Raw genomic sequence first — 125,475 nt, forward strand, 5'->3', positions numbered from 1 at the left:
GAAGGCATCGGGCAGCATAAGGAGCTGTGATGTGGCGCTATCTCAATAAACACACGGTGGGGGTGTGAACTTGGTCAGGTGGAGCATGTACCCTCCTCACTGTGTGGCTGGCACATGTGTCATAGTGTGCAACAGACTGTGCATGCACTGGTGAGTGTTGCTGCCACTCTAAATGCTGCCTGCCAGACACCGTAGTGAAATGCTAGCGTGGCAGCAGGATATGACACAGACTTCAGGGTGTTGGGGGAACACTGGCTGTGACTCTGTCTGGTGGTGGCAGCAAGGGGGCACGTTTGACATCAGGCACATGTGCTCAGTGTCAGACTCCACATGTTGAAAAGCAGGAGGACCAAAAGGGAGTTTGGTGGTTGTGTCTGGGTCCCAGGTGCTGGTCAGTGGTTCAACACCACTGGCAGGGGTGGGGTTAGCAGTGAAATCTTCAGTGCCATTACTGATGGCCCCAGCAGCAGTGTCAGCAATGGCATCAGTGGCGTTGGTGGTAGGCAGGGAGACCTCAACCGTCAGCAGCATACAGGTATTGATGAGGTAGAGTATGTAAGCAGTCTCTAACCTGTTGATGAACACAACTGAAGGGGTGCCATGGAAACACGCAGTAAATGTTTTGTCTTTTCGTTGTAAAATGAGATGAACACCCGAGTATTGTGGGTGGAGAGAGGACTGGCAGGTGTCGATGGGCAGCATTAAGTGAGCACACAACATGAGGTTATAGTGCACAAAAGTCTTGCACTCATCATGGCGTTGTGGTGGCGTCAGTCGGAGCTGGGCCATACAGTCTTGAAGCTGCTGAATGTAAGCTAGGAGACAGGTAGAAGTGAGGGGGACTGTGGCTCAGTAGAGTCGCCTGGTAGGGTTAGGTGCTGCCCATACACCAGGTTGGCAGTGGACGCTTCCAAGTCGGCTTTGTGGGCCACCTGCAAACACAAAAGACTATTTGTGTCTTACCATATAAGGGCATATTTTAAAGTGGAAGCCATGTTGTTTGCTGCAGGTTGGTAGGTGGTGGTACAATGAAAGAGGGTTCTACAAGTCTCAGACAGCATTCTGAATAAACAGAAAGTGGACTGGTGCCTGCAGTCTGATGTTTGGGGCTGGGGCAGACAATATGCGAAATCCAGGAGTTGAATGTTGCGGCAACCGTTTTGACTAAATATCATGGTGGGGGACGGCTCCTGCCCAGTGTTTGAATCAGTTTATCATCGTGAGAAGCTAGCAGCAGTCATCTAAGGATGGTAGGAGGCCAACGATGTCTGTATGGCTGTGGCAGAACTAGTTCTAGACAGTGGAAAACGCGGCAATAGGCATGTGAGTATGATGGTCCAGCTCAGTGCTCTGGCCCAGGATGCAGGCGCAGGTCCAACTGCAACAGCTTCATTGCATGCTAGGCTAGAAGACACGTTCCTGGAGTAGGGCAGTGGATACTGGGGGTGCTGGGTTGTGCAGGCAATTGAAAGCTAATTTGTGGAAGGATGGGGGGTAGGTAGTGCAGACAGAGGCCTTGGAGCCATCAGTGTGTGCAGGATGAGAAAGGATATTTTATCAAATGTGCTGGTGTTTGGAAGGGACCTGGCGGTGCTGGAGGATGAAGTCAGAATTCGGGTTCTGACGTAACTGAGCTACTGTGTGGTTGATGGACTGAGTTCTGCAAAGGCCTTGTAATCTAATAGAGAGTTGATGGCGCAAAATGGCTCAGGCAGTCAGAGATGATGTTACCATTACTGGCTTTGTGCCACAAATTGGTAGAGCCATCTACTGAAATTTGGGCAGCATCTTTGGGATAAAACTGTTGTAAGAAGGCAGTGGTCAGTGAAGATGGTGAAATGGTGTCCCTTAACCGAAACATCGAAATACTTTACTGCCTCATAGACGATGACCAGTTTCTGATTGGATGAAGCCCACTTACGCTGGCGTTCGGATGGCCTATCTGAAATGAAGGGCAGTGGTTGCCTATTGTTCCCAATGCACTGTTGAAGGACTACGCCGATCGCAGACTGACTCACGTCATTGACGATAGGAAGGAGGGTGGATGGGTGGGGATGTGCCTGAGGGTTGCATTGACAAGGCAACTAAACAAATTTGCTATGCTTAGGATTCTACGAAGCTCTTTTTACGTTCTTGCATGTGGAAATTCGATGACCATGCAGAATTTCTCGGGCAGGGGTCGTGAGCCAAAAGTGGAAGTGATTTTCCCTAAGAATTCAGTCTCAGCTACTTCAAAAACACATTTTTGTAGGTTGAGAATGATCCCTGCTGTATAAAAACGGGCAAAAACCTTGTTGAGGTGCTCACATTGTTTGGCCATGTCCTGGGAGTAGATAAGAGTAGGCTAAAAAGGCCAGTGCACCACAGGAAACGTTGTCAGGTTTGTGCAGCGCTATGGAGGCTGAAGGTCATGAAGGTGCTTTCAAAGCGGGCTGTCTTACTGATGTCCTACAGTGCAAACATGATCTGTGTGAAAGCTTCTGTGCAGCCTATGTTACTAAAGATGGTGGAGCTTAAAATGTCTTCACTATAGCTGCATAAGAGCAGGACAAGACAATGGTCAGGAATGGTTCTTGTATTGAGCTGCTGACAATCACTGCAAGGGTGCCAAATACCATCCTTCTTAGGAGCTAAATGAAATGTGGAGGACCAAGGGCTTTTGGATGGGTGCAGGATTCTAGCAGCAAAGGAAGTGTAGAATTCTGCCCATGTGACCCTGCACTTGTCCACTGGGAGAGCACGGGCAGGCAGTGAATTGGTGAGCCCAGAGTGGTCGCAATATAGTACACCATGTCGAGGTGCCCTTCACAGGGTGTGCCAGGGGGGTGGGTGAGGAGTGACAATTGGGACAGGAGATCAGCAGAAGGACCTGTGTAAGAAAGTTGTTTAATGGTAATGGCGAGATGGGAAGTGCAAGAGGACATGCGACCCAAACCATCAACCAGTTGATGCAGTGTGAGGTGAGGGAGAAGACTGAAATGGGAGATAAAATCTGTGTCAAGGATTGGTTCAGTAACATTAGCCATGGTGAAAGTCCAAAGAAACTCTTCACCAAGACCAAGATTAACACAGCAGGAGTGGGGGCTGTAGGAAGTGAGGACAGAGCTGTTTACAGCTGTGAGGAGGAGCTGGACCAAGGCAGGAGTTTGCATGGGAAGATGGACAGCTCCAAGCTATTGCCAATGAGGTAGCTGATTGGCAAGATGGGTTCATGGCACTCAGGTGCGAACGAGCCCTAGAAAGTTGCTGAGCAACCAGGCACATCTACTAGCATTTGCTCACTGTGTTTGGGTGCCATCTGCATGGCACTCTGCAGTTGGTGGTGCACTGTCAAATCGCTCACGATCCCAACACATGAACTTGGTGCTATACGAGTCTTCCAGCTCATTGGACTGGTAGGGGGTAATGCTCCTGCATGAGCATGCACACTAGCAGCCGTTGTGAAGGGTTGAGGCATATTCACGTGAGCCATGTGCGTAGTGACATCTATAGGTCTGAGGTGGGGCACGGGCATGGAAGTGGAAGGGTGCAAGGCAGCGAGGGTGTTGATTAGGTTTTGCCGTATCACTGCTCAAACTTGCCATGATTCGCACTAGATCTGACTGTGCTTCATGAACTATTGAATGTCCAGAAACCACTGCTGTTTGCACTTCAGGGAAGCTGGTGGGAGGGCCTGGAGCAAGGGTGCGGCGGCTGCAGTCAACGAGGGGTAGAGGGATTTGAACACCATGTCTGCAATGACAGGGGTGGCGTCGATATTTGTATGGTCTTAGGAAACAAGAGCCACATGGATTGCAGCAGGCAAGTGAGAATTCCAGATGTGGTATAAAAGCCTTTCCAGCATGGGGTTTGTCTAAGGCATGTAAGTGCTACAGGAGCTGGGTGACCTTCATGTCAGAACACTCCTCCAAAGAAAATAGTGCCTGAGAGCGCTTCATTTCGAAAGAGCCAGTCGCATGATTAGGCACTCTTTTCATTTATGGTAGCTGTCTGCGTAGGGCTGGTGCTGCAAGTTTCTGCCATGACAGCGGTTTTGAGACTAGCAATAGTAAGAGCGAACTTTGTTGTGTCACTCGTAATTTCAGATCCGGCAAATATCACCTCAGTGCAGGAAAACAATAGGCGTGTGACATGGGTGTCAAATATGAGGAGTTGAGCAGGTCTCTGTTTGACTGATGAGGCAGCAATTGGACCTGTGCCTGAAGTGTATGACAAACTTAATACTGAACACAGCAAGCATACGGATTGAGATGCACCAAAATGCAATTGTAAGAATTAAGCCTCTTGCAGTATTAAATTTGGTTCTCAACAACGATTAATAAAATTTAAAATTTAATACTGAACACCAAAATATAAATATTAAAGCTTAATTTTCAACCTCTGATAACTGTGGCCGAGCTCACCCAGTTTGTTGGATTTACGTTTGAAACCAGCACAGCCTTAGCCAAAGACTATAATTTAAGGAACAGTTTAATATACCAAAATTTTCAACAGACACTTCTTATTAGCAACCTAATCACCTCAAACATTCGTTATTTTCCGAGCTGTTAAGCAGCCCACCTTAGACAAACTATTGAAATAAGGGGGTTACAAGAACACTAGCTTAGCTACTTAGTAACAATGTAAGAGAGTGTGTGTGATCGGCAACATGTAAGATTAAGCAGAATTCTAAAGCACACCAAACCATTAAAGTCAATACAGAAGCCGAGTGCCGTCTTTCTTACAGTACTAGTAGACACATGTTTGTCTGTCTAGTCCACAATTAGGAATGGCACTCGCCACAACACACACCACTTCGCCAGGAAGCAATTTAGTCCTTGTCTACAACATACCAAGAATATATGATTAGGTGACTTGCCAAAAAAATTCTTAACGTGTACATTTTGCCGTTAAATACACTACAAAACTTCTCATCGCAAGGATCAATAACAAATATAGGCCTAGAAATAATTGATCCACAAAGTGCCTTATTCTCTCCAAAGTGACATATTGAATAGTGACAATTTTAGATAAACAAGGTTACCTCAAGATTTAAACATTAATACAGTGAAGAATAAATAGCCAGAACATCTCAACATATTTTTCTGTTTAAAGGTGCTTGGAAGTAAAGCAAAGCTGTGAATCCTCTTGTGGTGTCACCGCCAGACACCATACTTGCTAGGTGGTAGCCTTTAAATCGGCCGCGGTCCGTTAGTATACGTCGGACCCGCGTGTCGCCACTATCAGTGATTGCAGACCGAGCGCCGCCACACGGCAGGTCTAGAGAGACTTCCTAGCACTCGCCCCAGTTGTACAGCCGACTTTGCTAGCGATGGTTCACTGACAAAATACGCTCTCATTTGCCGAGACGATAGTTAGCATAGCCGTCAGCTACGTCATGTGCTACGACCTAGCAAGGCGCCATTACCAGTTACTATTGATGTTGTAAAACATGTACCGTCAAGAGCGATGTTCACCAATTATGGATTAAAGTTAAGTATTCCAGCAACTACGTACGTTTTTTGTTAGTCTCATTTCCTTGACCTGTTCCAGACCTCACGCCAGCCTGCGTGAGGTAAAACGCGTGCCTTTCGGCTTCCTCTCATAGTGGGTTGGCTGTCTTGCCAGTCCACAACATTTGGCGACGAGGCCACTCCGCGTTCGTATCGATATTGCCCTGATTTACTTGTGTAATGGCTTCGCCACAATCTCCAGATGTACTGTCCGAATTTTATCGCTTACAGAACCAGCAGACGCAGGCCTTACTGGATGCCCTTGGACAGCTCGTCCAAGGTCAACGTGCAAAGCAAAACGATGCGGCAGCTGCCGCTCCACCGCTCACGCAGCCACAACACGCACCAACTTTTCGTCCTTTTGATGCTGCACTGGAAAGCTGGACGGAGTGGTCACGCCAATTTGGATTCCGTCTCGCCGCCTACAGAATTCAAGGTAACGAGCGGCAGCCTTTCTTATTATCTTCCGTCGGAGTGACCACGTACCGTGTGATAGTCAAATTATTTCCCCGACGCGACGTAGCAACTCTGTCCTACGAAGAAATTTTGTCTGCATTAGATGCATATTTCAAAGAATCAGTCAATTTAGTTGCGAAAAGGTATACCTTCTTTCGTACAAAACGTACGGCAGGTCAGACTAATCGGGAGTGGGTTGCAACCTTGCAAGGCCTTACTAGGGATTGTGCTTTTGAGTGTCAATGTGGACTCCCTTATTCAGATACTATGGTATGTGATGCAATTGCACAGAACGTTTCCAATGTTCGTATAAGGGAACAGATTTTGAAACTAGTCAATCCCTCCCTTCAACAAGTGATGGACGTATTGGATCGACAGTACACACTTGACTTTGATCAGGAATCATTTGAAACTTCATCAGCTGTGTGTCACATTAACCGGCCCGCCGGTCGCGCTGCACGGATCAGTAAACAGCCCTCGCGCCCGTCCGCGCAGCTGCCACCAGGCTCTCAGCCACGTGTGCCACGCAGGCTGGTGGTTAACACGCATCTTGGTTTGTATCGCTTCAAACGACTGCCATTCAGGTGTGCATCCGCCCCTGCATTGTTTCAGCAATATCTACAAACTGTTTGTGCGTCGGTCCCTACTGCAGCAAACTATCTGGACGATATTGTGATCTCCGGAAAGACGGAAGAAGAACATTTAGCCAATCTCAGAACATTATTTCAGGTCTTGCGACAAAATAGTCTTCGCTTGCGGAAGGACAAATGTGTGTTTTTTTGCTCGTGACTTTCCCTATCTGGGACATGTACTCAATGCCCAAGGCATACATCCCAGTCCAGAGCACCTCCATGCCATACAAGACTTGCTTTCGCCGCAGAATTTGAAGCAGTTACAGAGTGTGCTGGGAAAAATAAATTACTATAACAGATATGTGCCACATACCTCTTCCATTTCAGCTCCGCTTCATCGCTTACGCCGTAAGCGTGTTCCATTCGTCTGGACGACGGAATGCGAACGCGCCTTTCGCCAGTTGAAATCGGCGTTGCTTTCCAACACTTGCCTTACACCATTCGATCCCCGGAAGCCCCTTTTGTTGATGGTGGATGCATCGGATTTCGGGATCGGTGCTGTGCTGGCGCACAAAGATGGTTCGCACGATCGCCCTATTGCCTTTGCGTCCAAATTGCTCTCGTCTGCACAAAGAAATTATTCACAGATCGAGAAAGAAGCATTGGCTCTCGTATTTGGTGTTACAAAGTTTCATGATTTCTTGTATGGTCGTCACTTTACCATCATCACAGACCACAAACCTTTGACATCGCTTCTTCATCCGACCAAGCCTGTACCTCCACGTACAGCGCAGAAATTCATTCGCTGGTCTATTTTCCTCTCGCAGTACCGCTACGATATCTTGTATCGGTCCACTGCTAAGCACGGAAACGCCGATGCATTGTTCCGTTTGCCTGTTGCTGAGGATAGAGCATTCGATTCCTCCGAACTTGCTTGCATGTTCATTGATTCGGAAACCGATGACGTGGTCGAATCGTTTCCGATTGATTTTCGTCGTGTAGCTACAGCCACAGCGGCCGACCCTGTCCTTGCTACCGTTCTGCGTTTTGTTGCTACGCAATGGCCCTTGTCAAAGTCATGGATCGGGGATCCGTTGGTTCGCCGATTTTTTGCTCACAAGGAGAGACTTTTTGTACGACGTGGTGTTTTGCTGTTGCGTTCTGATAATGATCAGTCCATGGTCGTGGTCCCACGTTCGTTACAGTCCTCTGTCTTACGGCTTCTCCACCAAGGACATTGGGGTATAGTGAGAACGAAACAACTTGCTTGTCAGCACTGTACTTGGTTCGGAATCGATGCTGCGATTACGCATATGCGCTCTTCTTGCATGGTGTGTGCCGAACAACAATCCGCACCACCGCGGAAATTCTTTGCATGGCCAAAAGCCACTTCCCCTTGGCAACGCTTACACATCGATTTTGCTGGTCCATTCTGGAATGCTCGATGGTTGGTTGTGGTAGATTCATTCAGTAATTTCCCTTTTGTTGTCCGGATGTCTTCCACGACGTCTTCTGCCACCATCCAAGCGTTATCCGCTATCTTTTGCATTGAAGGTCTTCCACAGACTATTGTTTCCGACAATGGCCCACAATTCATGTCCGCAGAATTTCAGTCATTCTGCAAGGCCAATGGTATTCAACATCTGACGTCCGCGCCGTTTTCGCCACAGTCAAACGGTGCCACTGAACGTTTGGTGAGGACTTTCAAGTCACAGATGTTGAAGTTGAAAGAGTCGCATTCTCGGGAGGATGCGTTATTGCTCTTTTTGTCCTCGTATCGCTCTCAGCCCCGCGATGGTCGCTCACCGGCTGAGTTGCTTCACGGTCGCCCTCATCGGACCTTGATGTCTTTGCTACATCCGCCACATCAGGTACCTGTGCAGCGGCAGACACCTGCTTTTGCCCCAGGCGACGTTGTCTACTACCGCAACTATCGAGGTTCACGGCGTTGGCTCGAAGGGGGCATTCTTCACTGCCTCGGCCGCGCTATGTATCTGGTTTTGGGGGCCTCTGGTGAGGTGCGTCGGCAACTCAATCAGCTGCGCCTCTGTCGTCGCACGGGATCTGCCGCTCCCCGTCTGCTGTCAGCGACGGTGCCGACCAGTCAGCGCCCTGGGGACCCATCTACTGGCTCGCCTCAGCCCCAGGTGTTACCGATGCTGCCTTCCATTTTGCCCCATGGCGACGCGCCGCCGCCGCCGCCGCCGCCGCCGCCGCCGCCTGTTCTCCCGCCGGCGACGCTCGCAATGGACGCGTCGCTGCAACCGCCGGGCGCCTCCCTGGGTCACGCGCCGCCGATCGCTTCCCGTGACCAGTTGTCCTCCGACATGGAACTCTTGCCCGCTCTGGACCATATGTCGTCTTCGCCCGTCGGGTGTCCCGGCCCGATGGAGGTCGACCCTTCGGCCCCTTCTGTCTCTCTACGGGCGCATACACCGCATGTTGCCATGTGCCCTGGAGCAGGTTTTCAGGCGTTTCCTAGCTCCCCTCGGTCCGAATGGCAGGGTGCGGGTGGCACAGCCTCGCCTGTTGTTAGGCTCCCCACCTCGTCGCATACGTCAACATGGGGTCCTTTCCCCCGGCGGGCGGAAGCCTTATGCCACAACCGTCCGCCGATTTGCGGGGGAGGAATGTGGTGTCACCGCCAGACACCACACTTGCTAGGTGGTAGCCTTTAAATCGGCTGCGGTCCGTTAGTATACGTCGGACCCGCGTGTCGCCACTATCAGTGATTGCAGACCGAGCGCCGCCACACCGCAGGTCTAGAGAGACGTCCTAGCACTCGCCCCAGTTGTACAGCCGACTTTGCTAGCGATGGTTCACTGACAAAATACGCTCTCATTTGCCGAGACGATAGTTAGCATAGCCTTCAGCTACGTCATTTGCTACGACCTAGCAAGGCGCCATTACCAGTTACTATTGATGCTGTAAAACATGTACCGTCAAGAGCAATGTTCACCAATTATGGATTAAAGTTAAGTATTCCAGCAACTACGTACGTTTTTTGTTAGTCTCATTTCCTTGACCTGTTCCAGACCTCACGCCAGCCTGCGTGAGCTAAAACGCATGCCTTTCGGCTTCCTCTCATAGTGGGTTGGCTGTCTTGCCAATCCACAACACCTCTCTCAAGTTCCCCAGCAAGCCGACAAACCCTGGCACAAAAACAAACAGCAGGCAACGCATCTCACTTCTGCTTTACTGCCTGTCCTCGTCACTAATGACTGTCTCTACACCATCGGCACTGAGCTCATTCATGCGGTCACCGACTTAGTCCAAGCCACCACGTTCCATCTGCCGCCATTGCTCCCCTTACATACATATCAAAATCATGTGACTGCCGCGGTGAGCACGCTCCCTGGCTCGAGGCAAGAGAAATCGATGAGCACAAAATCCACCTGAAGCTCTATGGGCATACATCAGAAAGCAGCTCTCCAAAGCGTCTTGGGAAAAGTAAAGGGAAAACGGCGCGAAAGCCTTAAGTCGATGTATAGATCATGTTAGGGAAGCTATGGCACTCACAAGCTATGTGCCCATAGTAATGCACAAGGTCGATTCACCCAATTTTTCCATGAGTAGTCGTTGTGTGGCAGACCACGGGTCCTCGTAGAAAGCACTGGTCCAAGAGAAAGCACTGTTTCACAAACGGAAGCACTGGTTCATAAACAATAGCACTGGTTTGCAACAAAAGGAGGAGCATTTGTGTGGATGTGTCATTGACCATTCATCATCTGACCATGCCAAAGGACGCTTGCTTTGCACGGAGATAGGAGCTCTGGGCAGAAGAATCGGTATACAGATTACGATTGTGGTAGTGAGGGGAGGGGGAGGAACTTTCCAGTCATTGGGTGTCCACATGGCGCTGGTGCTATGGGGCGTTTCTAGATGCGACTGTGAGGGGACAATCATCTACTAGTGCAGAATGTGAGACAAGCCAAATTTTAGAATTTAGTGAGGTGTACAGTGGCATTCACATTGGCCACCACATCATGTCATGTTGCATGCCTGCATCATGATGGTTTATTGGGAACAACGCTTTGATGCCTGATGTCATCGTCCACTGTTGATTACATGACCCCATGCTCATTCCCGCCCAATAAACAGCTATGGTCTCGTCCTCCACACTTCATTCCATTGAACTTTCACTATATTATGGTTTTCGTGGTTGATATCTGCTGTTATTCTGTCTCTGTTATTCGTTTTTTATTATTTGATGTAGATTAAAAACTGTTTAGAACAGATATGTGAGCTGAGATCATGTGACTTGAATTGACTTGACCTGATGTGATGAGACATGATGGACATTGTGAATACACCCTGATGTGACTGTTCCATGATGTGACGGTGCTGTGATGCCAATGCGAATTGGCCTTTGATATTTTAGGTTTTTATGTTAGTTGTATAAAGCAGAGACTTAACTGACATTGGTTCTGGTACTATGGTTGATGAGAGGTATTAAAAATCTCTTCCATACTTCCTGATATTTTGAGCACTGTAATAAGATGTGTTTTGTATCTTCCTGTGTGATATCATCACAGTTACAGCAGGGGTTTGGTTTATATGCAGTCAGTATATGTGCGCTGGGAATGTCCCATGGTTTAGTCTTGTTCTGCTTAATGCAGACATCACTAGTTGAGATCCATCAACGATCTCAAACCAAGGTCTTTTCAGAATTCGTGGTTGTGTTTGGACATAGCATGTCCTTTGTGTCATAAACTCTGTGTCTACATATCATGTTTGGAGTTGAATGCTCTTTTGTGAATGAGTTACCTATATTCTGTGCACAGAAGCTTTATGACTAGTGATGTCCTGTTGCTTGCAGCCAGCTTTGCCGACTCATATGCTTTTTTATTGCCTGGAATTCCCCAGTGGGCTTCCACTCACATAAATGTGATTTGTTTCTGCATTCATAGCCACTCATAATACAAAAACCGAACTTGGAGTAGATATTCATTGATCATTTTTGAGACTTTTATAAAGTATTGCAAAAGATGAGTACTTCCGATACATATGATATGTATCACCTTTATTTCTGCAGTGGTCTCAGCAATATAGATTTCCTTGTAACTTACATTTTTGCGTTAACTGCAATTGTGCACTGAATATAGCGCATCTTATGCTGTTTTCTTCTGCTGTCTTTGAACCATGTATGTTATGCATTTTCCTGTTTCAGCCATTTGTTTTTGCAGTACTGTCGTTGTCTATACGAAATCAGACTCCCTCTGTTATATGGAATAAAATGTGATCTCTGAGGATGAAATGGTCATATTGGTAGACAGCCCATGTTACGTTTGAAGCTATAGCTCGCACATACCTGCCAAACCATTATATGTCACAATGAAATCATATGGCTTTTTGCCCTGATTTCCTGGGATGCATGGAACAATCGTATAATTTGGTGTATTGGATGTTCGGAACGTGATAGCTTCTCTACTACAAATTGTACCATGAGCATCTTCCTTATTATATGAAAGGGCACTTCTAGTGCTTCCACTGGTAGCGCATACGTTAGTGTCGATTTCATCATACCTAAGCAGGTACTGAAATCTATCTAAGTACTCTAAAAGATTGCTGTTTGTGTATTCATAAAACATACAACCGTAATCCAGTCTCGTTCGAATAAGAGAGAGGTACATTAATAATAGCACTGAAGGATTTGCCCTCTACCATACTGCAGTATGGGATCTAATAATATTAAGCATTCAATTGCTATTTTCAATTGAGGTATTAATGTGCACCACCTAGGTAAGCTTACTATCCAGTGTCATTTCTAAAAACTGAAACTACACCTTCATCAACAAATTTAAATTTCATAGAGTGCCTAGCACACGACTTAAAGTGCTATTTGTGGTGACCAACATTAACTTGGCCACTATATTAAAGGTGGCCCAAACATTGAGAGAAACCAGTGTATTGTTTGTCTGTGTGGAAAGTGAACTGCTTTGTTTCATAAATCGTTTAATTTTGCGTTGCAATTTCTTCAGCGAAATCTAACATAGAAGTGGACAGCATTTCTGATGCAGAATGCGTCATCAGTGACATCATGGGTTTTCCTCATCCCTCCTCCTCTGAGAAAGGCCAATGTCCCTATGTACCCAGTTGTGGGAATTCAAATTTAGCTGGGATATTCAAAATTTTTGTGGGAAATTAAAAAAATAGTCTAGTTGCAGTAGTATGTTTCCTATGGGATTAGGGCTAAAAATTCAAAATGGTGCATTGTCATGCTGGCTGACTTGGATTATGAACACCAGCCTAACTATGATCTCTCGCTCCAAGATGGTCGTCCTGGAATGCAAGATGGTGACTGAGGCATTCTGATGCTGCTCTATGATGTCACAATCCAACTCGACCTGTCGGCCTATTTATAACACTGTGGACTTCTGGCATACTGGCCCAGACTTGAGTTACTGGGATAGGTTCTATGATGACAGAATTCACAGCACTATGATGTCTTAGACAAAGGGTGTTTGTGCAGGTCCAGTCCAGTGACATGTTTTCCCCAGCTACTATTCACTCAGAGGTGAATTGTCACTGCTTCTCCTAATTCTATGTTTGGTTCTTTCCAGTTTATATCTTTTTAACACCACACTGGGAGCGAAAGGCTCTCACTCAGAGGTGTATGGTTACTTACAGAATTCCTGCATACTGCTTCTCCTAATTACAATTCCTCTAACTCATACTGGAGTCGCACCTATGACAGTTCTGTGCTCAGAGATGTAATATGCGTATTGTTGATTTAAGTACCTCACGCAAAGTGGAGGATAGTGATGCACCTCATCACTTCTCCTAAGTTTAACTCAACGTGTGCACCTTTAAAACAACTGCAGGGAACAGAATAGTAATGAATAATCTTTGTTTAAGCAAATACACACCAGATCAAGAGAAGAGACCATTCTGTGATTGTGAAGTTTATGATCGAGAAGTCTGCCTGTGGTCACTAACAGCTTGGCACCGTGCATCACTGCTGACATTGGAAGGCAGGGCTGCAGGATTAATTGCACTGTGTAAAGCATAAGCATCCTGAGTTAAAATCATGGGGAAGATGAAAATACTTATACTTTCACTAAAGTGATAGGTGAGGGTGTAACAGTAATGGGTACAACAAGAATGCTGGGATTGCGAAGCACCAGAATGTTGTTCCAGCCAAGTCTACTCAATAGCGAATGTGCTGCGATGGTTAGCATTTAGAAGTACTAGAGAGTTGCCATCGCCAAGTCTACTTCGTAAGGAATTAGAGAGGAATGCTGGGACTGAGGAGCACCAGGAAGTTGCTCTAGTCAAGTCTACTCAACAGTGACTAAGAGGCAAATGATGGGACAGCTAGCGTGAAGTATCAATAATCTGTAACACATTCATACAAACTGGATGTAAATTAAAAATGAGCAGACGCACATTGGTCTCTTGGTGGTGCAAACTTTTGCGCAAGTTTGTAAAAAAAAAGAAGTGAAGAGAAAAGAAAAGGAAAGAACCACAATACTCGTATATCACATTTCATGATGAAAACATGAACTGCCACCAACAACAACGTCCAGCCCCGTCTGGTGGTAGATGACTGTAGAATCGCTTAGCGACACGCCACAGGTTGTTAGTTTCATTTGAAGGAGGGAGTGTGACTACAACAGCTCGGAAGTGCTGTCGGATACCTAATAGGGACTACGCAGTGAAAGTGGCAGCACTCTGTAGATATGTTATGACTCACGCGCTTTGTCACTCTGGCGAGCAAGACCCACAAAGAGCAACATTGAGTGGTAGCGTCACTCCGACACACAAGTCTACCACATACTGGTAGCTGGTCACAGCCAACCGAATTGTACATATCCGTAAACATTACAGGGTCGGTTCTGCGCTACATAAGAAGAGAATGTTCCTGATGGCACACAGACATTTCGAATTAATCATGCCAAACGTAGAATCCATCCTCGAATGCGTATTATTTTACACTAAGAGCTGCACTTCACGAAAACAAAGAACTTTGCAACTGCAGCTGCAAAAGGTTTTGATGATCACAATCGTGTGACAGGAAGTGGGGCTAGATGTTTCCGTTGATTTCTAGGTCAGACGTCGAAATATCGCAAGTAAAGCGGTATCGTTTCTACAGAAGTCAGAAAACATGATAATTACTGTAATTTCTCGAGAAATGGGAATATCGGTATACATTACAGCGTCGATTCTGTGTTACACAATGATGAAATCAACGACTCTATATAGATCGAAAGGAATTGAATATATGTTATTGTTATTCTTTCCAGAAAAGGCACAGGACGTTTTAAAAAACTGACCAGCCAAGTAGCGATATACACCTTTGGTTGTGTGCACTGACTTGGTGATACCTCACACAATACATTTTTCATTTCTACTATAATTTCGAATCTGCAGAATAGGTATATTTCCGACATACGGCAGACCACCCAGTGAATTATCACATTGAGGGGTTCACATTTCTACCATAGACCCAGCATTTATAAAGGTTCCCGTGAATATAGTCGTTTGATGAAAGGTGAAATTTCTGTTTGATGACAGGGTAAATTTTTGAAAGGCTTATATGGCAGATGCATTTGTAAAAAATTTCGGTGTCGTTCGATGAGCTGACAAGATCCTAAAATCATCTCTCTGTTCAGAATGACTCTGGGAGAATGCAATGTTTCGATTCTACTGATTACAAAGGAATTCAAAGGCGTGTGTACGTTTAATTCGCGGAACAGCGAAACATTAACGCTAAATTTTCCAGAACCTACAGTTGAGACACCTGAGCGATCAACATCTAATATAAACACCTCGCTAAAGTATCGTTAGTCTGTGTTGGGGGTGGCGATGTGATTACAGAGATCCAAACACAATGGTCGCAATCTGTAAGACAACGAAGGTACTACATTGTACATCAACTACAACTTCGATTCAGTCTGACATAAACCATTTATAAGTTTCCATAGGTGTATAAGGTCAACTATTTAAGAAATTCACATCCGATTACGTTCGGAAATTATGATATGTTCACAACATCCCCTATATAAAACATCGTTGGTGATGTTACATGTGTGTGACGAAACAGCACCATCTTACGAGAGTATGACATTTCTACACGGAAAACAGTCACTCCTGTCAGACACCAAACCACAGAGTTCCCTGTATTTAGCCCTGCCCAGAAGTCAGTCACTTTATGTTCCAACACATACGTGACAGCATAATCGAAGAGCGGTTAAGATATATCCACCATAGATAGAGCCTTTCCATAGCGATCCATATTGCAGAGTACAGCTCACACAGGTTCACCACAACTGCATGCGTCAAGTTGTTTGACACAGACACATATTCGCTCCCCCATTTTTCCATATGCAGGTGGAATAGCAGAAGGGGTCAAACCTCTTCTCTGTCTCCCTCATTGTAAATGCCAAGTATATCAAGAGATGCACATTCATCCTCCTGATTGCGAGCCAGTCCCTTCTCATAAACAAGATTCAACGCGAAAAACAGTCAGCAGTGCCAGACACAAACCACAACGCTTCCTGTATTTAACACCAACCTGAGGTCATGAACGCTATCTTTGTGTTTTAACAAATGCTTGACAACTCAGTTGAAGAGCAGTAAAGATATGTCTGCCACCGGTAGTGATCCATAACAGACTGCAAGTTGCACAGATTCACCACACTTGAGTACCCGAACGCAGTTGTGGGTGTGTGCGGTCTAAGGTGGGGTGACATCTCCCTGTCACAAACGTCTTGTGTGTTGTTCACTTCTTCAATACATATAGTTCCAGCTATACATGCTTGTGAATTGTCTTATCACATGGTACAGGGCATACATCAGATGGGTATACATAGGATCAGTCGTCTACCAAATGAGATTCTGTCATCTTGGATTTTGAAGTATATGTAAGAAGCCTTAAACCGTGAATACACATTTTGCTTTGTCTAATAAGAAGAAGCAAAAAGTGCAGATTGAAGAAGAAAGCGAACATGAGACAGTTTATATATTAATTTCTTGGGATTTTTCATATTGTGCTGCACATATTGTTCCATTGGAACAGATAGCTCATGATCGTACTCATATCCATATACGTATCAAAGACTTGTAAAAAATTTTGTCATCTTTACTGGATGAATGTTATATTTCATGAGAGAGATGTTTCATAGATATTATATGTCAGAACAAACATGTATTTATTACAGTAAGGGATAAAGTTAATATTAAACTTTAGGAATCTGTAATGGCTGCTGTCCCTAAAGCATCATGTGTATTGTCATCTGAACAGGGGTATATGATTCTGAAGGCTATAGATGTGCTAAAACTCTCTGATATAGCAGCAGCTGAACTATAAGGTCTCTCTGACATTGCAAATGTATTAAATACTAAAGCTCTCTTCCCAACATCTGAACTGTTGAGTTTCAAGACATATGTGAATGATGGAATAAAACATATTATAACTTGTAAATCAACAATATTATTTATTATTCTACTTATTTATGATGCAGCTTCCATATATTGTTAATTTATTAGATTTGTGTGTAAGTTCATAGCGTTTTTGTTATGCATGTTGGTATTCTGGTTTCTGTGGTTATGTTTATCGATGTCATTTTTTATTTGTAGTTCATTGTTGCCACTGGAGTTTATATACTGTCATTTTGTCATTTGGAGATAGTGAGGGGAGCTTTGAACGCTAGAATATGGAATGCGAAGTGGAGAAATGGGAGCATTACCGAAATGTTCTCATGTTTGACTTCAGTAGAGGGGTGACAGCAGTGGAGGCGTCCAGAAACATTAATGCCTTGTATGGGGATAATGTCAATGGACAGAGCATGGCGATAAAATGTTTTTCTCGCATTAAGGAGGATCGTTTTGACTTTAGCGACTCTGCACGTTCAGGAAGATATTCCAGGTTTGGTGAAGTGCGTTTAAACGCATAATCCACAGTGATCCATGTCAATGAACTCGAGAATTGGCAAATGTGATGAACTGCGATCATTCCACAATAGAGCAACATTTGTAAGAAATGGGGAAGGTTCAAAAGTGGGGTATACCATAAGCCAAATCTGGCAATTCACCAGTAAACAGTGTTTAAATACAGGTGTTAAAACTATTAAAAATAAAACTGAATGAAATCTCCAATAGTCTGCTGTAGCTGTATGTATTTAAGTCGATTATTGACCCACACAATCGGTTTTGCAGCTTTTAAGTCGCATCTTCTTGGGCTTATAAATGGTAAGTCACATGGTACAGGAAGTAGTTACAGAATGACCAGAGTAACATTTAGCGTGGCTAAAAAGTGGCTGAACAAAGTTCTCAGTCCTCCTCAACTGACAAAAAATCCAACATCAACTAATTAAAAGAAGCATCATCAAAAGCAAACATGCTCATGCGTATTTGTCACCAGCACTGCAGCGAACAACATAATTACGAGCGTCCCATGTGTTGTCGAAGCGTATGCTGTGGCTGCTGTCCGTTTACTGAGACAGTGATGGAAACTGAACTAAGGCGAGGAACACAGAAGGTAAGAAAAGTGCAACGCTAGTGCTCTGCTGCGGAACTGCGGTCACCACGCCAATTATTAGACTTGCCTCTCTGTTGCAAAAATTAAACCTGGATAGTAGTAATATAATAAGGTTACTAAGATGAACTACTAATTTCTGAACGAGTAAAACAGTGTATACTTTAATCGAATTGGTTTGCCTCCAAGTGGACTGGCAGTTGGAGTAAACATGAATATTAACACTAAAAAAGCTGTAATAAGGTAATCAACTAGTTAGATGTTGAGACTCCAAACCGAAAAAAATTCAAATAGTCAAAATTGGCCAATAAAGCTTGAACCCTTAAATCCATAAGAGGGAATGTGGTGGTAGTTCTTGTTATCCTGCCTAACAAGTGATAAAGTGACAGAAAATGTGGAGTGATTATCGGAAGAACTTGTCTTGTTCAATACTTTCTTCCTAATATTGTGAACAAAATTCATATCATAACCATTAGCAAGTGCAATACTTTGTTTAACCTGGTACTCCTGGTCAAAAGTCTGGGGGTTTAGGGGAACCTGATGGAGGTGGCAGAGAAGCGAACGAAAGGCAGTCTTTTGATATTTCATGGGTTTACTGGAAGAACGATGGAGCATAGTGTCAGTGGCTGGTTGTTTCTGGTAAATACAAAAAACAAAAGTACTCTTACTTGATGTGATTAAGAGGTCAAGGTGGTCCATCATAAAACCGTAAAACTCATTGGGGCCTTTATATACTAAGAGAAACATCATCAATGTAACGAAACCAACCAAGGATCTGCTCGCTTGATTCGTGAACTACACCAATCATTCATATCCTGTACCGCTACTGGTGACGAGAAATGGTGTCTTTGTGCTAATATAACGAAAATAAAGGAATCCAAGCAAAGCACCAATTCCTTGTACAATGATGTGTGTGCATCCACAAAAGATAATGTTAAGCAAGTGATGGAACAGCGGTAATGTAATGTACTATAAATTGCTCCACCAAGGTGTAACCATCTCTGCTGACATTTATTGTCAACAACTGAGACATCTCACAGACAAAATCCAAGAACAACGACCAAGAAGGCTGCGTGAAGTGATGCTACTCCACGATAAGGCCTGCCGGCATTCTGCTAGACTGACAAACTATACTAAACACATAAAAAAATGTTTTACATCATCCCGGTTCCCAGAACACCTGAGCATAGATGTTGACTGTGGATATTGTATCACAGACACAGTCCCTTTGACTGTTCAGAGGTGTCACTAAACCCGCCCAAATATGTAAACAATCGCGCGTGAGCAGCGCCTATTAGGAGGAGGGGGTCCGACAGCCGATCAGTTACAGTAATTCCACTAGGGAAGAGGTACACAGCTCGTGTTGCCTGTAGTTCAACCATGCCTAGACGGTCAATACCACGGTTCGATAGCGTCCGCATTGTTGGCTTGTGCCAGGAAGGGCTCTCAAGAAGGGAAGTGTCCAGGTGTCTCGGAGTGAACCAAAGCAATGTTGTTCGGATATGAATGAGATACAGAGAGACAAGAACTGTCGATGATATGCCTCACTCAGGCCGCCTAAGGGCTACTACTGCACTGGATGACCGCTACCTACGGATTATGACTCAGAGGAACCCTGACAGCAACGCCACCAGGTTGAATAATGCTTTTTGTGCAGCCACAGGGCGTCGTGTTACAACTCAAACTGTGCACAATAGGCTGCATAATGTGCAACTTCACTCCCGACATCCATGGCGAGGTCCATCTTTGCAACCACGACACCAGCGCGGTACAGATGGGCCCAGCAATGTGTCGAATGGACCGCTCAGGATTGGCATCACGTTCCCTTCACTAATGAATGTCGCATATGCCTTCAACCAGACAAACGTCGGAGACATGTTTGGAGGCAACCTGGTCAGTCTGAACGCCTTAGACGCACTGTCCAGCGAGTGAAGCAAGGTGGAGGTTTCCTGCTGTTTTGGGGTGGCATTATGTGGGGCCGACGTTCCCCACTGGTGGTCATGGAAGGCGCTGTATCTGCTGTATGATACGCGAATGCCATCCTCTGACCGATAGTGCAACCATATCAGTGAGGCATTCGTCTTTATGGACGACAATTCGCCCCACCATCGTGCACATCTTGTGAATGATGTGATGATTTGTCAACAATTCTAAACTTAGAACTATGCAATTTGGTACCTGCAGGGTGACATCACTGAAATACTGTTACCCTGCTCAGTTGTTTACTGTGTAGGAATATTGCATGAGAATAACGTGTTAGCAGTTCATAGCGGAGACTTCACTCTTGGTAGGTAGTGATCTAGGATGCTACAGGTGATAAGTGGATAGAAATCTGCTGGAAATCTTAGATGACCTATGAACAATATAAAACACTGGTAATTTACGTAAGGAATCATCTGAAATGCGGTAGTAGCCTTGACAGTAGATCATATTCTATTTATAGGGAGTATTGTAGGATATTAACATTTCGTCTGTATCAGTATCAAAGTCCCATCATACCAACACATGTCTACAGCGAAAATCGGTTTTAGATTTAAAAAATTATATTGTCGCCCTTCAAATTAGTGTGTGGGTCGCTATGCTACAGATGAATGAGAATCGTGCAGTTAGTTGGGTTCTACTGTAATCTGAATTCGTCTCGGAGCCTTGTGTTTGAATTGCATCTACTACTACAAATGATAGTATGGTACTATTCCAGCTGAGCCACAGCGACCCACAGATCTGTACGAGCTATTGTAGCACATTTTCCTGGACAAACACCCTTAGAGTTCATCAGAAATGGGAGATGTATGTTTTTGAGGTGTTACAGACATGATGCTGCTTCTGCTAAACATTAAACGTTAGAAAGGCGACTATGCATACTGTGGAAGCCTGCATACAATACACTGTGGATAATTTCTTATATCAGTGCTAGCTGACCCCTTTGCTATTCCATCTGTATGTGGGGAAATGCGGGAATGAACATGTCCTCTGTCATGTAACTTTAAGTGTGTGGTGAACCTGTGTGATGTGCACTCTACAATATGAACCGCTATGAAGGGACTGCCTACAGCAGCCATATCTTTACTGCTCTTCAATTGTGCTGTCAAGGACTTGTTGGAACGCAAAGTTAGCATTGCTTACTTCAGATTGGTGTTAAATACATAAATACGGGGAGTGCTGTGGTCTAGCATCTGGCACTGCTGACTATTTTTGTGTTGAATTTTATTTATAAGAAGGGCATGGCCCACCACCAGGAGGATGAATGTGCACCTCCTGATATTCTCGACATTTACATTGAGAGAGAGAGAGAGAGAAGAGGTTTGGCTCCTTCTGCTATTCCATATGCATATGAAGCAATAGGGGAGCGAATATGTGTCTCTGTCAAGCAACTTGAAGCATCCAATTGTGGTGAACCTGTGTACTCTACAATATGGATCGCTGTGGAGAGCAGCATAGTGAATGCATTATTGTAGCCAAGACAGACACGAAACTCACGTCTACCACAGTAGTACAAGTTCATATGCCAACTACCTCTGCAGATGATGAAGAGATTGAAGAAATGTGTGGGGAAATAAAAGAAATTATTCAGATAGTGAAGGGAGACGAAAATTTAATAGTCATGGGTGACTGGAATTCGGTAGTAGGAAAAGGGAGAGAAGGAAACATAGTAGGTGAATATGGATTGAGACTAAGAAATGAAAGAGGAAGCCGCCTGGTAGAATTTTGTGCAGAGGCTAACATAATCGTAACTAACGCTTTGTTTAAGAATCATGAAAGAGGCCTGGAGACACTGGAAAATTTCAGGTGGATTATTTAATGGCAAGACAGAGATTTAGGAACCAGGTTTTTAATTGTAAGACATTTTCTGGGGCAAATGTGGACTCTGACCACAATTTATTGGTTATGAATTGTAGACTAAACCTGAAGACACTGCAAAAAGGTGTGAATTTAAGGAGATGGGACCTGGATAAACTGAAAGAGCCAGAGGCTGTAGAGAGTTTCAGAGAGAGCATTAGGGAACGGTTAACAAGAACAGGGGAAAGAGATGCAGTAGAAGAAGAATGGGTAGCTTTGAGAGATGAAATAGTGAAGGCAGCAAATGATCAAGTAGGCAGAAAGATGAAAGCTAATGGGAATCCATAGGTAACATAAGAGATATTGAATATATTTGATGAAAGAAGAAAATATAAAAATGCAGTAAATGAAACAGGTGAAAAGGAATACAACTTCTCAAGAATGAGATTGACAGGAAGTGCAAAATGCCTAAGCAGGGATGGCTAGAGGACAAATGTAAGGATGTAGAGGCTTATCTCACAGATACTGCCTACAGGAAAATTAAAGAGACCTTTGGAGAAAAGAGAACCACTTGTATGAATATCAAGAGCTCAGATAGAAACCCAGTTCTAAGCAAAGAAGGGAAAGCAGTAAGGTGGAAGGAGTATATAGAGGGTCTGTACAAGGGTGATTTACTTGAGTACAATATTATGGATATGGAAAAGGATGTAGATGAAGATGAAATGGGAGATATGATACTGCGTGAAGGATTCGATAGAGCGCTGAAAGACCTAAGTCAAAAAAAGGCCCTGGGAGTAGATAACATTCCAATAGAACTACTGATATCCTTCGGAGAGCCAACCATGACAAAACTCTATTATCTGTTGAGCAAGATGTATGGGACAAGTGAACTACCCTCAGATTTCAGAAGAATATAATAATTCCAATCCCAAAGAATGCAGGTATCGACAAGTGTGAAAGTTGCCAAACTATCAGTTTAATAAGTCATGGTTGCAAAATAGTAACACGAATATTTTACAGACGAATTGAAAAACTGGTAGAAGCTAACCTCAGGGAAGTTGCCAAACTATCAGTTTAATAAGTCATGGTTGCAAAATAGTAACACGAATATTTTACAGACGAATTGAAAAACTGGTAGAAGCTAACCTCAGGGAAGATCAGTTTGGATTCCACAGAAAGGTTGGAACACGTGAGGCAATACTGACACTACGACTTATCTGAGAAGATATGTTAAGAAAAGGCAAACCTACATTTCTAGCATTTGTAGACTTGGAGAAAGCTTTTGACAACGTTGACTGTATTACTCTCTTTCAAATTCTGAAAGTGGCAGGGGTAAAATACAGGGAGTGAAAGGCTATTTACAATTTGTGCAGACACCAGATGGCAGTTATAGGAGTCAGGGGCATGAAAGGGAAGCAGTGATTGAAAAGTGAGAAAGACAGGGTTGTAGCGTATCCCCAATGATATTCAATCTGTTTATGGAGCAAGCAGTAAAGGAAACAAGAGAAAAAGTTGGAGTAGGAATTAAAATCCATGGAGAAGAAATAAAAACTTTTAAGGCTTACTGGTGACATTGTAGTTCTGTCAGAGACAGCAAAGGACCTGGAAAAGAAATTAGATGAAATGGAAATGTGTTGAAAGGAGGATATAAGAAGAACATCAACAAAACCAAAACGAGGATAATGGAATGCAGTCGAATTAAATCAGGTGATACTGAGGGAATTAGATTAGGAAATGGGACACTTAAGGTAGTGGATGGGTTTTGTTATCTGGGGAGAAAAATAAACGATGATGGCCGAAGTAGAGAGCATATAAAATGTAGACTAGCTCTGACAAGGAAAGCGTTTCTGAAGAAGAGAAATTTGTTGACATCAAGAATAGATTTAAATGTCAGGAACTCTTTTCTGAAAATATTTGTATGGAGTGTGGCCATGTAAGGAAGTGAAACATGGACAATAAATAGTTTGGATTCGAAGAGAATAGAAGCTTTCGAAATGTTGTGCTACAGAAGAATGCTGAAGATTAGATGGGTAGATCACATAACTAATGAGGAAGTATTGGATTGGGGAGAAGAAAAGTTTGTGGCCCAACTTGACTAGAAGAAGGGATCGGTTGGTTGGAGATGTGTTGAGGCATCAAGGCATCACCAATTTAGTATCGGAGGGCAGTGTGGAGGGTAAAAATCGTAGAGGGAGACCAAGAGATGAATACACTTAGCAGATTCAGAAGGATTTAGGTTGTGGTAGGTACTGGGAGATGAAGAAGCTTGTACAGGATAGAGTAGCATGAAGAGCTTGCGACCGAACCGCCGAATCTTTCCATCAGTAAATGGGGTATGTTCTCAACTGACTCGGTTGTTTTAACCCCTCCACTGACAGAATGACCCGCTTCCTACTTCCGTATGTATAAAGCCAATACGTACTTGTAGCTGTCACGCCTTTGCGCTTACTGCTACGTATTTTAACTGTAAATAGCTCAGCCCTAATGGTAAGAGGTAGTAGTGAATTCACGTTATTAATCTTTGAAGACAGCACAGCTGCCACAAGCTCAGCTCACGTTTACTCCACTCCTACCCTCGCCATTACACCACATTAACTAGGTGCTACATGGACCTTGCTAAATTCACTTGCGTATACATTTTTGACCGTTACTCGCCAGTATTTACCTAATGATTAGTACACTCCTAACCGGACTATTTCCCAAAGAGCTGTGATGACTGAACGGGTTCGATCCACGGCCTACAGTGCCCTACAGTTCACACGGTAACACTGGCTACCTGACCCACTTAACTTGGTAGTGAGCTTATGTATCCAATCACCACTGCTAGCAGCAGTGGATAATCCTATCAGCACGACGAGAGCAGCAGACTTACCGTCGAATCCTCCTGAAAATACTTACAACTACGGTCGCCAGCTCTGAAGGAGCAAAAGAATAAATCAATTTTTTGGCTCGTTTCAAAGTGAAATGGCTTGAGTTGAATTTAAACTTAATTCTGAATATTACTATTTCTGATCATTCTAGGTGATTCTACAAAGCAAATACTCTCTCAATTTCTGTGAGTTGGTTTGGTAATTACCACCAAGACAACTTATGCAACTTAGGTTAACAAAATTCTATCCTTCAACTTATTTAATGATTTTGGATATTACTCTTTGGACAATTGATATAGAATTAGTTAAGTGACTTTACTTGACAGGTTACTCAGAAAAATTTAAGTAACTATAAATAGGCGACTCATTCTGGTGTGACCATTGCTCTTTTCAACATTCTTATACGCTAAAGTATTCTACAACCAAAAGAATTGTAAATGAAAGAGGCGATGGTGGCCTCAGTCTGATTTCACTACACTATGTTTCAGGTTACTACACTTTACAATGAACAACATGTGTCGTAATTTTACTCATTACTATATTCTGTCCTCTGCACTTGCATAAAAGAAAACTGGTATTCTCCTTTTACATGTATACAAAGTTCGACTTAACAATTGCAAGCAGTCTTGCCTTGGGTAGACGTGTCGGTGCTGGTGGTGAGATGCATGTGGCTAACGCAGCTCTTCACGCTTCATGCCCTTAATGACGGCTGGAACTACGAGCTGTAGCACTCGTATAAGCTACTGCACGTCCGCCATAAAATCTGGGCGCAGGAACTCTTACAATCAGCACCAGTGGCATAGAGACGGCTTCGACAACCATTCGTCGCGTTCCACTCCACAAACGGCGACGATATTCGCCTCTTCGCTGTTGCACAATCACTTTTGCGTGAGCACAGTTACGCACGTCCGATCACGTCAACACTCCCCAGGCCATTCCATTGTTCAGTCCCTGTGTCTCCAGCTACCTCTAGCTACGCTCGTATCACCAAGAGTGGGAGCGTTCCCCTTCCACCATTTCACCGAAATCATTCACTATTTAAGAATATTTATATTTATTACCCTGGAGTTCATACCAGTCATAATAATTTACTACTAGCGCCTTATAACATTAAATCATACAGTAATAACTTATAATTACCAAGAAAAAGAATACATTTGACTCCGAGAGCTTAGTGCATTGTCTGACAGGCAGCGCTAATTCCCAGTTTCGCCAATAGATGGCATCAGGGTGCACTCCCTGGCAGTCTCGCACCAGCGCGCCCGTTTCCGACGCGCGGGCTCCAAATTACTGTCAGCCCACCATCATTTCAGTTCCGTTACACATGCCCCACTTCTTATTGAAGTATCTAACAGTGATAATTCAATAAGAAGTCTCTCCTATAATGAATCTGACATTTTCGTTAACCTTTTTACCAAGGGTTTTCCCTTTCTTACTGATACACCTCGATACTTATATTACATATTTAAAATTAAACACCAATTCTTTCTCTCTTTCCTGCTAAACATTACATAAATGATTTACATATATTCTTTCCAATTTTCTTACTTCTAAACACAGTACACTTTAAACATCTTTTTTTTTACAAAAATTTTAAATACACTTCTTTTATCTCAGGCAAGTAAAACACACGTTATGCGCCTATTACTTTATAGCCCGTCCTTTTCACTTTACCTCCTCACTTTTCTACCTATTCCACAACACTTATTTACACATCTATTAAGGCTTTCTTAGAAGCTCAGTCTTTCCCGGTCTGTTTAGTCTCTACTTAAACTAGAAGTTTAATTAGAATACTGCAACATATTTTAGTGAACATTTACCTTTCACATAGAACAAAAGAAACAAAACTATTTACATATTGGTTTACTTTAATATTTATTTATATATTTATTTTCAATCTGGTAGAATTCGTGGTTCATACCTTTTGAGATCCACTATGTTTCTTACTCCCAGGCGTTTGCCTGTTAATGGGTACTCTAAATAATAAGCATTCACATTGGGTATGGACACTATTTTAAATGGTCCATTATATATATTTTTAAATTTGCTGATCTCGTTATTAATTTCACTTGACTTTTCATGTGTTTTTACAAGAACGAGATCACCTATTTTGATTTTAGGATTCCTTACCTTTTCGTCATGCCGACGAATTTTCGCATCTGCTTGTTTTCTCATATTGTCTTTTACTAAGTTCTTTTTACTATCATAATCTAATTCAACTCTATCTGGAAATTCTAGTAGGTCTTCTACTAGACTTTTACTTCTCGTCTTTTTCAGGATTTCTTCTGAAGTAAATCCAGTGCCCTCGTTTATTAATGAATTCATGATTTCTTCGAATTCACTCACATACATGCCCCACTTCTTGTGGTTACTATGGCAGTACGTCCTAAATAACCGACCTATCTCACGCATATATCTTTCTGCCGGATTGCTTGATGGGTGATAAGCTGAGATATGTACCACTTCTACCTGTTTCTCAGTTATCCCATCCTTCCACATTTTTGAGCAAAACTGAACACCATTATCTGTTAGTATTCTCTTTGGCTTCCCTACTTTCACAAAATAATCACACACCATTTTATCATACACAGCTCTGGCAGTAGCTTTTCTCAAGGGATATAGCTTTATATACTTTGAGAAAAGTTCAACTGCTACAAATATGTACACAAAACCCCCCATGGTTTTCGGTAATGGTCCAAAGATATCTACTGCTACTATTTCTAATACTTCATCAGGTTTTATTGATTGCATGGGCCCTTGATTAGTTGCATTTGTTACTTTCGCCTTTTGGCATAGATCACAAGATCTTATCCTCTGTGCTACCCTTCGTGCCATGTTGTTAAAGGTAATGCATTCATCTAACTTATCGGTACACGTCCGTGCACCACAATGGCCATATGCCAAGTGAACATAATCTGTCAGCACTTCAGTGTGTTGTTCCGGCCAACATACTCTCCACTTCCCTGGATTATTTAATCTTTGAAGATACAGTACACCTTTATGTATTTTATATGAAGCCCTTATGTTAGTTGCGTCCGGATTGTCAAACTTGACCTTTACCGACTTGAGTGCATCATCATCACTTGATGTTTAACAGGTTTACTACATTTCCCTGTCGCCCCTATCACTTTAACACCTGTTACTGGCATCATGACTACTCCTCGTTGCCCTTTGATCATCTCAAAAAATGCGTGCGAAATAGCACTTATTTGAGCACCCGTATCCAACAATACATATAAATCGTACCCACATACATTAATGGGCAGGACTGTTTGCATCCTATTGTCCTCTTTCATACTTTCTTTATCTTCCCATAATAAATCCTTTTCCACCGCCAAGTCTTGCCATATTATTTTTCCGGTTTTTATACTGACCATTCCATCTGGAGGTTTCTTTCTCCTTTTCATCCTAAATTCTTTCACCACTTTTTCCAATAGTCCTTCGTCTAGGCTCTTTAATGCCATCTCGTTCTCATTCGAATCTGTTACGCCTGAACTCTCGGTTGCGGAATCAGAAACTTCCTCTACTTCTTTTTCTCCCTGGATGCTTTCTGATGATTCTGACGATAATTCCTCCTCCTTAGAAATATGACCTTCTTCGGATTCAAATAATTCTTGCAAATTATAATCCATTTCTCTACTTTCCCTTTGTTGGATAGTGCATTCGCCACTCTTACTTTCATTATTTTCCCCTACTAATGGAATTCCAGTCTCACTCAACTCATTTGCTTCAGTACTACAGGGATCACAACACTCTTTCTCTTGGTTAGATACACTTTCTCTAATTTCTTTAAAAGAATCTTCATCACAGTCATGTACTCTTGCTGTCACTAGGTACACATCATAATTGGTATGGCTCCCTAACACTGTCATATTCGGGTCCAAACTAATCACTTGAGTGGAAGATCTTTCTAATTGTGCTGGCTGGCTTTTGAGCTGATGTACATATTCTGCATACGAGGTAATTTCTGAATCGGCATGCGTCTCTGCACTATGCCCCTTTTTCTTATCCACCCTTCCCTCTTTAATTACTTCTCGATGCGATTCGTCGACAATTCGTACGAACCTTTTACCATAAGTCACATCACTCCTACCTTGCCCCTGGCTCTCTGCACAGTTGCCATCCCTACCGACGAACAACGCCTTCGCTGACTCTTCCTTCATCAATTCGTCACTCTGACCTCGAATTGTACTTATTTCATTCACGTGAGCCTTCACATCCGACCGATATTCTTTTCCTACTTCATTTCCCTTAATAATTACTCCCTGCTCTCTCTCCTCTGTTTGTATCCCTGCATTATACTTCGCAAAGTTTCGTTTATGTAACTGCTCTTCAGGCGAACGACGCGCTATCCTACTATAGTACTGACTACTCCGATCTTCCCTATATTTGTGCCATTTCTTTCTTTCCGCGCGCGTTAGGCCCTTGACCTGCGCGGTATTTAGTTTTCCTGATTTTGATAATGCATCCCGTTTCCCTGATAGTGTCCTCTCCCTCGCTGTGAGTTACCTCCTCGACCTCTTCCTCTCATCATGTTAATTTGCGGTTCATTCCTACCACCTTTTACTATTCCATTCTGATTTCTGAAAACTCGAAACTCTCTAGCTTCATGCCACCTATCTTCATTCTCGATTTTTTCTAAAAATTCATCGAATGTTCGATGAGTGCCTCCTACATAACGCTTTGAATCGTCAGGTAGCTTTTTCCACAACTCCCACACTATCTCCGATTCTGATCTACGATCTTTAAGATACTCCAAACGTTTGAACCATCCTTCACAGTATTCTTTCATGAGCCCACGCCCATGTTCTGGCATTCTGGAGACAACGAATTCTCTCCACAACCTATCTCTCTGTTATGTGCTCCAGAATTCCTCAAGGAACTTTTCTTTGAAGTCTGTAAACTTCAAATTGTCGATATCCAAATTCAATCCCCAACGTTTAGCATGACCTGCTAAAGCGTCTATTACTAAATTAATTTTTTCTTTATCCGACATGTCTGTTGGTAAGACACGTTCACAATTTTTTATAAAATCCATTGGATGCCATCCACCTTGTCTCTTTTGAGGATCGTATTTTTCCTCCCTACTCAGTATTTCCGATTTTTGCATTAGCAATGGGATACCACTACAGTTAAGAAACGTCTGATTCTGAACTTGCTGACTTAACAATTTTATCTCATTACGCAGTGTATTTTCCTGCTCCTTCACACATGCATCAAAACTCAACATGGTATTGCGCAGTGTTTCAATATCAGTTGCCGTTTCTTTAACAATCTCTTTCTTTACAACTGGTACTATCACCTGTAATTTACTTTCAATTATCGGTTCTAATTTTTCACTAACCAAAGGTTCCACTGATTTCTCTGTTCTCTGAATTTCGGTATCAAATCTTTTCTCTATTTCTGTGACTTTTCTCTGAACATTTGTTATTTCACCCCTAATACTATTTACTGATTTGTTTACCTCTGTGATACGTTGGCTTTGCGTATTCAAAATATCTAAATTGGCTTTTATTTTACCAGATAGGTTTTCATCCAATTGGGATATATGACTAGCCATTTCTGCTTTCAAACTAGCATTCCCTTCTCGAATTTGCGCCATCATCCTATTTAACAAACTTGTTAATTCCATATCCTCTCCCTTGTGACTTGCATCCACAGATACAGTGGGTTCACTTTTCACTGCCTTTGGTTTCACTTCCCGTTCATCCTGTCTTATGGGTGTGGATTCATCTATAAGATTTTCCAACCCTACAACAGTATCTATGGTCCCTAATTCTGGGTCTGACCTTGTAATGTTTTCGTCTTGCTTGTTACTATTCGACTCCATCTTATGCTGCTGTATTTCGTGCCTAATAGAAATGTTTATTAAACCAAGTATTACTTGTTTAACTCCTATTATTGGATTTTCTTTTGCTGCTTTGCAGGTTGTCGTCTTGAACTTACCAATTGTGGTATATTTGTCTACAACAGAATTTTAAATTTTAAATGTTCTTGAAACAACAAGTTTATATAAAACACTTTTATTGCAGCCATTATTCTACAAACTTGGTAAGTCCTGTCACGGTCGCCACATGCGACCGAACCGCCGAATCTTTCCATCAGTAAATGGGGTATGTTCTCAACTGACTCGGTTGTTTTAACCCCTCCACTGACAGAATGACCCGCTTCCTACTTCCGTATGTATAAAGCCAATACGGACTTGTAGCTGTCACGCCTTTGCGCTTACTGCTACGTATTTTAACCGTAAATAGCTCAGCCCTAATGGTAAGAGGTAGTAGTGAATTCACGTTATTAATCTTTGAAGACAGCACAGCTGCCACAAGCTCAGCTCACGTTTACTCCACTCCTACCCTCGCCATTACACCACATTAACTAGGTGCTACATGGACCTTGCTAAATTCACTTGCGTATACATTTTTGACCGTTACTCGCCAGTATTTACCTAATGATTAGTACACTCCTAACCGGACTATTTCCCAAAGAGCTGTGATGACTGAACGGGTTCGATCCACGGCCTACAGTGCCCTACAGTTCACACAGTAACACTGCCTACCTGACCCACTTAACTTGGTAGTGAGCTTATGTATCCAATCACCACTGCTAGCAGCAGTGGATAATCCTATCAGCACGACGAGAGCAGCAGACTTACCGTCGAATCCTCCTGAAAATACTTACAACTACGGTCGCCAGCTCTGAAGGAGCAAAAGAATAAATCAATTTTTTGGCTCGTTTCAAAGTGAAACGGCTTGAGTTGAATTTAAACTTAATTCTGAATATTACTATTTCTGATCATTCTAGGTGATTCTACAAAGCAAATACTCTCTCAATTTCTGTGAGTTGGTTTGGTAATTACCACCAAGACAACTTATGCAACTTAGGTTAACAAAATTCTATCCTTCAACTTATTTAATGATTTTGGATATTACTCTTTGGACAATTGATATAGAATTAGTTAAGTGACTTTACTTGACAGGTTACTCAGAAAAATTTAAGTAACTATAAATAGGCGACTCATTCTGGTGTGACCATTGCTCTTTTCAACATTCTTATACGCTAAAGTATTCTACAACCAAAAGAATTGTAAATGAAAGAGGCGATGGTGGCCTCAGTCTGATTTCACTACACTATGTTTCAGGTTACTACACTTTACAATGAACAACATGCGTCGTAATTTTACTCATTACTATATTCTGTCCTCTGCACTTGCATAAAAGAAAACTGGTATTCTCCTTTTACATGTATACAAAGTTCGACTTAACAATTGCAAGCAGTCTTGCCTTGGGTAGACGTGTCGGTGCTGGTGGTGAGATGCATGTGGTTAACGCAGCTCTTCACGCCTCATGCCCTTAATGACGGCTGGAACTACGAGCTGTAGCACTCGTATAAGCTACTGCACGTCCGCCATAAAATCTGGGCGCAGGAACTCTTACAATCAGCACCAGTGGCATAGAGACGGCTTCGACAACCATTCGTCGCGTTCCACTCCACAAACGGCGACGATATTCGCCTCTTCGCTGTTGCACAATCACTTTTGCGTGAGCACAGTTACGCACGTCCGATCACGTCAACACTCCCCAGGCCATTCCATTGTTCAGTCCCTGTGTCTCCAGCAACCTCTAGCTACGCTCGTATCACCAAGAGTGGGAGCGTTCCCCTTCCACCATTTCACCGAAATCATTCACTATTTAAGAATATTTATATTTGCTACCCTGGAGTTCATACCAGTCATAATAATTTACTACTAGCGCCTTATAACATTAAATCATACAGTAATAACTTATAAGTACCAAGAAAAAGAATACATTTGACTCCGAGAGCTTAGTGCATTGTCTGACAGGCAGCGCTAATTTCCAGTTTCGCCAATAGATGGCATCAGGGTGCACTCCCTGGCAGTCTCACACCAGCGCGCCCGTTTCCGACGCGCGGGCTCCAAATTACTGTCAGCCCACCATCATTTCAGTTTCGTTACAAGCTGTATCAAACCAGTCTCTGGACTAAATACTACAACGACAACATGGAGAGGCTCAATCTATGGCGGGTATATATTTACTGCTATTCGATTATGCTGTCAACTATGTGTTGGAACGTAAAGTTCCTGGCTTTTGGTCAGGGTTAAATACAGGGATCACTGTGATGTGGTGTCTGACATGAGTGGCTGTTTTTCGTGTCGAAATGTCATGGATAAAGAAGGAACAGACTATTACTCTCGTAAGATTAGGCTGTTTCGTCACATACGTTTAACATCACTGACGATCATTTTATAGGTGATGATGTGAACTTACCATAGCTTCCGAACGTAATCGGATGTGAATTTCTTAAATAGTTGACCTCATACACCTATGGAAACTTATAAATGGTTTCTGTCAGACTGAAACGATGCTGTATTTGATGTACAATGTAGTAGCTTCGTTGTCTTACAGTTTGCGACCACTGTCTTTGGAGCTCTGTAATCACATCGTCACCCTCAGCACAGAGTAACGGTACTTAAGCGAGGTGTTTACATTAGATGTTGATTGCTCAGGTGTCTCAACCGTAGGTTCTGGAAAGTTTAGCAATAATGTTTCGTTGCTCCGCGAAATAAACGTACACATACCTGTGAATTCCTTTGTAATCAGTGGAATCGAAATATTACATTCTCCCAGAGTCATTCCGAACAAAGAAATTAGGATCTTGTCTGGTTTTCGAACGACCCTGAAATTTTTTACATATGCGTCTGCCATATAAGCCTTTCAAAAATATAGCCTGTCGTCAAACAGAAGTTCCACCTTCCGTCAAACGACTACATTCACGGAAACATTTAAAGTCCTGGGTCTATGGTAGAAATGTGAATACCTGAACGTGATAAATCACTGGTTGGAACTGCCATATGTCAGAAATACACCCATTCTGCAGGTTTGGAGTTATAGTGTAAATGAAAAATGTATTGTCTGAAGTATCATCGAGTTGGTGTACACAACCAAAGCTCTATACTGCTAGTCGGCTGCCCAGTATTGGAATACGTCCTGTGCCTTTTCTGCAGACAGTATAACATCAACATGTATTCCATCCCTTTCGACCTATCAAAAATTGTTGATTTGACCATTGTGTAACACAGAATCGACGCTGTACTGTATACCTATATGCTATTCTAAAGCCATTCCCATTTTTCAAGAAATCACAGTAAATCTCATAAGTTTTCTAACTTCTGTAGAAACGCTTTGCTTGCGATATTTCGACGTCTGACTTAGAAATCAACGGAAACATCTAGTCCCACTTCCTGTCATACGATTGTCATCGTGGAAATCTTTTGCAGTTGCAGTTGAAAACTTCTTTGATTTCATGAATTACAGTTCTTATTGTAAAATAACACGCATTCGAGGACGGATTCTACATTTGGCGGGACAAATTCGAAATGTGAGTGTGTGCCATCAGGAACATTCTAATCTTATGTAGCGCAGAACCGACGTTGTATTGTGTACCGATATGCACAATTCGTTTAGCTGTTGTCAGTTACCAGTATGTGATAGACATCGGTATCGGAGTGTCGCCAACCACTCACCATTGTTGTTTGTGGGTCTTGCTCGCCAGCACGCCAAAGTGCATTAGTCATAATACATTTACAGAATGCTGCCACTTTCACTGCGCATTCCCTGTTAGGTTTCTGACAGCGCTTCCCAGTTGTTGTAGTCATATTCCCTCCTTCAGATGAAACTAACAACTTGTGGTGTGTCGCTAGGGTGTTCTACAGTCATTTACCATTAGTTGCTGCAGCTCTCTGATGGTGGCGGCATTTCATTTTTTCGTCTTGAAATGTGATGTACAAGTATGGTGCAGACCATTACTCTCATAGAAAATATCATACTTTTCTGTCATACGTATTTGTCATCTTTTGATGGGTATGATTCACATTGTCAAAAAGAATAAGTGTGTTTCATTCTCAAATGTTGCTATTTCATGCCTTCTAAATTTCCATCCATTATGTATGTATGTGTGTGTGGGTTACAGATTATTGGTGTTACTCATTCGCTGTCCAGACATTCATCTCTCATTCTCTACTGAACAGACATGGCTGGAGGATCTCTCTGGTGCTTCTGAGTCCCAGCATTACTCTCTCATTCCCTATTGAGTAGGCTTGGCTGGAACAACTCCCTTGTGGTTCTCAATCCCAGCATTTCTCTCCTGTTCCCTGTTGTGTAGACTTTCCTGGAGCAACTGTCTCCATGTTCTCAGTAGTGACCAACCTGGCACATTCCCAATTGAGTAGACTTGGTTGGGGCAAGTATCTCTTGTGTTTCTTAACACCAAAATTCCCCTTATTTACACTGCTGTCACCTGAGTTAAAGTGCAAGTATTTTCATCTTTCCCATCATTTTATCTTGAGACCCTCATGTGTTACTCAGTGCAGCGATTCCTGCAGCCCTATCTTCTGACGTCCACAGTGGTACACTGTGATATGGCTTTTAGTCGCCGTGGGCAGACCTTTTGATCATAAGCTTTGTGATTGCAGAAAGGGGACTTCTTCCCAAGTGGATATTCATTTGCTTAAACGAAGATGAATTGTTTCTATCCTACCCCCTAGAGTCGTTTTCAGCATACCATATGCAGAATCAAAAATTTCTAGACAAAGGGTGTGGGTGCAGCGCTATCCTCCTTTTTCAGGTGAGGTAGCTGAATCAACGGTATGACGTGAGGCTTGTGTGCACACAACTGTCACCAGTGCAAGGTAGAGAAATTGCACTTAGGAGAAGCAGTAAGCAGGAACACTATAAGTAGCCATATACCTCTGAGTGAGAGGCTTTCGCTCCCTCTGTTGTGTAAAGATATGAAGTAGAAAGAACCAAACATAGATTTCAAAGAAGCAGTGACCATTCACCCCTGAGTGAAAAGCAGCTTCGGAAAATGTTTCATAGGGCTGGATATGCACAAACATCCTTTGTCTCAGATGTGGTAGTGCCACTGTTTTGGAAGGTGAATTCTGACATCACAGATCCTATCCCATTATCTAAGGTCTGGGCCAGCATGCCAGGTTACCACATTGTTATAAGTAGCCTGAGATGTTTGAGTTGGATTGTAACATCTTAAAGCTGCACCAGAATGTTCCAGTTGTCATCTTGTGTTTCAGGTCGGCCATCTTGGGTTCTGATGTCATAATTATGCTGGTGCTCATAGCCCAAGTCAGCGAGCATGATAGTTCACCACTTTGAAGTTCCTGCCGAATCTTACTTAGGATAACAGTCTACTCCCATAAGAAATACACTAGTGAAATTGGGCCATTTCTTTTAATTTCCCACCACAATTTGAGTTTTCAACATTTTATACATAGGACAATTGGTCTTTTCCAGAGGGAAGAGGATGGGGAAAATCCATGTCACCAAAGACGTTATCGATTACACAAACTGCACCAGAAATGGCTCTGTTATACTACCGCCAGCAAATATCAAATGAGACAAATTGTTTCGAATTACAATGAGCTCAGATCACTCCAAAGAGAAATGTACATATGATATAAATGATAGAAGGTGCCTTTGGCCAAGGCTATCCTAACTGTCTTTAATTTTCCGCAACATTTACAAAAAAAAAGAAAAATATGAAATGGTACAACCAGGAACAGAAAAACGAACTTTGACAATTCGGTCATTAATACTCTTAATGACAAATGAGTAGCACAGGAAGTCTGTAATTTAATAATCATACTGCTTTCACAGATTTTCATACAAACAAAAATACCATTTCTGCTAGCTAAGTACGATGCATTTTTGAGTTTGCTCCATAATCCTTAGAGGTACTTGCTCTTTTTCATTGATTTACGGTCAGTTTGTGGGCAACAAGAAGCTGTTGAGGCTGGACGAAAATATTTTGAGTTGTCTTGCAGTTTTATCTAAATAAAAAAGTTTACTATATTTTGACTAAAACTTTTCTTGTTGCCAGGTAACACAGAATCCACCGCTGTTTACAATCTTTGGGGAAAAAATAAAGCTAGCATGAGCTATTTGCAGTTTGTCAAAGTCAATGTCAAGAGATGTGGGGGTCGACATAGCAGACGACGCCCTTAATCACAGATAAAGTTGCTGACAGTTATTCAATTTGCTTCAAATATGGGGGACGCACAGTCACTGTATGGAACTTAATTTCATGTGCCTTCACCTGTATTGTGTACATTCACATGTGTTAAACAATGTCTTGGTATGTCTCCCTTCCTACTGAACATGACTACTAGAGATTTCTGCAGCACCATCTTCAGAACATTTCCACGGAACCATTGGCTCCAGTCCTTTATTTATGAGACAAGATTTTTCTATCGCCTCCTAAAGTGTTGTACAGGAAGTAAACACACATATGTCATTTGCAAACCAAATAATACTAAGTGATTGGGTTAACACTCTCTCTATGTCATAAGTATACATTGCACATAGTAGTGACTGAGTGCCGATCCTTGTGGTATGCCATTGCTCACTGTATGTGGGACCTTCAGCCCATTATTCTTTCTGATATATACAGTTCGTTCACTGATTAATGTCGACATTCCTGCTGCAAACTGAGATTGTGCTCGAAATTATAATAACTTATGTAATAGGATGTTTATATGAACTATATTGAAGGCTTTTACATAATTCTAAAACAGGGCTGCTGTGTAGTTGCTCTCACCAAAGCCAGATAACACTGGAGAGACTAATATAGAAATGTTGTCCTTAGAAGCTCTTCCTCTATGAAGTCCAAATTGAGAGCCAGCTACTAACGATGAAGATTCTGACTACCATTCCAATCGCATTTTATTAGTTTTTCTATTGTTTAACAATACATGAGGATAGTGCAATTGGTCTGTAAGAAGTGGCTAACCTTGGATCTTGCCATTTTTTTGTATGGTCCGATCTGTGTCTTCCATTCTTTGATTAATTCTTGATCCATTCAGATTCTATTTATATATTTGGAGTAGTTCTAGGACATCACCAGACATATTTAGTATCATGGGATATGTGATGTGATCCAGTCCAAGGGATGTGTTGTGGCTCTCCGTGATGACTGGTGTTAGCTTGTCAATACTGAACGATCCAGTAAGTACAAGTTGATCTGTTAGTGTGTCCCTTTACCTCCATGGTTGCTTGTTGCGAGCACTTGGTGGAGTAATAAGGTCACAGAATTTTTCTATCAATGACTGTATGTAGAGGCAATGTTTTTAATGCTGTTAACCTTGTGCTATATCTCTGATGGGTTAGTATTCTTGGTTAGACTGTTGCTATATTTTAATCCAGCTTCTCATCTTGACTGCTCTTCTTGGTTCAATCTGTTGCTTGTTTGTAGTTCAAAAAGACGTTCTTGTTAAATATCTGAACATATTCACCTAATTCTTTCTTTCTGTCTCTCATTGTTTTGGAGCAGTCTTCATTATTGCTTTGGTGCAGTCTTCATTCCACCATTGACTGTCCAATTTTCTTGCTTTTGCTGTTAAAGGTCTTTTTGGGATTGATTCATTTGCTGCATGGTATGTGCTGTTCCACAGCTGTGTATAAGCTCTGCATGTGAGTCGTTTTTTCCATTGATTTTATCGCTAATTCAAAGATTTGGCGATATTTATACCAATCCACTTTCTCCATGTTCAAGATCGATTTGCAAGAAATATGGGCTTGTTTATTTTTCCTGCAATGTACATTACTAGTTATAAGGAGATGATTTGATCCCACGGTGTCTCGCAGAGCAGACCATGCTGTAATTTGGTTTTACAGAAAGAAGCTAATGTTATGTCTGTTGCAGCTGACTTCATCCATGGTCCTCTGTTTAATGTTTCACATCTGCCATTGTATATGATCATACTGCAGTCATCAATATAAGAAATGATGTAGTCCCCTGCCTTATCGTTCATATGGTACTCCCATGCTGTGTGGTGGACAGTGAAGTCATAAAAAAGTAGCAGCAATTTTGGTATATTCTGAAATATTGTGCATAGGTGTTGTTCAAAATCCTGACAATTCACGGGCGAAGTCATAAGTAATTTCCTTCATTGATTTAAAGAAAGCATATGATCAATAACAGGAGAACTAGTTTTGGATAAGCAAACAACCTAAATAATAAAAGATACTATTATGAACAGTTTCCAAAAGTTAAATTCATGATTGAGGTATTGTAACCATTTGAAATAAAAACAGTAGTAAGTGGATGGGCTTTCCCCAAAACTGTTTAATTGTGCACTTGAGAAAGTAACCAGAGAATGGGACAAAAATAAAAAGAGTGGAATAAGACTTGGTTGCAAGAAGAAAAATCTCAAAATCTACTGCTTTGGCTTTGCACATGATTTGCCCCTCCTTGATGAAACAGTGGAGGAAGAAAAGCAAGAACCCTTTAACTAGAGAAACAAAAGCTAAAATAAGTGTTAGCATTTCTTTTGAAAAAACTAAAATCATGATAATCAACAAACACATTAATAAATACATAAAAAGTCCCAGAACAGAAAATTGAAACAGTAAAATAACAGAATGTGAAGCAATGGGTTCCAGAAGAAACAAATTGGAACTGGCCTTCCAATCGACAAAAGAGGCACAGAACAATAAATCTCTCTTTCATGGGGGTCCAAAACTAAACTTTACAAAACTGTGATCAACCCAGAAGCATTGTATGTGGCAGAAAACTTACCCATAAATTGCATATCTATAGAGAATTACCGACCAGTTTCATTACTGTATTATTTTTCAACAATAATAGAAACTATTATAAAAAACGGACTTGTGGATTATTTAAATAAGTACTAACTTCTGTGTAAGAACAGTTCTGTTTCTGGTCTGGAAAGGGAATAGGAGCTGCTATTACTAGATTTACAAAAATAATTTTATGAGTCCTACATAAAGGAGACCAAGTAACAGGCATTTTCCAAGACCTCAGTAAAGCATTCGACACAGCAGATCATGAAATATTTCTAGGAAAACTTGAAGCACTAGGAATAAGGAGGGTTGTAATTAAATGTCTTACCTAGTAGACAGAGTGCAGTGAGTAGAGGCTTCCCAAATTTCATGTGGCTTAAATTATATGGTGAAACAAATTTGAACACTGTAGTACCTCAACGGAGTGTGTTAGGCCCAATACTATTTCTCACTTACATTAATGACTTCCCACTGTGGGTCACTCAAGAAGAAATAATGTTATTTACAGATGACAGTAATATAATAATTACAGATAAGATGCTAAAAATATTAGAAGCAAAAGCTGAAAAGGCACTTATGGCAGTTCACAAATGGTCAAATAACAAGAAAGTAACTCTTAATGTAAACAAGACTAATAAATAGAGTGCTACACAAATAAAGAAACGTAATATAACGAAACTTAAAATTTATAAGGTGACCAGAGCTAGCACCAAATTTTCAAGTATGTATGTTGATCAACAATTAAAATAGGATGAACATATCAGGCTACTTGGAAATGGAATTAGCACAGCATACCTTATGATTATTAAGCATGATGTGTAATAGCTCAAGTCTAAGAACAACATACTCTGCACACATATGTTCTATCATCACATGTGGCATAATATTCTGGGGTCCAAATGCTTAGATTGTGGGGGGGCTGGTGTTCAAACTGAAAAAATGAGCCATTGGAATAATGAAAAAGAGTTACAAAAGGGCCCACTACATTGAAGTATTCGAAAAATTTAGTATTCTGACAGTTCCGAGCGTATATATATTTCAAACTGGAGACTTTACACAGAAAAACATTGAGCAATATGCAGCAGATGGCTCCATACTTGATCATCAAACCAGATACAGCAATTACTTATACAAAGATAGAATTAATAAATCGAAGACCCAAGTCAGTATGTTTTACCAATGAGTCAAGATATATAATTAACTGTCAAAAAGAGATAAAAACATATAGGAACTCTATAAATTTAAAACATGTCTTAAAGAGTAACTACTAAAAATGGGTTTTACTCAGTTTAAACGTTCATGTAGCATAAAATTATTACAAATAAATAACCAGGTTGACCAGTAACGAAGCATACAAAAAGAATGGACTATGCTTGTAATTGACACAATAAATTGTAGTTCGTAATTTACTCCTCACAATTTAAAACTAAGGTGTATTATGGGAGGAGTCTTACAATTCATTTGTCTTGGTTGAAGCAGGTTCTTTCTGCCTTATGTAGTCGAAAGATATATATAATTTCTTATGTATATCCTGTTTTTTCCATTGTCTTGTGTACCTCTATTATAAATAATGCATACTGGTATGTCTACATATAATGACAATGTCCATAAAAAAGAAATTTGTCAATGCATGAATTGTTAAATAAATATAAAAAAATAATCATAGTCCAGATAGAACAATTAGAACCAAAAGAAAGAAAAAATAAGAAAAATCATAGGAACAACATTTCAGGGTAATGAAACAGTACACATCAAGAATGATACCTTCTTCAAAAAACTAAAAGGCTCTAGATACCCATGCAAAAAGAAAAAAAATTATGAGCGTCTCAGAATGAGCTCCAATAAACTAATTAAAAGATTTTTTCCTTCCTTCTGTAACAGCATAACGAAAACTAACTGGTTCATGGAAACTGAAAAAGATCTACACGAAGTAAAAATTACAGAAAAATCATTACTCTATAGAACTTCTCAGATTAAAACTGAAGACGGAGAAATTATGTTCAAGACAATATTAAAATAAAAACGAAAGCTCTCATCTCGGTAGAGCAGATAAGAAGAAGGTCAGATGAAATGAAGAAATATTGGACACAAAGAAGGAATAACATGCAAAGAAACGATTGGTTCATTATTCCAAAAAGGGTGAAACAAAATAAACAGAAGAAAATAAAGATTAAAGGGCCCCTCACACAGTCAATAGTATTGCCAAACTACCAACATACTCATCGTCTGAGAGCGCATATTGACGTATTGTCAATACTAGAAATACTGACGATCAGTATTGATAGAACTCAAGATATTCTCAGTATTGTGTGAATGTGTGACGTCGAGTATAGATGCTGACAGAGTTTCAGGAACCAGCCAAGTGACTTTTGTGTGCACTGTTAATTTTTGAATATGTCGTTGTGTATGTCATCTCTCAGATTCAGTAAGGAATTTTAATAGACGTATGCAAGGATAATCATTGTATATAATGCTTTAGGATGGTTAGCGTAGGGTTCTCTATAACACTGCCTACCTGATTAATTTGAAAATATAGTACAGATTGGAGTATTACACAGCAGTTCGGAAAAACGCTCCCATTTTGAAAACTATGTCATATATCTGCAGTGACTAGCATGAGATCTGCGAAATGCATGCCAGTTTCACCAAATTATCACAAAGCATAAAAAATTGTTTTACGTTAATTGGCTGAACAAGTATTTGCCAGGCAGATATAACTACTTCACAGGTTCCCACAGACTTTTGCTAATGTGCTAGCTGATATTACTGAACTGCCTGTCACCAGAAATCTCTTGTCACCTGTGACTGCCTCTATTTTATCTCATATAAAAAATAATAACTTGACGTATGATGCAGGACTCATCGTAAAATAATTTATGAAATCTTTCGGGTCCTTTGTTCTGACTTCAGTCAGTAAATTAACACGCGACCTGCCGATCTTTTTTTCTAACCGTTCTCAGACCTGTTTTGTCATTTTCTGTTCCTTGCAAGTTATAGCTAATGTAACTGCTGCACACGCTTTATTTTGAGTGTTTGACATCTTAACCTTGTAAAATGGCGTTATCAGTTGACTGTTTTCGTAAATGTCATTGATAGTTTAAGGTCCCTTAAATACACTGCAGGTCTGACAAACTAGAATTGTCAATACTGAACGTGTTCAGGCTCCTTAAGGATACAGGGTGCTTTTCTTGCTCAATATTATGTAAAAATCAACACCTATTTCTTTCAGGCACTGTTCATAATCTATATGATTTAAAGATTTTTTGTTGATATCAGGTAATGCAGCACACTTTCTAAACTAATTAGAAGTTTTGTGAATATTTTTGAACCTGCTTAGGGTTATTAAAAATTACAAAGAAATTGATGCATTTTTCCAAAATGCTTCCTCAGACTGAGGTACCATTTAATCCAATGTTATACATTTGAAGGAGACCATATTTTTACCAGATACGCATGACATGATGACTGAGGTACTCGACCTATTTAATTCCACCAATAATGTGTATTACAAGAATAAAAAATATCACATCTTACATTTTTATTTTTATAATTTTTTTACTAATAAAATGTTATTTTTTCTATAATTTAGTTGATTCTGCAATAAAGCTTAGGCCTACTGCATAAGTATGGACTACTGCAAGTTACAGAAAAAAATTAGAGCAATGCTTTATAAATAGGAAATATTTGTACCTGAATGCTGAAAATTGTGTGAAAATGCAAATGAAGATATGAGGCCAATTAAACTGTGCCTCAGAATGGTCCTGAAGCATAGTCTTCATCCTGCACCATTTCTTGATCTTCAAGCTTCCACTAGGCATTCCTTTTAGCGCTTCTTGCTTCTTTGGGCAATTGAAGAGCGAATCTTCCAGCTTCATGCACCTATTGTCTATCACAGGCAAGCAATTGATCTTCCATATTAGAGCCACATTTTATGCCAAAATTTCTCAGAACTTCCAGCCTTCCTATCACTCAATCATTGAAACATATCACAGAATATAGTACACGAACTTTTAATGTATTTAGTCTTTCAAAAACATTCTTGGGTAATCTTTCCGATATGTAATGATTGAAATTTTCATTCATATTCTGAATGTCTACATGAAGACATCTACTAAGCAAAACAGGGTCACTCAGGTCTCCAAAAATTGCTTATCATGGTATATTTGACCACTTTCTTTTCCTTTTTGGTAACCACACCAAGAATCTACTCCTTTAGGGCAAAGTCCGTGAAGAGGTCTGGTATTCTGTGGACAACTTATGGAAGTAGGTGCCCCATACAGCTTTTTGCATTGCTGTAACATCATTCAGAGGTGTAGTTCGTCTAATGGCCAGTCCATTATAACTCTGCAGTAGGCCTATTTCGGTTTCTGTCAATTTGCCTCGGCCACACAGACATTTTCCATGAGATAGCAACTTTCCTTTCATTTCTCTAGCTTCCTCAATTTAGCACCCATTGTCTTTTGCACATGTCCACAACACCCCAGTTTTGTTACTGAGGTCTTACCATAAACATTGAACTCATTAATTTTACTGAAAGCTTTAGAGTTCCCATCAATTAGGTACTTCGTATATCTAGCTTTATAAACGGGCACTGGCCTCTGAAATATTTTTAGAGCTTAATCACACTCAAAACCTGCATTGTGACCATCTTAATTCTTCGACCACTGATGTTCGACATGTCCTTCACTGTTACCATGACAGGTGTAGCAGTACTTAGATAAGCACTCAACATCAACAACTTTTCCATTCTCCAGGGAAGCAGACGTAAAACACCATTCAAGGAATGATGTCATCGACATTGCCATGTCCCATAAAGTGCAACAGCAATGTCCCTGGTTCCACTAATATTTACAGTTTCTTCTACTGCACGTTTCATAGATACTTTAGACACAACCGTCAAGGCACCTAAAAGTATTTTTATCTACTTGCTCAACCTTTTGGGAGGAGGAGAAATATCCATCAAACCACAAAACGTTTGAGCAGCCTTTTCCTATTGCAAGCACTGCATACACTAACATCAAATTCACATCATATGAATTATGCACAATGTTCGGAGTCATTTTTGAGGTAGGTATGTTGCAGGATCTACACAGAACAACTAATTTTGACGCTAAACCCTTCCTGCTATTTTCTTGTTCAGTTATTTCCAGACAGTCTACACTATCACATTGTTTACATTTCGCTACTTCCTTTATCAAAGAAGATAACGTTCCCACATCAACAACAACAAATCCACTACAAACAGCGTCACTGTTAACACAAAAATTTGAATCACAACGAGGCCTGCCATGTGGGAGTTTCTTCCCTGAAGAACTAATACATAGGTTACTTTCAACAGTGTGGCTTGCTTTGTTTGTGAATTGGTCATAACAGAATTTCCTTTTATTGAATTTCTTGATTTGTGGAATAGTTCGTATTTATTGCACACTAAAGGATATGTACGTCCACAAATATATGTAGCACTTGGGCAACAAACATCCAGTAACACGTAAACAAACTGCTTCAGCGAAACAAAAGTAAATATTAGCAAAGTTAATCATTGACATACAATAGAAACCTGCACTGTCACCAACATATACAATACAATAGCTGGAAACAGAAAGTTCACAGTGCTTTTCGGAATAATATTGATTTCTGTAACAGAAATAAAGGTGGCGTGATGGAATACATGACCATATCTTTAAAATTCGTCATTTTTCATTTGAAACCCTATAATGTGTATATCAATGTAATCAAAAAAGATTATAGAATTTAATGAAGTCATACAAAATTATTTTTCACCATTTATAAGTACCCTGTATCCTTAAGAACACGCATCAACACATTATCCACTATTATAACTGAGCGCGCGGCGAAAATAGGTTAACTTCCGATGTTTGCAGACGACGACGTCGTCATAACTTGCTTCCCGAGAAACTCTGACTTGGCTTACGCTCCGTTGATGGCCCTTGTGAAAGCCGCTGTTTGAAATTCAGTGTAGAATATTTTGACGGGACGTGACGGCCAGAGCGCATGACTCGTTGCCAACCAAAGATGATCTCACTATTTTTGCTCCTCTCCTTCGTTATAGTAGATCTTTGCCTTATTTATTACGTGTGTTTTTGTGTGCTGTCAATTCGTGTGTTTATATTTTTGTGATGCAAAGTCTGAAATTCCGTATAGAGTCATTTTAGATAGCCTGACCGTTGATTGAGGTGGTTTTCATGATTGGGTGGTGGAGCGGTGGTTACAGTACGATGCTATCGCTTTGGACGTGATTGAATAGCAGTGCTTCTAAGTTTTACGCAAACACATGGTTCATTAATTGGCCACCAATAAGAATAACAGAAGACCGTCGGCATGCCTGTTACTTGTTCTTCTGGATGCGGCAAAAGAGCAATTTTAAAGGTAAGTTAGATGACACGATGCTTAGAATGAATGCTTGAGTCTTTCGGTTTTGTAGATCTACCGTAGCGTTAATGCCTCGTAGAACAGAAGACTTTAATAGAACTAACTGTTCGTAAATGAAAAAAACGTTGTACTTTAGTGACCAGCCGAATGAGCTAGTGCAATTGTTAGGTCGTTTGCCTCATATTCAGGAGGAAATAGTTTGCTGTGTCGGATCATCCTGATTAAGGTTTAACGAAATCGTTTCAGGCAAATTCGGCGATGGTTCCCCCAAGGCCACTGCGGACCACACGTCCTATCCATATATATTTATGTATTATTGTGCGTTTATACTTGGAAGTTATTTATTTTCATTGTATTGTGATGAAAAATCTTTGTGAGATGATTTCTGAGTAGATTAGATTAGATTAGATTAGTACTTGTTCCGTAGATCATGAATACGACACTTCGTAATGATGTGGAACGTGTCAGGTTAATAAAAGATGTCTGTACAAGATATTACATTACACATAATATTGCATGACACTAATGTTTAAGTTGTTGATGTTTTTTTTTCTCCCCTTAATTTATATCTAAAAATTCAACCAATGAGTAGAAGGAGTTGTCATCCAGAAATTGTTTTAATTTGTTTTTAAATGTTAGTTGGCTATCTGTCAGGCTTTTGATGCTGTTTGGTAGGTGACCAAAGCATAATTTACCCCTTTCTGTCCCAAAGTTAGATTTAACCCTGCATAGTGAAGACCATCCTTTCTCCTGGTGTTATATCTATGCACACTGCTATTACTTTTGAACTGGGTTGGATTATTAACAACAAATTTCATAAGTGAATATATATACTGTGAAGATCAAATGGTTCAAATGGCTCTGAGCGCTATGGGACTTAACATCTATGGTCATCAGTCCCCTAGAACTTAGAACTACTTAAACCTAAGTAACCTAAGGACAGCACACAACACCCAGCCATCATGAGGCAGAGAAAATCCCTGACCCCGCTGGGAATCGATCCCGGGCGTGGGAAGTGAGAACGCTACCGCACGACCACGAGCTGCGGACTATTGTGAGGATCCCTAGATCCTTAAATAGATGTCTGCAGGATGACCGTGGGTGGGCTCCAGCAATTATTCTGATTACATGTTTTTGAGCAATGAATAGTTTTCTACTCAACGATGAATTACCCCAGAATATGATGCCATACGAAAGCAGTGAATGAAAGTCGGCATAGTAAGCTAATTTACTGAGATTCTTATCACCAAAATTTGCAATAACCCTAATAGCATATGTAGCTGAACTCGGACATTTCAGCATACCATCAATGTGTTGCTTCCAGTTTGGCCTCTCATCAATGGACACACCTAAAAAATTTTGAAAATTCTACCTTAGCTACAGACTTCTGTTCAAAGTCTATATTTATTACTGGAGTTGTGCCATTTACTGTACGGAACTGTATATATTGTCTTTTATCAAAATTTAAAGAGAGTCTGTTGGTGAGAACCACTTAATAGTTTTGTGAAAAACATCATTTACAATTACATCACTTAGTTCTTGGTTTTTGGATGTTATTACTATACTTGTATCATCAGCAAAAAGAACTAACTTTGCATCTTCATCAATGTGGAATCGTAAGTCATTAATGTATATCAAGAACAGTAAAGGACCTAAGACCGAACCCTGTGGGATTGATTAGCCCCCCCAGTTTGAGGAATCAACTGTTGTTTTAACATTACATGAACCACTCATTTCAACTTTCTGCATTCTTCCAGTTAAGTATGAATTAAATCATTTGTGCACTGCCCCCCTCAAACCATAATGATTTAGCTTATCTAAAAGAATTCCATGATTTACACACTCTAAGGCCTTTGAAAGATCACAAAAAATACCAATGGATGATGTCCGGTTATTCAGAGCATTTAATATTTGATCAGTGAAAGCGTATATAGCATTTTCTGTTGAAAAGCCTTTCTGAAAACCAAACTGACATTTTGTTAGTACTTTATTTTTACAAATATGGGAGGCTACTCTTGAATACATTACTTTCTCAAAAATTTTTGATAGAGCTGTCAGAAGAAAGATTGGGCGGTAGTTGTTGACATCCGACGTATCCCCCTTTTTATGCAATGGTTTTACAATGGCATATTTCAGTCTATTGGGGAAAACACCCTGCTCCAAAGAGCTATTACATACGTGGCTGAGAATCCTACTTATATGTGGGGAACAAGCTTTAAGTACCTTGCTGGAAATGTCATCAATTCCTTAAGAGCTTTTACTTTTCAGTGATTTTATTATTTTACTGATTTCAGAGGGAGAGGTTGGTGGAATTACAGTTGTTTCAAACTGCAAAGGTATGGCCTCTTCTATTAGTAGCCTTGCCTCTTCTAGTGAAGATCTAGATCCTATTTTCTCCACAACATTTAAAAATGATTATTGAAAATATTTTCAATTTCTGATTGTTTGTTAGTACACTTGTCATTCAGTTTTATGGCACTAAAGTCTTCCTGTGCTCTTGGTTGCCCTGTTTCCCTTTCAATAATATTCCAAATTGCTTTAATTTTATTATCAGAGTTACTGATCTCAGACATGATACACATGCTTCTGGACTTTTAATAACTTTTCTTAGTACCGCACAATAGTTTTTATAATATTGAACAGTTTCGGGGGCAGTACTCCCTCTTGCTGTTAGATACAGTTCTCTTTTACGGTTGCAAGATATTCTTATTCCTTTAGTTAGCCACGGTTTTTTTATAAGTTTTCTTGGAATTATATATAAATGAGTGACCTGGAATCTTCGCAATTGTGGAAGATTAGCTAGAGAGCAGAGTAATTTTTGGATGTTAATTAGCGAAGCCAGGGTTTTGCATTTATTGTTTTTGCGACTGATGCCTGTTTATGGAATGTAATGAGGAACTACCATAAATTTGGTTTCTTTTTCTCCATCTTTGTCATTCAACAATCACATGGAAAACCATGCACTCTGATACGTATCAGGTTACAGTTGAAATGAGAAGCGAAAAAAAAAAATTGTTTTAGACGATTTTTTAACACAAGATGGACAGTGTGACTGCTCTTAACTGCAAACTAGTACACACTGACATGTATGTTACTATACCTTAGTAGGCAGAGCATCCATTACCCGGCCCAGAAAAGAATCTGGTGTTTCAAAATGAAAGCTATGATAAATGAAACACAGTCCTCTCGAAATGATTGAAATGGTAAACTGCCCAACTAATTCTCAAAGATCACATACAGAGTCCTTTCCTCTCTCCATGCATACATTTTGCAAAACAGAAAGGGAGTTACTCTCCTCCTTTTACTGCTCAAGAAGATGCAAGAGATACTACACTTAGTGAAAGGCTATGGTTTCAGAGTATGTGGAACCTACAATATTCTTGGGTATTGCTGTCATAGGCCTTCCTTCTGTACTGGCCACACATGATGTGGCAGCACATTGTGGAAATCAGTGAGTACTGAGAACAGCATAACAAACAAATATGAAGTTATGTTTGCTACACCTAAATTTTATCCTAGACATCTAATTCTACTATTCTGTCATCAAGGAGGTCAAATCAACATATCCCCCAGGGGCTCACAACTCTTTTGTGAGTATATGCTTACCTACCATGGAGCTCCAGCTTTTGCAATACTACTTCCCTTTGTGGGCTCCAAGCCTATACTTAGACTATCCCATTTCCTATCTGCCTTTCCATCGGAGGTCTTTGTGGTACAGTCCCCTACTGGACCTCGTACATGATACAGAACATTAATTTTCCATTTCACTTCTGACACACTCTACACCTTTCCATTAATAAATACGTGGTCCCCATTGTTGGGTTTGACCTACCACCACTGTTCCAAAATTTTCAGAATTGCACATCATCCAGGGAGGGTCGCCCAGTGTGATGTCTGTTTCACCTTTGTGCCTTTCCACCTTAGCACCCTTCGTTTCCAATAAGGCAATATGCCCATAACCCAGTGTGATAGCCGTCTTGTTATAGGGGGTCATCAAGTACCTGCATGGCGGTAGCCTCGTGACCACATGGGGATCGCACTGTGCCCATCATGTCTGGGGCATGGAGGCTCCAAGCAACAGCTTACTGGCCAGTTAGCTGTTTCTGAGGCTGGGTGGTGCCCATGGGGAGAGCTTCCGTTTAGAGTAGGTGGCACTATGGGTGGATGACCTACATATGAAGTGGATGAAGGTGATCACACAGCTCCAGCAGTCTCTTCAGAAGGAAAGAATTTGTACAGTGCAGAGATGTAAGACTCCAAAATGTTTCCTTCTTTGGATATGCCTTGGGAGGAACTTAGGACTAAGCAACAAGCAGAGAAATACACCCCCCAATACCAGGTTTGTACAAGGACAGATGGTGATTCTTTTTTGACCACAAAGTCTTTATTCTTGTCAAGACTATAGAGGATAGGTTTGGGGAAGCTGCAGTAATATCCAAAATTAAGAGTGGATCAGTTTTGGTTAAAACAGCATCACCTGCCCAGTTATGGGTATTGCTTGCTTGTGACAAATGGATAACATTCTGGTGACTGTCACTTCCCATAGTAGTCTAAACATGATTTAAGGCATCATTTTCCATTGTGACCTCCTCTTGCAGTCTGACAATGAGCTATGCGCCAATGTGGAGTGACAAGGTGTACTCTTCGTCCCTCATGTCCACAAGGGGCCAAAGGACAATATGGTTGTTACCGAGACCTTTATCTTGGGCTTTGAGGGCAGTTCATTGGCTAAAAATGTCAGGGTGGTGGCATACTTGTGTGACGTGAAACTGCATTCCCCTCCCCCCCCCCCTCTCCCCTCCCCCCCCCCCCGAATGTAGTGTTTCAAATGTATGGAGTTTGGCCACATGTCTTCATGTTGCAATGCCAACCAAATTCTGTGGAGACTGTGGATGGTCATTGCACACAAAGATTCCTTGTGCTCCTCCCACCTATGTCAACTGTAAACAGCACCATTCTCCATGCTCAATAGAAAGAGAGAGAGAGAGAACATAGCAACATAAGACTCTGGACAGTCTGACATACCAAGAGGTCAAGAAAAAGTATGTGTGTCTATATACTGCATGCATGACCTGCTGCTGGTACTCTCCCCCAGTATGCACCCCTGCACCCTACAGTGGACACTCAGGGCTGCTGACCATGTCTGTCCCCCCCGAATATAGTGTTTCAAATGTATGGAGTTTGGCCACATGTCTTCATGTTGCAATGCCAACCAAATTCTGTGGAGACTGTGGATGGTCATTGCACACAAACATTCCTTGTGCTCCTCCCACCTATGTCAACTGTAAACAGCACCATTCTCCATGCTCAATACACACATCACCATCATCTGCCTTCTCACACCCAGAAGGATTGCCTCGAGACACTCCCCTCTGTGGTTTCTGTAGCTGTGTAACTGGATACCAGCCAGTGATTGAAGGAACCACAGGCTGCTGGTCATAGTGCTTCTTCAGTCCTTGGATTAGATTCAGGGAAGTCATTCAAACTCACTAAGGATAATTAAGGCAACAATAAGTATTCCAAGATGAAGGAAATTCCTGTGGCCCCAACACTGCCAGATCCCACATGTTCTGATTCTGTGACCATAGCAACAATCCCGGTGGCCCCTAAGGCTCCAGATCACATCACACATTTCTCAGATCCTATGTGTGTTGATCACATCACCTCTCAACTGGTGGCAGCAGGGAACCCTGGGACATAACCTGCCTCCTTGGCCTTCATGCCCTCACAGTATACTGACAGCAAGATTCCCCAGTGGAACTGTAGCAATTTTTTCCACCATCTGTCTGAGGTGCGACATCTCTTAAGCTCCTCCCCTGCTATGTGCATTGCCCTTCAGGAAACTTGGTTTCCAGCTGCATGAACCCCTGCCCTTCGTAGCTATCAGGGATGTTTTAAGAATCATGCTGATTACGACATGCTGTTGGATTCTATACACAGCAAACTTGTGCCTCTTAGACAGTTTTGGACGTTGTGGCTATTAGGGTAAGGCAAATTAAGGATTTTACCATCTGTAATGTTTATCTCCCTCCCAATGGTCGATTGCCTTAGAACATATTGTCTGCATTGGTTTCTCAGCTCCCCCTACCTTTCCTATCTTGGGTGACTTCACATCATCCACTTTTGATTAAATTGTTGACTGAATACTACACTGTTCCAATTTGCACCTAAAAGAGTACTAGTGTAACTGCATTCCAAGTGCTGATGGCAATACCTTACTCTTCCAAATTGTCACTACATTAGATAGCTCCATAACAGACCTGCAACTAAAAAACGTGTTTTGATATTCAATTACTTAATGCTGTCAAAAAACTGTAAAGTGTAAAATGTCACTTATTGTGGACCTCGTGTGTGTACTGTTGCGTGACACCGGATATGTGCTCAGGTGTGTATCTTTAAGTAGTTGTAGTCAAATAACATTATTAATTTGATTTTGTTGGCTGTGGCTTCCAAATTTTACTAAACCTTTATGGCACTGCACTTCGTTTGTACCACAACACAATGAAAAAACAAGTTAGCAATTCAGAGATACACAGACAACATATTTCGGTGAAGGTAGAGTTAAGTTTAATGTTCATAGACTTTGAAGTACAAGGCAAGGTGTACATCCCCCTGTGGCAGTTATTAGGGTTTCTTTCCATTCAGTTCACATGTGGGGCATGGAAAGAATGTTTGTTTAAATGCCCTTATGCGTGCTGTAATTAATCTAATCTTGTCCTCACGATCCCTATGTGAGCAGTACATAGGTATTGTAGTACATTCCTAGTGTCATCATTTAAACCTAGTTCTTGAAACTTAGGCTTTCTTGGAATTCTTTGTGGCTATCTTCAGGAGTCTGCCAATCCATTTTCTTCAGTATCCCTGTTGCACTCTCCCACAGGTCAAACAAACTTGTGATCATTCATGCTGCCCTTCTCTGTATATCTTCAGTATCCCCTATTAGTCCTATTTGGTATGGGTCCCACATAGTTGTGCAACATTCTAGGATGGGTCACACAAGGGATTTGCAAGCAATCTCCTTTGTAGACAGATTGCATTTCCCCATATTCTACTAATAAACCTCTCTACCACCTGCTTTGCCTGAGCCTATGTGATGATTCCATTTCACATCCCTATAAAATGTTACATCCAGGTATTTGTATGAATTGGGTGATTCCAGCTGTGACTCATTGGTGTTATACTCGTAGGATTCTGTGTTTCTTTGATTTGTGAAGTTGACAATTTTACATATGTGAGCATTTAAAGTAAGTTGCCAGTCTTTGCACCATTTTGAAATCTTATCAAGATCAGACTGAATATTTATGTGGCTTCTTTCAGTCAGCACTTCATTATACAATGAAGAGCCAAAGAATTTGGTACACCTGCCTGATATCGTGTAGGGCCCCCATGAGCACACAGAAGTGCCACAACATGTGGCACGGACTCGACTAATGTCTGAAGTTGTGCTGAAGGGAACTGACACCATGAATCCTCCAGGGCTGTCCATAAATCCGTAGGAGTATGAAAGGGTGGAGATCTCCTCTAAACAGCACGTTGCAGGGCAACCCAGATATGCTTTATAATGTTAATTTCTGGGGAGTTTGCTTAATGGCAGAAGTGTTTAAACTCAGAAGATTGTTCCTGGAGACACTCTGTAGCAATTCTGGAAGTGTGGGGCGTCACATTGTCCTGCTGGAATTGCCCAAGTCTGTCGGAATGCAAAATGGACGTGAATGGATCCAGGTGATCAGACAGGATGCTTATGTACATGTCACATGTCAGAGTCATATCTAGATGTATCAGGTGTCCCATATCACTCCAATCTGCACATGCCCTACACCATTATAGAGCCTCCACTGGCTTGAACAGTCCCCTGCTGACATGCATGGTCCATCAATTCATGAGCTTGTCTCTATACCTGTACATGTCCATTTGCTCAATACAATTTGAAATGAGACTTAGAGAAAGCTTTTGACAATATTGATTGGAATACTCTCTTTCAAATTCTGAAGGTGGCAGGGGTAAAATACAGGGAGCGAAAGGCTATTTACAATTTATACAGAAACCAGATGGCAGTTATAAGAGCCGAGGGGTATGAAAGGGAAGCAGTGGTTGGGAAGGGAGTGAGACAGGGTTGTAGCCTATCCCCAATGTTATTCAATCTGTATATTGAGCAAGCAATAAAGGAAACAAAAGAAAAGTTCGGAGTAGGTATTAAAATCCATGGAGAAGAAATAAAAACTTTGAGGTTCACCGATGACATTGTAATTCTGTCAGAGACAGCAAAGGACTTGGAAGAGCAGTTGAACGGAATGGACAGTGTCTTGAAAGGAGGGTATAAGATGAACATCAACAAAAGCAAAACGAGGATAATGGAATGTTGTCGAATTAGATCGGGTGATGCTGAGGGAATTAGATTAGGAAATGAGACACTTAAAGTAGTAAAGGAGTTTTGCTATTTGGGGAGCAAAATAACTGATGATGGTTGCAGTAGAGAGGATATAAAATGTAGACTGGCAATGGCAAGGAAAGCGTTTCTGAAGAAGAAAAATTTGCTAACATCGAGTATAGATTTAAATGTCAGGAAGTTGTTTCTGAAAGTATTTGTATGGAGTGTAGCCATGTATGGAAGTGAAATGAGGACCATAAATAGTTTAGACAAAAAGAGAATAGAAGCTTTCGAAATGTGGTGCTACAGAAGAATGCTGAAGATTAGATGGGTAGATCACATAACTAATGAGGAGGTATTGAATAGAATTGGGGAGAAGAGGAGCTTGTGGCACAACTTGACTAGAAGAAGGGATCGGTTGGTAGAACATGTTCTGTGACATCGAGGGATCACCAATTTAATATTGGACGGCAGCGTGGAGGGTAAAAATCGTAGAGGGAGACCAAGAGATGAATACACTATGCAGATTCAGAAGGATGTAGGCTGCAGTAGGTACTGGGAGATGAAGAAGCTTGCACAGGATAGAGTAGCATGGAGAGCTGCATCAAACCAGTCTCAGGACTGAAGACCACAACAACAACAACAACAATTTGAAATGAGACTCGTCTGCCCAGCCAACATGTTGCCAGTCATCAACAGTCCAAAGCTTGTGAGCCAACTCTAATGGTCTTGTTGTTGATGAGATGTTAAACCCTAATCTTCCTTTCTTCAAGTAAATTCTTTTTCACGTTACACACACCAGTCTTAAATTTAGAAAGCCTGCATGGAATCTCAACCATTTCCACCAGCCCTGCTCTTCGGCAGTCAGAAGAGTGCTGGAGATCTAATTGGACACAGTTTTCTGGACAAAGTGCAGCAAGTCAGATTGGCCCAACAATACCACCTACAGGCATGTAGCTGCCAAGAAAAATCTGGAATTGCTTTAACCACAGCAGAACCAGGTGTGCAGAATGAAAATCCGTTTCTTTATAAGTGGGAGATTGTACACAACCCTGAATGTGATAGTGGCATAGGGAGTGGCATAGGGGAGCAAACATAGGTCACATTATTTGTGAATGCCCTGTAAGAAGATTTTGAGGAGACTGGAACAATTTCATAAAGACTCCTCCAAAGATTATTGTGTCGTTAAGCACCGTGGACATAGGGCTATGATGCCACCATGAAATTAATGTTATTTCTAAAAGTTCACTTGCTATAATTTTATGAGTTTGTTAATAGTTTTTATGCTTGTTTTATATCTTATTTTTCTGTTTTACACATCACCATTTTCTGTCGTTTTGCCATACACTAAATAAATAAATAACAACTGTGTGTTCACTTGTAATGAAGCACAACCTCATTTGTAAAGAATGGGATAGGAAATTAGCCATATTCTTCTCAAATTTTCACCTCATTTAATGACAGTTCACTGGCTGAGCTTAGTGTAGCACTGAATTTTCGGGCCACTGAAGACAGAGTCCAACTGGGTCTAATGAATTATACAGTAAGATTTCAATGAGTTAATATAAGCATAAGTTAATACCTTAACTTACTGATTGTGTCCACAGTGAATGTTTAGCAAGTTTACTTCATGGTATATACATTAGTTTCACATTTATTTTGGGAAAATGCTGCCAACAGCAATATCAGTGTTGATGGTTTAGATGATGGCGATGATGAGTGGACCATATAACTGATTAGTAACTTGTTGATATCTGTTTATAATGAATTTGTCATATTATTTATGCATAAGTTTCCTTTTTTATGGTCAGAAGGCTCTTCCTCACTTCTCAGCCTTTATCACCAGAAATATCAATAATTTGTTTTCTTTTTGTAGAGGCCAAAAACAGGTGATGCCCTCTGCAAAGATTGTTTCTTTTGGGCGTTTGAGACAGAAGTTCACAACACTATTATCAATGGCCACCTCTTCAAACCTGGGCAGTTAGTAGCGGTGGCAGCCTCAGGTGGCAAAGACTCTACAGTACTTGCATATATTCTCAAGATCCTTAATGAACGACATAACTATGGGCTGAATTTGGTCTTGCTATCAGTAGATGAAGGAATCACAGGTAAGTGATGATTTGTTTGGATACTTGCTAACTTGCTATTGTTAACAGTTCAGTAAAAACTCTATGCTCCAGCACAGAAACCGTTGTGTTCATTGTGAGTTAATATGATCAACAACATGAGGATCCGGGAAGCAATGGAACCACTGCATTAAAGACACTTAATGTGTATCCATAAGACATATGGCCTGTTATTCAAAAGATACTGTGAGATATCTCCATTGGCAAAAGATTCCAGATTAGTGTCCCTTCAGTTCTCCAGGAGGGGACTGCCAAGGAAGAGATAACCAAGAGGAAAAGATTGACTAACAAGAATGAATAAAGAAAACCTAGCTGAAAACAGCAATGTTATAGAGTGTAAGCAAAGCAGTTCAGAAACCAAAGGCAAGAGTCATGCATTTTGAATGTAGCAAGAGTTGAAAATATTGGTGCTATATGACAATCATCACTCATATTCCATAATACCTACCACAGTAAAAATAATTCTATCCATCTTACGAGTTGGTATTACACAGAAAGGACTTGGGTATTCAGCCATAAACATTTAATAGCCTACGCAGTGATGTGAAGAATCTAATACATAATAAAATATTTCTTTTATCTTTTTTTTATGAAGTGAGTACCCACATTTTAATGTTCAGGTTTTTAATCTGTAATTTTCTGATGGTACTTCCACCTCATTCTGATTTATTACATTTCAGGAAAGTGTGTACATTTGTGCTCTTAGTGTAATTCATTCATTTTACTTCTTTGGCTCACTTTGGAATATACAAAGTGTTGTTGAGCTCCAGTGTCTACCAGTAAATCTCCAAAATCTGACCACTCGGATGTTTAAGTAGTCACATTTTGTCTTCTGGTGCCAGACTTTCAGCTTAAAACTGCTTATTTTATTTACTTAACAGGTGAGACACTAGAATTTCAACTGTTATCAATCTTCTCCCACTTTCATAATCATGTTAAAGAAATCACTGAATTTACTCCTGTAGAACAGAAACCATGCAAAGGAAGCTTTGGTAAATAGATAAATATAGTGTGGCTCAAAACCTAATACATGTCCTTCCTCTTCAGATTTTTGTGCCTATTTTCACATCTGAGTGTTTTCACATTCTCATTTTTTAAAAGTCAGTGTTTGGGCTAGGAACAAAATCCCAAATCTCTCTCATCAGTTAGTTACATTACTCAATCTGCAATACAGGCAGACCTATGCATGTTTTTGATTTTGTTATGCATTTATGAGAGTGATGTGTTCATATCCGTTTGCGCACTTAAAAATAATCAAAACTGGCGAGTAATACTTGATAAAGTATTCATTTAAATTAAGAACTGGGTGGAAATGATGATGTACTACAAAAAATATGTGATAAGTTTGGGCTGTGTTGCATTTAACAAATTTTTAATTAACAATTAATTTGTTGCCTTAGGTTATCGTGATGATAGTTTGGAAACAGTGAAGAAGAACAGAGATGAATATGAGATGCCTCTGAAAATTTTGTCATATGAAGAATTGTATGGTTGGAGCATGGATGCCATAGTGAAACAGGTTGGTTTAGGTTTAGATTTTTGGTATTCATTACTTGATAAATTGATTCATTTACTTTTGGTGACTGTGGTGGTCTACCATGTAGAGCACCAGGCTCCAGCCCTTATTCCAGCCCCTCCAGGTCAGCCCCAGGTTCATTCAGCCTGCTATCAAATGAGTAACAGGGATCTAGTAAATTACAGATTTCTCTTAAAAAAATTGTTTTATGGTGAATCAGTATACTATCAAAATCAACATTGTACCAAGAAGCTGCTGAATAGGAAATTTTAATGAAATATCTCCTAAATAAAAATTTGAGTATTTGGGGTAAATATGTTGTTACTACCAGTATATCATGAGAAAAAAATAGTTGTCTATGTAGTTAAATTGTAGCAATTGGATTTATTTCACTTTGCTACATTTCATATCCCACCACCGACAGCAGTGTACTATCCAGTCTAAAAATGTCCATTCCGCATTGGTCATCCTGTATTGTACAGAAGGTAAATTTGTCACAAACCAATATAATTTATGTAGCAAGTGACCAGACAGTTCATGCATGCCTGATGATGATACAACGATTTGAGATGAGACGTGTATGTAACGGATTAAAGCAATGTGATGGATCCAAATGCTTCTTTCACTTGTAAAATGTTACCAATTGAGCCATCACTACATATCTAGCAGCCTGACTCAGAGCTGTAATTTGCCAGCACCTTTCTCATGCTGTTCTAAGCTCTGTGAAAGACTTCAGTAAGATACAGGAAACTAAACTTCTAGGAGAAAGGATTGTAAAGCAACGGAAGTGCTAGATGAAGTTGCCCTACACTAAATATTTTATGTACATGCACATTGGTGCCCACAGCTCTGAAACTGCAATAGTTTTCCACTGTTCAGTTTATAAGCTTGAGAGACAAATGGGAACATCACACTTTTCTCAAGAATACTATTGTGCTTTCATCCTAGATGGTGTCCACAAGAGAATTCGGAAGCTGGATGTGATACGCTCAAATACTGAGATGGGCTGTCAGTTGTGCAAGGATTTACCTACAAAAAGCAAAGATAGGGATTCAAGTGTGTGTGTGATGCACACTTTCAGGAAACTGAAAGAACCACTGAAGCACATCCTCCACAGCATAGAGAAAGTTTCATTTTTCGTAGTTTGTTCATATCTGTTTTTAATGTGTCAGAAGTATTATCAAATGTTCATGAAAATGTGAAACAAATAAATCTAACCCATCATTGATAAATAGTATCTAAATGATTCATATCTGCAAGTGATTAAGGCTGATTACATGGATAACAAACCAGTGGAAAACCATAATTGTAAAATGTGTTTAAATAGTGTAACGGCTCAATAACCTGTATTTCTTTGTTTTTTTGCTGACGTTTTACAGATAGGAAAGAAAAATAATTGCACGTTCTGTGGTGTCTTCAGGCGCCAGGCACTAGACAGAGGAGCAGCAATGCTTGGCGTCGACTGTGTTGCTACGGGGCATAATGCGGATGACATTGCAGAAACAGTACTTATGAATATTCTACGAGGAGACATTGCACGGCTCCAGAGATGCACTGCAATCATTACGGTAAGCTTCTTTTAACTGTATAGTTCTTCTCAGCAGTTGTTCAAACATAGTGTCCTGTAATTAAATAACATGTATGATATATACGTTTCACATGTTACAGGCAAACGAAGACGCAATTCCTCGCTGCAAACCTCTGAAATACGCATATGAAAAAGAAATTGTGATGTATGCTTATTTCAAACGATTACATTATTTCTCCACTGAATGTGTGTATTCACCAAATGCATATCGTGGCTATGCCAGAACTTTCTTGAAAGATCTGGAGAAGGTTAGACCATCTGTAATAATGGATATAATACACTCAGGTGAGAAAGTTTCCATTAAAACAATGATACATTCATTTTTTGGAATGAGAGCTCTATGTGCTTTTTCCAGGTATTAACAGACCAGTCAGTTGAATCAACATTTTCAAACACTGCTACTCTCTTGACTCCTAACAGTCTTATGAGATACTGTGGGACTTGCATGAGTAACACTATTGCTGTCTTTCACAAAAATCTTGAACATTTCTTCCACACACCCACCTCACAGCTATGTGAGAGATGCTGTTCATCATCATCATCATCATCATCACCAGTACTAACAAACACCAGTAAGGATTGATAGTTGTTACGCAGGCACATGAACAGCCAACTGCTGTCTGAGCAGTTAAAAGTGTGCACTGATATACAGAAAGCTGGTAGGTGCTAAGGTGGAGAAATGAATGCCACAGCAAAAATATTAATAGTATAAGTCCCGTTACCGACCCACTGGTAATGTTTTCTCAGTTTCAGGCATCCACAGTTAGCTCTGACAGTTGGTTGTGAAATATGTACCATTGATCACAGTTGTAAATAAACGAAAGTCACTCCAACACACTTCTTTTGGCTATAATTTCGTATTTTGCAATGCTCCTAAGGCCGGTATTACACTATCAAATTTCTTTGTCAAAAAGTTTCAAGTTTCTTTGTCACAGTTGATACGTCAAATATTTATGTCAAAGAAGTTTGATGGTGTAATAGGGCACTTTGTCAAATCTTGTCTGTTGTCAAATAAATTTGATCAGATCTAGGGCCTCGCTGTAGATTTGATCGTGGAAGTTGCTTGTCTTCTGTTCACTGCAATGTGACATGTTACCACGTGGAGCGCAAGCATCGCTGCAGCGTTATGTCATCTGTAGTGTGTTTATGAACATGGCCACTAAATACAATTGGTGTGTACCGACAAGTACAAAATTAATAGAGATGTATGAAGCTGATGAGGCGCTTTACAATGTGAGGCACCCTGAATAAAAAAATAGATTAAGAAAATTGGAGACCTAACCTAACCTAATCTAACCCAACCTAACTCTCTCCTGTAGCAAGGAATCAGAGTGTTACAGTGAGCCTGTCTTCTGCACATATAGCAGTTCTTAAGTGAGTATTGTACTTTGTGGTAGGATACACTTCACTGAGCAAATACTGAAATGTATGCTCATCCATTCTTAAGTAATTTATGTACGACTGGACATCCTCCACTACAAGCTCATGTAACAAGGTTTGTTGAATGCTTTTATTGTCTCATCATAAAACACACAGCTTCACCCAGGTATGTTTCCTTTTTTTCCCCTGCTCTCTCCCACATGTGCACACTGTGCAATTGTGCTACATGCAACTGCTGTGGTTAATAACAAGTTGTTGTTGTCAACCATCTTGAACTTTGATGAAAAATATGATGGCAGTTTAATACCCCTTTTTAGCGCCACATCAAAGATCTTTGTCAAATAAATTTGACAAATATTTGATCATATCTTTGATCAAATCTTTGACAAAGAAATATGATAGTGGAATACCAGCCTAACACACTAGATTGAGTGACATCATCAACAATTCAGAGAAACATTGAAAGGTTAGTAAAAAAAATTTCTTGAACATTGCAGCACCATGAAGAGAGTGTGTGAATATTATGTGACACTTATTCAGAGCTTTATATAACTTACAAATTATTTGAATTATAGAGCTATGTGTTGGGTGCCTGTATTAGGGAGTGTCCTCTGAATGGCCATTTTAATTTTATGCATAAACAACTGTACACAAATGATAAATGTTGTGCACTATCTGATCAAAAGTATCCAGCCACCTATTAGTGGACATTAGTATGGGTGTGTCCATCTTTTGCAGCTTGAACCCTGCTGGCGACACTTTCAGCGAGGTGTCGGAATGTCTGTGGCAGAGTGGCAACCTATTCTTCCTGAAGAGCCAATGCCAGAGAAGATAGTGATGTTGGAATCCATGATCTGGAGCAAATTCTGTCTTCCAACTCATCCCAGTGGTGTTTCATTGGATTCAAATCGGGACTCTGGCTTAGCCTGTCTGTTTCCACAAAGTATTGCCACACAGATTCCCCTTTGTGACGGGTGCATTGTTATGTTCTCTGAACTGTCACTCTACTGTACACAGTACACAACAGTGTAAAATGTTCCTATCCTTCTGCATTTAGCATTTTCTTAATCGCAATTGGGGGACCACATTCGAGCAATGGAAAATACCCCCATACTGTACACCACCTCCCCCATTTCTTCTGTTAGCACTACACATGATGGCAGGTAGTGCTAAGTGCTCTCCAGGCATTTGCTGAACCTGAACTTTCTCACGAAATTGCCAGGGAATAGTGTGATTCATCACTCTAAATCACTCATTTCCAGTCATCCACCGTCCAGTGGCATACCTCTTTATACCACCTCAAGCGTTGCTTAGCCGTGAGTAAAACAATGTCTGGCTTATGAGGAACTGCTCAACCAATGTATCTCATTCTTTTTAAACTCCCTATGCACATTCATCGTGCTAGCTGGATTGCTTGTAGCACTTTGGAACTCACAGGTGATTCCTAGTACCAATTTTATGTAATTTTGTTGCAACCATCCTGTGCAATGTGTGATGGTCTCTGTTCATCAGTACATGAGGTCTGCTTGCTTTTGGTTTAGCTTTGGTTGTTCCTTTGTGTTTCCACTTCACAATAAAACCATCAACAGTCAAATTGGTTACCTTTAGAAGAGTTGATGTGTCCCTGATGGATTTATTACTCAGGTGACATCCACTGATTAGTTCACAATCGAAAACACTGACTTCTCCTGACTGACCCATTCTGCTGTTACTGCTTTTCTACTGGCAAAACAATACTCCCAGCTTCTGTTTGCACTGGCGGGTTCACCTCTTGTGACATCTAGTTATAAGTTCTGCATTATATAGGGGTTTCCATATACTTTTGATCTGATAGTGTACATTAGTAGATGTGTGAGGGATCAGCATGCTTCATTAGTGCCAAAGTGTTCCATAATCACTACAAGGTGATTGAATAGAGCAGTTGTTTATATTTGACCATCCTCAGTCACTATAGGTGTTAAAAAGAAATATTAACAAAGATAGCAAAATATTGCTTAGGAAATATAACAGGAAACAGGTTATCTGAGCAGTCAGCGTCAAACATGGATTTCTAGAGATGGAGGTATGGAACATCAGTGGATAAAATTTAAAAGTACTGTGCAGTACACTTTAGACATGTATATGCGGAGTGAAATTGCCAAAATTTATTTGTGAATAACAATAAAAACACTCAGTGCTCAATAACCATTCACATTATCATAAAAATTACAACAATTAAAAAGTCAAGAGTGATGAAGTGCTTCTGAATGCTGCAGAGCCATATAAAAGTGCTTGATTTTTTTTACTACCAGTATATATCAGTAAAGATGCATCTTCAGGTGCTTACATCTTATCATTCTATTTGCTCAACTACAACTTTTTCACTGCCTTGCTATCCTGGCCAATCAGTGACCTCAAACAATTAACTAATTTGCCTTGCACTGGCTCTCTTATAGACAAATAACAGATATGAATTATTTTTGTATTGTTATAATTTCAAGTTATCTTGATTTACAATAAAGAATCAAACATTTACAAACTTGTAAGTGTGACTAAGTATTCAGCATAAACAAATAAAAAATTTGAAATACATATATACTGATGTAAAAAATCACAACACCAAAAAATAATCAATGTACTATAATGAAATTTTATGAATACTTTGTCTGAGTGACATATTTAAGTAATTAGCAGTGCAAGATCATAGGTTAATGTAAATGCGAGGTAAGCCATTGCAAATGTGAAATACTGGTACATTAATAACTAAAGTACTACTAGAATGTTGAATGCAAGCATGCAAATGTGCATGCATTGTGTTGTACAGGTGTAGGATGTCAATTTGTGGGTGGAGTTCCATGCCTGTTGCACTTCATCGGTCAGTACAAGGATGGTTAATGCTGTTTGTGGATGATACTGGAGTTATTGTCCAATGATGTCTGATATGTGCTTGATTGAAGACAGATTTGGTGATCAAGCAAACCAAGACAACATGTTGGCACTCTGTAGAGCATATTGTGGGGGCATATTATCCTGTTGGAAAACATCCCCAGGAATGCTGTTCATGAATGGTGGCAGTAGATTTGTGTACAGATTTGCAGTCTGGGTGTGTGGGATAACCATGAGAGTGCTCCTGGTGTCATACCCAAAACCATAACTCAAACTTTTTGTAACAGTTTGTTGGGTCAGTGTGCCAACTGCTGCTCAGATTGCTGCTGCTGATGCAGTACCATGTGCCAGAGCCATTTGCTGAACATGATGGTCTTCCTTCTTGCCACATGGCCATGTGGAACCCGATCCTGGTGACCGTGCATTCTCATTACCACCACTGCCAGCAAGCATGTAAAATTGGTACATTCCTGCCAAGTCTTTCTGCAGTACCGCAGAAGACACATCCAGCTTCTCGTAACTGTTACATGACCTCGTTCAAATTTAGTGAGGTGTTGATAATGGCATCTTGGTATTCATGACTAACATCAGCTCATCATGCCCAATATCAAAAGTAGCACACTCACCGCCGTTATAGCATTTATTTAAAGCAAACCTGATTTGCATCCGCATAGTGGTGCCACTAGTGCCACTCTTATGCGACTGGCACACAATTTGCATAGACATCATCTTTCAGATGTAGATAGGTATCCTCTTTCAATTGTAAAAACTTACCTTCGTCACACAACTGCTTCTTTGTGTCTCGGTTTTTTTCTATCAATGTATTTGTTAAGTATAAAATTTTCCTTTACTGTATTTTGTTCAATGTTTAACTTCAACAACTGGTATCAAAAGATACAAATTTTAGTAAGATAAATTAAAATTTTTGTAATTGGCTTCAATTACAGAACTTTCCACACTAAAGTTTTATTAGTTTGCACAAATAACTGTCTTTAAAATTGTACTGAAGGCTGTTAATATGCTAAATGTTTACAGTTTGAACATTTGACTAAATGTTTATATTTTGAAAATTCAGATATGTTATTTCATGATGTTTTCCAGAAATTTCCACTAAAACGTTCTATATATTTGATACAAATATCTCATTACACGAATACAAATTTTCATCTTCCCAGATTTAAAACTATGAGATGGAATAGAATTAATATATGTAACAGACATAAAAATAATCATAAAATATACATCATCACAATAAAAATTATAATGTATCATGTACTTAACTAGACACATATATCACCTACTCCTATACTTGAAAATCTGGGGCGGTTACATTATGGTAATCATCACAGTCCTGCTCTAGTTTTTGTAGAATAAGTTGATGGAGACCTAAAGTAACTTTCACCTTCCAACATTTGCCTAAACTGGAAAACAAATTTTATTTTCCCATCAGAACTTAAATTTCCAACTTGTAATGCAGTTTCTTTGGTATTTATTTGACCACTATATGTCTGAGTATGTTGCAAGCCTGCCTTGATTGTGGATAGTGATACAGCTTAACAATCTGTTTTTATATTGTGGTAAGGTATTGCTGCAATGGCTCCATGTTCTCTCAGTGATGTAGAAACCTTTTACACAGAACCTCCAAGCTTTAGAAAGTCCGTAATACACACCATATTTTTTTCACCTTGCATTATATCCAGAACTTATAAAATAGAGCCAGAATATTTTATAAACTCTGTAATTTGCTCAAACTTAGTGTCTGTTACTATATTCTTTCTAAAGCTAATGCTCTGTATAACTGCATAGACAATCTCACATGAAATAAATATGTGTCATTGCATTGCGCAAATCATTCCATAGTGTAATATCACACTTACTCAAAGTTTGTCGTAAAACACTTTCTGGTTTTTTGGATGACTGTACACACACTAAGTAAAGTAACTAAGTGTTACTGACTGAGAACCCTGCTCCCCCAGAGAGACTTTAATCCACCAAATGGGAAAGGTTTCCTTTCTTCGTGCACATCGCCATCTTTCCTTCGTTGAATGTGAATGTTTTGTCTCAGTTGCAGATATTCAGTGTGTGTGTGTGTGTGTGTGTGTGTGTGTGTGTGTGTGTGTGTGTGTGTGTTTTATAGTGTTATATTTGTGTTTTTGATTAGATGAGAGAGAAGGGAAAGGGTGAAACCCTGTGCTGTCACTTAGGTTACTCCTCAAGAAGAATACCAACAGTGCCACTGTAATTAACTTAAGGTACTGGAGCAAAGTTTGGTTATCCCCTCACTGGCCTAATACTAGTGATGAAAAATTATTCCACTGGTATGATTTGAACCAGATACCTGCAGGTGGAGCAACATGACACAGATGTTAGTGATATGGTTACAGAAGCAAGTTGTAAAAAGGCACTGGCAAGTGGTGTCAGTTTGAGGTGCATCGGTAGTGTGACAGCTATGGTGTTTGCCAAGAAAGCATTTATATGTTATATTTGTTACACTGTAGAACACAGTAATAAATTATTTATCAAACAGAAACTGCACTGAGTCACAGGAATAAACACTTCGAGGTTCACTGATGACATTGTAATTCTGTCAGAGAAAGCAAAAGACGTGGAAGAGCAGCTGAATGGAGTGGGCAGTGTCTTGAAAGGAGGGTATAAGATGAACATCAACAAAATCAAAACGAGGATAATGGAATGTAGTCGAATTAAATCGGGTGATGCTGAGGGAATTAGATTAAGAAATGAGACACTTAAAGTAGTAAATGAGTTTTGCTATTTGGGGAGCAAAATAACTGATGATAGTCGAAGTAGAGAGGATATAAAATGTAGACTGGCAATGGCAAGGAAAGCGTTTCTGAAGAAGAGAAATTTGTTTACATCGAGTTTAGATTTAAGTGTCAGGAAGTCGTTTCTGAAAGTATTTGTATGGAATGTAGCCATGTATGGAAGTAAACGTGGACAATAAATAGTTTAGACAAGAAGAGAATAGAAACTTTCAAAATGTGGTGCTACAGAAGAATACTGAAGATTAGATGGATAGATCACATAACTAATGAGGAGGTACTGAATAGAGTTGGGGAGAAGAGATATTTGTGGCAAATCTTGACTAGGGGAAGGGATCGCTTGGTAGGACATATTCTGAGGCATCAAGGGATCACCAATTTAATATTGGAGGGTAGCGTGGAGGGTGAAAATCGTCGAGGAAGACCAAGAGATGAATACACTAAACAGATTCAGAAGGATGTAGGTTGCAGTAGGTACTGGGGGATGAAGAAGCTTGCACAGGATAGAGTAGTATGGAGAGTTGCATCAAACCAGTTTCTGGACTGAAGACAACAAATAACAAACAAGTATTTGTATTGACAGGGAGCAATAATCCTGTTATCAGTGAATAATTTATTTGTGAGCAACATATTTTTAATTATTTATTTATTTGAAAGATTATCTGTATACGTAGAAATTTATTCAAGTAATACTCATCGCTGGTGCTGAGCAGTGTTGTAAGGGATGAGAAGTTACTAGAGAGGCAAAGAGAGCTTTGTCACAGATGTTAGAGTGTTTGATCTTATTGCCAAACAATAGAAGAACAAAATGAAATTTAGTATAAGGAGAACAGAAAGAGAATCATTCAGTGAATTTTAAAGTAAAATTTACCAGCCTTCTGAGGAAGAATCTTAAAAAGTTTTGGTCTTACTTGACATCAAAAAATGGATCAAAATTATTTATCCGATCAGTCAGTGATTATACTAAGTTTGGAATGGAAAATGACAGACAGAAATCCAGATTTACTGAATTTGGTTTTCAGAAATTTTTTTCACTGTGAAAGATCATAATATGATGCATAAATGGAAGATATTGAGTAAGTAATTGTGGAATAGAAAATTAATTAAAATTGTTCAATACAAAAGGTATATGGAGCCAATGAGAGATTTTCTTGACATTGAACAGGCTACAAAAACATCCTCCTCTTCTAGCACCAGTTTTATCATACCAAGTGATTGGAAAAAGTAGTAAGTTTACAGGAAAGATTGCTGGACTTAGGCCCTAATTGTAAGCCTATATTGCTGATATCAGTCTGCTGTAGAAAATTGACCACATTTTATGCACACTTATTATGACCTTTCTGGAATCAACAAGAATACTACAGACTGAGATCTTGTGAAACTCACCTCTCTCTGTTTGCTCGTGATACCCAGAGGTACCACAAAGAACGGCGGCTTTTTTGATGACATGTTCCTTGACTTCCAGAAGGCATTCAGTAAAGTCCTCATGGAGCGTTCACGCCCTAGGATATCATGCAACAAAATGACTATCAGGAACTCCAGGTATCTTTGACAACATTCCTGTCGTGTAAGCTAAAGTTGTACTATTCATCGAACACTGTTGAATTTGTTTTCCAATAATCATCCACACATGTTGAAGAACATTACAGACTTTGTAACACCCCTTATCCTTCCAAATACGTAGGCCATGTTCAGAGGGCTGCACAGCAAGGTGATCAGTAGTATCTGTCATGTAATAAATTATCTTTTCTTGTATTCTTATTTGACCCTTTGTTATAAAATTGTGTAGGAGGTTAAACACTTTTGTATCTCATCTTGTTAAAAGAGTTTTAATGTTTGTAAAGAAAGCTTTTCGAGAGGTCATCGGCTGCTGTAATAGTTTCGTACACTACTGGCCATCAAAATTGCAACACCAAGAAGAAATGCAGATGATAAACGGGTATTCATTGGACACATATATTATACTAGAACTGACATGTGATTACTTTTTCAGGTAATTTGGGTGCACAGATCCTAAGAAATCAGTACCCAGAACAACCACCTCTGGCCATAATAACGGCCTTGATACGCATGGGCATTGAGTCAAACAGAGCTTGGATGGCATGTACAGGTACAGCTGCCCATGCAGCTTCAACATGATACCACAGTTCATCAAGGGTAGTGGCTGACGAGCCAGTTGCTCGGCCACCATTGACCAGACGTTTTCAATTGGTGAGAGATCTGGAGAATGTGCTGGCTAGGGCAGCAGTCGAACATTTTCTGTATCCAGAAAGGTCCTTACAGGACCTGCAACATGCGGTCGTGCATTATCCTTCTGAAATGTAGGGTTTTGCAGGGATCGAATAGAGGGTAGAGCCATGGGTCTTAACACATCTGAAATGTAATGTCCACTGTTCAAAGTGCTGATAATGCGAACAAGAGATGACAGAGATGTGTAACCAATGGCACTCCATACCATCGTGCTGGGTGATACGCCAGTACGGCGATGACGAATACACGCTTCCCATGTGCGTGCACCGTGATGTCGCCAAACACGGATGCGACGATCATGATGCTGTAAACAGAACCTGGATTCATCCAAAAAAATGACGTTTTGCCATTCGTGCACCCAGGTTCGTCGGTGAGTACACCATCACAGGCACTCCTGTCTGTGATGCAGCGTAACTGCAGCCACGGTCTCCGAGCTGATAGTCCATGCTGCTGCAAACGTCGTCGAACTGTTCATGCAGATGGTTGTTTTCTTGCAAACGTCCCCATCTGTTGACTAAGGGATCGAGACGTGGCTGCACGATCCGTTACAGCAATGCGGATAAGATGCCGGTCATCTCGACTGCTAGTGATATGAGGCCGTTGGGATCCAGCGCGGCGTTCCGTATTACCCTCCTGACCCACTGATTCCATGTTCTGCTAACAGTCATTGGATATCGACCAACGCAAGGAGCAATGTCACGATATGATAAACCGCAATCGCGATAGGCTACAATCGGACCTTTATCAAAGTCGGAAATGTGATGGTACGCATTTCTCCTCCTTACACGAGGCATCGCGATGACATTTCACCAGGCAAAGCCAGTCAACTGCTGTTTGTGTGTGAGAAATTGGTTGGAAATTTTCCTCATGTCAGCACGTTGTACGTGTCACCACTGGTGCCAACCTTGTGTGAATGCTCTGAAAAGCTAATCAATTGCATATCACAGCATCTTCTTCCTGTCGGTTAAATTTTGCATCTGTAGCACGTCATCTTCGTGGTGTAGCAATTTTAATGGCCAGTAGTGTAGTTTCCTGAGACTTTCTGCGGCAGCAGAAGAAAACGTGATTAACATCTTCCTCACTGCTGCATTCAGATGAAAAAGATGTGTCCCTGTTGAGGTGGTGGAGATGTTGCCAGAATCTCTTGTGATTGAACCAAACTTGTGCCATTGTTACTATAAAGTCTCTGCTGTATCTGCAATATTGGTGCTAAGGATGTCATAGGAGATTAGGTGCCACTGCAGTCCATTGTGTACCTTTAATTTCTTAAGACTGGTGCAGATTTTCATTCAATTGGGTCCTGTTGCTATGAAGAATATAGTCAGGTGGCACTTCATCGTATTTCACTGAACCAGTGTGTACAGCTTCCTTGGCTAGAGTATGTACTTTTTCATTTCCCTTTACTCTGCTGTGTGTTTTCCCCCCATAACATGATGGTCATCTTATGTATGCAGGAAAGCTCGTGCACTGCTTCTGTAATACAATATACTAGATAGTTTTTGGTGTTGTTGATGTTGTAGCATGTTAATAGCATCAGTGCTGAGAGTGAGTGTGATAAAATTATGATTTTCTTCTTGCAATTCTTTTGTGTATTGAAGTCCGTTTAAAATCACTAGTAGTTCTGCAGTGAGTATGGACACAGATTCAGGGAGCTTGAATTTGCCTCCTTGATTAGTCGTGCCATCTATGAATGCACTTCCTGCCCTTTTCTTTTTTTAGACCCATCTGTGTAGATCTGTCTTGACCATGGCCATATGCTGCTAGATTGTCAGCTAAAATTTTCTGATTCAGTGAACTATGGCTGAATGGTCTTGATATTCTGCACCACTAAAGTGTTAGCACAGGGTGTGCTGAAGTAGCTTATATTTTGGGAAGTGGTGATGTATTTGTGGAAAGACAAAGTGTTGAAGTAAAATTCTTCTTAATCCAATACCTGCCTCATAGCACTTCATTTGTCTAATCTTTGTTAATAAATTGTCATTTAAGAAGTGAAAACGTTTCAACAGAAATTTGATGGTGATTTGTTTCCTGCATAGTTCTAATGACACTTCGTTTACTTCCACCAGCAAAGCATTAGTTGGTGTCGATTTGGCTGCTCCAGTACAGACTGTGTGTCACAAGGCTCTGCGTTGTCAGCATTACTATTCAATCTAGTTACATCAAATCTACAATTAGTATTTCACCAAGTGCGCAAGTACTGCAGGGGATTTATGTATTTATACTGGTAGCGAAAGTTTTATTGAGTGTCAGCAGCAGAAGGATAATGCTGTCATAGTGTTCAGTGAATGGCTGAATGAGAACTGATTTGACATATCATCTCATAAATCAGCTGTGTGCACATATACGAGACATAGGCTTAACAAAATAAGAAATGTAAGAATAGGATCCTTTATATTCCCAGTCAAAAGAGTAGTCAAGTACATAGGGCTTTACATCGACAGTAAGCTAACATGATCACATCACGTTGATCTTATAATTCAAAAATGTGAAGGTGCTGTAAATATCTTTTGCCCTGTGACAGGTGTTTGCTGGAGAATGGACTCGAGAATCTGCATGAACACATATTGTGCACTAATAAGACCTTACATGGATTACAGATACATCTGCTGTGGCTCAGTAGTGCAAAATAGACTAGAGAAACAAGATAAATGCCAGTATAAAGCCCTTTGAGTTGATACATTTCAGTTTGCTTCTGACATGTATAATAACCAGTACAGTTGAGCTTTGTACATAGATAGAAGCTGTCTGGACTGTAGTCTTGAGGGACACATTCAAAGCCTGTTTGATTCAATGCCACAGTGAGTATGGCCTTGTGCTGCAGTGTAATCCTTCAACAAATATTAGTTATGGATACTCAGTGTAGTTTTGTTGCTCTGAACAGTTTATCAAATGGTTCTAAGCACTGTGGGACTTAACAGCTGAGGTCATCAGTCCCCTAGACTTAAAACTACTTAAACCTAACTAACCTAAGGACATCACACACATCCACACCCGAGGCAGGATTCGAACCTGCGACCGTAGCAGCAGCGCGGTTCTGGACTGAAGCGCCTAGAACCGCTCGGCCACAGCAGCCGGCGAACTGTTTATCAGTGCATTGTTTGGTTGCAGGTCATATTTGGACTACATTCATTGCTTTTTGGTGATTTCTCTATGCTGCTGCTATTTTCATAAAAGTCATAGACATTTACAAATTTATTAATTCATTCCAACTTCGCTCAGCATTGCAACCAAAAATGCCAGTTACATGATAGGTCATGTGCAGTTATGTTGAATAATATTCATTTACAGTGGATCTATCAAACACTTAAAGAAAATGAAAAACCAGTCACTTGCAGATGATTTGTAGGCAGCAACTAGGCACACTTGAGAGACTGGTAAATGTCATTAACTTACAAGATCTCCATGTTTTCTGTATGTATAACCCCCCCCCCCCTCTCTCTCTCTCTCTCTCTCTCTCTCTCTCTCTCTCTCTGTGTGTGTGTGTGTGTGTGTGTGTGTGTGTGTGTGTGTGTGTGTGTGTGTGTGTGTGTGTTGCCTGATCTTGTAAGACTATGTGCCTGCAGATGAATGGTTGCCTGTCCTCACTTTTGTTTGTTGTTTCCATTTGAGAATTTCCGCATTACATTCTTACATCTTCAGATATTTTCCATAAGCAGTAATTCGCTTTTCCAAATGTGTTACCCACTTTAGACTACAATTCTGAATTTTTTTTTTTCTCAGAACCAACTATATTTTTTGTTTTCTGATCCATATCTCTGGATATTGTCTCTGAGATGAAACATAATCTTTAGGACTATGAAAAAGTTGGCCACAGGGAGCAAGAATAATCAAGAAGTATGTAACATCTGTTCACTCCTTATCCCAAAGGAAAACATGCATTTTGTAAGGCACTGTTCACACAAGAGAAACAAGCCAATGTTACCTTGAATGTGCCTCATTAATCTCAACATCCTTGAGTAAGGATGGTTTTGAATATTTGTTTGTTTTCTACGTCATAGTGATAGTGAAACGACTCATCCCAGGAGTGATAATCATAATTAACAATATAGGGAAAAAGGATAGATTGCTGATCATCGTGAAGGTTACATATGTAGTTGCAGACAGTCACAGTGAAAAAAGACTGTTACATATTTAGCTTTTGGCCAAACCTTCTCAGAAAAGGAAACACACACACACACACACACACACACACACACACACACACACACACACACACATATTCATTCACATAAGCACACGCACCTCATGCATACATGACCGCCACCTTCAGCAGCACACATTCCGGTTGGAGTGTGAGGTGTGTTTCCTTGTGCGAATAAATGTGTGTTTGCATTTCCTTTTCTGAAGAAGGCTTTGGCCAAAAAGCATAATGTGTAACAGTCTTTTCACTGTACCTGGCTGCAATTCAACATGTCATCTTCACAGTGTGTAGCAATCTGTCCTTTTCCTTATGTTGTTGATATTCCAACCTGGAGTGTCCATTGTTTAATCACAGTTAAGTTAGAAACATAAATCTGTTGCCGCTTCGAACTAACACATTAGTTCATTTGTTTCAGTTTTGAGCCTATATGAATATATGAGGCATGCTGTATTTACCCGATTATAAGGTGAAGTTTTTTCTCAAATTCATAATTAAAAGAATACATGGTCATCTTACATTCATAGATTAAGTTGAAGGTTTCACATACCAAAGTAAGTTTTATATACCAAAGTAACACTTTCTGTCAGTTTAGTACAACAAACCATACTAAAAGCAATGTGTTTTGGAGAGGTCTTTAATGTGCTCTATCATTGAAACTGCGTACTTTCATAAATGCAAGTATAAATACAGCATCATACGCAATGAAATAAAGATTGTGAGTGCCTGATTTGCTTCTGTTAACCAGTCACAGAACAGGACATGTGATCTCATCAGCCAGTCATATCATAGAACATTATGCAAGTAAAATTAATAAAATAAGGAGGGTTGATGTTTCATATTGAAGGTATTCTAAATCTGTCTCTGCAACTACAAGAAAACGTTTCACACACTGCAATCAGGTCGCAAATAGAACAGTGATCCATACAGTGTATAATAAATTTATTAATTTCCGTCTGTGATCACGAACTTGTTAGGCCTTCAGACTACCAGTTTTGGTTGGCAGTGGCCATCTTCAGATTTTAAAAACAAGTCCTAATATAAGGAGACACAGTTAAAAGTAGCCCACCTCCTCTTTGAATTGTGAATGCGATATTCAACTCTGAAATAGAGTAAACAGCTACAACAATGGACAGTTTTATGCAATAATCGATTCTTAAGCGTTCTTCTGTCAGTATTTCAGTTTATTTCATCAGTGAAGTTAGACATTTCTCTTTGCGGTCTGCAAAATGACTTTCTCGATAGAAGAAAGAATTGAAACTGTGAAAGCATATGTGAAACAGGTCCACTTACGGAAACTTGAAAATTTTTGCGGTCAAGTATCCAGATAGAAGACTATCAGTAAAGAGAGCAATACAGAGTCTGTATAAAAGCTAGTGTATTTATGGATCTGTGCAAAATGTAAAACAACAACAAATTCCTCCAATTCTCACGCCAGAAGTTATTGCAGACATTCACTGAAGAATTATTCAGAGCCTAAAGAAGTTTACGTGTAAGTAGGAGGAGTTGCAAGTGGATATTGAAAAGTCTTAATTTTAAGCCATATCGTGTGATGGGTGTGCAGCAATTATGGGAGAATGACAGTTAGAGATGAGTAGGTTACCACACATGGCTTTTGAATAATATCAGCAATGGTTTGTTAGACCCTTTCCATTACATCGTGAGTGATGAAGCATGGTTTCATCTTTCAAATCCTGTGAATTCACAGAACACGAGGTACTGGGCAATGGAGAACCCTAACACTATGTATCAGCAACCGCTCCATAATGAATAAATTGACGTTTGATATGGTGTACAGGAATGCATGTTGTTGAACCAATATTTTTTACACTACCCTCACACAGTTGCATATATGGAAATCTTTGATACTTTTGTGTTCAACCCACTGAATGTGAAAGACAATGTTGCTTCTTCCAGCAAGATGGGACAACATGCCACACGTCTAAGTCATCCCTAGAATGCGTTCATGATTTCTTCACTGAGGAATGGACTGTCAGCAAATATTTATGGCCACCATGTTCGCCGAATCTAACAACATGTCATTTTTTTGTGATTACGTAGGCTTTCCTGGCGTAATAAGTCTTGAAAGTCTCTTCGCGTTTGCTGCCGGATTCTAAAATCAACTTGACTCGATATTTCAGCGATCCAACTGGTCGCCATCTTCAGGAAAATGCTGCTTCTGCTGATGAATCCCGCTGAGGACTGACGCCAGGTTGCAAATTGACGTCCATATATAGGCACCGTTCAGTACACAGCGCATGCGCCGCCCATCATGGTTTCTGCCTTCCAAGACAGGGAGGTGGCGCTGCCCTTAGTGAAACACTGCTGGCAACGATATATCACAATCAAGGCCGCACCGAAGAACATTCAGTTTTGATGCGAGATAATACAGGATTCCACGTATGCTAAGAGGAATCCCATTGTCTCTGTTGATTAAATTATCAGTCAACCTAATTTCAATTACCTCTTTTTAGACACTGTTCCAAGAAACGGAAATGCTGGCAACTACCACAGTTTCATCAAATTTCATACTGTGTCCCTCATTTAGGCAGTGTTCTGCTGCTGCTGATTTTTCCGGCTGTTGTAGCCTCGTATGACGGCGATGTTCCACACACCTGTCATGCACTGTGTGAATCGAACGGCCAATATAAGCTTTCCCACATTGACACAGAATTTTGTACACACCAGGTTTCCTAAGCCCCAAATCATCTTTCACGGAGCCAATCAGAGCCCTAATCTTAGAAGGTGGATGGAACACACTCTTAATGTTAAAATTCCTTAAAATTCATCCAATCTTAAACGATAAGCCTCCAGCATAAGGAAGAAAGGCCACAGATCTATGTTCTTCTTCATACACCTCCAGAGATGGTCCAAACTCCATAGCCCGACGAATCTGCTTCTCGGTGTATCCATTTTCCTTAAAAACAGCCATCAAATGCTCAAGTTCTTGGGTTAAGCTGTCTTGGAAGGAAGAAACCGTGATGGGCGGCACATGCGGTGTGTAGTGAACGGTGCCTATATATGGACGTCGATTTGCAACCTGGTGTCAGTTCTCAGCAGGACTCATCAGCAGAAGCAGCATTTTCCTGAAGATGGCGACCAGTTGGATCGCCGAAATATCGAGTCAAGTTGATTTTAGGATCTGGCAGCAAACCCGAAGAGACTTTCATGTCATTTTTTTGTTGTGCGGGTGCTTGAAGGACAAGGTCTGTGAAACAAATCCACACACAGTACAGGAACTGAAAACAATATTAACCATGAATTTGCTGCCATTGATATCCAAACTTTACACTGGCTGTATCTGACTATGCTTAGAAGTGCACAGCTGTGTATTGATGTTGCATGGAGTCACTTTAAACATCTTGTACAAATGTATTTTTCACTGTATTTTCATTGTAAATAAATGGTAAGTCCATCTCAGCTCTTGATTTCTGTAATATCACTGCATTTCCTTTATACTTAACATGGACTGCTCTTATCTACAGCACCATGTATAATGGAGCCATGGTGGCATCGTCAAAAAATAACACAAAAATAGCTGAGCATCATCGCACAAATCTAAAATATGATATATATTAGAGTCATCTTGTTAACAGTGCTACTGTTAATAGCAACATGTTCGTTACAAACAGTAGCGCTGTTAACAAGATGACTGAAGTACGTACCATATTTTATATATATGCAATGTTGCTAAACTGATTTTGTGTTTATCCTTTGACAATGCCACTATGGCTCCATTATACTAGGATGTGTTTTTAAACAGATATGAAGATGGTCATTGCTGACTGAAACTGGCGGTCTGAGGACCTGACAAATTTGTGCTCATAAGTGGAAATACATAAATTTATTCTTAAAAAAAAAAAAAAAAAAAAAAAAAAAAAAAAGTGTATTTCATCACCAAATTTGTTTCGCTTTATTGAAGTAAAACATCATCAGTGGTCTATAATGGAAGATTACAATGTGGCTTGTTTTCTAGATTGAAAAACAGCTCATTACAAAAGACGCTGAATTTACTTACAGTATTTCATGTCCAATTTTTGCTCATGTCAGAAAAGACCATCTGCTTGCATTTTTCAAGGTATTCCTTTGTTTTGCACTGTTGATTCCAGCCTAACCCCACATTACTTTGCAGAAGTAAGCATTCTTTGATGTAACACACAACAGTGCAGCACGATGTGCCAAACTTTCAGGGAACCAAGACAGGGAAGGTTTCATGATTTGGAGCAGCAGGTTGTTCAGTATGTGCAAGAGAAATGCAGTGAAGGCTTCCTGATTACTCAATAAATTATCGTAATGGAAGCACTGGAGATGAAGAGTTTTTTAACTGCATCATTGAATTCTAATCAAGTACTGGCTGGTGTGCAAGGATGACAAAGAGGGCAGGGATTAAGTTACGCACAGGACTACACTAGCTCAGCAACTTCCGATGGTGTATGATGAAAAACCACTTGCTTACCAGTGCCATGTAATCAATCTCAAGGAAAGGCATGACTGTTGGCTAGGTCATATGGACAACATCGATCAGGCACCTATTTATTTTGATATGCCGTCAAATGTTATTGTCGATGTGAAGGGCATTAAAAGTATTCCTATAAACACATATGGTGACGAACAGGCCAGAATAACAGTAATGCTTGGTGTTGTAACCACGACAGGAACGGTCACGGGGTGTCCACTAACGAAAACGCAGTGTGACCAAACAGGAGCAGCCTACAACCAAACAAGACCGATGAACGGGAATTGAAATACGAGCATGACAACAGACAACCGAGCAAGACACCAAGATTAACAACAAAGTATTAAGCAATGGGGTCACAAGAGATAACCTCATGAAATCAAAACAACGTCCACTGGCAAACGGGAAGTAAGCACACGCAACGTAAACACAGTGTCTTAAGCAAAATATCAACTGACTCAACGCAAATACCAGGCTGCCTCGCTGAGTGAGAGGCAGCCTCCTAAATACACAACAGGGTATGTTGCTATTGGCCGCTGGGACCACGTGCTCCACAGTGGCACCCCCACATTAGACTTGGGGCCAGGAGCGTGCACAGCCACGACTTACAGCGCAGAGACCTCTAGTGGTCATCAAGTTCCATGCTGTCTGGCGCGGATTCGAAACCCGTGGAACTCAGTACCAGATCCCTCCCTCCTTGAAACTTGTGTGTAGGGGCAAAAACGCCCCAGACAGTGCCACAGTGGTTGGCAGATGGGAGAAGACCCAGGCTCGGCAACTGCCGTTGTCGGGGAGGGAGGGACGTCCAATGTGTCTATGATGGCTGACCCAGAGGGCAGAATGTCAGAGATAGCTTCCGATCCACCTGGGGCAAGGAAGGCCGGCGGCATGCTCACAGGGAGGCAGCAACCGGGGGCAGTGGTGGCGACTCGAGGACCACGTCAGTACCCGAAGAAGGTAGTGGAGGAGGAGGTGGTGGCAGGAGTCCCGCGGGGGTACGTGGGTGGAGCTGGTTATGATGGCGGTGCTCCAACCCTTTCGACATCTGCACTGACATCACACGCTGCCCATGGGCCGCGAGAACTGTGGCAGGCATCCAACCCGCCTTGCTGCCGTACACATGGGCCCACACGGCTGCATCGGGGGCGTAGCACTGAGAGGGCAGGGAGCAGGGCTGGGAAGGTGACGGCATCTGAAAATTGAGCAGGGTCTGCGGCTGTCGCCCATGGAGGATCTCCGCCGGACTATGTCCGTCAATTGGCGTGGTGCGATATGTTCTCAAGAACAGGCTGAGGGCCGACATGATTGGAGATGTTTTGACTGCCTTTGTCAACTGTTGTTTAAGTGTGTGGACAAGCCTGTCCACTGTGCCATTGGAGGAAGGGTGGAAAGGCAGGCTACGGCTATGTTTGATACCATTGGCCTGACAGAAGGGGGATGCCGTAAATTGGGGGCCATTATCAGAGACCAGTGTGTGAGGCAGGCGCTCAATAGCAAGAACCTGGGCCAGGGCCTCTGTGGTGGTGGATGGCATGCAGATGACATATGGGTATTTGGAGTAGGCATCAACAATAAGTAATCACATGGACCCAAAAAACGAGACCGCAGAATCAAGATGGATGCAATCCTAGGACTGGCAAAGTACAGGCCAGGGTGCGAATGACTGAGGGGGGGGCTTTGCCTGGTGACAGGCACATACAGTGCACCTGCAGACTAGGTGGTCAATATTGCCAATGCATGTGCCGGTGAGCCAAAACTTTCGTGCGAGACATACCCCAGTGCCCGCGGTGTTACAAACTGAGCACGTGATGTCGACAATCCAGAGGGATGACCACCCGATGGGCATCCAACTCCGTGGCCAACAGAAGGACATCATGGAGTACGGAGAGCCTGTAGGACAGGTGGCGCCAGGGGCTGAAGTCGGTCCGCATCCTACAAGTAATATAGGGGGTCCAACCGTGGACCATGTACCGGAGAACCTGCCACAAGACAGGGTCTCGGTGTGTAGCTGTGGCGGGCGGAATCAGTGTGAATGCAGAGGACCTCCTGGCGGTCAAATGCACGATGGGAGCCTGCTGGGAGACATGACAAAGTGTCCGCATTAGCATGGTGGGCAGTGGGCTTATACAGGATGGTGTAAGTGTAATTCCGTAAAAATAATGCACAGTGCTGGAGACGTTGAGCCGTCCATTCTGGAAGTTGAGAGTGGGGCCCAAAAAGTGTAACTAAGGGTTTATGGTCCGCCAGGAGGGTGAACTTGGCCCCAAAGAGACAGATGTGAAATTTTTGGATGGCAAGCACTATCACCAGGGCCTCCTTTTCAATCTGGGAGTAGTTCCGTTTTGCTGGGGTTAATGTTTTAGATGCATAAGCACTGGGCTGTTTTGAGTATTCCGATGTGCGAGGACTGCTCCCATGCAATATGCTGACGCATCAGCTGCCACAACCAGGTGGCGATCCGGAAAGAAGGGAGTAAGGCAAGGGGCGGACTTCAGCATCGTCTTTAAATAGAGAATAGCCTGGTCACAGGCAGGAGTCCAATCAAAAGCCATCCCTTTGCAATGCAAGTGATTGAGGGGTTGAGAAATGGAGGCAGCTTGGGGTAAGAGCTTCAAGTAATAGGTAACCTTGCCCAAAAACACCTGGAGTTCAGATGAGTCCTTGGGACGAGGAAGTGCCTCAATGGCCACGACATTGCAATCCAAAGGGCGAATGCCATAAACAACAATTGTCCAGCTGATAGCGTAAATGTGCAGATTGCAGAAAATGAAATAAGGTGCTGAGGTTGTGCAAATGTTCCTGGCAGGAACACCCGGTGACCAAGATGTCATCCAGATAATTCACGCAGGCTAGGACAGGCTGCGTAAGCTGCTCCAGGAACTGCTGGAAAATTGCCGGTGCCGAAGAGACAGCAAATTGAAGGTGCTTGTACTTGTATAATCCGAAAGGCGTGTTGATAACCATGATGTTCTGGGAATCGGCATCCAAGAGTTACTGGTGGTCAATCTTAGAAAAGTACTCGCCCCCCGCAAGCTTGTCGAGAAGGTCTTCCTGTCGGGAAATTGAGCATTGACAGTAGCACCGAAGTCCCCACACAGCCAAAGGGACCCATTGGGTTTCCGTACGACCACCAGTGATGTCACCCAAGCACTGTATTTCGCAGGTTGTAGGACACCAGCAGCTTGGAGCCGATCAAGTTCACTCTTGACTGCTGGCCATAAGGCCACTGTAATGGGTCTGGCCCGGAAAAAGCGAGGCTGTGCATCCGGCCGAAGTGTGATGTGCGCCTGAAAATGTGAAGCATACCCGAAATCCGTTACAAACAATGATGCAAAAGCCAAGCACAAATCGTCCAAGTCCTGAAAAAGAACAGCCATGGAAACGACCTTAACTTCATTGGAAATTGAAAAGCCAAACAGTTGAAATGCGTCTAGGCCAAAAATATTCTAAGCCAACAGATGGTTGACAACAAACAGGGTAAGGAGCCGGGGAACACGTTTGTACATTGCCTGTGCGGCAAACTGCCCACGAAGGGGAATGGAACCATTGCCATAGGCGACCAAACACCGAGAGGGACGTGACAAAGCAGGGGAGCCAAGGCTATGTCGCAGTATTAATCATGGAGACGGTGGCCCCAGTGTTGACCTGAAAACTGACATCTTCAGTAAAAAGGCGGAGTGTGAAGAATAGCTTCTGTGCTGATGGATCCTCCAGCAGGACAACTGATTGCCCTTCAGTAGGATGACCGATTGCAGAGCATGTACTGTATCCTTAGGGGCAGGACAGGAGCGAGTCAAGTGACTAAGACAAACAAATTGGATGTGACCCTCCTTCTCACACAGTGTACACGTTTTCCAGTGGTGGGGGCAATCAGCTCAAGAGTGTGCGGTAAAGTACTGTGGGCAAGATGGAAGCGGGCTGCGCGACCAGTGACAAGGGGCGACCAGAGGCCCAGAAGCCATAGAGACATCGAACAAAGAGGAGTTCCAACGGCACTGGCTTCTGTAGGCCAGGCCACGTCTACATCATGAGGGTGGAACCCGCAGAGATGCATCGATCGCCACCACTTGCGGCCGCACTGAGACGCTCGTTAGCCACCTGAGCTATTTCAAACGTGTGGGCAATATGGAGAATCCCTTCCAACGAGGGTTAATCGAGTTTCAACACCGCAGTGTGGACCTCAGGATCGGGAGCCAGCAGCACCACCACATCCCAGATCAGGGAGTCCGCATACAAAGCCTTACACTGCTGATTGGTACATGTAAAATCACATCAACGGTTGAGACCCTGCAAGTCCGTGACCCAGGAATGATATGATTGACCAGGCTGTTTATGGCACTGGTGGAACTCCAACCAAGAGGCGACTACATTGAAGTGCTGTGAATAATAGTTTGTCAGCAAAAGGCATATCTCCTGGAAAGAGAGAGCCACAGGATCGGACAATGGTGTGAACCTGCGGAGAAGAAAGAATGTGTGTGGGGAGGGCCAAGACATAAACAACGACCACTGCAAGGGGTCATATGTGACTTGAAAAGCCGTGAAATGTTGTTTCAGCCGATGTAAGTATGTTTCCCAGTCTTCTTTAGTGTCATTAAATGGTGGGAACGACGGCGGATGTGGGAAAACATCAGACACCTGAGGACTTGGAAGCTGCTGTTGTAATGCATCCCGGGCATCGACTTTGTCCTTTAGCAACTGCATCGACTTTTGTAAGATGTCTAACTGGAGCTGCTGCTGCTGCATGAGCTGCTGATGTTGTTCCAGAAGACAGACCAACTTAGTCTCCATGCTAACAACTACTACTGTTTACCTCGCCGCCAAAATATTGTAACCGTGACAGGAATAATCGTGGGGTGGCCACTAACGAAAACACGACAGGACCGAATGGGAGCAGCCCATGAACAAACAAGACAGACGAACAGAAATGGAAGGACAAGCACAACAGACAGACAACTGAGCAAGACACCAAGATCAACAACAAAGTATTAAGCAATGGGTTCACAAGAGATAACCTCACAAAATCAAAACAACGTCCACTCGTAAATAGGAAGTAAGCACACACAACGTAAGCACGATGTCTGTAAGCGAGATATCGACCAACTCAATGCGAACACCAGACTGTCTCGCTGAGTGAGAGGCAGCCGCCTAAATACATGACAGGGTATGTTACTATTGGCCGCTGGGACCATGTGCTTCACAGTGGTGCCCTCACATTAGACTCGGGGCCAGGAGCACGTGCAGCCATGGCTTACGAAGCAGAGACCTCTAGCGGTCATAGAGTTCCATGCCATCTGGTGTGGATTCAAAACCGGCGGCGCTCGGTACCAGATTTGGTGCACTAGCAGATGAAGGAAGTTCGCCCTATTTGCGATTCTTTGCCAGAAAACTCTTTTCTGGCAAAGAATCGCAAATAGGGCGAACTTCCTTCATCTGCTAGTGCATCAAATCTGGTACCGAGCGCCGCCGATTTTGAATCCACACCAGATGGCATGGAACTCTATGACCGCTAGAGGTCTCTGCTTCGTAAGCCATGGCTGCACGTGCTCCTGGCCCCGAGTCTAATGTGAGGTACAAAAAGGTACGGCCAAACTTTCAGGAAACATTCCTCACACACAAAGAAAGAAAATATGTTATGTGGACATGTGTCCAGAAACCATTACTTTCCATGTTAGAGCTCATTTACTTCTCTTCAAGTCACATTAATCATGGAATGGAAACACACAGCAACAGAATGTACCAGCGTGACTTCAAACACGTTGTTACAGGAAATGTTCAAAATGTCCTTCATTAGCGAGGATACATGCATCCACCCTCCGTCGCATGGAATCCCCGATGCGCTGATGCAGCCCTGGAGAATGGCGTATTGTATCACAGCCGTCCACAATAGGAGCACATAGAGTCTCTACATTTGGTACCGGGGTTGCATAGACAAGAGCTTTCAAATGCCCCCATAAATGAAAGTCAAGAGGGTTGAGGTCAGGAGAGCGTGGAGGCCATGGAATTGGTCCGCCTCTACCAATCCATCGGTCACCGAATCTGTTGTTGAGAAGCGTACGAACACTTCGACTGAAATGTGCAGGAGCTCCATCGTGCATGAACCACATGTTGTGTCGTACTTGTAAAGGCACATGTTCTAGCAGCACTGGTAGAGTATCCCGTATGAAAACATGATAACGTGCTCCATTGAGTGTAGGTGGAAGAACATGGGGCCCAATCAAGACATCACCAACAATGCCTGCCCAAACGTTCACAGAAAATCTGTGTTGATGACGTGATTGCACAATTGCGTGCGGATTCTCGTCAGCCCACACATGTCGATTGTGCAAATTTACAATTTGATCACGTTGGAATGAAGCCTCATCTGTAAAGAGAACATTTGCACTGAAATGAGGATTGACACATTGTTGGACGAACCATTCGCAGAAGTGTACCCGTGGAGGCCAATCAACTGCTGATAGTACCTGCACACGCTGTACACGGTACGGAAACAACTGGTTCTCCCGTAGCACTCTCCATACAGTGACGTGGTCAACGTTACCTTGTACAGCAGCAACTTCTCTGACGCTGACATTAGGGTTATCGTCAACTGCACGAAGAATTGCGTCATCCATTGCAGGTGTCCTCGTTGTTCTAGGTCTTCCCCAGTCATGAGTCATAGGCTGGAATGTTCCGTGCTCCCTAAGACGCCGATCAATTGCTTCGAACGTCTTCCTGTCGGGACACCTTCGTTCTGGAAATCTTTCTCGATACAAACGTACCGCACCACGGCTATTGCCCCTGGTAATCCATACATCAAATGGGCATCTGCCAACTCCGCATTTGTAAACATTGCACTGACTGCAAAACCACGTTCGTGATGAACACTAACCTGTTGATGCTACGTACTGATGTGCTTGATGCTAGTACTGTAGAGCAATGAGTCGCATGTCAACACAAGCACTGAAGTCAACATTACCTTCCTTCAATTGGGCCAACTGGTGATGAATCGAGGAAGTACAGTACATACTGACGAAACTAAAATGAGCTCTAACATGGAAATTAAGCGTTTCCAGACACATGTCCACGTAACATCTTTTCTTTATTTGTGTGTGAGGAATGTTTCCTGAAAGTTTGGCCGTACCTTTTTGTAACACCCTGTATATTAAAAAAACTGCCTGCAGAGCATATCTTTAAATGCAGAGGAAAGGGATGGATCACAAATGGCCTGACTGGTTGGAAGTTGTTTGGAACAGTATACCAAGCTCTTTGCTTAACATTAGGAAAATGTTGATGCTGTGTTCTTTCAGGGGACACCTTACCCAGGAAGTTAAGGATCCTATAGCAATGAACAACACAGACCTGGTAATAATTCTCGGTGGCATCACCTAACAACTTCAAGTTATGGGTATTGTTGTGAATAGACCTTTAAAGATTCATCTCTGACAACTTTACAGTGAGTGGCTTCTTCAAGGAAACCCTTAGCATCCACACTCGGCCAGTGGATCCTTACTGCCCAGGGAAGAATCTCGAGTGAATATATTATGAAAGGATTCAAAACTGCTGCATATTGGATGCTATGGATGGCCCAGAAGATAACATATTATGAGAGGAAGCTTACAAGTGAAGATAGTGATGCCCGTGATGATGATTACAAATATTGGTACCACAGAGATAGTACTGTAAGCAAACAAAGAAGTGGAAATAAAAATTAAGATAAATCATTTTTTTGTTTATTTCATTTCTCCTTTTATTATGTCAAGAAATGACATAAGTTTAGACTAGATGAAATGTTAATTGTTTTAGGGAGATACTTTATATCAATAAAACGCGAATTTTGATTAGTCAGATTATGTTAAAAATAAAGCTTTCTCAAGGAGCCTCTTAAAAAGAGGCAGGGGATTGTCTTATATTCAGGGTCATGTTATAATCAGATAAATATGATAGATTTCCTGTGCAGGTGCTTCATTGAGTCATCGTCTGATAAAAATTGCCAGTGGGCACTGCACAACAGATTTATTTCTTCAGGAATTTTATCAGTGCTCTTATGATAGTTTTGATTGATTGCCTGCTGAAGATTTGCTTTTCAATTTGAGAATGGTTAGGTCATGATAAGGTATCTGTTCATTTAGTCTCATTTATGAATCATGAAAACTTAGTTTATTCAAAACCATTTCTTTAATGTTACTGAAGCACAACAGTAGTATCAGTTACAATTTTACCAGCTGAAAAATGAATTCTGCACAGACCATTTGTTCCTTTTGTAATAGACACCAAAATAATTGTTAGTCACTACAAGCAAGACATGTAAACTCTTACCAAGTCTGAACAACTTCTCATATCTTAAAAGGGGCCTCGAGCCAACAGCTGGTAATGTAAATTACAGATAGACAATATTCACATATTCTGTTGCAGTAATGTTTATTCTGGCTGCTCATCCCAGCTCCTGTCATTATGTGATGGAAACAATTTTCATTGTGCAGTCCTAAAACAGATCTCAATTTCCTAGTTCACTCTTCATTACTGAAATGTATGCGATAAAAGGTTCTTCAATTCTCTGGTTGTTTGAACTGTACATTTCTAAAAACCCTGTCCCATTGACGGGAAGAACTGAGGGATGTCACTTATTGTCAAGCCTCTTCCATTCATTCTATTCTCTGTGTGAATATCTAAAATATCTGTGGCTCATATGATTATTATTGTAATGAACAGAATTTAGCAAATACCTCTCATCACAACTTGAAATTAGGTACAATTATTACCACAATTATTGATCATTTTCATGAATTAATGTACATTGAATACATTGAAATTTTATGTGTTGGTATGACAATTGTATGGTGGTATAAAATAAAGTAAAATGGCATCAGAATGAGAGGAAACAAATGCTTTTTATAAAAGACTCAATTTTCTCAGTGATCTGCAGTAATGAACACTCCTTAGATATCATACTCACTGCACTCACCTTCAAATTATTGTTACTTTATCTATCGTCTCCCCTTCTTAGTCACAGAAAATGAACTCCAGCATGCCATTATAAGTTATATTATTTACGTATCTATAATTTTTCAGAACACTAAGAAAAGAAATGTGGACAGCAGGAGAAAGTACTTTCACTATACGTGTACTGTTTACCTCGTATACACAGCAGTCAGATCCATCAATTGATTCATTGTGGTCCATAGATCCCATCAAGAGGTAGAACCTTCCAGGGATGTGGAATGAGTATAGGTGCATGTTAACAAAAGACAAAATATTCAAAAAAGTTGCTACTTTGAAAAGAAGATTCTGCTTTCTCTATTATCACATATAACTGAGCTATCTACGTTTGAAGCATTTAATTTGTTTTAATGTAATACAACTGAGTGATATTGCTAATTGTAAAATATTGATTTGTTGTTTTGAAAATTATTTGACTTTTATCCTGAAATTGAATTCATAGTTTCTTTTACATTTTCCATTCAGGGTACTAATGTGTGTTAACTTAATTATTTCCAGGTGAAAGTCTCTCTGTCCGTGAAGGCATACGAATGCCTGAGGTTGGCAAGTGTTCTCGCTGTGGATATGTTTCAAGTCAGGAACTGTGCAAAGCCTGTGTCTTGCTGGATGGACTCAATCGTGGGCTGCCACGATTGGGTATCGGAAAAAGTAGTAAAGTTAAAGAAGCTCTTGAGCGAGAAAAGAACAAGGTAGCAGCAGATGATTTTTGATCAGTACTGACATGGAGATATTTCAGAGAATTTCAGCAGAACAATCATAATCCCAAATAGCTAAAGAATAGTCTTTGCTGGAAAGTATATGTCTGAAGACAAGTCTCAACTTCTGCTGTGAGATGCTGCTGTTCTGGTGTAACGGCCTCTGTCCATTATGTCATGTAATATAATGCAGAAAAATGCTTTTCTGTGAAAAAGCAACAAAATAAAAATTGTCCGCATTTCAAGTCAGTGCTGATTTTATTTCCAACAGATAGAAACCAAAAATCATGTGGTATGCAAGAAGGCTAGCCGTAAACAAAAGGAGGGAAGAAAATTTCAGTGGCATGTGTCACTATTAAATTCATGAACATTAATGCTAACTAATTTATAAGGAGCTTGTGTTCATTTTTGTAATTAGAATGTGTAAACTGAGGAGTTATGTACAGAAATATTTATAAATTTTAAACATTTTGTTGACCATTTCAGTATATTGTACCTGACAAGGAGGAAATAATAAAGCAGCAGAATTTCATTTTATTCAGTTATTGTTCCAATTCTTTACTGGTAAAAATATAAATCTGTAAACATATCTAAAAACAAAGATGATGTGACTTGCCAAACGAAAGCGCTGGCACGTCGATAGACACACAAACAAACACAAACATACACACAAAATTCTAGCTTTCGCAACCAACGGTTGCCTCATCAGCAAAGAGGGAAGGAGAGGGAAAGATGAAAGGATTTGGGTTTTAAGGGAGAGGGTAAGGAGTAATTCCAGTCCCGGGAGCGGAAAGACTTACCTTAGGGGGGGAAAAAGGACGGGTATACACTCGCACACACACACACACATATCCATCCACACATATACAGACACAAGCAGACATATACAGAGGCAAGACTCCTTACCCTCTCCCTTAAAACCCAAATCCTTTCGTCTTTCCCTCTCCTTCCCTCTTTGCTGATGAGGCAACCGTTGGTTGCGAAAGCTAGAATTTTGTGTGTATGTTTGTGTTTGTTTGTGTGTCTATCGATGTGCCGGTGCTTTCGTTTGGTAAGTCACATCATCTTTGTTTTTAGAGATATTTTTGTCCCACGTGGAATGTTTCCTTCTATTATATTTAAATCTGTTAACATGTGTTTAGAAAGAAAAACTAAAACTCTTTAATGAGTAGTATCAACTGTGAGTGTTCATTTTCTCCCACCTATCCCCTCTATATCGTACTTTCCATATTACTTTTTCTGTACTCGTAAGTGGTCAGTTACTGTCACATACATAAAGAAAAAATGGGATAAGTGCAAGTAGGACTCTGACTACTAAGTTAATCATATATATATATAAGTAGTTCATCCATCCCAGGAATTGAGTTTTTTAACTATTTATGCCTGTTATTGATATTGATACTGGCAGGATATCAAATTATGTGGTGTAAATGGCCACAGCTTTTGATTGCATTGTGATGTAGACACTTAAATGTTTTACATTGCTAAGGAACCATAGACCCAGTATGTGACATAAATTTCAACCTGATATGTGTAACTGTTCCTGAGAAAAAGGAGTCTTGGCAATAGATAACTTATAACAAAAAATAGTTTTTCATTTGATATAATTACATATTAACAATTTTTGGATTTTTTCTCCTTGCTTGAACTGTAAAAACTTGCTTCTTGCCCAATTTCGTGATTCTAGTTCAATGGGAAATACCCGACAGGTTTTGATGAGAGAATTTGCAAGTATTAATCTTTAGATTGCATTGACTTCGACTCTTAAATTTTTTGCGCCACCAAGGAGCCATAGACCTTAGTATGCGACATGAATTTCAGCTTATACATCATCTGCCCATTCCTGATGAAAAGATTTTATAACAGTTGGATGGATGGACAGACAATGAATTGATCCTATAAGAGTTCCATTTTTACCTACTGACGTACAGAACCCTAAAAAGAAACAGCTTGGTTTTTTGTCTTTTTTATACTGCTCTTGTAATATTTTGTCACATAATGTTACATATCAACAGTTGATATTGCCTGGGATTGAGCAACACTGGTTCATGTTAAAAGAGTGTCCACCATTCGACTTGACTGGATGGAAATTCCTGAGAGATGCCATGATGGTCGGGGGATAACTGTGAGAAACATTGACTAAGAAGACACAATTGGCTTTTATGTTGGTTCTAAAGATTGTTACAGGAAATGGCAGCACTAACTGAGGTGTCTGTACAATAATGGACAAGTCCTTACAAAAGAGAAACTGACTTCTTGTCACCATTCTGTGAGCACAAAACTTGATTACAGTACCTGCAGGTATCGTATATACGAGTTTCAGTAGGCAGGCTTGGCCACTCTTGTGGAGACACCTCAGTTAATGGACCCGTTTCCTGCAAATGAAACCATCAAACAAACCCAGAAGTTGGATGTAACTTTGAGTAAATTATTCTTCCTGTTTTCATGTAGTCCACAATAGATACCTCATGAATTTCCATCCATCTCTCACTTTGGTTACCCATCTGAATTCCATAACACAAAACTGTGTTCTTCAGTTGTAGACAACACTCAAATAAGGCTTGAGATTCACTATAAATATAAATCTTGTGGCAGTTGTGGGGTATAATATATAAGTTGGTTACAACTATCACACATGCAAGAAGTTGTGGCAACTTGCAATTTTCTGGCAGAAAGGAGGCTAGAATAGCAGTACCAGTAATGTAGTTTCAGAGGTACACCAGTCTAGGAGGCAGCCAAGTTTCCTGACTGAGATGAGCAGTATACTGATAACAATCAGCAGCAGGAGGTATGCAGATGTCCAAGGGTTCGAGGCCGGGTCACAAACTCTACAGCAGCTATGGCAAGTGATGGGGTTGGTGCAGTCTGAAGGGACAGCGGCGTACATGTAGCGGCAGCAAAAATAGAAAATATTGTAACTCAGCAGAGTAAAATTGGTTCATATGGTTCTTGGCATGGAAATGAGTTCATTGTGAAGTAGGATTAGCATGAAGGAATTGTGTTTATTATAACTCTCAAGTGTTGGTAATAAAAAAGACCTTGGAGAATTTGTCAAAAAAATGATTTTGCTTTTGATTTAATCAAGCCAGAGAAGCACAAAATTTTGTTCAAATTATCAAGGCAAAAAACTGGAGAAGTGAGGGTGCAGCTCTAAGTGAGCAGCTGGGCAAATAGAAAGATGTCTAAAAATTGCTTGAGGATAATAGTTCCAGCAGAAGAACCATTCATTATTATGCACTTTGAATGTTCCCAGTCAAGCAAGAGGAACTAACAGCAATGTGGGGGAATAAAATACACTCCTGGAAATTGAAATAAGAACACCGTGAATTCATTGTCCCAGGAAGGGGAAACTTTATTGCACATTCCTGGGGTCAGATACATCACATGATCACACTGACAGAACCACAGGCACATAGACACAGGCAACAGAGCATGCACAATGTCGGCACTAGTACAGTGTATATCCACCTTTCGCAGCAATGCAGGCTGCTATTCTCCCATGGAGACGATCGTAGAGATGCTGGATGTAGTCCTGTGGAACGGCTTGCCATGCCATTTCCACCTGGCGCCTCAGTTGGACCAGCGTTCGTGCTGGACGTGCAGACCGCGTGAGACGACGCTTCATCCAGTCCCAAACATGCTCAATGGGGGACAGATCCGGAGATCTTGCTGGCCAGGGTAGTTGACTTACACCTTCTAGAGCATGTTGGGTGGCACGGGATACATGCGGACGTGCATTGTCCTGTTGGAACAGCAAGTTCCCTTGCCGGTCTAGGAATGGTAGAACGATGGGTTCGATGACGGTTTGGATGTACCGTGCACTATTCAGTGTCCCCTCGACGATCACCAGTGGTGTACGGCCAGTGTAGGAGATCGCTCCCCACACCATGATGCCGGGTGTTGGACCTGTGTGCCTCGGTCGTATGCAGTCCTGATTGTGGCGCTCACGCTCATCTGCACGGCGCCAAACACGCATACGACCATCATTGGCACCAAGGCAGAAGCGACTCTCATCGCTGAAGACGACACGTCTCCATTCGTCCCTCCATTCACGCCTGTCGCGACACCACTGGAGGCGGGCTGCACGATGTTGGGGCGTGAGCGGAAGACGGCCTAACGGTGTGCGGGACCGTAGCCCAGCTTCATGGAGACGGTTGCGAATGGTCCTCACCGATACCCCAGGAGCAACAGTGTCCCTAATTTGCTGGGAAGTGGCGGTGCGGTCCCCTACGGCACTGCGTAGGATCCTACGGTCTTGGCGTGCATCCGTGTGTCGCTGCGGTCCGGTCCCAGGTCGATGGGCACGTGCACCTTCCGCCGACCACTGGCGACAACATCGATGTACTGTGGAGACCTCACGCCCCACGTGTTGAGCAATTCGGCGGTACGTCCACCCGGCCTCCTGCATGCCCACTATACGCCCTCGCTCAAAGTCCGTCAACTGCACATACGGTTCACGTCCACGCTGTCGCGGCATGCTACCAGTGTTAAAGACTGCGATGGAGCTCCGTATGCCACGGCAAACTGGCTGACACTGACGGCGGCGGTGCACAAATGCTGCGCAGCTAGCGCCATTCGACGGCCAACACCGCGGTTCCTGGTGTGTCCGCTGTGCCGTGCGTGTGATCATTGCTTGTACAGCCCTCTCGCAGTGTCCGGAGCAAGTATGGTGGGTCTGACACACCGGGGTCAATGTGTTCTTTTTTCCATTTCCAGGAGTGTAGATGAGGTACAAATGGTTCTTAAAAAACAAATTAGTGAATGGAGTGACATGTCGGTCAAATCTAAAGGTAATGACAAAATTAGTTGACTTCCTTGTTTTACCTGGGGGCCAAATGACAGGATTCGAACTATTGTAAGAAGTGGAGGAGAGCAGATCATGTTGTCAGTAGCAGTAGCATTATGAGGGTGGTTTGAAAAGTTCTCAGAATCACCACGAGTGGTCAGGACTAGCACAATGAGTTGTTCACGTGATATACATTGGACTGTTGCCTGTAAACACGTGCCATGTCAGGGCTCTTGGAAGAGAGCTGTGGTGGTGACGTGGCTCTGTTGCCGTTCCCGCGTAGTGATTTGCAAAGATGGAAAAAATCGAGATTTGAGCAGTGATTAAGTACTTCGTAAAGAAAGGTATGAAAGCAAAGGACATTCATGCTGATATCCTGAATATACTGGGGGACTCTGCTCCTTCATAATCAACTGTTGCCAAGTGGACAAATGAATTTAAATTTGGTCAGGAGGGCATTGATGATGATCCATGCAGTGGTTGGCCAAGATGTTCAAATGGCTGTAAGCGCTATAGGTCTTCACATCTGAGGTCATCAGTCCCCTAGACTTAGAACTACTTAAACCTAACTAACCTAAGGACATCACACACATCCACACCTGAGGCAGGATTCAAACCTGTGACTGTAGCAGCAGTGGTTCCGGACTGAAGCACCCAGAACCGCTCGGCCCCGGCAGCCAAGATGTGTCATTACTCCAGAAATCATTGCAAAAGTGCACACATTGATCATGGAGGATTGCCGATTGAAAGTGACTGAAATTGCTCATGCTTGCCAGATGTCATCTGAAATGGTATACCACTGAAGAATTAGAAATGAAAAATTATCTGCAAGATGGGTGCCTCGACTCTTGATGCTGGATCAAAAACGCATGAGAATGGACATATCGGAACAATGTTTGGCCTGTTTTAGGAGAAATGAACAAGATTTTTTGCACCAGTTTGTGACCACAGATGAAACTTGGGTGCACTGCTATAACCTAGAGACAAAGCAACAGTCAAAGCAATGGAAACATGCTCACTTTCTGCCACCAAAGAAAGCAAAGACAATTATTTCGGAGGGACAGGTCATGGCATCAGTGTTCTGGGATGCGAAGGGGATTCTGTTTGTAGATTATCTCCCCACTGGGCAAACAGTTACTGGAGAATACTATGCTAACCTCCTGGACAAATTTCAACAAAAGATACGCGAAAGAAGGCCAGGTTTAGCAAGGAAGAAAGTCATCTTCCATCAAGACAATACTTGCCTGCACACATGTGCCGTCATCGCAAAATTACTTGAACTAGGGTATGAATTGTTGCCACACCCACCCTATTCACCTGATATAGCTCCATCAGACTTCCATCTCTTCCCAAAACTGAAAATTTTTCTTGGTGGATGAAGATTCACTTCAAACGAAGAACTGATAGCCAGAGCTGACAACTATTTTGCGGGCCTCGAGGAAACTCATTTTCAAGATGGGATCAAGGAATTGGAACATTGTTGGACCGAGTGCATTAATCTACAAGGAGACTACATTGAAAAATAAAAAAAAGTTCCAGTGAAGTAAGTACTTTTTCTCTATTCCGTTCTGAGAACTTTTCAAACCACTCTCATATCACTATAGGAAGAAAGTGCCTTAGTCTCGATGAGACATTGAGAATGTGTGTGAAAAACCCCCAGACTCACTAGAAAATTAAGCTGTTTCACAAGTGGCATGCATGGCTATACAGAAATTAACTGTAAGTGCAATGAAATTGAGCCTCCATAACGACAACAAAGGAGTCATCAAATTCTGTTATTGGTGTGTTGGCTTAATGCTGTATGGATCTATGGAGATGACCAAATGCCAATAAAAAATGGTGTGATGAAAAGGAGCATATAGAGTGTAAAAAGAATGACAGTGAGAGTGGCTGATATAGGCCCCAATATTTTTAGGCTGAAATGGAAAACCAACTGGTTACAGTAGTGAGATGTTTCCAATGTAACTACCATAAGCACACTGGAGTATGTACAAAGGAAAAGCCACTCACTTGCTTTAAATGGAGTAGGATTTACCATTATGGAACAGTTGTAATAAGAATGCACAACAACACAAAGGGAAAGTAAATCACTTGGAAACTAAGGAGTCTCAAACCCTCAGTCAGGCATTGCCACATCAGATAGGTCTGTAGTTAGGGTGATAGACAGTGCACTAAAAAAAATATGTATGGTACAGAATCAAGAACACATTTAAAGTTTGTAGTACATACTAGTCTACAGTAGTGCTGTCCAAAAAAAGAAGTATCTTTGTAAATAGTAAAAATTAAGAAGAATGACGCGTAAACAATGTGCGCTAAATGTGTTACCAAGTACACTGGGTGCAGTGGTTTCACCACAGTGCAATTGTCTGTTCTTTTTGGTATTATAAAAATTCCATCGTCAGACCTATACTGCGACAATGCAGGACAAGTATAAACAAACAATACCACATGGAGATGGCAGAAAGATATATGGTAGTGCGGCATTTTAGCACTGTAGATATATGTTGCAATAGTTAAAACTATGTTTTATATTGCTGTCCATCATATCAACAAATAACATGTCACGAAGGAAATATTAAAAAAAAAAATGAAATTAGTGCTACAGCTCACAAAGCATGAGACTCGAAGAAAGTGAGGTATATTTAATTTCAAGGGACAGCTGAGTAATATATTGAACACTGGAAGAATGGCAACAAAGGGTCAGAACAGCAGAGGGGGAAATAATTTAAAAAAGAGAGAGAGAGAGAGATTTTTGGGAGGGTAAGAAGCTAGAAACCACCAAGGAAACAACCAGGTTTAAACACCCTTTTTAAGTGGGCAAACTGAAGAAGAAGAAGACAGACAAAGCTATACAGCATATGAAGAACATATTGTGTCAGTGTGACAGAAGGAACAAGTGCTTAGGTGTTCACAAGGGGAGGGGGGTGAGAGGAACACAGAGTATTTATTTGTTACAGAATTCTTTCTCCCTTCTAGAAGAGTTTTCCTGTGATTCTGCAAAAACTCTCACATAGCCCATTATAATATTATGTGGCTGATGATACTGAGACAATACTATAGCAGTTAGTGTCTCCTCTTTAGAAAGTGTAACACCAGACATTTGATTATGGGGTGCAGGCTTCATTTGTTTGTGGGTTGTTCTCCCTTCCATAATAATGAGCCAGTTCCTGTACCACAGATCAAATGGAGATGGAAAAAAATCTGTTCTTGTGTGCCTTGCCAACATCCTTTATTGCTTTCTTTGAAGTACTGTTGTGAAGTTAGCTATAAGGTGTATTGCAACTGTATCAGACTCAAATTCCCCATCATAGTCTTCCTAACATAATGAATAATACCTAAATGCAGTGCTTTCTGGACTATTGTTTGGTTTCACAGAACACCATTGCCTCTGCACTATGCCTTAGCAATTGCTTTCACAACAACTTTGTCGTTTTCATCATGAGAAGACAACCAAGCGTGCATTACACCATTTCATAATGCTGGAAAGAAGTGTAACCTACATAAGGAAGCTTGTTGATTTACTTAAAACTTCCGGGCTGATAGGCCGTGGTCGAAGTATAAAACTGTCTCCTGACGTTTCGTCTCCGACTGCAGGAGACATCTTCGGAGGTAAAGCGGTGCTTTACCTCCGAGGATGTCTCCCACAGTCGGAGACGAAACGTCAGGAGACAGTTTTATACTTCGACCACGGCCTATCAGCCCGGAAGTTTTAAGTGAGGACAGTACTGGCCGTAAAAGCTTACATTGTATGATCTTGTTGATTTAGTTTAGTGTATTTTATTCATTTAACAACAAGGCAACACTTACACCATTTTCAGACATTCAGACTTGAAATGAGGCTAATCCCATGGACTCCAATATGCTAAAGCTGGAAACAACGATCATTCAGATTTTTTAGGGCTGGCACAGCCTGGATAGGGTCAGCGATTGAAGTTTTAAATAGTGAACAGTTTGTCACAAGTCATCAGCTAAACACATTTCTAAGTAATGCAGATTTTGAGGATAAGGATGTATAACTCAATCTTGGGAAGGTGACACAGCTTTCAGCTTTACATGCGTTTGAAAGTTCTCCAGAGGCCCTTTTTCTTTTGCAAATAATCCACTGCTGACACACATCTTCTGATATTTTCAATTTAGTTTCGAGTGATGAAGGCTGTATACACTCAAAGACAAAAAAATAATAATGGCAATGAACAAATTATCCAAATGGGACAGAAATCAGTAGATATGATATAAATGTACAGGCAAAAAAAGATTACAATTTCAGAAAAACTGGATGATTTATTCAAAAGAAAGAGCTTCACAAATTGAGCAAGTCAATAGCACATTGGCCCACCTCTGGCCCTTATGCAAACAGTTATTCAGCTTGGCATTGATTGATAAATTGTTGGACATCCTCCTGAGGGACAGGGTGCCATATTCTGTCCAATCGGCGCAAGCTGAGCCCCAGTGACCTGTGAAGGCATGTATTGAGACACTCCAGACAGTGGTGGGATATCACCGACTATCACCCGCCATGTGATGGTTACTAGTGCTTGTCTTATCCAAACTATTCACAAGAAATTTAGTATGCTACGACATATGTTCTCGATAATTTACAGCTTGGCAAAGCTAACTTTTTCTTAAGCTAAAACAGGTCAAAAATATTATAATATTGCAAACTTCTTATCTGAGGCAGTACTGTGGTATGATTTTTTGGACAATAAGAGCACAAACACCTATAAATCTATCAAATAGTGATATTACCAATATTATGGAAAGGAAAGTTGCTACTCACCATATAGCAGAGATTCTGAGTTGCAGATAGGCACAACAAAAAGACTGTCATAAATACAGCTTTCAGCCATCAAGGCCTTTGTCAACAATAGACATAGACACACACACAACTGCAGTCTCAGGCAACTGAAACTACACTGTGAGCAGCAGCACCAGTGCCTGATGGGAGTGGCGACTGGGTGGGGTTAAAGAGGAGGCTGGGGCAGAGAGGGAGGGATAGTATGGTAGAGGTGGCATACAGTGAAGTGCTGCAGGTTAGATGGAGGGCAGGGGAGATTTGGTGAGGAGGGGGTGGGGAGAGGGGTGGGAATTGTTGAAAAGGAGAGAAGTAAAAAGACTGAGTGTGATGGTGGAATGACGGCTGTGTAGTGCTGGAAAGGAAATAGGGAAGGGGCTGGATGTCTGAGGACAGTGACTAATGAAGGTTGAGGCCAGGAGGGTTACAGGAACGTAGGATGTATTGCAGGGAAAGTTCCCACCTGTGCAGTTCAGAAAAGCTGGTGTTGGTGGGAAGGATCCATATGGCACAGGCTGTGAAGCAGTCATTGAAATGTAGGATGTCATGTTGGGTGGTGTGTTCAGCAACAGGGTGGTCCATTTGTTTCTTGGCCACAGTTTGTCAGTGTCTAAAGTTTTCCTGACGACCGGAGACTGTGTGGTACTGGGGTGCAAGACTCACACATATCCCACGGGTGATTTACGAATTGTGTGCAGCCAATTTTCTTATCTGGACAGATGGCTGCGTCGATCTTCACAACGCTTCTTCTTCAAAGATTTCATGCTGGTGAGGGAAATAATACTGAACTACTTCTCTACTTTTGAAATAATTTATTACTCTCAGAATACTTTCATATCAACTTCATTATATTTTCTTCTTCACAATAAAACAGCTACACAAGTTTCACATGTGCTTTCAAGTCTCACAAATCAACCCCGTCTGGAAAACCTTAGTATTTAACATACATCATTATAGTCTCTTTTGGTTTTAATAATCCTTGGCAAAACAGTTCTTGCTCCTAGCAAGTCAAACAACAGAGTATAAGAGTCTCTAAATAAAACATATTTCGTTTGCTCCCAACAGTCGCTACTATTTTACTGCCGAAGAGTAGCCCTTGATTACTCCTTGTACTGGACACACAGCTTCCAAGGCTTGCGTGGCCACCACTTGTCAGCGCCGATAGACCACCACAACTTTAATCTTCTCGTAACACAAGCCTGTCCTGCTCACACATAAACCGTGGCACAGTAGACTCATTTCCACTCCCACACACTCATCCTTAAAATATCATGTGTTCGAAATGGTGAAATATGAGTGTCTCTAGAATTTAGCCCGAAATTCTCGAGGCATTACATATTCCTCCCCTTCGCTTGAACACGCGATATTTTATACATGTGAAACAAATACTAACAAAGAGATAGAGGGGCTGGCCAGTACATCTTTATATGAGATTTTCCATTAATCATTTAGATATTTTATACATGTTTGTTATGTACATTAAGATCATATTCACACAATGCTAATTTACATTTCAATCAGTTTATATAACATTTTTTTAGCAATTGTGTACCTAATACATAGCTCTTCTTTTTCTTTTTGTTTCAATACTAATTATCTGAGCATTGCACTTAATATTGAAGTTAGGACATTATATATGAATTGTGCAGACAATATTCTTAACCTCCAATCACAGACTCCAGGTGTCATAGACACTTAATTATGTTGTTCTTTACTCTTCTCCTCCATACTGTTTTTTCTTTAGTACATATTAATTTCATTAACTACTATTTCCCGTAGTCTGGAGGAACTCTGGGCAAATGAAAAGGTTCTTTCCGACACTTATAAATATAAAACCTTACAATGCTATTGGAATAGAGAATTCAAACTTGCAAGGAAATCTATACAAAATGTGTGACTTTTGTCACGATACTGCCTTTTTCATTTTAAGCACAGTACCTATATCTTATATAAGGGTTGATACTATGAATGCTCTTCCTCCTTCCATTTTGGTAGGTACGCCCCTTTCTTATTCCTATATTCTATGGTACAGGTCAATCCTCTTCTTGGTTTCTTGGTGCCCCTGCCCGCACAGTATAGGTCAGTCCCTCTTCTGTCTGCCTGTCTGTCCTTTTTTTCATTCAATAAAAGCTGGGTGTGCCCCCCTTATCCTTTGTGAGTAGGCCCAAGGTTCATTGCCCTAGTACACATTGTTATGTATACTGTTGCTAAATATTACCTAGCAAAATTAAATTCTACTTCACACTTCACCCTTACCTCTGGGTACCTTATTTGATTCTCTAGAGTCCTCCACTACTTTTCAACTTCTACACTTTCAGCAGACCTCATATTTATATATAATTCAATGTATCATACCCTTCTTTATTCTATACTTGTCCCACTATCCTAAAAATCATCAGAACAAATATTTGACTGATATTCCTAAATAATTATCACCATTAGTTCCTCCCTGGATTATGCTCATTAGTTCTTCCTTAGTTTCTACTCTCCTTCATTTCTCACACTTACTTGTGTGATATAGAACTGTCTTTGTTCTTATACCTATGTGTAAATATATAAGCAGTGATGAAAGAAAAAATCAACCATACAATATGTGCATCTACCCAGATGTACATATGTCTTTATTCCCCTTCAACCATTGGCGGTTCTGACATTGCTTTAGGTTTCTAGCCCATAATTTTCATGTTTGTGTCTAAGCGTAATTTTGTGTGTATGTCTATGTGTGTTCTTGCAGCCTGATTCTTTGACCTGCTTATTTGAAATAAGTTGAAAGTTATAGAAAACCACAGAGAATGAGAAGGACCTCAGTGATAGAAGTATATGCATATGGAAAGAGGGAAAGATAGACTGGTACTCAGATGAGAAGAAAGAAAGGAAAAAACAGAGATGGTTGCTAAGATCGAAGGAGAAAAAGAAGATAGTCAAAGGCAGGAAAACCCTCCCCACCCCCCTTCCCAGGATCCCTACTTTGCCGGTACTTGAGTGAGAAGCTGGAGGAGGTATGATGTTAAACGTCTCCTGCAGAAAGGACATTCTTACCTTCACCTTTGAAGTCCCCAAAGAAAGAATCTTAGCAACCCCTATGGAACAGCAAATGGTGAAGAATCAGTCACACTTGTCTGCGAGGATTGTCTTGAAGATGTGGTGTGCGTGTGTAGTGTTAGTAATGTTTGTACCTACACTACCCACCCCTTTCAAAATTGATATAAACCCTCCCATCTACATCACATCTCATATAAGGTATAAATGTTTTATAAAAATAGAAAATTATACACTATGATAAGATACTTATTTCACTAGTCACCTCATATTATATTATTCTTAACTATAATATTCAGCAACGGCCTCGCCGCAGTGGTTACACCCGTCCCATGAGATCACCAAAGTTAAGCGCTGTCGGGCATCGTCGACACTTGGATGGGTGACCATCCAGGCCGCCATGCGCTGTTGCCATTTTTCGGGGTGCACTCAGCCTTGAGGAGCTACACGACCAAATAGTAGTGGCTTCAGTCAAGAATACCATCATAACGAGTGGGAGAGCGGTGTGCTGCCCCCACGCCCCTCCTATCCGCATCCTCCACTGAGGATGACACGGTGGTCGGATGGTCGCGGTAGGCCACTCATGGCCTGAAGATGGAGCGCTTTTAACTATAATATTCTATTCTGTTCATTCCATCTTAAAGTCACTCTGTTTACATTTGTCGCTGTTACAGTCTTCAGTCCTGAGACTGGTTTGATGCAGCTCTCCATGCTACTCTATCCTGTGCAAGCTTCATCTCCCAGTACCTACCGCAACCTAAATCCTTCTGAATCTGCTTAGTGTATTCATCTCTTGGTCTCCCTCTACAATTTTTACCCTCCACGCTGCCCTCCAATACTAAATTGGTGATCCCTTGATGCCTCAACACATGTCCAACCAACCGATCCCTTCTTCTAGTCAAGTTGTGCCACAAACTTCTCTTCTCCCGAATCCAATACTTCCTCATTAGTTATGTGATCTACCCATCTAATCTTCAGCATTCTTCTGTAGCATCACTTTTCAAAAGCTTCTATTCTCTTCTTGTCCAAGCTATTTATTGTCCATGTTTCACTTCCATACATGGCTACGCTCCATACAAATACTTTCAGAAATGGCTTCCTGACACTTAAATTTATACTCGATGTTAACAAATTTCTCTTCTTCTGAAACGCTTTCCTTGCCATTGCCAGTCTACATTTTATATCCTCTCTACTTTGACCATCATCAGTTATTGTGCTCCCCAAATAGCAAAACTCCTCCACTACTTTATGTGTATCATTTCCTAATCTAATTCCCTCAGCATCACCAGATTTAACCCGACTACATTCCATTATCCTCGTTTTGCTTTTGTTGATGTTTATCTTATATCCTTCTTTCAAGACACTATCCATTCTGTTCAACTGCTCTTCCAAGTCCTTTGCTGTCTCTGACAGAATTACAATGTCATCGACGAACCTCAAAGTTTTTATTTCTTCACCATGGATTTTAATACCTACTCTGAATTTTTCTTTTGTTTCCTTTACTGTTTGCTCAATATACAGATTGAATAACATCGGGGAGAGGCTACAACCATGTCTCACTCCCTTCCCAACCACTGCCTCCCTTTCGTGCCCCTCGACTCTTATAATTGCCATCTGGTTTCTGTACAAATTGTAAATAGCCTTTCGCTCCATGTATTTTACCCCTGCCACCTCCAGAATTTGAAAGAAAGTATTCCAGTCAACATTGTCAAAAGCTTTCTCTAAGTCTACAAATGCTAGAAACGTAGGTTTGCCTTTCCTTAATGTAGCTTCTAAGATAAGTCATAGGGTCAGTATTGCCTCACGTGTTCCAATATTTCTATGGAATCCAAACTGATCTTCCCCAAGGTCAGCTTCTACTAGTTTTTCCACTCGTCTGTAAAGAATTCACGTTAGTATTTTGCAGCCGTGACTTATTAAACTGGTAGTTCGGTGATTTTCACATCTGTCAACACCTGCTTTCTTTGGGATTGGAATTATTCTATTCTTCTTGAAGTCTGAGGGTATTTCGCCTGTTTCATACATCTTGCTCACCAGATGGTAGAGTTCTGTCAGGACCGGCTCTCCCAAGACTGTCAGTAGCTCTAATGGAATGTTGTCTACTCCTGAGGCCTTGTTTCGGCTTAGATCTTTCAGTGTTCTGTCAGACTCTTCACGCAGTATCATATCTCCCATTTCATCTTCATCTACATCCACTTCCATTTCCATAATATTGTACTCAAGTACATCACCCTTGTATAGACCCTCTATATACTCCTTCCACCTTTCTGCTTTCCCTTCTTTGCTTAGAACTGGGTTTCCATCTGAGCTCTTGATATTCATACATGTGGTTCTCTTTTCTCCAAAGGTCTCTTTAATTTTCCTGTAGGCAGTATCTATGTTACCCCTAGTAAGATAAGCCTCTACATCCTTACATTTGTCCTCTAGCCATGCCTGCTTAGCCATTTTGCACTTCCTGTTGATCTCATTTTTGAGACGTTTGTATTCCTTTTTGCCTGCTACATTTACTGCATTTTTCTAGTTTCTCCTTCATCAATTAAATTCAATATTTGTTATGTTACCCAAGGATTTCTACTAGCCCTCGTCTTTTTACCTACTTGATCGTCTGCTGCCTTCACTACTTCATCCCTCAGAGCTACTCATTCTTCTTCTACTGTACTTCTTTCCCCTATTCCTATCAATTGTTCCCTTATGCTCTCCCTGAAACTCTGTACAACCTCTAGTTCTTTCAGTTTATCCAGGTCCCATCTCCTTAAATTTCCACCTTTTTGCAGTTTCTTCAGTTTTAATCTACAGTTCATAACCAATAGATTGTGGTCAGAGTCCACATCTGCCCCTGGAAATGTCTTACAATTTAAAACCTGGTTCCTAAATCTCTGTCTTACCATTATATAATCTATCTGATACCTTCTAGTATCTCCAGGATTCTTCCATGTATACAGCCTTCGTTTATGATTCTTGAACCAAGTGTTAGCTATGATTAAGTTATGCTCTGTGCAAAATTCTACCAGACGGCTTCCTCTTTCATTTCTCTCCCCAATCCATATTCACCCACTATGTTTCCTTCTCTCCCTTTTCCTACTCTTGAATTCCAGTCACCCATGACTATTAAATTTTCGTCTCTCTTCACTACCTGAATAATTTCTATTATCTCATCATACATTTCATCAATTTCTTCATCATCTGCAGAGCTAGTTGGCATATAAACTTGTACTACTGTAGTAGTCATGGGCTTTGTGTCTATCTTGGCCACAATAATGCGTTCACTATGCTGTTGGTGGTAGCTTACCCGCACTCCTATTTTTTTATTCATTATTAAACTTACTCCTGCATTACCCCTATTTTATTTTGTATTTATAACCCTGTATTCACCTGACCAAAAGTCTTGTTCCTCCTGCCACCGTACTTCACTAATTCCCACTATATCTAACTTTAACCTATCCACTTCCCTTTTTAAATTTTCTAATCTACCTGCCTGGTTAAGGGATCTGACATTCCACGCTCTGATTCGTAGAACGCCAGTTTTCTTTTTCCTGATAACGACATCCTCTTGAGTAGTCCCCACCCGGAGATCCGAATGGGGGACTATTTTACCTTCGGAATATTTTACCCAAGTGGACGCCATCATCATTTATCCATACCGTAAGGCTGCATGCCCTCAGGAAAAATTACGGCCGTAGTTTCCCCTTGCTTTCAGCCGTTCGCAGTACCAGCACAGCAAGGCCATTTTGGTTAATGTTGCAAGGCCAGGTCAGTCAATCATCCAGACTGTTGCCCCTGCAACTACTGAAAAGGCTGCTGCCCCTCTTCAGGAACCACACGTTTGTCTGGCCTCTCAACAGATACCCCTCCGTTGTGGTTGCTCCTACGGTACGGCCATCTGTATCGCTGAGGCACACAAGCCTCCCCACCACCGGCAAGGTCCATGGTTCATGGGGAAGCTGCAGTTCATAACCAATAGAGTGTGGTCAGGGTCCACATCTGCCCCTGGGAATGTCTTACAATTTAAAACCTGGTTCCTAAATCTCTGTCTTACCATTATATAATCTATTTGAAACCTGTCAGTAACTTCAGGCTTCTTCCATGTATACAACCTTTTTTATGATTTTAGGCTAAAATATGTAAAAAGAAATGTTTGTTAGTACTCTGTATGTGCAATTAAAATTACTCTTCTTTTAAAAATATTTGAAATTACGCAATTTCTGGGATACTTAAAATTAATATTATTAATTGCACAATCTAACACTAATTATTAAATTTAATTCTGGACTCATTTATAAAACAATGATATAAATTAATAAAGATTCTTTTGTGCCAAGAAAGATTGTAAACTCTTTTGCTTTGTAAACTCTTTGGAATATTGTGAATACCGCAGAATGTTAATAGCGATCGGCATGCCTCTGATGGAAATGCACATATTTTGCTAAACTTGTCAACAGCAATTTAATTTTTGATGTGATAGAAGTGAAAACTGTAAAGTTGGTGTGATTTAGAAGAATGGGATAAAATAAAAAGATATTCATAACAACAGGCAAATCTTCATCAGTTATTCATTTTATCAAGAACACACAATGTTATAAAAATTAAAGCCTCAAGAATGTACACCAGACACAGCAAGACTTGGAGCCAACAACAACAACGACAAGATTTTGAAGATAAGTAAAAAGTTTTTCTTTTGTATATCTTACACCTCTCAAAGCTTTCAAAATTTGTGCAAAGACAGAGAATTTTAATAATGATGTGTGGAAGGGTAAGATAACAAGTGTGGGTGTCAGACATGATACGTTGACAGATAACAAAGTTTGACTGTTGCAGAGGAACACCCAAGGACTGCCCAACAAAGTTGTATCAACAGTGATGACAATTTCATATGATATTAACAATGACAGACCAGATGAATGGAAAGAGGACTTGACAACTATGATGAAGGACATCATAAAAGATTCAATGCAAACTATTTGTGAAATTAATATTTTTGGCGGACTCGTGATTGCTAGCAAAATGAATACAGACGAGGGCAGTGATGTAGATGTGAAAGCTATAGAACCCAGCTAAGACATGTTTAAACCAAGTGAAAGTGTAGAAAGCAAAGAAACAGTTAAAACTGACATTATGCAGTTGATTCTAGCAAAATTGAGTGAAAACAATGATAAAATAGAGAGGGTACAGTACCAAATACACCAACTTAGTAATCAGGTTTTAGAAAACAAATTCATTGTTATGGAAAATGAGTTTGTGGCCCAGTCTGCACAACAAACGAAGAATATTTATGACATCAGAGTTCAACAGAATGCCGTAGCAGAAAAAATGGAACAGAACTTTAGTAGTTTAGATCAAAAAATTTTAAATGTTGAAAACAATGTGCTAACTAATGTAAATGTTTTAAGCCAAAAAATTTCATTAGTTAAGAAAAATTGTATTCACAACAATCTGTATTCAAATACTGGTTTTGCGTAGTCCAACATTCCGATCAAAAGTTTTCTATCAGACAATTTACATCCAGTGGATTTTTTACACCACTGTAGGGATAGTGATGACCAAAAGATTAAATTTGTTAAAAGATGTCTTGAAGGTGAAACTCTATCTTGGGTAAATCTGAACTTAAGTCAATGGGAAACACATCAAATCCCCGAAAAAAAATTTTAAATAAATATTGTTCAGAAGCTGAACAAGGGAAAATTAAAAGTGAATTTCTGAATAGTCGAAATTATAGAAATAGGGATGTTACACTGAAAGAATTTTGTAAGAATCAATTTACAAAATTAGCACACCTTGACAGGCCATTTGATGAAATGACATTAAATGATGCACTGAGAAGGAGATTACCAGAAAGGTTGCAGTGGGATTTAGTAAATGGACCTGATGATTGCCTTGAACAATTTTTATGATATGTTGACAGGCTGGATAGGGCAGTAGAAAGAAGCATGTCACCATAACAATTGAAATGATAGAGATCATAATGATAATAACTAGGGAAACAGAGATAATGGTAATTTCTATCAGGGTCAAAATGGTAATAGAGACAGAAATCTTGAACACCAGCAGAATAGGAAGAATTGGGACAACTGTGGGTAATATAATAGGAAAAACAATCATGGAGATAACTATTCGGGAAACGGCAGTCTGCCTCAATGAAGGTCCAAAGTTTTGGGGCGAGGAAACACAATTGACACTTGCATTTAGACAATAACAGCAGTATCAATAATGTGGCACAGGTATCTGAAGTTGAACAGAAGGAACATCAGATTTCTCATTTATGATTTGATCAAAAGTATTGGAATACTATGTTTAATTATAATGATATAGATACTAATCACAAACCAAAATGTGAGAGTAATGAGAATTTTGATGTAGTGTGTACTAATGATTTTTTCTCTTTGTCAGAAAACAGTGTTATTGATGTATGCAAAACAAGTGATGACTGTATTGGATCTGAATTGGGGCTTCTCAACAATATTTATTTAAAAATTCCATAGATTTCATGTTTGTTTTGAGTACAGTCAGAGAGAGTTCCTTTAGTCAGCCATAGTGCCAGTAGTGTCAGTGTCGTCGTAACTGCCATCTGCTTCATGTCTGCTGTGCAGCGAGCTATGTTAATTTAAGTATTAACTGTATTTTTCTTACTTGTCACTTCTTCTTCCATGTCTTTTTGCTTTTAGGAAGCTTTAATTGTCGAGTGCTAGTAATAGTGTTCCATAGATTTCGTGTTTGTTTTGAATACAGTCAGAGAGAGTCCCTTTAGTCAACCATAGTGCCAGTGTTTGTTTTCAATACAGTCCAGAGACAGGCAGTGCTATTTTCATTGTTTTCTGCAAGAAGTGTCTAGCAACCACAGTTTAGTCAACTATCAGCCGCCTTTAGTGAATTAGCAGTCTAGTTAAAAGTTGATTAACTCTCTACAGCAAATTGATTTCTTAGGATGGATAAGATGTGTGACTGCTGTGTACAGAAGCAGGAGGAGCTGGCCGCTGTTGGCGAACAGCTGAAGGTGTTGATGGCCACAGTCAGCTGTCTTCAGGCTGCTGCCTCGGAGTGTAGCGGCAGTGGGGAGCCTGGTGCATCGCATGGTACACCCCAGGTGTTACATGCTTCACCCACTGTCCCTGCTGTCGAGACATCTTCGCGGCTACCAGGCACGGTTGGGCCACCCTCTCCCCAAGGGGAGTGGCGGGTTCAGCGGTGTTCGCGCCGCACGAGGCGGAGGGTCAATGTGGAAGCTGGCAGTGCGGCATCGCCCGCTCTGCCTGTCAGAGGGCAAGTGGCCACTCCTTCAGCAAGGTCCGAGCAGGCACACGGGGGGAGGGGGGGGGGGTTATTAGTTATTGGGAGCTCCAACATTAGGCGGGTGATGGAGCCCCTTAGGGAAATAGCGGAAAGGTCGGGGAAGAAGGCCAGTGTTCACTCTGTCTGCTTGCCGGGGGGATGTCATCCGAGATGTGGAGGAGGCCCTGCCGGCGGCGATAGAGAGCACTGGGTGCATCCGACTGCAAATTGTTGCTCATGTTGGCACCAATGTCTCCTGCCGTCTAGGTTCAGAGTTCATCCCAGCTCGTACAGGCGGTTGGTGGAATTGGTGAAGGTGGAAAGCCTCGCTCGCAGGGTGGAATCCGAGCTAACTATTTGTAGTATCGTTCCCAGAACCAATTGCGATCCTCTGGTTTGGAGGCAAGTAGGAGGCTTAAACCAGAGGCTCAGATGATTGTGCGGAGATCTGGGTTGCAAATTTCTCGACCTCCGCTATCGGGTGGAGAAATGTAGGATCCCCCTGAATAGGTCAAGTGTGCACTACACGCCGGAAGCGGCTACAAGGGTAGCGGAGTACGTATGGAGTGACCATGTGGGTTTTTTAGATTAGAGAATTCCCTCCCTAGGCCCGACAAGACGCCTCCTGAGATGCGACAAGGTAGGAGTAGGCAAAATGCAACAGGGAATAACAATATTAATGTGCTAATAGTAAACTGCAGTAGCATCTATAGAAAGGTCCCAGAACTGCTCTCATTAATAAACAGTCACAATGCCCATATAGTACTAGGGACAGAAAGTTGGCTGAAACGAGACGAAAACAGTAATGAAATCCTAAACTCAGATTGGAATGTATACCGCAGAGACAGGCTGCGCAGTAAAGGGGGAGGCGTGTTTGTAGCGATAAGAAGTGCAATAGTATTGAAGGAAATTGACGGAGATCCGAAATGTGAAATTATTTGGGTGAAAGTCACGGTTAAAGCAGACTCAGACATGGTAATTGGATGTCTCTATAGGCCCCCTGGCTCAGCAGCTGTTGTGGCTGAGCACCTGAAGGATAATTTGGAAAATATTTCGAGTAGATTTCCCCACCATGTTATAGTTCTGGGTGGAGATTTTAATGTGCCGGATATAGACTGGGAGACTCAAACGTTCATAACAGGTGGCAGGGACAAAGAATCCAGTGAAATTTTTTTAAGTGCTTTATCTGAAAACTACCTTGAGCAGTTAAACAGAGAACCAACTCGTGGCGATAATATATTAGACCTTCTGGTGATAAACAGACCCGAAGTATTTGAAACAGTTAACATAGAACAGGGAATCAGCGATCATAAAGCAGTTACTGCATCGATGATTTCAGCCATAAATAGAAATATTAAAAAAGGTAGGAAGATTTTTCTGTTTAGCAAAAGTGACAAAAAGCAGATTACAGAGTACCTGATGGCTCAACACAAAAGTTTTGTCTCAAGTACAGATAGTGTTGAGGATCAGCGGACAAAGTTCAAAACCATCGTACAATATGCGTTAGATGAGTATGTGCCAAGCAAGATCGTAAGAGATGGAAAAGAGCCACCATGGTACAACAACCGAGTTAGAAAACTGCTGCGGAAGCAAAGGGAACTTCACAGCAAACATAAACATAGCCAAAGCCTTGCAGACAAACAAAAATTACGCGAAGCGAAATGTGGTGTGAGGAGGGCTATGCGAGAGGTGTTCAATGAATTCGAAAGTAAAGTTCTATGTACTGACTTGGCAGAAAATCCTAAGAAATTTTGGTCTTACGCCAAAGTGGTAGGTGGATCAAAACAAAATGTCCAGACACTCTGTGACCAAAATGGTACTGAAACAGAGGATGACAGACTAAAGGCCGAAATACTAAATGTCTTTTTCTAAAGCTGTTTCACAGAGGAAGACTGCACTGTAGTTCCTTCTCTAGATTTTCGCGCAGATGACAAAATGGTAGATATTGAACTAGACGACAGAGGGATAGAGAAACAATTAAAATCGCTCAAAAGAGGAAAGGCTGCTGGACATGATGCGATACCAGTTCGATTTTACACAGAGTATGTGAAGGAACTTGCCCCCCCTTCTTGCAGCGGTGTACTGTAGGTCTCTAGAAGAGCGTAGCGTTCCAAACGATTGGAAAAGGGCAAAGGTCATCCCCGTTTTCAAGAAGGGACGTCGAACAGATGTGCAGAACTATAGACCTATATCTCTAATGTCGATCAGTTGTAGAATTTTGGAAGACGTATTATGTTAGAGTATAATGACTTTTCTGGAGACTAGAAATCTACTCTGTAGGAATCTGCATGGGTTTCGAAAAATACAGTCGTGTGAAACCCAGCTCCGCTATTCGTCCACGAGACTCAGAGGGCCATAGACACGGGTTCACAGGTAGATGCCATGTTCCTTGACTTCTGCAAGGCGTTCGATACAGTTCCCCACAGTCGTTTAATGAACAAAGTAAGAGCACATGGACTATCAGACCAATTGTGTGATTGGATTGAAGAGTTCCTAGATAACAGAACACAGAATGTCATTCTCAATGGAGAGAAGTCTTCTGAAGTAAGAGTGATTTCAGGTGTGCCGCAGGGGAGTGTCGTAGGACCGTTGCTATTCACAATATACATAAATGACCTTGTGGATGACATCGGAAGTTCACTGAGGCTTTTTGCGGATGATGCTGTGGTATATCGAGAGGTTGTAACAATGGAAAATTGTACTGAAATGCAGGAGGATCTGCAGCGAATTGACGCATGGTGCAGCGAATGCCAATTGAATCTCAATGTACACAAGTGTAATGTGCTGCGAATACATAGAAAGAAAGATCCCTTATGATTTAGCTACAATATAGCAGGTCAGCAACTGGAAGCAGTTAATTCCATAAATTATCTGGGTGTACACATTAGGAGTGATTTAAAATGGAATGATCATATAAAGTTGATCGTTGGTAAAGCAGATGCCAGACTGAGATTCATTGGAAGAATCCTAAGGAAATGCAATCTGAAAACAAAGGAAGTAGGTTACAGTACGCTTGTTCGCCCACTGCTTGAATACTGCTCAGCAGTGTGGGGTCCATACCAGATAGGGTTGATAGAAGAGATAGAGAACATCCAACGGAGAGCAGCGCGCTTCGTTACAGGATCATTTAGTAATCGCGAAAGTGTTACGGAGATGATAGATAAACTGCAGTGGAAGACTCTGCAGGAGAGACGCTCAGTAGCTCGGTACGGGCTTTTGTTGAAGTTTCGAGAACATACCTTCACTGAAGAGTCAAGCAGTATATTGCTCCCTCCTACATATATCTCGCGAAGAGACCATGAGGATAAAATCAGAGAGATTAGAGCCCACACAGAAGCATACCGATAATCCTTCATTCCACGAACAATACGAGACTGGAATAGAAGGGAGAACCGATAGAGGTACTCAAGGTACCCTCCACCACACACCGTCAGGTGGCTTGCAGAGTATGGATGTAGATGTAGATGTGAATGAGAGCTGTGAAATGACTGAGGTTGGTAAATCTCCGACTAGTAGCTTAGGTGAGGAGTGTGACTTTGATGGTGATGAGACTTGTGTTGTTAATGATGTTATTGATTAATTAATTTTGGGAGAATATGATGATAATAATGATCGTGATGATGAGTAACAGGTTTTTGTGGATTTTAAGAATAATGAAGTTTGAGAGTTGTTTGTGAATACAGATAAGGTAAGTGATGTTTTTGTGTTGTAAGTGAGAGTCATGGGATACCCGTCCAGTTGAAACAGTTTTTCATTAATGTCATGCAAAGTAATGATCCAAACAGTAAAGGTGAGTTATCTGTAAGCCCAGTGAATAAAGGTGGAAACTTTTTGAAATTTGTTTGGGACCAAATAGATGATAACGTAGATAAACGTGCATTCGGGAGTAAGTTAGTTGTGGTTAGTCAAAATTTGTATCCAAATTGGTGGAATGGAGTGAAAGAAGATCTAAGCAGAAAATGTGACAGTAATATATTTTGTGTTCCTTCTGTAATAAGTGATGTTAGTTGTGCTATGGAACCCATTCAGTGTGTCCAATCTTTATCTGACAACATGTGTAACCAAAGTAATGCTATAATATCAGTAAAGTTGGTGAAACCCTGCAAAAACAGTGTGGATGTAGCATTTGATGAAATTGAAAGTGATCTCTTGCATGAAGTGTCTAATAGTAACAGAGACGATGATTCAGATTTTGGATGTCCTTACATTAAGATTAAGATTGTTCAGTGGGAAGGGAACTGTTTGATTGATGCAGGTAACCCAATCTGTGACATATCTGAACAATTTAGGGATGAGAACCAGTATAGTAAGAATTTTGTGGAAATGTCCATTGCACATGTAAAGGTAAGAGGAGCTGCTGGTAAGCAAAGCAATTATGTAACATGTTAAGTAGTGTTAACATGTAGTATAGAGGACAAGACATATGAACATGGATGCATAATGATACCTAGTCTAGAAGAAAATATTCACTATGTCTGCAGATTTTTAAGACTAGATAACTGTGTTTTGTTTGCCTGGAATTTAGTATGTAAGATGATGTGATTTTTAAAGTTCTATCTTATCTATTGACTGAATTGAAAAAATCTGTGATACACTATATAGTTGTATTCTGTAACAGATATGTGCTTTAGAATTTGATACATACATGCCATGAGACTAAATGAGTAGATATTTTCAGAATTTTAAAATGAGGCAATATTCATAATTTTCACTGCAAAGATTTGAAATGGTATCTTAGCATATCGATGTGCATTACCTTATTAGTCCATTGTTTTTATTGCATTTAACTCTGTTTATTAATGTTTCATATGTGACCACTTTTTAATTTTACCTGACATAAATCCCATATAACTGACTTTAAAAGTTACTAAGGAGACATATCTTGTGTGATGTGAAGAAGGTATTGAACAGCATATTTAGTACACAAAACAATGTTTCAAGATTTGATGTGAATGCTAGACAGGAAGTTACCAACCCTTTGGAGCATGTAATGAGAACTCTAAGGAGGAAGCTAAAAGATGTAGGCTGATCCACTCCCCCACACTGCTGTATGGCTGTACCCTGCTAGACCAGTCATCTTGCAAGATATCGTGGATGCTGGATAATGTACTCAAGCATCTGTCGACTGGATCTGCATTGTGACTGATATTTGTGAATTGTTAGCCAAGATTGCTATAGACAGTGTCATTCAGCACAGATGCATGTAGAGGGATTAGTCAGTTGTAAGTTAATCTTCTAGGTTTTTATATACACAGGCTAATTTGGGTGGACAGTTAACAAATAGCGTGGAAACATTTACTAGTGTGGACAGTATAACAGAATGTACGCATGTCTGCTTTCATATTCTGATTTTGGTTCTAAAGCTACTGGATTGTATCATCATTCAAAGCTAATTTATGACTATGTTTACCTGAATTTATCCTGAGTATTGTAATATTGTATCTGACAATCTTGAGTCGTGGACAGACTCATACTTAACCGTGTTTTGGGTACCCCTGGTCATTGCGACTGTGTGTGTACTCAAGGAGAATGTACAACCATTGATTGAAGCTAGACGCTTCTCACAATTACTTTTTACACGTGTTTGAACTTACTGGTATGATTATGAACTTCATTCATTTTGAAGTGTCTAAACATTTTTTGCTGGTTTTTACCTGGTGTGGTTTGGAGTCATGGGTCGATCCCCACATCGTAAACTTAGGCCCCAATATTTTTCCATTATTTTATTCTTTCCTGAGTCAACTTATCCATGAATGCAATGTTTTATATGGTTGATTGATTCCTACTCATGATTGAGTATACTTTTGCTGGTCTGTATCCATTGTTGTGAGTTTTTCGAGTCGGTTCACTCATCGTACACTTCGGCTCTGAAATTTTTTCTCTTATCTTTTGAAGACTTTGAAGTTTTGATTGTATAATTTATAATTCCAGTAATTTACATTGTCTCTGTAATTATTTCTATAGTTTAGTGGTGTAATGTTGCAGTTTTGATTTTGTGGTATTTTCTTGTGACAGTAGGTTCCACAGATCTGAAAATCTGAATACCATATCCTGATATATGTATAGATTATGATTTTTAAAATAGATTTTTTTCTTATGTTCTCTGTAATATTTTAGGTATCAGATGATTCTATACATCCATCTGCTATCCTGGGCATCATTTTGTACACAATTTGGCAAATCTTGTAGTCTGTTAGAAAAAATTGTAAACATTCTGTTCCCAGATTTTGTAAGAGGGCTATTATAATGGGTCATCCTCTTCTAACATAGCCTTTTTTTTATATAGAAATAACCAATTCCACATACATTATCGATTCTTGTATAGGTGAACATTATATCAGCTGTCTAGCTGAATGAACTTCATATGATTTTGTATACAATGTCTTGTGTTCCAGGCTAAAATATGTAAAAAGAAATCAATTTGTTAGTACTCTGTACACGCAATTAAAATTACTCTTCTTTTAAAAATTTTTGAAATTATGAAATTTCTGGTATACTTAAAATTAATGTTATTAATTGCACAATCTAATGATAATTATTAAATTTAATTCTGGACTCATTTATAAAATAATGATATAAATTAGTAAAGACTCTTTTTGTGTCAAGAAAGTTTGTAAACACTTTTGCTTTGTAAGCTCTGGAATATTGTGAATACCACAGAATGTTAGTAGTGGTGGGCATGCCTCTGATGGAAAAGCCCATATTTTGCTAAACTTGTCAACAATAATGTAATTTTTGGAATGATAAAAGTGAAAATTGTAAAGTCGGCGCGATTTAGAAGAATGGGATGAAATAAAAAGATATTCATAACAACAGGCAAATCTTCATCAGTTATTCAGTTTAACAAGAACACGCAATGTTATAAAAATTACAGCCTCAAGAATGTACCCTAGACCCAACAAGACTTGAAGCCAACAACAATGACAAGATTAGGAAGATAAGTAAAAAGTTTTTCTTTTGTATATCTTACACCTCTTGAAGCTTTCAAAATTTGTGCAAAGACAGAGAATTTTAATAGTAATGTGTGTGAGGGTAAGAGTACAAGGTTCCAAAAGTAGTTCACATATGAAAGTCTACAGTTCAGGAACTTATTAGCATGAGCAACACTACATCATTACGAAATTTTTTGTTGTTGAAACAGTAATGTATTATTTATTGAGTTAAATAATTATAGTTATAGCTTGCAAAAAGGAAGGGATTAACATACACGAAAATAAAGTACTTGTTTAAGTCAAGTATGAATATATTTTAATGTTGTGACTTCTGAAATTTTCCCAGCGTATTTCTTCTTCTAATAATTTCCGGATCCTGTTGACATTTTGCCATGATATTTTGGCCCAGAGACGTCCGGCCATCATCAGGTGAGTACACAACTACTGAAGAGCCCAGGTACAGTCGCGGTATTTATGCCGAATAACGCGCATGCAAAATGTACTGGCATCCTACAGCTCATGCATCAGGTGTTGACACGCGCGGCATAGCCGAGTTGTATGTGCTGCCCTTGGTGGTGAAAATAAAAGATCATCTAGTCACTGAGTATTGAATGACGCTGTCGATTCCGCTGTGTGCCGGAGCAAGAGCCGAAAGGAGGAATGTGCCCCATACTGGCAGGCATGGCAGACAAATGGTATGCGTATCTGCTGAGGAGAAAGTCACGGCGGTATGGCAGGGTAGTTTGGCAGCTTCGGCATACAGACCCTCAAATGCGCTAGTGCCAGTGGCCAAACAGGTGCCACAATGGTGGGTAGTAGTGAGACAACGTAAGAGGGATGGGCATGCAGATGAATAAACGAAACACCCATAGTTTCAGTGAATGGAAGAGCAATATGCCAAAGATGTGAAGATGGTGGAAGAAACCAATTGCACCGTTAGAAATTCAGACAAACGGTTTTCTCAGCAGAAAAGTAGAAAGCCATGTCACTGCTACACAAGTAAAGACAATTGAAACATCGCTGAAGACACCACTCAAGGAGAGAAGTCTGTGGAGAACTGCAATAGATCACAAAATCGTCAATGAAAAGGGAGCTATAGATGCCCAGTGGGAGACAAGCCATTATAGGGTTAATGGCAACAGCAAAGAGAATGATACTCAGGACAGAACCCTTAGGCACACCATTTTCCTGGATGAAGGTGTCTGACAAAGCAGAACCCACACGTACCTTGAAAATTCGGTCTTTTAAAAATTCCTGAAGGAAACAGGGCATGTGGCCACAGAAGCCCCACGTGTAGAGGGTACAGAGGATAACGGTCCTCCAGCAGGTTTCATAGGCTTTCTACAAATCAAAAAACATGACGACAGTCCGGTATTTCTGCAGAAAACCATTCACAAAATGGGTTGACAAAGTGTCGAGATGATCAAGTGCAGAACGCCGTGCTCAAAATCCACACTGTGCAGTGGTCACTAAATTGCGAGACTTGAGCCACCATACCAACTGGGCATGAATCTTACGTTCCATCATCTTGCAAACACAGCTTGTGAGAGAAATGGGGCAATAACTAGTAAGAAGGTGTTTGTCCTTGCTGGGCTTAGGTATGGGTATGACAGTGGCTTTATGACAGTGGCTTCATGCCAGTGCCTGGGAAATGTGCCCTCTGCCCAGATGCGATTGTACATATGAAGGACAAAGTGCTTGTCTACAAGAGAAAGGTTCTGCAACATTTGAATATGAAGGTTGTCCAGCCCTGGGCTGGAGGATCGGGATGAAGTGAGAACATGATCTAGCTCCCTCATAGTAAAGGCTGCTTTGTAGCACTCACGATTCTGGGAAGAGAGGGGTATCACCTGAGCCTCCTCCACTCGTTTCTAATGGAGGAAAGCAGGGTGATAACTCCACTTGTTTCTAATGGAGGAAAGCAGGGTGATAACTCCACTCGTTTCTAATGGAGGAAAGCAGGGTGATACCTCCACTCGTTTCCAATGGAGGAAGGCAGGGTAATAGTGGGTGGAGCACAAAAGCTCCACAAAATAGCGATCCAAGGTGTTGGTGACAGCAGTAGGGTCCTCTATGATAACATCTGCTACTGTCAGGCCGGGAATTGGGGAATGGAGGAGGAGGAGGAGGAGGAGGAGGAGGAGGAGGAGGAGATTAGTGTTTAACGTCCCATCGACAACGAGGTCATTAGAGACAGAGCACAAGCTCGGGTTAGGGAAGGATGGGGAAGGAAATTGGCCGTGCCCTGTCAAAGAAACCATCCCGGCATTTGCCTGAAGTGATATAGGGAAATCACGGAAAACCTAAATCAGGATGGCCGGATGCGGGATTGAACCGTCGTCCTTCCAAATGCGAGTCCAGTGTGCTAACCACTGCGCCACCTTGCTCGGTTGGGGAATGGACCTTGGTCCCAGGCAGCCCTCTGATGTTGGCCCACACGGCGGAAGAGGAAGTGGAACTGTTAAAGGAACTAGTAAAGGAAACCTAGCTAGATTTTCTGCTATCCCAAAGAATACGATTACACTGTGCACACAACTGTCTGTAAAGAATGCAGTTCACCACTGAAGGATGGCAGTTAAATATGCAGAGAACACATCTCCACAAATGAATTGCATCACAGCATACCTCAATCCACCACGGGACTGGGACACAGCACGGTAGAGAGGAAGTGCAAGGAATGCAACATCCTGTGGCAACAAGGATAACTTTTGTAAGATATTCTACCTGGTCATTGCTACTGGGGAAATGTTGTTTGATGAAGGTTGCCAATGAGGAGTAAAGCCTCCAGTCAATCTTAGAAAGCTGGCATTTGGATGTGCATGTAGGTGGTGCTGGAGTTAGCAATCGGATAGCACATGGGAAATGATACAGAAGGAGAGATCCAAATGGGAATAGGTGTGAGTGGAGTCTGAAAGGAATGTGGGTGCTCCCATGTTAAGGCAGATGAGGTTAAGTTGATTGAGAAGGTCAGTCACAAGGGCATCTCTCCGACAGGTTCCAAGCAAGCCCCAAAGGGGGTGGTGAATATTAAAGTCATTGAGCAATAGAAATGTGTGAGGGAGTTGCTCAATAAGCTGGAGGAAGTCTGCCCTGGTGACAATGAATGACGAAGGGATGAAAATGGTACAAAGGGTAAAAGTCAAGTGAGGAAGGAAAATTTGGACTGTAACACCTTGAAACCAGGTAGTCAGGGAGATCGGTTGGCTGTGAACATCATCCCAGATGAGCAGCTAGATTCCCCCACGAGATGAAATGCTGTTCTCTGGGGGAAGGTCAAAATGGATTGGGAAGAAAGTGGTTGTAAGGACACAATTTTGTTTCCTGGAGGCAGAGAACAAGCAGACACTGGGATTCTAAGAGCAGCCGTAAATCCTCTTTGTTTCATTGAAGGCCACATACATTCCATTGAAGGAGAGCCATAATAAGGGAAGAGAAGGAGGGAAAAAATGAAGGGGTGTCACCTTGGTGGCTGCCAAGTGCCAGCCTCCAAAGACACTCTGCTACAGGGTGCAGAGGCTAAAGGATCCTGCTCCATGAGATCTAGAGAAGCGTTGGCACTCTCCCTCTGTCGATTTGCGGAGTCCTGGGCAGAAAAACAGTTGACAGTGCGCACTGGTATCAAGGTGGTGAGCCAGGTGAGGGTATTGTGTGCCGACAGCATTGAAGAGGATCTCTGAGTCAGTGAAGGAAAATACCGTTTGCTTTTGTTTGACTTCTTGGAGCCTTTCTGGTTGGCAGAGGAAGATTCAGATGTTTGTTTGCTGGAGGGACGTAGAAGTCTTCATGGGAGTATTCCTTCTGACCTGTCCGACGGGAAGCAAAAATTTGGTGGCCTGTCAGTATGGCAGCAGTAGCTCGGCAGCTTCTGCATAGCGACACTCAACCAGGCTAATGTAAAAGGCACCAGCGGCCACACGGTGGATTGTATTTAGATGGCATAAGACGGACAGATGTGCAGATGCATAGATGAAACACCCATAGTCTTTTTTCGAATGGTATACACGGAAGATGGTACTCCGATCCGCTCCCCAGGAAGTACTGCTGAGGACACACAGGACACTGACAGACTGCGTACAGGGGGTGGCCAGGTAAGATACAAGGAGGACCAAGAAAGTTTCTTATTGAACATGAGCGCCAGGAATTTCATAGGTTCAGTGAATGGAAGAACAACGGGCCCAACGATGTAAAGACGGTGGAACAAACCCATTACACCACAAGATATTAATACGAGGGCAGTTCAATAAGTAATGCAACACATTTTTTTTCTCGGCCAATTTTGGTTGAAAAAACCGGAAATTTTTTGTGGAATATTTTCAAACATTCCCGCTTCGTCTCGTATAGTTTCATTGACTTCCGACAGGTGGCAGCGCTGTACGGAGCTGTTAAAATGGCGTCTGTAACGGATGTGCGTTGCAAACAACGGGCAGTGATCGAGTTTCTTTTGGCGGAAAACCAAGTCATCTCAGATATTCATAGGCACTTGCAGAATGTCTACGGTGATCTGGCAGTGGACAAAAGCACGGTGAGTCGTTGGGCAAAGCGTGTGTCATCATCGCTGCAAGGTCAAGCAAGACTGTCTGATCTCCCGCGTGCGGGCCGGCCATGCACAGCTGTGACTCCTGCAATGGCGGAGCGTGCGAACACACTCGTTCGAGATGATCGACGGATCACCATCAAACAACTCAGTGCTCAACTTGATATCTCTGTTGGTAGTGCTGTCACAATTGTTCACCAGTTGGGATATTCAAAGGTGTGTTCCCGCTGGGTCCCTCATTGTCTAACCGAACACCATAAAGAGCAAAGGAGAACCATCTGTGTGGAATTGCTTGCTCGTCATGTGGCTGAGGGTGACAATTTCTTGTCAAAGATTGTTACAGGCGATGAAACATGGGTTCATCACTTCGAACCTGAAACAAAACTGCAATCAATGGAGTGGCGCCACACCCACTCCCCTACCAAGAAAAAGTTTAAAGCCATACCCTCAGCCGGTAAAATCATGGTTACAGTCTTCTGGGACGCTGAAGGGGTTATTCTGTTCGATGTCCTTCCCCATGGTCAAACGGTCAACTCTGAAGTGTATTGTGCTACTCTTCAGAAATTGAAGAAACGACTTCAGCGTGTTCGTAGGCACAAAAATCAGAACGAACTTCTCCTTCTTCATGACAACGCAAGACCTCACACAAGTCTTCGCACCCGAGAGGAGCTCACAAAACTTCAGTGGACTGTTCTTCCTCATGCACCCTACAGCCCCGATCTCGCACCGTCGGATTTCCATATGTTTGCCTCAATGATGGACGCAATCCGTGGGAGGCACTACGAGGATGATGAAGAAGTTATTGATGCAGTACGACGTTGGCTCCGACATCGACCAGTGGAATGGTACTGTGCAGGCATACAGGCCCTCATTTCAAGGTGGCGTAAGGCCGTAGCATTGAATGGAGATTACGTTGAAAAATAGTGTTGTGTAGCTAAAAGATTGGGGAATAACCTGGTGTATTTCAATGCTGAATAAAACAACCCCTGTTTCAGAAAAAAATGTGTTGCATTACTTATTGAACTGCCCTCGTAAAAACAGTTTCGGCAGTGGAAAAGCAAAAGCCATTGTCGTCGCTCCACGAGTAAAGATGACAGACATCTCAAGAAGAGAAGTCCACGGAGAACTGCAATAGATCGCAAAATCGTTAACGAAAAGGGAGCCAGAGATATACAGCAGGAGATGGGTCATAAGAGGATTAATTATGACAGTAAAGAGGACGATGTTCAGGATGGAATCCTGGGCCACACTGTTTTCCTGGATAAAGGTGTCCGACAAGGCAGACCCACATGTACCTTGAAAACTCTGCCTTTTAAAAATACCTGAAGGAAATGGAGCAGGCAGCCATGCAAGCCCCACATATGCAGTGTATGGAGGATACCAGTCCTCCAGAAGGTGTCGTAGGCTTTCTCCAAATTGAAAAAACACAGCCAATCTGACATTTCCACAGAAAACTGTTCATGCCATGGGTTGACAAAGTGACAAGGTAGTCAACTACAGAACAGTGCATTGTAATCAACATTGCACAATGGTTAGTAGATTGCGAGAGTTGATCTAGGCAAAAAGGACCAGAAGGTAGGGAACAAGTAGACACTGCAATTCCTCATCTCTGCGGCTGACAGTTACGAGCCTTCAAAGAGAGACATCTGTATTCTTGCTCAGTCCGCCTGTGAAACTCAGGGCAGAAAAAATGGATAGCAGTGCTCACCAGCGACAAAGAGGTTGGGCAGATGGGGGTATCACACAGAGACACCATTGAAGAGGATCTTCGAGTCAGCAAAGGACTAGACCATTTGCCTTTGTTTGCTTTCTTGGAGCCTTTGCCTTTGGCAGATGAAGATTAAGATGTTTGTTGGCTGGAGGGACGTAGAAGTCTTCATGGGAGTATTCCTTCTGACCTGTCCGACGGGAAGCAAAAATTTGGTGGCCTGTTGCACAGCTGGAGGAGAAGGCATGGGGATGCTACTGTGGCATTTGTCAATTTTATAACTGCGGTGCTGAATTTGAGGCTGCAAACCTGCATGGCCATGTCCTTCGTGGAGCGAGGTGCAGCAAGAACAGTACTGTAAGTGCCACATGGTAAAACACAGGGCTTTCAACTAGCCAACAACTTGCGAGTGACAAGGTAAGGCACTTTTTCCTTCACCCGGATCTCCTGGCCAGCCCGCTCATAGAGATACATGGGACATTCTCAGGATGAGGCTGCATGGTCGCTATTACAATTAATACAAAGGGGAGGAGGAGGTGGGTAGTCGCGCTCATAAGCATCCCTACCACAAGTAACACATTTGGCTGAGTTCCGATGGGATGTTTAGTGTGGTTGTTACTGATAGCAGCGTGTCAGGTTCGGAATGTATGGTCGAAGTGTGATGACTTTGTAGCCTGCTTTGATCTTTGATGGAAACGCTACCCTATCGAACATGAGAAAAAAAAGAGTATGTGTAGGCACTGAGGATGTATGAACCTTTTTCATCACCCGATGGACTGCAGTGACGATATGATCAGGGAGGTAAGCTTGGACTTCTCCCTCAGTCAGACTGGCTGTCTCCATTATGTGAAATCACAAGGAACTGAGGTGCAGCTGGGAGAGTCTTCGAATCGTTAGCTTCATTTCGTTTCCATTAAGTAGACGTAGGTTCAGAAGGTGAGGATTGGCTTGCTTCGAAGATTGCTAGCATCTTCGATGGCATGCTCCCCCCCTCCCACTTTCGGTGACTGTTCACACATCAGGTCACACCTCTCGAACTCCTGACAGAAGGACCAATTGGCAATTTGGGACTGCAACAGCTCAAGCAGGCCAGGCTTATACTAGGGGTACGTGTGAACTCTACCTGTCGACCCATGGCTGGGAATTATGCGTTACCCAGTCCCCTTCTACATGTCAGACAAGAGGGGCAGCTTAGGGAGTGCACAGGGAGGAAGAAGAAAAAGAGAAACCTCAAATGTTGAAGCGGAGGAAGGATAGTCTTCGACTCAGCATCACATGGACAGTGTCTGTTACAGCCAGAGAAACAACAGGCCACGCCACAGCAGCAGCCGTGTGCCCCTCTTCCGCCTCGACTGTACTGTTTCGTCCAACACGAGCTTGCTGCTTGCCCTAAGAGCTGGGCAGCTTGTAACAAGTGTTGAAAGGAAGGTCACATTGCATTGGTGTGTCATACTCTTCGAACATGGTGGGCACAGTAATACCAATGGACATAAACTGTATCTCTAAAATGACGGTTCTCCTGAACAAATTGCTTATTGGCTTGCATGTGTTTAATAAATCTCTAAAAATGCAAGCAGACACATGAGCCGCAGTGACTTAAGTAAATGCACAAATGTATGTGGTCTTGGCTTCCCTCCCCTCACGCAGGTTTCATGGAAGTTGGTTGGCTACAATAAACAGCAGATTCCGATCCTAGGTCAGTTCTCCACTGCTGTCTCCTTTACATCTGTTCGCCATCTCACCTGCCTTGTTGTGGATCATGCCCATATCACAGACCTGTTCGGGTTAGATGTGTTAAACCCTTTCAGTTTCTCCATTGTCCATGAGATAAACTTAGTGTCAGATCAAATTCCGTAACAGCAACTAGAGTCCCTCTGCTCTGAGTTTTTCTGTTTTCCCTGGGGTTCAGTTGTGCTGCAGATTTTCAGACCCACAGTTTTTCCAGCATATTTAGAACAGCTGACAGCCTCTGTACCCAGCTGCATCAATTACCTTGGCGATACCCCTGCCACCTTCCAGAATTTGAAAGAGAGTATTCCAGTCAACATTGCCAAAAGCTTTCTCTAGATTACAAATGCTAGAAACATAGGTTTGCCCTTCCTTAACCTATCTTCTAAGGTAAGTCGTAGGGTCAGTATTTCACACCTGTCAACAGCTGCTTTCTTTGGAATTGGAATTATTATATTCTTCCTGGATGCTAGAGTTTTGTCAAGGCCAGCCCTCCCAAGGCTATCAGTAGTTCTAATGGAATGTTGTTTACTCCCAGGGCCTTGTTTCAACTTAGGTCTTTCAGTGCTCCGTAAAATTCAATTTTTCACAATGGTCTCAAAACTATTTAGGCTGACACTGTGGTCCAGGCAGGCCCACAATATTTTTGCTTCATTACCTCTCTTCAACATTTTATATCTCACAGAAATAAAGTGCTAGTCTGATAAGGTAGCCAGATCTCCTTCAGAATTTCAAAAGTAGAACAGAGGTGCTGGCATAACTGAAGCTGTGGGTTGTTAGTCGCCTGAATATTTCAGTTAGTTCATTACCAGAGAAAGGCAAGAGTCTGGTGTTGGAGATTCAATCTAGCATAAAATAATAGAGAGTGAACAATTTGTTCTGGATACATATTACATACACAGCCATCGCTAATTGATTTTTTGTAGAACTGTGATGCTTTGTGTTGCCAAATTCTTGGTCCCAAAATGATAATTAGCTATTTATTGATGTAAATTGAGCACATCTGCTCAGAAAATAATCCTTAATACCGCAACAGAAACAGAGTGACCACACACGTCCCCTATCCCCCCCCCCCCCAAAAAAAAAAACCCACACGCACACACTTACTTTTGCTTTCACATGACCATTCCATTATGCTGCCAAATCCAATTAATGGGATGAATGTTCCAACAATTCATACTTTATACTGAGGTGACAAGTCATCGGACAGCAATATGCACATGTACAGGTGGCGGCATTATCGTTTACACAAGGTATAAAAGGGCAGTGCATTGGCACAATTATCATTTGTACCCAGGTGATACATGTGAAAAGGTTTCAGACATGATTATGGCCACATGATGGGAGTTAACAGACTCTTAATGCAGAATAGTAGTTGGAGCTAGAATCATGAGACATTCCATTTTGGAAATTATTAGGGAATTAAATATTCTGGGAATCACAGTGTTACGAGTGTGCCGAGAATACCAAATTTCAGGTACTACCTTTCACCACGGACAATGCAGTGGGGACGGTCTTAACTTAATGACAGAGCAGCAGCGTTTCCGTAGATTTGTCAGTGTAACAAGCATGCAACACTGCATGAAATAACCACAGAAATCAATGTTGGATGTACGCAAACGTATCAATTAGGAGAGTGCACTGAAAATTGGCGTTATGGGCTATGGCAGCAGACGACCAATGCAAGTGCCTTTGCACGTCATGACACTGGGAAACAATCGTTCGTGATTGGTTTGAAGAATGTTCTGGAAATATGAGTGAATGATATGGATACCCAAATTGCCTGACAGGAATATAATCAAGATGTCAGTTCATGCACAAAATCCTTCCGACACAATATTATGAGGTATCCCAATATTTCACGCAAATATTTCAGTTTTGCCATATTCCAAAGTACCTTTGTTGATAGGTGCTTGGACATGAAGTAGAATGATTTTTTGTTGCCTTTTGCAAACCAAGCCACAAATCATACATTTTTTTCTTCCATTGAACCTAAGTCTTAAAGGCATTTGCCACTTACCATTTCACTTTTTGTAAAGCAGGCAAGAAGAAGATCCATTTAACACCCTGAAAAATCTTGCCATACCTTTCAGGTTCAGGGAATCAAAACTGTCTAATTTCTAGTGCAAAGTGACTAACAGCTATTTTATTTCTGATGTGAAAGAATATCCCCCCCACCTTACCAACAGTAATAAACTGGTTAAAAGAAAACAGCAAAATTTATTAAATATAATCCAAACATTGCTGATAAATTTGTTTTTGCATTGTTTTTCTTCCGAAGATGTGGTACCCATCTCACAAAAAAGCTTTCTCAGACTTATTTCCTCCTGTAAAATATTTCATACTTACTCTTTGTTCTAGTATTCCAGCATCACCACCTATTTCACAAACCCTTCAGTGCCAATTTTGAGAGTTTCATCACACAGTTTTCGAATATTCTTCATGTGAACTGAGTCCAAGACAATTACAGCAAAATTTGAATTCAGAGCCCCCACCCTCCCCATTAAATGTTGGTACATCAGTAGCTACTCCATTTTCTTGACCACCTTTAGATGAATTTACATTGGCAATAAATAGTCCAAAACGGAATTTTGTGGGTCTACATTCCAATAAAGCATATGGCACTACTAAAAAGCATTACGAATGAGAATACCATAGTTCAAGTTGATACCTGACTTAGTTTATTCGTACAATACGTATCAACAATAACAAAATTTCACTAATAACGATGACAGCTATGTGGCAGACCACATTCCTAAGTGAGGTACCTTGCTATATAGTTTTCTTTTCATGGAAATCTGTGTTTCCTTCTTTCGCCAATCATAATAATCTGAATAATGCAAAAAGAATGAAAAAGAAAACCAAGGACATTACAGTCAATAATGGAAGCAAGACTGAAGAAAATTGGGACACTTCATAGAGCTTGACGACCTATAAAAAGCATCTGATGACATAAAATGGTGCAAGATGTTTGAAATCATCAGAAAAGTAGGTATATTCTATACAGAAAGATGGACAATATACAAAATGTGTAAGTACCAAGATGGAACAGTAAGAAAGACAAAGGGGAGTGCTCTGATTAAAAATGGCATACGGAAGGGATGCGATCTTACTTCTTTACAGCTCAAGCTGTATATCGAAGAAATAATGAAGGAAATAAAATAAAGTAAAATAAAGGAGCATAAATGAATTAAAATTCAGGGTGAAATGATGATACAATGATAATATTTACTGATGACGCTGCTACAAGATAGATTCCTGTACCTCGGGAACAAAACAGTGTGTGACGGACAAAGCAAAGACGAATAAAAAGTAGAGCAGCACATGGGAAGATATCATTCCTCATCAAAAGCAAACTACTGGTACCTTAGGTAGAGAAAGAAGTTTCTGAGAATGTACATTTGAAGTATAGTGTTGTACGCAAGTTAATTATGGACTATGTGAAAATCGAAACAACTGTGATGTGATGTTGCAGAAAGATGCTGAAAATTATATGTGCTGATAAGACTAAACAATGGAGACTCCAGACTGGAATATTGCAGGATAAAGATGACATGGTAAATTGCAGACAGCCACAATCGAAAGACACTTACACATAAGCTTTCACCCACAGCCTTCTTCAGAAAAACAAGTGGAGCTGCGGAAAATGGAGCAAAAAAGGAGACGAGCGGAGAAAGATAGGCTGGTGTGTTGGCAGAGGGTGGCATACAAAGAGAGTAGGAGACGAAAATGGGAAGGAGGTGATAGGGCAGAGTAGGTGGAAACTGTTGGGTGGAGAGTGTGGGGGCAGTATGTAACCGAGTTCAGAAGAGCTGGTGGTGGAGGAGAGGACCCAGTTGGCCATCAACATGATAGTTGCATTCTGGTGTGAGCTGTTGGAGATGACAGTCATGTTGCATGAGATGTG

The 125,475-nt window shown here is 41.2% G+C and overlaps 1 protein-coding gene across 1 annotated transcript; it reads left to right on the plus strand.

Annotated features, from left to right (window-relative positions):
- The first annotated feature begins 45,323 nt into the window (after positions 1-45,323).
- On the plus strand, positions 45,324-87,323 carry LOC124787015 (cytoplasmic tRNA 2-thiolation protein 1). Its single transcript, XM_047254306.1, has 6 exons — positions 45,324-45,645; positions 55,893-56,124; positions 57,543-57,661; positions 59,038-59,226; positions 59,327-59,531; positions 86,590-87,323. Exons 1-6 carry the CDS (start codon positions 45,598-45,600, stop codon positions 86,799-86,801), a joined length of 1,005 nt encoding a protein of 334 aa, XP_047110262.1. The 5' UTR covers positions 45,324-45,597; the 3' UTR covers positions 86,802-87,323.
- Positions 87,324-125,475: the final 38,152 nt, after the last annotated feature.

The sequence above is a fragment of the Schistocerca piceifrons genome, chromosome 1, assembly GCF_021461385.2.
Source record: "Schistocerca piceifrons isolate TAMUIC-IGC-003096 chromosome 1, iqSchPice1.1, whole genome shotgun sequence".
In the NCBI taxonomy this organism is placed as follows: Eukaryota; Metazoa; Arthropoda; class Insecta; order Orthoptera; family Acrididae; genus Schistocerca; species Schistocerca piceifrons.

Bases quoted from the DNA above. Each gene is read 5' to 3' on its own strand.
- LOC124787015 (XM_047254306.1), top strand. From the start codon at position 45,598: ATGCCTGTTACTTGTTCTTCTGGATGCGGCAAAAGAGCAATTTTAAAG. The intron at 57,662-59,037 runs GTTGGTTTAGGT...GACGTTTTACAG, and splicing joins TGGATGCCATAGTGAAACAG to ATAGGAAAGAAAAATAATTG. The intron at 59,532-86,589 runs GTGAGAAAGTTT...AATTATTTCCAG, and splicing joins AATGGATATAATACACTCAG to GTGAAAGTCTCTCTGTCCGT.